This window comes from Hydractinia symbiolongicarpus, chromosome 3 (assembly GCF_029227915.1).
Source record: "Hydractinia symbiolongicarpus strain clone_291-10 chromosome 3, HSymV2.1, whole genome shotgun sequence".
Taxonomy (NCBI): Eukaryota; Metazoa; Cnidaria; class Hydrozoa; order Anthoathecata; family Hydractiniidae; genus Hydractinia; species Hydractinia symbiolongicarpus.
The window spans coordinates 4011913-4150300 of record NC_079877.1 but is presented as its reverse complement, the minus strand read 5'-3'; the positions used below and the strand labels follow the sequence as shown (position 1 = coordinate 4150300).

At 39.1% G+C, this 138388-nt stretch overlaps 15 protein-coding genes and 3 long non-coding RNA genes across 22 annotated transcripts; all 18 read left to right on the top strand.

Annotated features, from left to right (window-relative positions):
* The first annotated feature begins 35139 nt into the window (after positions 1 to 35139).
* On the top strand, positions 35140 to 35478 carry LOC130635377 (uncharacterized). The gene is made up of 2 exons (XR_008982153.1): positions 35140 to 35270; positions 35344 to 35478. It is a non-coding gene; the product is annotated as an uncharacterized LOC130635377 (long non-coding RNA).
* A 43454-nt stretch (positions 35479 to 78932) lies between these two features.
* Positions 78933 to 79271, top strand: LOC130635376 (uncharacterized). The gene is made up of 2 exons (XR_008982152.1): positions 78933 to 79063; positions 79137 to 79271. It is a non-coding gene; the product is annotated as an uncharacterized LOC130635376 (long non-coding RNA).
* An 8620-nt stretch (positions 79272 to 87891) lies between these two features.
* LOC130635374 (trefoil factor 3-like) lies at positions 87892 to 89839 on the top strand. 3 transcript variants are annotated; one of them, XR_008982151.1, is made up of 6 exons: positions 87898 to 88048; positions 88132 to 88242; positions 88319 to 88661; positions 88731 to 88868; positions 88965 to 89096; positions 89170 to 89839. XR_008982151.1 is itself a non-coding variant. In XM_057444708.1 (4 exons), exons 1-4 carry the CDS (start codon positions 87988 to 87990, stop codon positions 88559 to 88561), a joined length of 342 nt encoding a protein of 113 aa, XP_057300691.1. In that variant the 5' UTR covers positions 87893 to 87987; the 3' UTR covers positions 88562 to 88661. The 3 variants fall into 3 exon arrangements, 2 of the variants coding, with proteins under 2 accessions (XP_057300690.1, XP_057300691.1); XM_057444708.1 differs by lacking the exons at positions 88731 to 88868; positions 88965 to 89096; positions 89170 to 89839 and having other exon boundaries at positions 87893 to 88048; positions 88319 to 88453; positions 88527 to 88661; XM_057444707.1 differs by lacking the exons at positions 88731 to 88868; positions 88965 to 89096; positions 89170 to 89839 and having other exon boundaries at positions 87892 to 88048.
* Positions 89840 to 91031: 1192 nt separating this feature from the next.
* On the top strand, positions 91032 to 93597 carry LOC130635373 (putative gastrointestinal growth factor xP4). Its single transcript, XM_057444706.1, has 7 exons — positions 91032 to 91177; positions 91261 to 91371; positions 91448 to 91582; positions 91656 to 91790; positions 91860 to 91997; positions 92094 to 92225; positions 92299 to 93597. Exons 1-6 carry the CDS (start codon positions 91117 to 91119, stop codon positions 92222 to 92224), a joined length of 711 nt encoding a protein of 236 aa, XP_057300689.1. The 5' UTR covers positions 91032 to 91116; the 3' UTR covers position 92225; positions 92299 to 93597.
* A 556-nt stretch (positions 93598 to 94153) lies between these two features.
* LOC130635372 (putative gastrointestinal growth factor xP4) lies at positions 94154 to 96276 on the top strand. 2 transcript variants are annotated; one of them, XM_057444705.1, is made up of 6 exons: positions 94159 to 94307; positions 94391 to 94501; positions 94578 to 94920; positions 94990 to 95127; positions 95224 to 95355; positions 95429 to 96276. In XM_057444705.1, the coding sequence occupies exons 3-5, from the start codon at positions 94797 to 94799 to the stop codon at positions 95352 to 95354; spliced, it is 393 nt and encodes a 130-aa protein (XP_057300688.1). In that variant the 5' UTR covers positions 94159 to 94307; positions 94391 to 94501; positions 94578 to 94796; the 3' UTR covers position 95355; positions 95429 to 96276. The 2 variants fall into 2 exon arrangements, with proteins under 2 accessions (XP_057300687.1, XP_057300688.1); XM_057444704.1 differs by lacking the exons at positions 94990 to 95127; positions 95224 to 95355; positions 95429 to 96276 and having other exon boundaries at positions 94154 to 94307.
* A 1013-nt stretch (positions 96277 to 97289) lies between these two features.
* LOC130635370 (trefoil factor 2-like) lies at positions 97290 to 98064 on the top strand. The gene is made up of 4 exons (XM_057444703.1): positions 97290 to 97437; positions 97521 to 97631; positions 97708 to 97842; positions 97916 to 98064. Exons 1-4 carry the CDS (start codon positions 97377 to 97379, stop codon positions 98047 to 98049), a joined length of 441 nt encoding a protein of 146 aa, XP_057300686.1. The 5' UTR covers positions 97290 to 97376; the 3' UTR covers positions 98050 to 98064.
* Positions 98065 to 98117: 53 nt separating this feature from the next.
* On the top strand, positions 98118 to 98730 carry LOC130635371 (uncharacterized). Its single transcript, XR_008982150.1, has 3 exons — positions 98118 to 98257; positions 98354 to 98485; positions 98559 to 98730. It is a non-coding gene; the product is annotated as an uncharacterized LOC130635371 (long non-coding RNA).
* Positions 98731 to 100421: 1691 nt separating this feature from the next.
* Positions 100422 to 102210, top strand: LOC130635369 (putative gastrointestinal growth factor xP4). Its single transcript, XM_057444702.1, has 7 exons — positions 100422 to 100567; positions 100651 to 100761; positions 100838 to 100972; positions 101046 to 101180; positions 101250 to 101387; positions 101484 to 101615; positions 101689 to 102210. The coding sequence occupies exons 1-6, from the start codon at positions 100507 to 100509 to the stop codon at positions 101612 to 101614; spliced, it is 711 nt and encodes a 236-aa protein (XP_057300685.1). The 5' UTR covers positions 100422 to 100506; the 3' UTR covers position 101615; positions 101689 to 102210.
* A 1341-nt stretch (positions 102211 to 103551) lies between these two features.
* LOC130635368 (putative gastrointestinal growth factor xP4) lies at positions 103552 to 105007 on the top strand. Its single transcript, XM_057444700.1, has 7 exons — positions 103552 to 103697; positions 103781 to 103891; positions 103968 to 104102; positions 104176 to 104310; positions 104380 to 104517; positions 104614 to 104745; positions 104819 to 105007. The coding sequence occupies exons 1-6, from the start codon at positions 103637 to 103639 to the stop codon at positions 104742 to 104744; spliced, it is 711 nt and encodes a 236-aa protein (XP_057300683.1). The 5' UTR covers positions 103552 to 103636; the 3' UTR covers position 104745; positions 104819 to 105007.
* Positions 105008 to 106741: 1734 nt separating this feature from the next.
* On the top strand, positions 106742 to 108194 carry LOC130635367 (putative gastrointestinal growth factor xP4). The gene is made up of 7 exons (XM_057444699.1): positions 106742 to 106827; positions 106911 to 107021; positions 107098 to 107232; positions 107306 to 107440; positions 107510 to 107647; positions 107744 to 107875; positions 107949 to 108194. The coding sequence occupies exons 1-6, from the start codon at positions 106767 to 106769 to the stop codon at positions 107872 to 107874; spliced, it is 711 nt and encodes a 236-aa protein (XP_057300682.1). The 5' UTR covers positions 106742 to 106766; the 3' UTR covers position 107875; positions 107949 to 108194.
* Positions 108195 to 109801: 1607 nt separating this feature from the next.
* Positions 109802 to 112372, top strand: LOC130635366 (putative gastrointestinal growth factor xP4). The gene is made up of 7 exons (XM_057444698.1): positions 109802 to 109949; positions 110033 to 110143; positions 110220 to 110354; positions 110428 to 110562; positions 110632 to 110769; positions 110867 to 110998; positions 111072 to 112372. Exons 1-6 carry the CDS (start codon positions 109889 to 109891, stop codon positions 110995 to 110997), a joined length of 711 nt encoding a protein of 236 aa, XP_057300681.1. The 5' UTR covers positions 109802 to 109888; the 3' UTR covers position 110998; positions 111072 to 112372.
* A 632-nt stretch (positions 112373 to 113004) lies between these two features.
* Positions 113005 to 114678, top strand: LOC130635364 (putative gastrointestinal growth factor xP4). The gene is made up of 7 exons (XM_057444697.1): positions 113005 to 113080; positions 113164 to 113274; positions 113351 to 113485; positions 113559 to 113693; positions 113763 to 113900; positions 113997 to 114128; positions 114202 to 114678. The coding sequence occupies exons 1-6, from the start codon at positions 113020 to 113022 to the stop codon at positions 114125 to 114127; spliced, it is 711 nt and encodes a 236-aa protein (XP_057300680.1). The 5' UTR covers positions 113005 to 113019; the 3' UTR covers position 114128; positions 114202 to 114678.
* A 2014-nt stretch (positions 114679 to 116692) lies between these two features.
* Positions 116693 to 117504, top strand: LOC130635363 (putative gastrointestinal growth factor xP4). The gene is made up of 4 exons (XM_057444696.1): positions 116693 to 116823; positions 116893 to 117030; positions 117127 to 117258; positions 117332 to 117504. The coding sequence occupies exons 1-3, from the start codon at positions 116700 to 116702 to the stop codon at positions 117255 to 117257; spliced, it is 393 nt and encodes a 130-aa protein (XP_057300679.1). The 5' UTR covers positions 116693 to 116699; the 3' UTR covers position 117258; positions 117332 to 117504.
* A 1698-nt stretch (positions 117505 to 119202) lies between these two features.
* On the top strand, positions 119203 to 120565 carry LOC130635362 (putative gastrointestinal growth factor xP4). The gene is made up of 7 exons (XM_057444695.1): positions 119203 to 119339; positions 119423 to 119533; positions 119610 to 119744; positions 119818 to 119952; positions 120022 to 120159; positions 120256 to 120387; positions 120461 to 120565. Exons 1-6 carry the CDS (start codon positions 119279 to 119281, stop codon positions 120384 to 120386), a joined length of 711 nt encoding a protein of 236 aa, XP_057300678.1. The 5' UTR covers positions 119203 to 119278; the 3' UTR covers position 120387; positions 120461 to 120565.
* A 1772-nt stretch (positions 120566 to 122337) lies between these two features.
* Positions 122338 to 123737, top strand: LOC130635361 (putative gastrointestinal growth factor xP4). The gene is made up of 7 exons (XM_057444694.1): positions 122338 to 122469; positions 122553 to 122663; positions 122740 to 122874; positions 122948 to 123082; positions 123152 to 123289; positions 123386 to 123517; positions 123591 to 123737. The coding sequence occupies exons 1-6, from the start codon at positions 122409 to 122411 to the stop codon at positions 123514 to 123516; spliced, it is 711 nt and encodes a 236-aa protein (XP_057300677.1). The 5' UTR covers positions 122338 to 122408; the 3' UTR covers position 123517; positions 123591 to 123737.
* A 1745-nt stretch (positions 123738 to 125482) lies between these two features.
* On the top strand, positions 125483 to 126820 carry LOC130635360 (putative gastrointestinal growth factor xP4). The gene is made up of 7 exons (XM_057444693.1): positions 125483 to 125599; positions 125683 to 125793; positions 125870 to 126004; positions 126078 to 126212; positions 126282 to 126419; positions 126516 to 126647; positions 126721 to 126820. The coding sequence occupies exons 1-6, from the start codon at positions 125539 to 125541 to the stop codon at positions 126644 to 126646; spliced, it is 711 nt and encodes a 236-aa protein (XP_057300676.1). The 5' UTR covers positions 125483 to 125538; the 3' UTR covers position 126647; positions 126721 to 126820.
* A 1792-nt stretch (positions 126821 to 128612) lies between these two features.
* LOC130635536 (putative gastrointestinal growth factor xP4) lies at positions 128613 to 129928 on the top strand. Its single transcript, XM_057444893.1, has 7 exons — positions 128613 to 128729; positions 128813 to 128923; positions 129000 to 129134; positions 129208 to 129342; positions 129412 to 129549; positions 129619 to 129750; positions 129824 to 129928. Exons 1-6 carry the CDS (start codon positions 128669 to 128671, stop codon positions 129747 to 129749), a joined length of 711 nt encoding a protein of 236 aa, XP_057300876.1. The 5' UTR covers positions 128613 to 128668; the 3' UTR covers position 129750; positions 129824 to 129928.
* Positions 129929 to 133379: 3451 nt separating this feature from the next.
* LOC130635534 (putative gastrointestinal growth factor xP4) lies at positions 133380 to 135099 on the top strand. 2 transcript variants are annotated; one of them, XM_057444889.1, is made up of 7 exons: positions 133380 to 133499; positions 133583 to 133693; positions 133770 to 133904; positions 133978 to 134112; positions 134182 to 134319; positions 134416 to 134547; positions 134621 to 135099. In XM_057444889.1, the coding sequence occupies exons 1-6, from the start codon at positions 133439 to 133441 to the stop codon at positions 134544 to 134546; spliced, it is 711 nt and encodes a 236-aa protein (XP_057300872.1). In that variant the 5' UTR covers positions 133380 to 133438; the 3' UTR covers position 134547; positions 134621 to 135099. The 2 variants fall into 2 exon arrangements, with proteins under 2 accessions (XP_057300872.1, XP_057300874.1); XM_057444891.1 differs by lacking the exon at positions 134621 to 135099 and having other exon boundaries at positions 134416 to 134610.
* The last annotated feature ends 3289 nt before the right edge of the window (positions 135100 to 138388 follow it).

Below are 138388 nucleotides of genomic sequence, written 5' to 3'. Positions count from 1 at the left end.
TGAAAGTATAACACGCATGTATGATTGGGAATTGTTGGTTTGGTCACCGAAGACAAGAATAACTCGTGTGTGATTCGTGTGCACCCTAGTCCTACACCACTCCGATAAAAACCTTCCGTTTATTCAACAATCAACAATGATCTTCATAGACCGTGTCAACATATTTCAAAGCGAAACCCACAAGAGTTTAAACGGTGAATGCTACATGCACAATATCTTCCCCGGAGGCGAATTTACGTTGTAATTTGTAAACGGCCATCTTGATTATAAGCACTCATTAATTACAGTAATTAGAGAGAAAAGAGCGTATAAAGAAGGCTTTGACATGAATTGGACTAATACGATTCGCGCACCGACGAAATAAGAGCCGGAATCATGAGGAAATATCAGATTTACGTGATTTGTTTTGTTGTTTTGGCTTTTGCCGCTGCCACAGGTATTTTAATGCTTCTTCATTGCAATTGCCGTCAATGTTTCGTCGCAATAATAAAAAAATTGCATTTGTTCTTAATTTTTCAGCTACAAGAGTTTGCAGCAACAGAAATATCTTGTGCTCTGTGGTTAGATCAACTAGTTGTTCAAAGAAAATCGTTTCCAGTCATTGCCCAAGGCTTTGCAACACATGTGGAGGTAATACGGCTTCTTACACTTGAGGGGGTTGTCATTGCATTTTAGTTGTGAATCTACCTAATTTGTTTCGTAATAGCAAAATGTCGAAACATAAAGGCGTCAATGCGCGTTGATTGTGGCTACCATGGAATTAGTCCGTTGGATTGCTTGAGAAAGGGATGTTGTTATGGCGAATTAAAGGTGGCTGGCCCGTGGTGTTATCATCGAAAAGGTAAATTTTCGACTATGTTTTCGGCATTAACACTGACAATTTGGGCCACTAATTATTTCTCAAAATACTCTAGCAAACTGTCCCATGATTGAAGCAAACAAACGTGAAGATTGTGGTTACCCTGGGATAAGCAAATCAGATTGCGTCAAAAAAGGATGCTGTTACAACGCGATCAAGGAAAAGGGACCGTGGTGTTATTACAGGCAAGGTAAGTTGTTCCGCTCTTACTGATTAGGTATTTTGAAAGCATTGTGTACTCTTCCATCCGTAATTTTAGAAAAATGCCGGAAAATAGCAGCAACAAGACGTCATGATTGTGGTTATCCAGGCATAACGAAGCGGGCATGCGAGAAGAAAGGCTGTTGTTATAGTGAATTGCTAAACCAAAGTGGACCGTGGTGCTACCACCGCCTAGGTAAGCATAGAAGTACGCTCTCCACATTCGTCGCAAAATAACATAATGCGCGATCCTTAAAGTTTTTACTGCTGGTTTGTGTTGAATTTTCGTTAGAAAAATGTCTGCGCAAAGCAACAGAACGTGACGACTGCGGCTATCCTGGTATAACAGAATTCGAATGCATGAAAAGAGGTTGCTGCTATAATTCATTGCCCGGTCGTGGGCCATGGTGTTATTACCGATGAGGTAAAAGTCGCGAACACTTTTGTAAGCAAGTCATTTCGGGCCACGAGCTTAATATGTACTTCCTTTCGTTTAGATACGAGGACCTTCGGAAGATTATATGCGAACTTTAGTGTACTCATTGTTGTAAAAATATGTTGTCAAATAAATACCTCTAATATATGAACTTTTCCTTCCCAATAAGATCCAGTAGGAGATGAATGATTTGACTGCCAATTTTCTTTTTGTCATGTCGCTGCAGCCAAACACATTTGAATTATTGCATAGGGTGCCTTGAGTGTCCGTATTTGATGAAAGGAGTAGTAAGCGTTATTTAGTAAAGCCTGAAATCTTCTGGCGCCGCCATACCCAGAATCGCAATGCAACCGTGCAAGCGTGGCGTGAGCATTTCTATCCAAGGCGTTATTAACCGGATAATGCCGTTTTTTGCTACTTTGTCAACTTGGCAATTCTGTCTCATTCGGAGCCACAATTTTGATAGTCAAAAATGTCAGGGCGGATACGGAAAGCATAAATCTAAATACAAAAAGGCTACTTTTGCGGGCGTTATTAATACAACATAAAATAACTTGTCTATCTGTACCGAGAAAGTTTATGCGAGGTCAAAAGCATAGACCGAACATGCGAGGTCGCTACGCTGACCGAGAGTAATATTTCTCGTAAGATGACAAGGTTGTAAAAAAAATAGAGAACTTTCCATTTGAGTTTTATTGTTTCAATTTTTCAAATACATGTTTATCACATAAATTCGACGTTGTTTTGCTTGTTTTTCATTGTGCTGTTAATGTTTTTAAAAGCATTTTCTTTTATCTGCGACACCGAACGTGGAACATGTTTTTCTGATTCTGACGGAGTGAATCGTGATTTAGGATTTACTGCAACTTCATTTTTCAGTGTGGATGTGTTTGGCTATTTTTTCCAATGTTATTTGTATGCATTTATAGTTATTAATATGTATGTTACAAGGTCAAAAGTTGCACCGGGCTGTATGAAGCTCGTCGTTGAGGCTTTTACCCAATCAGTGCTGTGGATTTCCCGTATATACTGATTTAAAATAGCTATCAGTAAATAATACTGTATAAGGCCCGCTAGTGCCGTTTATAACCAAGCCGTTATCGAGGGTATATAAATGACAGCGCAGGGGCATTAATGAAAAGTCATGGGATAAAAATACTTAACGTCCAATTGAAGCAGTGACGTTAAACGCACGTATTTCATTTCGACTACTCATCTCCAGCATTGTTCTTAATAAGAAATGTTAATAGCATGTTAAACAGGGAAACGTATCCCTAGTTGTCAAAACAGGGTTACGTTGACGTAAATTTTGAAGCATATTAGAAAATTCTTTTTTTTATCTCTTCATCCCTGACAAAAAAGGCGCACGATGCAGCGCGTATTGGTACTTAAATCCGCAAAATCGACCGTGTCTTGTGTGAATGGACACCTTCTAGATGTGATGTAGTACGCAACAAAAATAGTTTCGACATGTGAGTTATCTAAAACAACAAGACATTGTCAGAACGTCGTATAATGAACAATCCAATGATCTAGGATTGGCAACGCATCCTTCTGATGGAATTTAGCTCTTTTGTTTCATATTCATTGAAATTGAAGGGAATATCACCTTCACCGCGAAAGAACGATCTCTTGAAAGTATAACACGCATGTATGATTGGGAATTGTTGGTTTGGTCACCGAAGACAAGAATAACTCGTGTGTGATTCGTGTGCACCCTAGTCCTACACCACTCCGATAAAAACCTTCCGTTTATTCAACAATCAACAATGATCTTCATAGACCGGGTCAACATATTTCAAAGCGAAACCCACAAGAGTTTAAACGGTGAATGCTACATGCACAATATCTTCCCCGGAGGCGAATTTACGTTGTAATTTGTAAACGGCCATCTTGATTATAAGCACTCATTAATTACAGTAATTAGAGAGAAAAGAGCGTATAAAGAAGGCTTTGACATGAATTGGACTAATACGATTCGCGCACCGACGAAGTAAGAGCCGGAATCATGAGGAAATATCAGATTTACGTGATTTGTTTTGTTGTTTTGGCTTTTGCCGCTGCCACAGGTATTTTAATGCTTCTTCATTGCAATTGCCGTCAATGTTTCGTCGCAATAATAAAAAAATTGCATTTGTTCTTAATTTTTCAGCTACAAGAGTTTGCAGCAACAGAAATATCTTGTGCTCTGTGGTTAGATCAACTAGTTGTTCAAAGAAAATCGTTTCCAGTCATTGCCCAAGGCTTTGCAACACATGTGGAGGTAATACGGCTTCTTACACTTGAGGGGGTTGTCATTGCATTTTAGTTGTGAATCTACCTAATTTGTTTCGTAATAGCAAAATGTCGAAACATAAAGGCGTCAATGCGCGTTGATTGTGGCTACCATGGAATTAGTCCGTTGGATTGCTTGAGAAAGGGATGTTGTTATGGCGAATTAAAGGTGGCTGGCCCGTGGTGTTATCATCGAAAAGGTAAATTTTCGACTATGTTTTCGGCATTAACACTGACAATTTGGGCCACTAATTATTTCTCAAAATACTCTAGCAAACTGTCCCATGATTGAAGCAAACAAACGTGAAGATTGTGGTTACCCTGGGATAAGCAAATCAGATTGCGTCAAAAAAGGATGCTGTTACAACGCGATCAAGGAAAAGGGACCGTGGTGTTATTACAGGCAAGGTAAGTTGTTCCGCTCTTACTGATTAGGTATTTTGAAAGCATTGTGTACTCTTCCATCCGTAATTTTAGAAAAATGCCGGAAAATAGCAGCAACAAGACGTCATGATTGTGGTTATCCAGGCATAACGAAGCGGGCATGCGAGAAGAAAGGCTGTTGTTATAGTGAATTGCTAAACCAAAGTGGACCGTGGTGCTACCACCGCCTAGGTAAGCATAGAAGTACGCTCTCCACATTCGTCGCAAAATAACATAATGCGCGATCCTTAAAGTTTTTACTGCTGGTTTGTGTTGAATTTTCGTTAGAAAAATGTCTGCGCAAAGCAACAGAACGTGACGACTGCGGCTATCCTGGTATAACAGAATTCGAATGCATGAAAAGAGGTTGCTGCTATAATTCATTGCCCGGTCGTGGGCCATGGTGTTATTACCGATGAGGTAAAAGTCGCGAACACTTTTGTAAGCAAGTCATTTCGGGCCACGAGCTTAATATGTACTTCCTTTCGTTTAGATACGAGGACCTTCGGAAGATTATATGCGAACTTTAGTGTACTCATTGTTGTAAAAATATGTTGTCAAATAAATACCTCTAATATATGAACTTTTCCTTCCCAATAAGATCCAGTAGGAGATGAATGATTTGACTGCCAATTTTCTTTTTGTCATGTCGCTGCAGCCAAACACATTTGAATTATTGCATAGGGTGCCTTGAGTGTCCGTATTTGATGAAAGGAGTAGTAAGCGTTATTTAGTAAAGCCTGAAATCTTCTGGCGCCGCCATACCCAGAATCGCAATGCAACCGTGCAAGCGTGGCGTGAGCATTTCTATCCAAGGCGTTATTAACCGGATAATGCCGTTTTTTGCTACTTTGTCAACTTGGCAATTCTGTCTCATTCGGAGCCACAATTTTGATAGTCAAAAATGTCAGGGCGGATACGGAAAGCATAAATCTAAATACAAAAAGGCTACTTTTGCGGGCGTTATTAATACAACATAAAATAACTTGTCTATCTGTACCGAGAAAGTTTATGCGAGGTCAAAAGCATAGACCGAACATGCGAGGGCGCTACGCTGACCGAGAGTAATATTTCTCGTAAGATGACAAGGTTATAAAAAAAATAGAGAACTTTCCATTTGAGTTTTATTGTTTCAATTTTTCAAATACATGTTTATCACATAAATTCGACGTTGTTTTGCTTGTTTTTCATTGTGCTGTTAATGTTTTTAAAAGCATTTTCTTTTATCTGCGACACCGAACGTGGAACATGTTTTTCTGATTCTGACGGAGTGAATCGTGATTTAGGATTTACTGCAACTTCATTTTTCAGTGTGGATGTGTTTGGCTATTTTTTCCAATGTTATTTGTATGCATTTATAGTTATTAATATGTATGTTACAAGGTCAAAAGTTGCACCGGGCTGTATGAAGCTCGTCGTTGAGGCTTTTACCCAATCAGTGCTGTGGATTTCCCGTATATACTGATTTAAAATAGCTATCAGTAAATAATACTGTATAAGGCCCGCTAGTGCCGTTTATAACCAAGCCGTTATCGAGGGTATATAAATGACAGCGCAGGGGCATTAATGAAAAGTCATGGGATAAAAATACTTAACGTCCAATTGAAGCAGTGACGTTAAACGCACGTATTTCATTTCGACTACTCATCTCCAGCATTGTTCTTAATAAGAAATGTTAATAGCATGTTAAACAGGGAAACGTATCCCTAGTTGTCAAAACAGGGTTACGTTGACGTAAATTTTGAAGCATATTAGAAAATTCTTTTTTTTTATCTCTTCATCCCTGACAAAAAAGGCGCACGATGCAGCGCGTATTGGTACTTAAATCCGCAAAATCGACCGTGTCTTGTGTGAATGGACACCTTCTAGATGTGATGTAGTACGCAACAAAAATAGTTTCGACATGTGAGTTATCTAAAACAACAAGACATTGTCAGAACGTCGTATAATGAACAATCCAATGATCTAGGATTGGCAACGCATCCTTCTGATGGAATTTAGCTCTTTTGTTTCATATTCATTGAAATTGAAGGGAATATCACCTTCACCGCGAAAGAACGATCTCTTGAAAGTATAACACGCATGTATGATTGGGAATTGTTGGTTTGGTCACCGAAGACAAGAATAACTCGTGTGTGATTCGTGTGCACCCTAGTCCTACACCACTCCGATAAAAACCTTCCGTTTATTCAACAATCAACAATGATCTTCATAGACCGTGTCAACATATTTCAAAGCGAAACCCACAAGAGTTTAAACGGTGAATGCTACATGCACAATATCTTCCCCGGAGGCGAATTTACGTTGTAATTTGTAAACGGCCATCTTGATTATAAGCACTCATTAATTACAGTAATTAGAGAGAAAAGAGCGTATAAAGAAGGCTTTGACATGAATTGGACTAATACGATTCGCGCACCGACGAAATAAGAGCCGGAATCATGAGGAAATATCAGATTTACGTGATTTGTTTTGTTGTTTTGGCTTTTGCCGCTGCCACAGGTATTTTAATGCTTCTTCATTGCAATTGCCGTCAATGTTTCGTCGCAATAATAAAAAAATTGCATTTGTTCTTAATTTTTCAGCTACAAGAGTTTGCAGCAACAGAAATATCTTGTGCTCTGTGGTTAGATCAACTAGTTGTTCAAAGAAAATCGTTTCCAGTCATTGCCCAAGGCTTTGCAACACATGTGGAGGTAATACGGCTTCTTACACTTGAGGGGGTTGTCATTGCATTTTAGTTGTGAATCTACCTAATTTGTTTCGTAATAGCAAAATGTCGAAACATAAAGGCGTCAATGCGCGTTGATTGTGGCTACCATGGAATTAGTCCGTTGGATTGCTTGAGAAAGGGATGTTGTTATGGCGAATTAAAGGTGGCTGGCCCGTGGTGTTATCATCGAAAAGGTAAATTTTCGACTATGTTTTCGGCATTAACACTGACAATTTGGGCCACTAATTATTTCTCAAAATACTCTAGCAAACTGTCCCATGATTGAAGCAAACAAACGTGAAGATTGTGGTTACCCTGGGATAAGCAAATCAGATTGCGTCAAAAAAGGATGCTGTTACAACGCGATCAAGGAAAAGGGACCGTGGTGTTATTACAGGCAAGGTAAGTTGTTCCGCTCTTACTGATTAGGTATTTTGAAAGCATTGTGTACTCTTCCATCCGTAATTTTAGAAAAATGCCGGAAAATAGCAGCAACAAGACGTCATGATTGTGGTTATCCAGGCATAACGAAGCGGGCATGCGAGAAGAAAGGCTGTTGTTATAGTGAATTGCTAAACCAAAGTGGACCGTGGTGCTACCACCGCCTAGGTAAGCATAGAAGTACGCTCTCCACATTCGTCGCAAAATAACATAATGCGCGATCCTTAAAGTTTTTACTGCTGGTTTGTGTTGAATTTTCGTTAGAAAAAAGTCTGCGCAAAGCAACAGAACGTGACGACTGCGGCTATCCTGGTATAACAGAATTCGAATGCATGAAAAGAGGTTGCTGCTATAATTCATTGCCCGGTCGTGGGCCATGGTGTTATTACCGATGAGGTAAAAGTCGCGAACACTTTTGTAAGCAAGTCATTTCGGGCCACGAGCTTAATATGTACTTCCTTTCGTTTAGATACGAGGACCTTCGGAAGATTATATGCGAACTTTAGTGTACTCATTGTTGTAAAAATATGTTGTCAAATAAATACCTCTAATATATGAACTTTTCCTTCCCAATAAGATCCAGTAGGAGATGAATGATTTGACTGCCAATTTTCTTTTTGTCATGTCGCTGCAGCCAAACACATTTGAATTATTGCATAGGGTGCCTTGAGTGTCCGTATTTGATGAAAGGAGTAGTAAGCGTTATTTAGTAAAGCCTGAAATCTTCTGGCGCCGCCATACCCAGAATCGCAATGCAACCGTGCAAGCGTGGCGTGAGCATTTCTATCCAAGTCGTTATTAACCGGATAATGCCGTTTTTTGCTACTTTGTCAACTTGGCAATTCTGTCTCATTCGGAGCCACAATTTTGATAGTCAAAAATGTCAGGGCGGATACGGAAAGCATAAATCTAAATACAAAAAGGCTACTTTTGCGGGCGTTATTAATACAACATAAAATAACTTGTCTATCTGTACCGAGAAAGTTTATGCGAGGTCAAAAGCATAGACCGAACATGCGAGGTCGCTACGCTGACCGAGAGTAATATTTCTCGTAAGATGACAAGGTTGTAAAAAAAATAGAGAACTTTCCATTTGAGTTTTATTGTTTCAATTTTTCAAATACATGTTTATCACATAAATTCGACGTTGTTTTGCTTGTTTTTCATTGTGCTGTTAATGTTTTTAAAAGCATTTTCTTTTATCTGCGACACCGAACGTGGAACATGTTTTTCTGATTCTGACGGAGTGAATCGTGATTTAGGATTTACTGCAACTTCATTTTTCAGTGTGGATGTGTTTGGCTATTTTTTCCAATGTTATTTGTATGCATTTATAGTTATTAATATGTATGTTACAAGGTCAAAAGTTGCACCGGGCTGTATGAAGCTCGTCGTTGAGGCTTTTACCTAATCAGTGCTGTGGATTTCCCGTATATACTGATTTAAAATAGCTATCAGTAAATAATACTGTATAAGGCCCGCTAGTGCCGTTTATAACCAAGCCGTTATCGAGGGTATATAAATGACAGCGCAGGGGCATTAATGAAAAGTCATGGGATAAAAATACTTAACGTCCAATTGAAGCAGTGACGTTAAACGCACGTATTTCATTTCGACTACTCATCTCCAGCATTGTTCTTAATAAGAAATGTTAATAGCATGTTAAACAGAGAAACGTATCCCTAGTTGTCAAAACAGGGTTACGTTGACGTAAATTTTGAAGCATATTAGAAAATTCTTTTTTTTTATCTCTTCATCCCTGACAAAAAAGGCGCACGATGCAGCGCGTATTGGTACTTAAATCCGCAAAATCGACCGTGTCTTGTGTGAATGGACACCTTCTAGATGTGATGTAGTACGCAACAAAAATAGTTTCGACATGTGAGTTATCTAAAACAACAAGACATTGTCAGAACGTCGTATAATGAACAATCCAATGATCTAGGATTGGCAACGCATCCTTCTGATGGAATTTAGCTCTTTTGTTTCATATTCATTGAAATTGAAGGGAATATCACCTTCACCGCGAAAGAACGATCTCTTGAAAGTATAACACGCATGTATGATTGGGAATTGTTGGTTTGGTCACCGAAGACAAGAATAACTCGTGTGTGATTCGTGTGCACCCTAGTCCTACACCACTCCGATAAAAACCTTCCGTTTATTCAACAATCAACAATGATCTTCATAGACCGTGTCAACATATTTCAAAGCGAAACCCACAAGAGTTTAAACGGTGAATGCTACATGCACAATATCTTCCCCGGAGGCGAATTTACGTTGTAATTTGTAAACGGCCATCTTGATTATAAGCACTCATTAATTACAGTAATTAGAGAGAAAAGAGCGTATAAAGAAGGCTTTGACATGAATTGGACTAATACGATTCGCGCACCGACGAAATAAGAGCCGGAATCATGAGGAAATATCAGATTTACGTGATTTGTTTTGTTGTTTTGGCTTTTGCCGCTGCCACAGGTATTTTAATGCTTCTTCATTGCAATTGCCGTCAATGTTTCGTCGCAATAATAAAAAAATTGCATTTGTTCTTAATTTTTCAGCTACAAGAGTTTGCAGCAACAGAAATATCTTGTGCTCTGTGGTTAGATCAACTAGTTGTTCAAAGAAAATCGTTTCCAGTCATTGCCCAAGGCTTTGCAACACATGTGGAGGTAATACGGCTTCTTACACTTGAGGGGGTTGTCATTGCATTTTAGTTGTGAATCTACCTAATTTGTTTCGTAATAGCAAAATGTCGAAACAAAAAGGCGTCAATGCGCGTTGATTGTGGCTACCATGGAATTAGTCCGTTGGATTGCTTGAGAAAGGGATGTTGTTATGGCGAATTAAAGGTGGCTGGCCCGTGGTGTTATCATCGAAAAGGTAAATTTTCGACTATGTTTTCGGCATTAACACTGACAATTTGGGCCACTAATTATTTCTCAAAATACTCTAGCAAACTGTCCCATGATTGAAGCAAACAAACGTGAAGATTGTGGTTACCCTGGGATAAGCAAATCAGATTGCGTCAAAAAAGGATGCTGTTACAACGCGATCAAGGAAAAGGGACCGTGGTGTTATTACAGGCAAGGTAAGTTGTTCCGCTCTTACTGATTAGGTATTTTGAAAGCATTGTGTACTCTTCCATCCGTAATTTTAGAAAAATGCCGGAAAATAGCAGCAACAAGACGTCATGATTGTGGTTATCCAGGCATAACGAAGCGGGCATGCGAGAAGAAAGGCTGTTGTTATAGTGAATTGCTAAACCAAAGTGGACCGTGGTGCTACCACCGCCTAGGTAAGCATAGAAGTACGCTCTCCACATTCGTCGCAAAATAACATAATGCGCGATCCTTAAAGTTTTTACTGCTGGTTTGTGTTGAATTTTCGTTAGAAAAATGTCTGCGCAAAGCAACAGAACGTGACGACTGCGGCTATCCTGGTATAACAGAATTCGAATGCATGAAAAGAGGTTGCTGCTATAATTCATTGCCCGGTCGTGGGCCATGGTGTTATTACCGATGAGGTAAAAGACGCGAACACTTTTGTAAGCAAGTCATTTCGGGCCACGAGCTTAATATGTACTTCCTTTCGTTTAGATACGAGGACCTTCGGAAGATTATATGCGAACTTTAGTGTACTCATTGTTGTAAAAATATGTTGTCAAATAAATACCTCTAATATATGAACTTTTCCTTCCCAATAAGATCCAGTAGGAGATGAATGATTTGACTGCCAATTTTCTTTTTGTCATGTCGCTGCAGCCAAACACATTTGAATTATTGCATAGGGTGCCTTGAGTGTCCCTATTTGATGAAAGGAGTAGTAAGCGTTATTTAGTAAAGCCTGAAATCTTCTGGCGCCGCCATACCCAGAATCGCAATGCAACCGTGCAAGCGTGGCGTGAGCATTTCTATCCAAGGCGTTATTAACCAGATAATGCCGTTTTTTGCTACTTTGTCAACTTGGCAATTCTGTCTCATTCGGAGCCACAATTTTGATAGTCAAAAATGTCAGGGCGGATACGGAAAGCATAAATCTAAATACAAAAAGGCTACTTTTGCGGGCGTTATTAATACAACATAAAATAACTTGTCTATCTGTACCGAGAAAGTTTATGCGAGGTCAAAAGCATAGACCGAACATGCGAGGTCGCTACGCTGACCGAGAGTAATATTTCTCGTAAGATGACAAGGTTGTAAAAAAAATAGAGAACTTTCCATTTGAGTTTTATTGTTTCAATTTTTCAAATACATGTTTATCACATAAATTCGACGTTGTTTTGCTTGTTTTTCATTGTGCTGTTAATGTTTTTAAAAGCATTTTCTTTTATCTGCGACACCGAACGTGGAACATGTTTTTCTGATTCTGACGGAGTGAATCGTGATTTAGGATTTACTGCAACTTCATTTTTCAGTGTGGATGTGTTTGGCTATTTTTTCCAATGTTATTTGTATGCATTTATAGTTATTAATATGTATGTTACAAGGTCAAAAGTTGCACCGGGCTGTATGAAGCTCGTCGTTGAGGCTTTTACCCAATCAGTGCTGTGGATTTCCCGTATATACTGATTTAAAATAGCTATCAGTAAATAATACTGTATAAGGCCCGCTAGTGCCGTTTATAACCAAGCCGTTATCGAGGGTATATAAATGACAGCGCAGGGGCATTAATGAAAAGTCATGGGATAAAAATACTTAACGTCCAATTGAAGCAGTGACGTTAAACGCACGTATTTCATTTCGACTACTCATCTCCAGCATTGTTCTTAATAAGAAATGTTAATAGCATGTTAAACAGGGAAACGTATCCCTAGTTGTCAAAACAGGGTTACGTTGACGTAAATTTTGAAGCATATTAGAAAATTCTTTTTTTTTATCTCTTCATCCCTGACAAAAAAGGCGCACGATGCAGCGCGTATTGGTATTTAAATCCGCAAAATCGACCGTGTCTTGTGTGAATGGACACCTTCTAGATGTGATGTAGTACGCAACAAAAATAGTTTCGACATGTGAGTTATCTAAAACAACAAGACATTGTCAGAACGTCGTATAATGAACAATCCAATGATCTAGGATTGGCAACGCATCCTTCTGATGGAATTTAGCTCTTTTGTTTCATATTCATTGAAATTGAAGGGAATATCACCTTCACCGCGAAAGAACGATCTCTTGAAAGTATAACACGCATGTATGATTGGGAATTGTTGGTTTGGTCACCGAAGACAAGAATAACTCGTGTGTGATTCGTGTGCACCCTAGTCCTACACCACTCCGATAAAAACCTTCCGTTTATTCAACAATCAACAATGATCTTCATAGACCGTGTCAACATATTTCAAAGCGAAACCCACAAGAGTTTAAACGGTGAATGCTACATGCACAATATCTTCCCCGGAGGCGAATTTACGTTGTAATTTGTAAACGGCCATCTTGATTATAAGCACTCATTAATTACAGTAATTAGAGAGAAAAGAGCGTATAAAGAAGGCTTTGACATGAATTGGACTAATACGATTCGCGCACCGACGAAATAAGAGCCGGAATCATGAGGAAATATCAGATTTACGTGATTTGTTTTATTGTTTTGGCTTTTGCCGCTGCCACAGGTATTTTAATGCTTCTTCATTGCAATTGCCGTCAATGTTTCGTCGCAATAATAAAAAAATTGCATTTGTTCTTAATTTTTCAGCTACAAGAGTTTGCAGCAACAGAAATATCTTGTGCTCTGTGGTTAGATCAACTAGTTGTTCAAAGAAAATCGTTTCCAGTCATTGCCCAAGGCTTTGCAACACATGTGGAGGTAATACGGCTTCTTACACTTGAGGGGGTTGTCATTGCATTTTAGTTGTGAATCTACCTAATTTGTTTCGTAATAGCAAAATGTCGAAACATAAAGGCGTCAATGCGCGTTGATTGTGGCTACCATGGAATTAGTCCGTTGGATTGCTTGAGAAAGGGATGTTGTTATGGCGAATTAAAGGTGGCTGGCCCGTGGTGTTATCATCAAAAAGGTAAATTTTCGACTATGTTTTCGGCATTAACACTGACAATTTGGGCCACTAATTATTTCTCAAAATACTCTAGCAAACTGTCCCATGATTGAAGCAAACAAACGTGAAGATTGTGGTTACCCTGGGATAAGCAAATCAGATTGCGTCAAAAAAGGATGCTGTTACAACGCGATCAAGGAAAAGGGACCGTGGTGTTATTACAGGCAAGGTAAGTTGTTCCGCTCTTACTGATTAGGTATTTTGAAAGCATTGTGTACTCTTCCATCCGTAATTTTAGAAAAATGCCGGAAAATAGCAGCAACAAGACGTCATGATTGTGGTTATCCAGGCATAACGAAGCGGGCATGCGAGAAGAAAGGCTGTTGTTATAGTGAATTGCTAAACCAAAGTGGACCGTGGTGCTACCACCGCCTAGGTAAGCATAGAAGTACGCTCTCCACATTCGTCGCAAAATAACATAATGCGCGATCCTTAAAGTTTTTACTGCTGGTTTGTGTTGAATTTTCGTTAGAAAAATGTCTGCGCAAAGCAACAGAACGTGACGACTGCGGCTATCCTGGTATAACAGAATTCGAATGCATGAAAAGAGGTTGCTGCTATAATTCATTGCCCGGTCGTGGGCCATGGTGTTATTACCGATGAGTTAAAAGTCGCGAACACTTTTGTAAGCAAGTCATTTCGGGCCACGAGCTTAATATGTACTTCCTTTCGTTTAGATACGAGGACCTTCGGAAGATTATATGCGAACTTTAGTGTACTCATTGTTGTAAAAATATGTTGTCAAATAAATACCTCTAATATATGAACTTTTCCTTCCCAATAAGATCCAGTAGGAGATGAATGATTTGACTGCCAATTTTCTTTTTGTCATGTCGCTGCAGCCAAACACATTTGAATTATTGCATAGGGTGCCTTGAGTGTCCGTATTTGATGAAAGGAGTAGTAAGCGTTATTTAGTAAAGCCTGAAATCTTCTGGCGCCGCCATACCCAGAATCGCAATGCAACCGTGCAAGCGTGGCGTGAGCATTTCTATCCAAGGCGTTATTAACCGGATAATGCCGTTTTTTGCTACTTTGTCAACTTGGCAATTCTGTCTCATTCGGAGCCACAATTTTGATAGTCAAAAATGTCAGGGCGGATACGGAAAGCATAAATCTAAATACAAAAAGGCTACTTTTGCGGGCGTTATTAATACAACATAAAATAACTTGTCTATCTGTACCGAGAAAGTTTATGCGAGGTCAAAAGCATAGACCGAACATGCGAGGTCGCTACGCTGACCGAGAGTAATATTTCTCGTAAGATGACAAGGTTGTAAAAAAAATAGAGAACTTTCCATTTGAGTTTTATTGTTTCAATTTTTCAAATACATGTTTATCACATAAATTCGACGTTGTTTTGCTTGTTTTTCATTGTGCTGTTAATGTTTTTAAAAGCATTTTCTTTTATCTGCGACACCGAACGTGGAACATGTTTTTCTGATTCTGACGGAGTGAATCGTGATTTAGGATTTACTGCAACTTCATTTTTCAGTGTGGATGTGTTTGGCTATTTTTTCCAATGTTATTTGTATGCATTTATAGTTATTAATATGTATGTTACAAGGTCAAAAGTTGCACCGGGCTGTATGAAGCTCGTCGTTGAGGCTTTTACCCAATCAGTGCTGTGGATTTCCCGTATATACTGATTTAAAATAGCTATCAGTAAATAATACTGTATAAGGCCCGCTAGTGCCGTTTATAACCAAGCCGTTATCGAGGGTATATAAATGACAGCGCAGGGGCATTAATGAAAAGTCATGGGATAAAAATACTTAACGTCCAATTGAAGCAGTGACGTTAAACGCACGTATTTCATTTCGACTACTCATCTCCAGCATTGTTCTTAATAAGAAATGTTAATAGCATGTTAAACAGGGAAACGTATCCCTAGTTGTCAAAACAGGGTTACGTTGACGTAAATTTTGAAGCATATTAGAAAATTCTTTTTTTTTATCTCTTCATCCCTGACAAAAAAGGCGCACGATGCAGCGCGTATTGGTACTTAAATCCGCAAAATCGACCGTGTCTTGTGTGAATGGACACCTTCTAGATGTGATGTAGTACGCAACAAAAATAGTTTCGACATGTGAGTTATCTAAAACAACAAGACATTGTCAGAACGTCGTATAATGAACAATCCAATGATCTAGGATTGGCAACGCATCCTTCTGATGGAATTTAGCTCTTTTGTTTCATATTCATTGAAATTGAAGGGAATATCACCTTCACCGCGAAAGAACGATCTCTTGAAAGTATAACACGCATGAATGATTGGGAATTGTTGGTTTGGTCACCGAAGACAAGAATAACTCGTGTGTGATTCGTGTGCACCCTAGTCCTACACCACTCTGATAAAAACCTTCCGTTTATTCAACAATCAACAATGATCTTCATAGACCGTGTCAACATATTTCAAAGCGAAACCCACAAGAGTTTAAACGGTGAATGCTACATGCACAATATCTTCCCCGGAGGCGAATTTACGTTGTAATTTGTAAACGGCCATCTTGATTATAAGCACTCATTAATTACAGTAATTAGAGAGAAAAGAGCGTATAAAGAAGGCTTTGACATGAATTGGACTAATACGATTCGCGCACCGACGAAATAAGAGCCGGAATCATGAGGAAATATCAGATTTACGTGATTTGTTTTGTTGTTTTGGCTTTTGCCGCTGCCACAGGTATTTTAATGCTTCTTCATTGCAATTGCCGTCAATGTTTCGTCGCAATAATAAAAAAATTGCATTTGTTCTTAATTTTTCAGCTACAAGAGTTTGCAGCAACAGAAATATCTTGTGCTCTGTGGTTAGATCAACTAGTTGTTCAAAGAAAATCGTTTTCAGTCATTGCCCAAGGCTTTGCAAAACATGTGGAGGTAATACGGCTTCTTACACTTGAGGGGGTTGTCATTGCATTTTAGTTGTGAATCTACCTAATTTGTTTCGTAATAGCAAAATGTCGAAACATAAAGGCGTCAATGCGCGTTGATTGTGGCTACCATGGAATTAGTCCGTTGGATTGCTTGAGAAAGGGATGTTGTTATGGCGAATTAAAGGTGGCTGGCCCGTGGTGTTATCATCGAAAAGGTAAATTTTCGACTATGTTTTCGGCATTAACACTGACAATTTGGGCCACTAATTATTTCTCAAAATACTCTAGCAAACTGTCCCATGATTGAAGCAAACAAACGTGAAGATTGTGGTTACCCTGGGATAAGCAAATCAGATTGCGTCAAAAAAGGATGCTGTTACAACGCGATCAAGGAAAAGGGACCGTGGTGTTATTACAGGCAAGGTAAGTTGTTCCGCTCTTACTGATTAGGTATTTTGAAAGCATTGTGTACTCTTCCATCCGTAATTTTAGAAAAATGCCGGAAAATAGCAGCAACAAGACGTCATGATTGTGGTTATCCAGGCATAACGAAGCGGGCATGCGAGAAGAAAGGCTGTTGTTATAGTGAATTGCTAAACCAAAGTGGACCGTGGTGCTACCACCGCCTAGGTAAGCATAGAAGTACGCTCTCCACATTCGTCGCAAAATAACATAATGCGCGATCCTTAAAGTTTTTACTGCTGGTTTGTGTTGAATTTTCGTTAGAAAAATGTCTGCGCAAAGCAACAGAACGTGACGACTGCGGCTATCCTGGTATAACAGAATTCGAATGCATGAAAAGAGGTTGCTGCTATAATTCATTGCCCGGTCGTGGGCCATGGTGTTATTACCGATGAGGTAAAAGTCGCGAACACTTTTGTAAGCAAGTCATTTCGGGCCACGAGCTTAATATGTACTTCCTTTCGTTTAGATACGAGGACCTTCGGAAGATTATATGCGAACTTTAGTGTACTCATTGTTGTAAAAATATGTTGTCAAATAAATACCTCTAATATATGAACTTTTCCTTCCCAATAAGATCCAGTAGGAGATGAATGATTTGACTGCCAATTTTCTTTTTGTCATGTCGCTGCAGCCAAACACATTTGAATTATTGCATAGGGTGCCTTGAGTGTCCGTATTTGATGAAAGGAGTAGTAAGCGTTATTTAGTAAAGCCTGAAATCTTCTGGCGCCGCCATACCCAGAATCGCAATGCAACCGTGCAAGCGTGGCGTGAGCATTTCTATCCAAGGCGTTATTAACCGGATAATGCCGTTTTTTGCTACTTTGTCAACTTGGCAATTCTGTCTCATTCGGAGCCACAATTTTGATAGTCAAAAATGTCAGGGCGGATACGGAAAGCATAAATCTAAATACAAAAAGGCTACTTTTGCGGGCGTTATTAATACAACATAAAATAACTTGTCTATCTGTACCGAGAAAGTTTATGCGAGGTCAAAAGCATAGACCGAACATGCGAGGTCGCTACGCTGACCGAGAGTAATATTTCTCGTAAGATGACAAGGTTGTAAAAAAAATAGAGAACTTTCCATTTGAGTTTTATTGTTTCAATTTTTCAAATACATGTTTATCACATAAATTCGACGTTGTTTTGCTTGTTTTTCATTGTGCTGTTAATGTTTTTAAAAGCATTTTCTTTTATCTGCGACACCGAACGTGGAACATGTTTTTCTGATTCTGACGGAGTGAATCGTGATTTAGGATTTACTGCAACTTCATTTTTCAGTGTGGATGTGTTTGGCTATTTTTTCCAATGTTATTTGTATGCATTTATAGTTATTAATATGTATGTTACAAGGTCAAAAGTTGCACCGGGCTGTATGAAGCTCGTCGTTGAGGCTTTTACCCAATCAGTGCTGTGGATTTCCCGTATATACTGATTTAAAATAGCTATCAGTAAATAATACTGTATAAGGCCCGCTAGTGCCGTTTATAACCAAGCCGTTATCGAGGGTATATAAATGACAGCGCAGGGGCATTAATGAAAAGTCATGGGATAAAAATACTTAACGTCCAATTGAAGCAGTGACGTTAAACGCACGTATTTCATTTCGACTACTCATCTCCAGCATTGTTCTTAATAAGAAATGTTAATAGCATGTTAAACAGGGAAACGTATCCCTAGTTGTCAAAACAGGGTTACGTTGACGTAAATTTTGAAGCATATTAGAAAATTCTTTTTTTTTATCTCTTCATCCCTGACAAAAAAGGCGCACGATGCAGCGCGTATTGGTACTTAAATCCGCAAAATCGACCGTGTCTTGTGTGAATGGACACCTTCTAGATGTGATGTAGTACGCAACAAAAATAGTTTCGACATGTGAGTTATCTAAAACAACAAGACATTGTCAGAACGTCGTATAATGAACAATCCAATGATCTAGGATTGGCAACGCATCCTTCTGATGGAATTTAGCTCTTTTGTTTCATATTCATTGAAATTGAAGGGAATATCACCTTCACCGCGAAAGAACGATCTCTTGAAAGTATAACACGCATGTATGATTGGGAATTGTTGGTTTGGTCACCGAAGACAAGAATAACTCGTGTGTGATTCGTGTGCACCCTAGTCCTACACCACTCCGATAAAAACCTTCCGTTTATTCAACAATCAACAATGATCTTCATAGACCGTGTCAACATATTTCAAAGCGAAACCCACAAGAGTTTAAACGGTGAATGCTACATGCACAATATCTTCCCCGGAGGCGAATTTACGTTGTAATTTGTAAACGGCCATCTTGATTATAAGCACTCATTAATTACAGTAATTAGAGAGAAAAGAGCGTATAAAGAAGGCTTTGACATGAATTGGACTAATACGATTCGCGCACCGACGAAATAAGAGCCGGAATCATGAGGAAATATCAGATTTACGTGATTTGTTTTGTTGTTTTGGCTTTTGCCGCTGCCACAGGTATTTTAATGCTTCTTCATTGCAATTGCCGTCAATGTTTCGTCGCAATAATAAAAAAATTGCATTTGTTCTTAATTTTTCAGCTACAAGAGTTTGCAGCAACAGAAATATCTTGTGCTCTGTGGTTAGATCAACTAGTTGTTCAAAGAAAATCGTTTCCAGTCATTGCCCAAGGCTTTGCAACACATGTGGAGGTAATACGGCTTCTTACACTTGAGGGGGTTGTCATTGCATTTTAGTTGTGAATCTACCTAATTTGTTTCGTAATAGCAAAATGTCGAAACATAAAGGCGTCAATGCGCGTTGATTGTGGCTACCATGGAATTAGTCCGTTGGATTGCTTGAGAAAGGGATGTTGTTATGGCGAATTAAAGGTGGCTGGCCCGTGGTGTTATCATCGAAAAGGTAAATTTTCGACTATGTTTTCGGCATTAACACTGACAATTTGGGCCACTAATTATTTCTCAAAATACTCTAGCAAACTGTCCCATGATTGAAGCAAACAAACGTGAAGATTGTGGTTACCCTGGGATAAGCAAATCAGATTGCGTCAAAAAAGGATGCTGTTACAACGCGATCAAGGAAAAGGGACCGTGGTGTTATTACAGGCAAGGTAAGTTGTTCCGCTCTTACTGATTAGGTATTTTGAAAGCATTGTGTACTCTTCCATCCGTAATTTTAGAAAAATGCCGGAAAATAGCAGCAACAAGACGTCATGATTGTGGTTATCCAGGCATAACGAAGCGGGCATGCGAGAAGAAAGGCTGTTGTTATAGTGAATTGCTAAACCAAAGTGGACCGTGGTGCTACCACCGCCTAGGTAAGCATAGAAGTACGCTCTCCACATTCGTCGCAAAATAACATAATGCGCGATCCTTAAAGTTTTTACTGCTGGTTTGTGTTGAATTTTCGTTAGAAAAAAGTCTGCGCAAAGCAACAGAACGTGACGACTGCGGCTATCCTGGTATAACAGAATTCGAATGCATGAAAAGAGGTTGCTGCTATAATTCATTGCCCGGTCGTGGGCCATGGTGTTATTACCGATGAGGTAAAAGTCGCGAACACTTTTGTAAGCAAGTCATTTCGGGCCACGAGCTTAATATGTACTTCCTTTCGTTTAGATACGAGGACCTTCGGAAGATTATATGCGAACTTTAGTGTACTCATTGTTGTAAAAATATGTTGTCAAATAAATACCTCTAATATATGAACTTTTCCTTCCCAATAAGATCCAGTAGGAGATGAATGATTTGACTGCCAATTTTCTTTTTGTCATGTCGCTGCAGCCAAACACATTTGAATTATTGCATAGGGTGCCTTGAGTGTCCGTATTTGATGAAAGGAGTAGTAAGCGTTATTTAGTAAAGCCTGAAATCTTCTGGCGCCGCCATACCCAGAATCGCAATGCAACCGTGCAAGCGTGGCGTGAGCATTTCTATCCAAGTCGTTATTAACCGGATAATGCCGTTTTTTGCTACTTTGTCAACTTGGCAATTCTGTCTCATTCGGAGCCACAATTTTGATAGTCAAAAATGTCAGGGCGGATACGGAAAGCATAAATCTAAATACAAAAAGGCTACTTTTGCGGGCGTTATTAATACAACATAAAATAACTTGTCTATCTGTACCGAGAAAGTTTATGCGAGGTCAAAAGCATAGACCGAACATGCGAGGTCGCTACGCTGACCGAGAGTAATATTTCTCGTAAGATGACAAGGTTGTAAAAAAAATAGAGAACTTTCCATTTGAGTTTTATTGTTTCAATTTTTCAAATACATGTTTATCACATAAATTCGACGTTGTTTTGCTTGTTTTTCATTGTGCTGTTAATGTTTTTAAAAGCATTTTCTTTTATCTGCGACACCGAACGTGGAACATGTTTTTCTGATTCTGACGGAGTGAATCGTGATTTAGGATTTACTGCAACTTCATTTTTCAGTGTGGATGTGTTTGGCTATTTTTTCCAATGTTATTTGTATGCATTTATAGTTATTAATATGTATGTTACAAGGTCAAAAGTTGCACCGGGCTGTATGAAGCTCGTCGTTGAGGCTTTTACCTAATCAGTGCTGTGGATTTCCCGTATATACTGATTTAAAATAGCTATCAGTAAATAATACTGTATAAGGCCCGCTAGTGCCGTTTATAACCAAGCCGTTATCGAGGGTATATAAATGACAGCGCAGGGGCATTAATGAAAAGTCATGGGATAAAAATACTTAACGTCCAATTGAAGCAGTGACGTTAAACGCACGTATTTCATTTCGACTACTCATCTCCAGCATTGTTCTTAATAAGAAATGTTAATAGCATGTTAAACAGAGAAACGTATCCCTAGTTGTCAAAACAGGGTTACGTTGACGTAAATTTTGAAGCATATTAGAAAATTCTTTTTTTTTATCTCTTCATCCCTGACAAAAAAGGCGCACGATGCAGCGCGTATTGGTACTTAAATCCGCAAAATCGACCGTGTCTTGTGTGAATGGACACCTTCTAGATGTGATGTAGTACGCAACAAAAATAGTTTCGACATGTGAGTTATCTAAAACAACAAGACATTGTCAGAACGTCGTATAATGAACAATCCAATGATCTAGGATTGGCAACGCATCCTTCTGATGGAATTTAGCTCTTTTGTTTCATATTCATTGAAATTGAAGGGAATATCACCTTCACCGCGAAAGAACGATCTCTTGAAAGTATAACACGCATGTATGATTGGGAATTGTTGGTTTGGTCACCGAAGACAAGAATAACTCGTGTGTGATTCGTGTGCACCCTAGTCCTACACCACTCCGATAAAAACCTTCCGTTTATTCAACAATCAACAATGATCTTCATAGACCGTGTCAACATATTTCAAAGCGAAACCCACAAGAGTTTAAACGGTGAATGCTACATGCACAATATCTTCCCCGGAGGCGAATTTACGTTGTAATTTGTAAACGGCCATCTTGATTATAAGCACTCATTAATTACAGTAATTAGAGAGAAAAGAGCGTATAAAGAAGGCTTTGACATGAATTGGACTAATACGATTCGCGCACCGACGAAATAAGAGCCGGAATCATGAGGAAATATCAGATTTACGTGATTTGTTTTGTTGTTTTGGCTTTTGCCGCTGCCACAGGTATTTTAATGCTTCTTCATTGCAATTGCCGTCAATGTTTCGTCGCAATAATAAAAAAATTGCATTTGTTCTTAATTTTTCAGCTACAAGAGTTTGCAGCAACAGAAATATCTTGTGCTCTGTGGTTAGATCAACTAGTTGTTCAAAGAAAATCGTTTCCAGTCATTGCCCAAGGCTTTGCAACACATGTGGAGGTAATACGGCTTCTTACACTTGAGGGGGTTGTCATTGCATTTTAGTTGTGAATCTACCTAATTTGTTTCGTAATAGCAAAATGTCGAAACATAAAGGCGTCAATGCGCGTTGATTGTGGCTACCATGGAATTAGTCCGTTGGATTGCTTGAGAAAGGGATGTTGTTATGGCGAATTAAAGGTGGCTGGCCCGTGGTGTTATCATCGAAAAGGTAAATTTTCGACTATGTTTTCGGCATTAACACTGACAATTTGGGCCACTAATTATTTCTCAAAATACTCTAGCAAACTGTCCCATGATTGAAGCAAACAAACGTGAAGATTGTGGTTACCCTGGGATAAGCAAATCAGATTGCGTCAAAAAAGGATGCTGTTACAACGCGATCAAGGAAAAGGGACCGTGGTGTTATTACAGGCAAGGTAAGTTGTTCCGCTCTTACTGATTAGGTATTTTGAAAGCATTGTGTACTCTTCCATCCGTAATTTTAGAAAAATGCCGGAAAATAGCAGCAACAAGACGTCATGATTGTGGTTATCCAGGCATAACGAAGCGGGCATGCGAGAAGAAAGGCTGTTGTTATAGTGAATTGCTAAACCAAAGTGGACCGTGGTGCTACCACCGCCTAGGTAAGCATAGAAGTACGCTCTCCACATTCGTCGCAAAATAACATAATGCGCGATCCTTAAAGTTTTTACTGCTGGTTTGTGTTGAATTTTCGTTAGAAAAAAGTCTGCGCAAAGCAACAGAACGTGACGACTGCGGCTATCCTGGTATAACAGAATTCGAATGCATGAAAAGAGGTTGCTGCTATAATTCATTGCCCGGTCGTGGGCCATGGTGTTATTACCGATGAGGTAAAAGTCGCGAACACTTTTGTAAGCAAGTCATTTCGGGCCACGAGCTTAATATGTACTTCCTTTCGTTTAGATACGAGGACCTTCGGAAGATTATATGCGAACTTTAGTGTACTCATTGTTGTAAAAATATGTTGTCAAATAAATACCTCTAATATATGAACTTTTCCTTCCCAATAAGATCCAGTAGGAGATGAATGATTTGACTGCCAATTTTCTTTTTGTCATGTCGCTGCAGCCAAACACATTTGAATTATTGCATAGGGTGCCTTGAGTGTCCGTATTTGATGAAAGGAGTAGTAAGCGTTATTTAGTAAAGCCTGAAATCTTCTGGCGCCGCCATACCCAGAATCGCAATGCAACCGTGCAAGCGTGGCGTGAGCATTTCTATCCAAGTCGTTATTAACCGGATAATGCCGTTTTTTGCTACTTTGTCAACTTGGCAATTCTGTCTCATTCGGAGCCACAATTTTGATAGTCAAAAATGTCAGGGCGGATACGGAAAGCATAAATCTAAATACAAAAAGGCTACTTTTGCGGGCGTTATTAATACAACATAAAATAACTTGTCTATCTGTACCGAGAAAGTTTATGCGAGGTCAAAAGCATAGACCGAACATGCGAGGTCGCTACGCTGACCGAGAGTAATATTTCTCGTAAGATGACAAGGTTGTAAAAAAAATAGAGAACTTTCCATTTGAGTTTTATTGTTTCAATTTTTCAAATACATGTTTATCACATAAATTCGACGTTGTTTTGCTTGTTTTTCATTGTGCTGTTAATGTTTTTAAAAGCATTTTCTTTTATCTGCGACACCGAACGTGGAACATGTTTTTCTGATTCTGACGGAGTGAATCGTGATTTAGGATTTACTGCAACTTCATTTTTCAGTGTGGATGTGTTTGGCTATTTTTTCCAATGTTATTTGTATGCATTTATAGTTATTAATATGTATGTTACAAGGTCAAAAGTTGCACCGGGCTGTATGAAGCTCGTCGTTGAGGCTTTTACCTAATCAGTGCTGTGGATTTCCCGTATATACTGATTTAAAATAGCTATCAGTAAATAATACTGTATAAGGCCCGCTAGTGCCGTTTATAACCAAGCCGTTATCGAGGGTATATAAATGACAGCGCAGGGGCATTAATGAAAAGTCATGGGATAAAAATACTTAACGTCCAATTGAAGCAGTGACGTTAAACGCACGTATTTCATTTCGACTACTCATCTCCAGCATTGTTCTTAATAAGAAATGTTAATAGCATGTTAAACAGAGAAACGTATCCCTAGTTGTCAAAACAGGGTTACGTTGACGTAAATTTTGAAGCATATTAGAAAATTCTTTTTTTTTATCTCTTCATCCCTGACAAAAAAGGCGCACGATGCAGCGCGTATTGGTACTTAAATCCGCAAAATCGACCGTGTCTTGTGTGAATGGACACCTTCTAGATGTGATGTAGTACGCAACAAAAATAGTTTCGACATGTGAGTTATCTAAAACAACAAGACATTGTCAGAACGTCGTATAATGAACAATCCAATGATCTAGGATTGGCAACGCATCCTTCTGATGGAATTTAGCTCTTTTGTTTCATATTCATTGAAATTGAAGGGAATATCACCTTCACCGCGAAAGAACGATCTCTTGAAAGTATAACACGCATGTATGATTGGGAATTGTTGGTTTGGTCACCGAAGACAAGAATAACTCGTGTGTGATTCGTGTGCACCCTAGTCCTACACCACTCCGATAAAAACCTTCCGTTTATTCAACAATCAACAATGATCTTCATAGACCGTGTCAACATATTTCAAAGCGAAACCCACAAGAGTTTAAACGGTGAATGCTACATGCACAATATCTTCCCCGGAGGCGAATTTACGTTGTAATTTGTAAACGGCCATCTTGATTATAAGCACTCATTAATTACAGTAATTAGAGAGAAAAGAGCGTATAAAGAAGGCTTTGACATGAATTGGACTAATACGATTCGCGCACCGACGAAATAAGAGCCGGAATCATGAGGAAATATCAGATTTACGTGATTTGTTTTGTTGTTTTGGCTTTTGCCGCTGCCACAGGTATTTTAATGCTTCTTCATTGCAATTGCCGTCAATGTTTCGTCGCAATAATAAAAAAATTGCATTTGTTCTTAATTTTTCAGCTACAAGAGTTTGCAGCAACAGAAATATCTTGTGCTCTGTGGTTAGATCAACTAGTTGTTCAAAGAAAATCGTTTCCAGTCATTGCCCAAGGCTTTGCAACACATGTGGAGGTAATACGGCTTCTTACACTTGAGGGGGTTGTCATTGCATTTTAGTTGTGAATCTACCTAATTTGTTTCGTAATAGCAAAATGTCGAAACAAAAAGGCGTCAATGCGCGTTGATTGTGGCTACCATGGAATTAGTCCGTTGGATTGCTTGAGAAAGGGATGTTGTTATGGCGAATTAAAGGTGGCTGGCCCGTGGTGTTATCATCGAAAAGGTAAATTTTCGACTATGTTTTCGGCATTAACACTGACAATTTGGGCCACTAATTATTTCTCAAAATACTCTAGCAAACTGTCCCATGATTGAAGCAAACAAACGTGAAGATTGTGGTTACCCTGGGATAAGCAAATCAGATTGCGTCAAAAAAGGATGCTGTTACAACGCGATCAAGGAAAAGGGACCGTGGTGTTATTACAGGCAAGGTAAGTTGTTCCGCTCTTACTGATTAGGTATTTTGAAAGCATTGTGTACTCTTCCATCCGTAATTTTAGAAAAATGCCGGAAAATAGCAGCAACAAGACGTCATGATTGTGGTTATCCAGGCATAACGAAGCGGGCATGCGAGAAGAAAGGCTGTTGTTATAGTGAATTGCTAAACCAAAGTGGACCGTGGTGCTACCACCGCCTAGGTAAGCATAGAAGTACGCTCTCCACATTCGTCGCAAAATAACATAATGCGCGATCCTTAAAGTTTTTACTGCTGGTTTGTGTTGAATTTTCGTTAGAAAAATGTCTGCGCAAAGCAACAGAACGTGACGACTGCGGCTATCCTGGTATAACAGAATTCGAATGCATGAAAAGAGGTTGCTGCTATAATTCATTGCCCGGTCGTGGGCCATGGTGTTATTACCGATGAGGTAAAAGACGCGAACACTTTTGTAAGCAAGTCATTTCGGGCCACGAGCTTAATATGTACTTCCTTTCGTTTAGATACGAGGACCTTCGGAAGATTATATGCGAACTTTAGTGTACTCATTGTTGTAAAAATATGTTGTCAAATAAATACCTCTAATATATGAACTTTTCCTTCCCAATAAGATCCAGTAGGAGATGAATGATTTGACTGCCAATTTTCTTTTTGTCATGTCGCTGCAGCCAAACACATTTGAATTATTGCATAGGGTGCCTTGAGTGTCCCTATTTGATGAAAGGAGTAGTAAGCGTTATTTAGTAAAGCCTGAAATCTTCTGGCGCCGCCATACCCAGAATCGCAATGCAACCGTGCAAGCGTGGCGTGAGCATTTCTATCCAAGGCGTTATTAACCAGATAATGCCGTTTTTTGCTACTTTGTCAACTTGGCAATTCTGTCTCATTCGGAGCCACAATTTTGATAGTCAAAAATGTCAGGGCGGATACGGAAAGCATAAATCTAAATACAAAAAGGCTACTTTTGCGGGCGTTATTAATACAACATAAAATAACTTGTCTATCTGTACCGAGAAAGTTTATGCGAGGTCAAAAGCATAGACCGAACATGCGAGGTCGCTACGCTGACCGAGAGTAATATTTCTCGTAAGATGACAAGGTTGTAAAAAAAATAGAGAACTTTCCATTTGAGTTTTATTGTTTCAATTTTTCAAATACATGTTTATCACATAAATTCGACGTTGTTTTGCTTGTTTTTCATTGTGCTGTTAATGTTTTTAAAAGCATTTTCTTTTATCTGCGACACCGAACGTGGAACATGTTTTTCTGATTCTGACGGAGTGAATCGTGATTTAGGATTTACTGCAACTTCATTTTTCAGTGTGGATGTGTTTGGCTATTTTTTCCAATGTTATTTGTATGCATTTATAGTTATTAATATGTATGTTACAAGGTCAAAAGTTGCACCGGGCTGTATGAAGCTCGTCGTTGAGGCTTTTACCCAATCAGTGCTGTGGATTTCCCGTATATACTGATTTAAAATAGCTATCAGTAAATAATACTGTATAAGGCCCGCTAGTGCCGTTTATAACCAAGCCGTTATCGAGGGTATATAAATGACAGCGCAGGGGCATTAATGAAAAGTCATGGGATAAAAATACTTAACGTCCAATTGAAGCAGTGACGTTAAACGCACGTATTTCATTTCGACTACTCATCTCCAGCATTGTTCTTAATAAGAAATGTTAATAGCATGTTAAACAGGGAAACGTATCCCTAGTTGTCAAAACAGGGTTACGTTGACGTAAATTTTGAAGCATATTAGAAAATTCTTTTTTTTTATCTCTTCATCCCTGACAAAAAAGGCGCACGATGCAGCGCGTATTGGTATTTAAATCCGCAAAATCGACCGTGTCTTGTGTGAATGGACACCTTCTAGATGTGATGTAGTACGCAACAAAAATAGTTTCGACATGTGAGTTATCTAAAACAACAAGACATTGTCAGAACGTCGTATAATGAACAATCCAATGATCTAGGATTGGCAACGCATCCTTCTGATGGAATTTAGCTCTTTTGTTTCATATTCATTGAAATTGAAGGGAATATCACCTTCACCGCGAAAGAACGATCTCTTGAAAGTATAACACGCATGTATGATTGGGAATTGTTGGTTTGGTCACCGAAGACAAGAATAACTCGTGTGTGATTCGTGTGCACCCTAGTCCTACACCACTCCGATAAAAACCTTCCGTTTATTCAACAATCAACAATGATCTTCATAGACCGTGTCAACATATTTCAAAGCGAAACCCACAAGAGTTTAAACGGTGAATGCTACATGCACAATATCTTCCCCGGAGGCGAATTTACGTTGTAATTTGTAAACGGCCATCTTGATTATAAGCACTCATTAATTACAGTAATTAGAGAGAAAAGAGCGTATAAAGAAGGCTTTGACATGAATTGGACTAATACGATTCGCGCACCGACGAAATAAGAGCCGGAATCATGAGGAAATATCAGATTTACGTGATTTGTTTTATTGTTTTGGCTTTTGCCGCTGCCACAGGTATTTTAATGCTTCTTCATTGCAATTGCCGTCAATGTTTCGTCGCAATAATAAAAAAATTGCATTTGTTCTTAATTTTTCAGCTACAAGAGTTTGCAGCAACAGAAATATCTTGTGCTCTGTGGTTAGATCAACTAGTTGTTCAAAGAAAATCGTTTCCAGTCATTGCCCAAGGCTTTGCAACACATGTGGAGGTAATACGGCTTCTTACACTTGAGGGGGTTGTCATTGCATTTTAGTTGTGAATCTACCTAATTTGTTTCGTAATAGCAAAATGTCGAAACATAAAGGCGTCAATGCGCGTTGATTGTGGCTACCATGGAATTAGTCCGTTGGATTGCTTGAGAAAGGGATGTTGTTATGGCGAATTAAAGGTGGCTGGCCCGTGGTGTTATCATCAAAAAGGTAAATTTTCGACTATGTTTTCGGCATTAACACTGACAATTTGGGCCACTAATTATTTCTCAAAATACTCTAGCAAACTGTCCCATGATTGAAGCAAACAAACGTGAAGATTGTGGTTACCCTGGGATAAGCAAATCAGATTGCGTCAAAAAAGGATGCTGTTACAACGCGATCAAGGAAAAGGGACCGTGGTGTTATTACAGGCAAGGTAAGTTGTTCCGCTCTTACTGATTAGGTATTTTGAAAGCATTGTGTACTCTTCCATCCGTAATTTTAGAAAAATGCCGGAAAATAGCAGCAACAAGACGTCATGATTGTGGTTATCCAGGCATAACGAAGCGGGCATGCGAGAAGAAAGGCTGTTGTTATAGTGAATTGCTAAACCAAAGTGGACCGTGGTGCTACCACCGCCTAGGTAAGCATAGAAGTACGCTCTCCACATTCGTCGCAAAATAACATAATGCGCGATCCTTAAAGTTTTTACTGCTGGTTTGTGTTGAATTTTCGTTAGAAAAATGTCTGCGCAAAGCAACAGAACGTGACGACTGCGGCTATCCTGGTATAACAGAATTCGAATGCATGAAAAGAGGTTGCTGCTATAATTCATTGCCCGGTCGTGGGCCATGGTGTTATTACCGATGAGTTAAAAGTCGCGAACACTTTTGTAAGCAAGTCATTTCGGGCCACGAGCTTAATATGTACTTCCTTTCGTTTAGATACGAGGACCTTCGGAAGATTATATGCGAACTTTAGTGTACTCATTGTTGTAAAAATATGTTGTCAAATAAATACCTCTAATATATGAACTTTTCCTTCCCAATAAGATCCAGTAGGAGATGAATGATTTGACTGCCAATTTTCTTTTTGTCATGTCGCTGCAGCCAAACACATTTGAATTATTGCATAGGGTGCCTTGAGTGTCCGTATTTGATGAAAGGAGTAGTAAGCGTTATTTAGTAAAGCCTGAAATCTTCTGGCGCCGCCATACCCAGAATCGCAATGCAACCGTGCAAGCGTGGCGTGAGCATTTCTATCCAAGGCGTTATTAACCGGATAATGCCGTTTTTTGCTACTTTGTCAACTTGGCAATTCTGTCTCATTCGGAGCCACAATTTTGATAGTCAAAAATGTCAGGGCGGATACGGAAAGCATAAATCTAAATACAAAAAGGCTACTTTTGCGGGCGTTATTAATACAACATAAAATAACTTGTCTATCTGTACCGAGAAAGTTTATGCGAGGTCAAAAGCATAGACCGAACATGCGAGGTCGCTACGCTGACCGAGAGTAATATTTCTCGTAAGATGACAAGGTTGTAAAAAAAATAGAGAACTTTCCATTTGAGTTTTATTGTTTCAATTTTTCAAATACATGTTTATCACATAAATTCGACGTTGTTTTGCTTGTTTTTCATTGTGCTGTTAATGTTTTTAAAAGCATTTTCTTTTATCTGCGACACCGAACGTGGAACATGTTTTTCTGATTCTGACGGAGTGAATCGTGATTTAGGATTTACTGCAACTTCATTTTTCAGTGTGGATGTGTTTGGCTATTTTTTCCAATGTTATTTGTATGCATTTATAGTTATTAATATGTATGTTACAAGGTCAAAAGTTGCACCGGGCTGTATGAAGCTCGTCGTTGAGGCTTTTACCCAATCAGTGCTGTGGATTTCCCGTATATACTGATTTAAAATAGCTATCAGTAAATAATACTGTATAAGGCCCGCTAGTGCCGTTTATAACCAAGCCGTTATCGAGGGTATATAAATGACAGCGCAGGGGCATTAATGAAAAGTCATGGGATAAAAATACTTAACGTCCAATTGAAGCAGTGACGTTAAACGCACGTATTTCATTTCGACTACTCATCTCCAGCATTGTTCTTAATAAGAAATGTTAATAGCATGTTAAACAGGGAAACGTATCCCTAGTTGTCAAAACAGGGTTACGTTGACGTAAATTTTGAAGCATATTAGAAAATTCTTTTTTTTTATCTCTTCATCCCTGACAAAAAAGGCGCACGATGCAGCGCGTATTGGTACTTAAATCCGCAAAATCGACCGTGTCTTGTGTGAATGGACACCTTCTAGATGTGATGTAGTACGCAACAAAAATAGTTTCGACATGTGAGTTATCTAAAACAACAAGACATTGTCAGAACGTCGTATAATGAACAATCCAATGATCTAGGATTGGCAACGCATCCTTCTGATGGAATTTAGCTCTTTTGTTTCATATTCATTGAAATTGAAGGGAATATCACCTTCACCGCGAAAGAACGATCTCTTGAAAGTATAACACGCATGAATGATTGGGAATTGTTGGTTTGGTCACCGAAGACAAGAATAACTCGTGTGTGATTCGTGTGCACCCTAGTCCTACACCACTCTGATAAAAACCTTCCGTTTATTCAACAATCAACAATGATCTTCATAGACCGTGTCAACATATTTCAAAGCGAAACCCACAAGAGTTTAAACGGTGAATGCTACATGCACAATATCTTCCCCGGAGGCGAATTTACGTTGTAATTTGTAAACGGCCATCTTGATTATAAGCACTCATTAATTACAGTAATTAGAGAGAAAAGAGCGTATAAAGAAGGCTTTGACATGAATTGGACTAATACGATTCGCGCACCGACGAAATAAGAGCCGGAATCATGAGGAAATATCAGATTTACGTGATTTGTTTTGTTGTTTTGGCTTTTGCCGCTGCCACAGGTATTTTAATGCTTCTTCATTGCAATTGCCGTCAATGTTTCGTCGCAATAATAAAAAAATTGCATTTGTTCTTAATTTTTCAGCTACAAGAGTTTGCAGCAACAGAAATATCTTGTGCTCTGTGGTTAGATCAACTAGTTGTTCAAAGAAAATCGTTTTCAGTCATTGCCCAAGGCTTTGCAAAACATGTGGAGGTAATACGGCTTCTTACACTTGAGGGGGTTGTCATTGCATTTTAGTTGTGAATCTACCTAATTTGTTTCGTAATAGCAAAATGTCGAAACATAAAGGCGTCAATGCGCGTTGATTGTGGCTACCATGGAATTAGTCCGTTGGATTGCTTGAGAAAGGGATGTTGTTATGGCGAATTAAAGGTGGCTGGCCCGTGGTGTTATCATCGAAAAGGTAAATTTTCGACTATGTTTTCGGCATTAACACTGACAATTTGGGCCACTAATTATTTCTCAAAATACTCTAGCAAACTGTCCCATGATTGAAGCAAACAAACGTGAAGATTGTGGTTACCCTGGGATAAGCAAATCAGATTGCGTCAAAAAAGGATGCTGTTACAACGCGATCAAGGAAAAGGGACCGTGGTGTTATTACAGGCAAGGTAAGTTGTTCCGCTCTTACTGATTAGGTATTTTGAAAGCATTGTGTACTCTTCCATCCGTAATTTTAGAAAAATGCCGGAAAATAGCAGCAACAAGACGTCATGATTGTGGTTATCCAGGCATAACGAAGCGGGCATGCGAGAAGAAAGGCTGTTGTTATAGTGAATTGCTAAACCAAAGTGGACCGTGGTGCTACCACCGCCTAGGTAAGCATAGAAGTACGCTCTCCACATTCGTCGCAAAATAACATAATGCGCGATCCTTAAAGTTTTTACTGCTGGTTTGTGTTGAATTTTCGTTAGAAAAATGTCTGCGCAAAGCAACAGAACGTGACGACTGCGGCTATCCTGGTATAACAGAATTCGAATGCATGAAAAGAGGTTGCTGCTATAATTCATTGCCCGGTCGTGGGCCATGGTGTTATTACCGATGAGGTAAAAGTCGCGAACACTTTTGTAAGCAAGTCATTTCGGGCCACGAGCTTAATATGTACTTCCTTTCGTTTAGATACGAGGACCTTCGGAAGATTATATGCGAACTTTAGTGTACTCATTGTTGTAAAAATATGTTGTCAAATAAATACCTCTAATATATGAACTTTTCCTTCCCAATAAGATCCAGTAGGAGATGAATGATTTGACTGCCAATTTTCTTTTTGTCATGTCGCTGCAGCCAAACACATTTGAATTATTGCATAGGGTGCCTTGAGTGTCCGTATTTGATGAAAGGAGTAGTAAGCGTTATTTAGTAAAGCCTGAAATCTTCTGGCGCCGCCATACCCAGAATCGCAATGCAACCGTGCAAGCGTGGCGTGAGCATTTCTATCCAAGGCGTTATTAACCGGATAATGCCGTTTTTTGCTACTTTGTCAACTTGGCAATTCTGTCTCATTCGGAGCCACAATTTTGATAGTCAAAAATGTCAGGGCGGATACGGAAAGCATAAATCTAAATACAAAAAGGCTACTTTTGCGGGCGTTATTAATACAACATAAAATAACTTGTCTATCTGTACCGAGAAAGTTTATGCGAGGTCAAAAGCATAGACCGAACATGCGAGGTCGCTACGCTGACCGAGAGTAATATTTCTCGTAAGATGACAAGGTTGTAAAAAAAATAGAGAACTTTCCATTTGAGTTTTATTGTTTCAATTTTTCAAATACATGTTTATCACATAAATTCGACGTTGTTTTGCTTGTTTTTCATTGTGCTGTTAATGTTTTTAAAAGCATTTTCTTTTATCTGCGACACCGAACGTGGAACATGTTTTTCTGATTCTGACGGAGTGAATCGTGATTTAGGATTTACTGCAACTTCATTTTTCAGTGTGGATGTGTTTGGCTATTTTTTCCAATGTTATTTGTATGCATTTATAGTTATTAATATGTATGTTACAAGGTCAAAAGTTGCACCGGGCTGTATGAAGCTCGTCGTTGAGGCTTTTACCCAATCAGTGCTGTGGATTTCCCGTATATACTGATTTAAAATAGCTATCAGTAAATAATACTGTATAAGGCCCGCTAGTGCCGTTTATAACCAAGCCGTTATCGAGGGTATATAAATGACAGCGCAGGGGCATTAATGAAAAGTCATGGGATAAAAATACTTAACGTCCAATTGAAGCAGTGACGTTAAACGCACGTATTTCATTTCGACTACTCATCTCCAGCATTGTTCTTAATAAGAAATGTTAATAGCATGTTAAACAGGGAAACGTATCCCTAGTTGTCAAAACAGGGTTACGTTGACGTAAATTTTGAAGCATATTAGAAAATTCTTTTTTTTTATCTCTTCATCCCTGACAAAAAAGGCGCACGATGCAGCGCGTATTGGTACTTAAATCCGCAAAATCGACCGTGTCTTGTGTGAATGGACACCTTCTAGATGTGATGTAGTACGCAACAAAAATAGTTTCGACATGTGAGTTATCTAAAACAACAAGACATTGTCAGAACGTCGTATAATGAACAATCCAATGATCTAGGATTGGCAACGCATCCTTCTGATGGAATTTAGCTCTTTTGTTTCATATTCATTGAAATTGAAGGGAATATCACCTTCACCGCGAAAGAACGATCTCTTGAAAGTATAACACGCATGTATGATTGGGAATTGTTGGTTTGGTCACCGAAGACAAGAATAACTCGTGTGTGATTCGTGTGCACCCTAGTCCTACACCACTCCGATAAAAACCTTCCGTTTATTCAACAATCAACAATGATCTTCATAGACCGTGTCAACATATTTCAAAGCGAAACCCACAAGAGTTTAAACGGTGAATGCTACATGCACAATATCTTCCCCGGAGGCGAATTTACGTTGTAATTTGTAAACGGCCATCTTGATTATAAGCACTCATTAATTACAGTAATTAGAGAGAAAAGAGCGTATAAAGAAGGCTTTGACATGAATTGGACTAATACGATTCGCGCACCGACGAAATAAGAGCCGGAATCATGAGGAAATATCAGATTTACGTGATTTGTTTTGTTGTTTTGGCTTTTGCCGCTGCCACAGGTATTTTAATGCTTCTTCATTGCAATTGCCGTCAATGTTTCGTCGCAATAATAAAAAAATTGCATTTGTTCTTAATTTTTCAGCTACAAGAGTTTGCAGCAACAGAAATATCTTGTGCTCTGTGGTTAGATCAACTAGTTGTTCAAAGAAAATCGTTTCCAGTCATTGCCCAAGGCTTTGCAACACATGTGGAGGTAATACGGCTTCTTACACTTGAGGGGGTTGTCATTGCATTTTAGTTGTGAATCTACCTAATTTGTTTCGTAATAGCAAAATGTCGAAACATAAAGGCGTCAATGCGCGTTGATTGTGGCTACCATGGAATTAGTCCGTTGGATTGCTTGAGAAAGGGATGTTGTTATGGCGAATTAAAGGTGGCTGGCCCGTGGTGTTATCATCAAAAAGGTAAATTTTCGACTATGTTTTCGGCATTAACACTGACAATTTGGGCCACTAATTATTTCTCAAAATACTCTAGCAAACTGTCCCATGATTGAAGCAAACAAACGTGAAGATTGTGGTTACCCTGGGATAAGCAAATCAGATTGCGTCAAAAAAGGATGCTGTTACAACGCAATCAAGGAAAAGGGACCGTGGTGTTATTACAGGCAAGGTAAGTTGTTCCGCTCTTACTGATTAGGTATTTTGAAAGCATTGTGTACTCTTCCATCCGTAATTTTAGAAAAATGCCGGAAAATAGCAGCAACAAGACGTCATGATTGTGGTTATCCAGGCATAACGAAGCGGGCATGCGAGAAGAAAGGCTGTTGTTATAGTGAATTGCTAAACCAAAGTGGACCGTGGTGCTACCACCGCCTAGGTAAGCATAGAAGTACGCTCTCCACATTCGTCGCAAAATAACATAATGCGCGATCCTTAAAGTTTTTACTGCTGGTTTGTGTTGAATTTTCGTTAGAAAAATGTCTGCGCAAAGCAACAGAACGTGACGACTGCGGCTATCCTGGTATAACAGAATTCGAATGCATGAAAAGAGGTTGCTGCTATAATTCATTGCCCGGTCGTGGGCCATGGTGTTATTACCGATGAGGTAAAAGTCGCGAACACTTTTGTAAGCAAGTCATTTCGGGCCACGAGCTTAATATGTACTTCCTTTCGTTTAGATACGAGGACCTTCGGAAGATTATATGCGAACTTTAGTGTACTCATTGTTGTAAAAATATGTTGTCAAATAAATACCTCTAATATATGAACTTTTCCTTCCCAATAAGATCCAGTAGGAGATGAATGATTTGACTGCCAATTTTCTTTTTGTCATGTCGCTGCAGCCAAACACATTTGAATTATTGCATAGGGTGCCTTGAGTGTCCGTATTTGATGAAAGGAGTAGTAAGCGTTATTTAGTAAAGCCTGAAATCTTCGCCGCCATACCCAGAATCGCAATGCAACCGTGCAAGCGTGGCGTGAGCATTTCTATCCAAGGCGTTATTAACCGGATAATGCCGTTTTTTGCTACTTCGTCAACTTGGCAATTCTGTCTCATTCGGAGCCACAATTTTGATAGTCAAAAATGTCAGGGCGGATACGGAAAGCATAAATCTAAATACAAAAAGGCTACTTTTGCGGGCGTTATTAATACAACATAAAATAACTTGTCTATCTGTACCGAGAAAGTTTATGCGAGGTCAAAAGCATAGACCGAACATGCGAGGTCGCTACGCTGACCGAGAGTAATATTTCTCGTAAGATGACAAGGTTGTAAAAAAAATAGAGAACTTTCCATTTGAGTTTTATTGTTTCAATTTTTCAAATACATGTTTATCACATAAATTCGACGTTGTTTTGCTTGTTTTTCATTGTGCTGTTAATGTTTTTAAAAGCATTTTCTTTTATCTGCGACACCGAACGTGGAACATGTTTTTCTGATTCTGACGGAGTGAATCGTGATTTAGGATTTACTGCAACTTCATTTTTCAGTGTGGATGTGTTTGGCTATTTTTTCCAATGTTATTTGTATGCATTTATAGTTATTAATATGTATGTTACAAGGTCAAAAGTTGCACCGGGCTGTATGAAGCTCGTCGTTGAGGCTTTTACCCAATCAGTGCTGTGGATTTCCCGTATATACTGATTTAAAATAGCTATCAGTAAATAATACTGTATAAGGCCCGCTAGTGCCGTTTATAACCAAGCCGTTATCGAGGGTATATAAATGACAGCGCAGGGGCATTAATGAAAAGTCATGGGATAAAAATACTTAACGTCCAATTGAAGCAGTGACGTTAAACGCACGTATTTCATTTCGACTACTCATCTCCAGCATTGTTCTTAATAAGAAATGTTAATAGCATGTTAAACAGGGAAACGTATCCCTAGTTGTCAAAACAGGGTTACGTTGACGTAAATTTTGAAGCATATTAGAAAATTCTTTTTTTTTATCTCTTCATCTCTGACAAAAAAGGCGCACGATGCAGCGCGTATTGGTACTTAAATCCGCAAAATCGACCGTGTCTTGTGTGAATGGACACCTTCTAGATGTGATGTAGTACGCAACAAAAATAGTTTCGACATGTGAGTTATCTAAAACAACAAGACATTGTCAGAACGTCGTATAATGAACAATCCAATGATCTAGGATTGGCAACGCATCCTTCTGATGGAATTTAGCTCTTTTGTTTCATATTCATTGAAATTGAAGGGAATATCACCTTCACCGCGAAAGAACGATCTCTTGAAAGTATAACACGCATGTATGATTGGGAATTGTTGGTTTGGTCACCGAAGACAAGAATAACTCGTGTGTGATTCGTGTGCACCCTAGTCCTACACCACTCCGATAAAAACCTTCCGTTTATTCAACAATCAACAATGATCTTCATAGACCGTGTCAACATATTTCAAAGCGAAACCCACAAGAGTTTAAACGGTGAATGCTACATGCACAATATCTTCCCCGGAGGCGAATTTACGTTGTAATTTGTAAACGGCCATCTTGATTATAAGCACTCATTAATTACAGTAATTAGAGAGAAAAGAGCGTATAAAGAAGGCTTTGACATGAATTGGACTAATACGATTCGCGCACCGACGAAATAAGAGCCGGAATCATGAGGAAATATCAGATTTACGTGATTTGTTTTGTTGTTTTGGCTTTTGCCGCTGCCACAGGTATTTTAATGCTTCTTCATTGCAATTGCCGTCAATGTTTCGTCGCAATAATAAAAAAATTGCATTTGTTCTTAATTTTTCAGCTACAAGAGTTTGCAGCAACAGAAATATCTTGTGCTCTGTGGTTAGATCAACTAGTTGTTCAAAGAAAATCGTTTCCAGTCATTGCCCAAGGCTTTGCAACACATGTGGAGGTAATACGGCTTCTTACACTTGAGGGGGTTGTCATTGCATTTTAGTTGTGAATCTACCTAATTTGTTTCGTAATAGCAAAATGTCGAAACATAAAGGCGTCAATGCGCGTTGATTGTGGCTACCATGGAATTAGTCCGTTGGATTGCTTGAGAAAGGGATGTTGTTATGGCGAATTAAAGGTGGCTGGCCCGTGGTGTTATCATCGAAAAGGTAAATTTTCGACTATGTTTTCGGCATTAACACTGACAATTTGGGCCACTAATTATTTCTCAAAATACTCTAGCAAACTGTCCCATGATTGAAGCAAACAAACGTGAAGATTGTGGTTACCCTGGGATAAGCAAATCAGATTGCGTCAAAAAAGGATGCTGTTACAACGCGATCAAGGAAAAGGGACCGTGGTGTTATTACAGGCAAGGTAAGTTGTTCCGCTCTTACTGATTAGGTATTTTGAAAGCATTGTGTACTCTTTCATCCGTAATTTTAGAAAAATGCCGGAAAATAGCAGCAACAAGACGTCATGATTGTGGTTATCCAGGCATAACGAAGCGGGCATGCGAGAAGAAAGGCTGTTGTTATAGTGAATTGCTAAACCAAAGTGGACCGTGGTGCTACCACCGCCTAGGTAAGCATAGAAGTACGCTCTCCACATTCGTCGCAAAATAACATAATGCGCGATCCTTAAAGTTTTTACTGCTGGTTTGTGTTGAATTTTCGTTAGAAAAATGTCTGCGCAAAGCAACAGAACGTGACGACTGCGGCTATCCTGGTATAACAGAATTCGAATGCATGAAAAGAGGTTGCTGCTATAATTCATTGCCCGGTCGTGGGCCATGGTGTTATTACCGATGAGGTAAAAGTCGCGAACACTTTTGTAAGCAAGTCATTTCGGGCCACGAGCTTAATATGTACTTCCTTTCGTTTAGATACGAGGACCTTCGGAAGATTATATGCGAACTTTAGTGTACTCATTGTTGTAAAAATATGTTGTCAAATAAATACCTCTAATATATGAACTTTTCCTTCCCAATAAGATCCAGTAGGAGATGAATGATTTGACTGCCAATTTTCTTTTTGTCATGTCGCTGCAGCCAAACACATTTGAATTATTGCATAGGGTGCCTTGAGTGTCCGTATTTGATGAAAGGAGTAGTAAGCGTTATTTAGTAAAGCCTGAAATCTTCTGGCGCCGCCATACCCAGAATCGCAATGCAACCGTGCAAGCGTGGCGTGAGCATTTCTATCCAAGGCGTTATTAACCGGATAATGCCGTTTTTTGCTACTTTGTCAACTTGGCAATTCTGTCTCATTCGGAGCCACAATTTTGATAGTCAAAAATGTCAGGGCGGATACGGAAAGCATAAATCTAAATACAAAAAGGCTACTTTTGCGGGCGTTATTAATACAACATAAAATAACTTGTCTATCTGTACCGAGAAAGTTTATGCGAGGTCAAAAGCATAGACCGAACATGCGAGGTCGCTACGCTGACCGAGAGTAATATTTCTCGTAAGATGACAAGGTTGTAAAAAAAATAGAGAACTTTCCATTTGAGTTTTATTGTTTCAATTTTTCAAATACATGTTTATCACATAAATTCGACGTTGTTTTGCTTGTTTTTCATTGTGCTGTTAATGTTTTTAAAAGCATTTTCTTTTATCTGCGACACCGAACGTGGAACATGTTTTTCTGATTCTGACGGAGTGAATCGTGATTTAGGATTTACTGCAACTTCATTTTTCAGTGTGGATGTGTTTGGCTATTTTTTCCAATGTTATTTGTATGCATTTATAGTTATTAATATGTATGTTACAAGGTCAAAAGTTGCACCGGGCTGTATGAAGCTCGTCGTTGAGGCTTTTACCCAATCAGTGCTGTGGATTTCCCGTATATACTGATTTAAAATAGCTATCAGTAAATAATACTGTATAAGGCCCGCTAGTGCCGTTTATAACCAAGCCGTTATCGAGGGTATATAAATGACAGCGCAGGGGCATTAATGAAAAGTCATGGGATAAAAATACTTAACGTCCAATTGAAGCAGTGACGTTAAACGCACGTATTTCATTTCGACTACTCATCTCCAGCATTGTTCTTAATAAGAAATGTTAATAGCATGTTAAACAGGGAAACGTATCCCTAGTTGTCAAAACAGGGTTACGTTGACGTAAATTTTGAAGCATATTAGAAAATTCTTTTTTTTTATCTCTTCATCTCTGACAAAAAAGGCGCACGATGCAGCGCGTATTGGTACTTAAATCCGCAAAATCGACCGTGTCTTGTGTGAATGGACACCTTCTAGATGTGATGTAGTACGCAACAAAAATAGTTTCGACATGTGAGTTATCTAAAACAACAAGACATTGTCAGAACGTCGTATAATGAACAATCCAATGATCTAGGATTGGCAACGCATCCTTCTGATGGAATTTAGCTCTTTTGTTTCATATTCATTGAAATTGAAGGGAATATCACCTTCACCGCGAAAGAACGATCTCTTGAAAGTATAACACGCATGTATGATTGGGAATTGTTGGTTTGGTCACCGAAGACAAGAATAACTCGTGTGTGATTCGTGTGCACCCTAGTCCTACACCACTCCGATAAAAACCTTCCGTTTATTCAACAATCAACAATGATCTTCATAGACCGTGTCAACATATTTCAAAGCGAAACCCACAAGAGTTTAAACGGTGAATGCTACATGCACAATATCTTCCCCGGAGGCGAATTTACGTTGTAATTTGTAAACGGCCATCTTGATTATAAGCACTCATTAATTACAGTAATTAGAGAGAAAAGAGCGTATAAAGAAGGCTTTGACATGAATTGGACTAATACGATTCGCGCACCGACGAAATAAGAGCCGGAATCATGAGGAAATATCAGATTTACGTGATTTGTTTTGTTGTTTTGGCTTTTGCCGCTGCCACAGGTATTTTAATGCTTCTTCATTGCAATTGCCGTCAATGTTTCGTCGCAATAATAAAAAAATTGCATTTGTTCTTAACTTTTCAGCTACAAGAGTTTGCAGCAACAGAAATATCTTGTGCTCTGTGGTTAGATCAACTAGTTGTTCAAAGAAAATCGTTTCCAGTCATTGCCCAAGGCTTTGCAACACATGTGGAGGTAATACGGCTTCTTACACTTGAGGGGGTTGTCATTGCATTTTAGTTGTGAATCTACCTAATTTGTTTCGTAATAGCAAAATGTCGAAACATAAAGGCGTCAATGCGCGTTGATTGTGGCTACCATGGAATTAGTCCGTTGGATTGCTTGAGAAAGGGATGTTGTTATGGCGAATTAAAGGTGGCTGGCCCGTGGTGTTATCATCGAAAAGGTAAATTTTCGACTATGTTTTCGGCATTAACACTGACAATTTGGGCCACTAATTATTTCTCAAAATACTCTAGCAAACTGTCCCATGATTGAAGCAAACAAACGTGAAGATTGTGGTTACCCTGGGATAAGCAAATCAGATTGCGTCAAAAAAGGATGCTGTTACAACGCGATCAAGGAAAAGGGACCGTGGTGTTATTACAGGCAAGGTAAGTTGTTCCGCTCTTACTGATTAGGTATTTTGAAAGCATTGTGTACTCTTCCATCCGTAATTTTAGAAAAATGCCGGAAAATAGCAGCAACAAGACGTCATGATTGTGGTTATCCAGGCATAACGAAGCGGGCATGCGAGAAGAAAGGCTGTTGTTATAGTGAATTGCTAAACCAAAGTGGACCGTGGTGCTACCACCGCCTAGGTAAGCATAGAAGTACGCTCTCCACATTCGTCGCAAAATAACATAATGCGCGATCCTTAAAGTTTTTACTGCTGGTTTGTGTTGAATTTTCGTTAGAAAAATGTCTGCGCAAAGCAACAGAACGTGACGACTGCGGCTATCCTGGCATAACAGAATTCGAATGCATGAAAAGAGGTTGCTGCTATAATTCATTGCCCGGTCGTGGGCCATGGTGTTATTACCGATGAGGTAAAAGTCGCGAACACTTTTGTAAGCAAGTCATTTCGGGCCACGAGCTTAATATGTACTTCCTTTCGTTTAGATACGAGGACCTTCGGAAGATTATATGCGAACTTTAGTGTACTCATTGTTGTAAAAATATGTTGTCAAATAAATACCTCTAATATATGAACTTTTCCTTCCCAATAAGATCCAGTAGGAGATGAATGATTTGACTGCCAATTTTCTTTTTGTCATGTCGCTGCAGCCAAACACATTTGAATTATTGCATAGGGTGCCTTGAGTGTCCGTATTTGATGAAAGGAGTAGTAAGCGTTATTTAGTAAAGCCTGAAATCTTCTGGCGCCGCCATACCCAGAATCGCAATGCAACCGTGCAAGCGTGGCGTGAGCATTTCTATCCAAGGCGTTATTAACCGGATAATGCCGTTTTTTGCTACTTTGTCAACTTGGCAATTCTGTCTCATTCGGAGCCACAATTTTGATAGTCAAAAATGTCAGGGCGGATACGGAAAGCATAAATCTAAATACAAAAAGGCTACTTTTGCGGGCGTTATTAATACAACATAAAATAACTTGTCTATCTGTACCGAGAAAGTTTATGCGAGGTCAAAAGCATAGACCGAACATGCGAGGTCGCTACGCTGACCGAGAGTAATATTTCTCGTAAGATGACAAGGTTGTAAAAAAAATAGAGAACTTTCCATTTGAGTTTTATTGTTTCAATTTTTCAAATACATGTTTATCACATAAATTCGACGTTGTTTTGCTTGTTTTTCATTGTGCTGTTAATGTTTTTAAAAGCATTTTCTTTTATCTGCGACACCGAACGTGGAACATGTTTTTCTGATTCTGACGGAGTGAATCGTGATTTAGGATTTACTGCAACTTCATTTTTCAGTGTGGATGTGTTTGGCTATTTTTTCCAATGTTATTTGTATGCATTTATAGTTATTAATATGTATGTTACAAGGTCAAAAGTTGCTCCGGGCTGTATGAAGCTCGTCGTTGAGGCTTTTACCCAATCAGTGCTGTGGATTTCCCGTATATACTGATTTAAAATAGCTATCAGTAAATAATACTGTATAAGGCCCGCTAGTGCCGTTTATAACCAAGCCGTTATCGAGGGTATATAAATGACAGCGCAGGGGCATTAATGAAAAGTCATGGGATAAAAATACTTAACGTCCAATTGAAGCAGTGACGTTAAACGCACGTATTTCATTTCGACTACTCATCTCCAGCATTGTTCTTAATAAGAAATGTTAATAGCATGTTAAACAGGGAAACGTATCCCTAGTTGTCAAAACAGGGTTACGTTGACGTAAATTTTGAAGCATATTAGAAAATTCTTTTTTTTTATCTCTTCATCCCTGACAAAAAAGGCGCACGATGCAGCGCGTATTGGTACTTAAATCCGCAAAATCGACCGTGTCTTGTGTGAATGGACACCTTCTAGATGTGATGTAGTACGCAACAAAAATAGTTTCGACATGTGAGTTATCTAAAACAACAAGACATTGTCAGAACGTCGTATAATGAACAATCCAATGATCTAGGATTGGCAACGCATCCTTCTGATGGAATTTAGCTCTTTTGTTTCATATTCATTGAAATTGAAGGGAATATCACCTTCACCGCGAAAGAACGATCTCTTGAAAGTATAACACGCATGTATGATTGGGAATTGTTGGTTTGGTCACCGAAGACAAGAATAACTCGTGTGTGATTCGTGTGCACCCTAGTCCTACACCACTCCGATAAAAACCTTCCGTTTATTCAACAATCAACAATGATCTTCATAGACCGTGTCAACATATTTCAAAGCGAAACCCACAAGAGTTTAAACGGTGAATGCTACATGCACAATATCTTCCCCGGAGGCGAATTTACGTTGTAATTTGTAAACGGCCATCTTGATTATAAGCACTCATTAATTACAGTAATTAGAGAGAAAAGAGCGTATAAAGAAGGCTTTGACATGAATTGGACTAATACGATTCGCGCACCGACGAAATAAGAGCCGGAATCATGAGGAAATATCAGATTTACGTGATTTGTTTTGTTGTTTTGGCTTTTGCCGCTGCCACAGGTATTTTAATGCTTCTTCATTGCAATTGCCGTCAATGTTTCGTCGCAATAATAAAAAAATTGCATTTGTTCTTAATTTTTCAGCTACAAGAGTTTGCAGCAACAGAAATATCTTGTGCTCTGTGGTTAGATCAACTAGTTGTTCAAAGAAAATCGTTTCCAGTCATTGCCCAAGGCTTTGCAACACATGTGGAGGTAATACGGCTTCTTACACTTGAGGGGGTTGTCATTGCATTTTAGTTGTGAATCTACCTAATTTGTTTCGTAATAGCAAAATGTCGAAACATAAAGGCGTCAATGCGCGTTGATTGTGGCTACCATGGAATTAGTCCGTTGGATTGCTTGAGAAAGGGATGTTGTTATGGCGAATTAAAGGTGGCTGGCCCGTGGTGTTATCATCGAAAAGGTAAATTTTCGACTATGTTTTCGGCATTAACACTGACAATTTGGGCCACTAATTATTTCTCAAAATACTCTAGCAAACTGTCCCATGATTGAAGCAAACAAACGTGAAGATTGTGGTTACCCTGGGATAAGCAAATCAGATTGCGTCAAAAAAGGATGCTGTTACAACGCGATCAAGGAAAAGGGACCGTGGTGTTATTACAGGCAAGGTAAGTTGTTCCGCTCTTACTGATTAGGTATTTTGAAAGCATTGTGTACTCTTCCATCCGTAATTTTAGAAAAATGCCGGAAAATAGCAGCAACAAGACGTCATGATTGTGGTTATCCAGGCATAACGAAGCGGGCATGCGAGAAGAAAGGCTGTTGTTATAGTGAATTGCTAAACCAAAGTGGACCGTGGTGCTACCACCGCCTAGGTAAGCATAGAAGTACGCTCTCCACATTCGTCGCAAAATAACATAATGCGCGATCCTTAAAGTTTTTACTGCTGGTTTGTGTTGAATTTTCGTTAGAAAAATGTCTGCGCAAAGCAACAGAACGTGACGACTGCGGCTATCCTGGTATAACAGAATTCGAATGCATGAAAAGAGGTTGCTGCTATAATTCATTGCCCGGTCGTGGGCCATGGTGTTATTACCGATGAGGTAAAAGTTGCGAACACTTTTGTAAGCAAGTCATTTCGGGCCACGAGCTTAATATGTACTTCCTTTCGTTTAGATACGAGGACCTTCGGAAGATTATATGCGAACTTTAGTGTACTCATTGTTGTAAAAATATGTTGTCAAATAAATACCTCTAATATATGAACTTTTCCTTCCCAATAAGATCCAGTAGGAGATGAATGATTTGACTGCCAATTTTCTTTTTGTCATGTCGCTGCAGCCAAACACATTTGAATTATTGCATAGGGTGCCTTGAGTGTCCGTATTTGATGAAAGGAGTAGTAAGCGTTATTTAGTAAAGCCTGAAATCTTCTGGCGCCGCCATACCCAGAATCGCAATGCAACCGTGCAAGCGTGGCGTGAGCATTTCTATCCAAGGCGTTATTAACCGGATAATGCCGTTTTTTGCTACTTTGTCAACTTGGCAATTCTGTCTCATTCGGAGCCACAATTTTGATAGTCAAAAATGTCAGGGCGGATACGGAAAGCATAAATCTAAATACAAAAAGGCTACTTTTGCGGGCGTTATTAATACAACATAAAATAACTTGTCTATCTGTACCGAGAAAGTTTATGCGAGGTCAAAAGCATAGACCGAACATGCGAGGTCGCTACGCTGACCGAGAGTAATATTTCTCGTAAGATGACAAGGTTGTAAAAAAAATAGAGAACTTTCCATTTGAGTTTTATTGTTTCAATTTTTCAAATACATGTTTATCACATAAATTCGACGTTGTTTTGCTTGTTTTTCATTGTGCTGTTAATGTTTTTAAAAGCATTTTCTTTTATCTGCGACACCGAACGTGGAACATGTTTTTCTGATTCTGACGGAGTGAATCGTGATTTAGGATTTACTGCAACTTCATTTTTCAGTGTGGATGTGTTTGGCTATTTTTTCCAATGTTATTTGTATGCATTTATAGTTATTAATATGTATGTTACAAGGTCAAAAGTTGCACCGGGCTGTATGAAGCTCGTCGTTGAGGCTTTTACCCAATCAGTGCTGTGGATTTCCCGTATATACTGATTTAAAATAGCTATCAGTAAATAATACTGTATAAGGCCCGCTAGTGCCGTTTATAACCAAGCCGTTATCGAGGGTATATAAATGACAGCGCAGGGGCATTAATGAAAAGTCATGGGATAAAAATACTTAACGTCCAATTGAAGCAGTGACGTTAAACGCACGTATTTCATTTCGACTACTCATCTCCAGCATTGTTCTTAATAAGAAATGTTAATAGCATGTTAAACAGGGAAACGTATCCCTAGTTGTCAAAACAGGGTTACGTTGACGTAAATTTTGAAGCATATTAGAAAATTCTTTTTTTTTATCTCTTCATCTCTGACAAAAAAGGCGCACGATGCAGCGCGTATTGGTACTTAAATCCGCAAAATCGACCGTGTCTTGTGTGAATGGACACCTTCTAGATGTGATGTAGTACGCAACAAAAATAGTTTCGACATGTGAGTTATCTAAAACAACAAGACATTGTCAGAACGTCGTATAATGAACAATCCAATGATCTAGGATTGGCAACGCATCCTTCTGATGGAATTTAGCTCTTTTGTTTCATATTCATTGAAATTGAAGGGAATATCACCTTCACCGCGAAAGAACGATCTCTTGAAAGTATAACACGCATGTATGATTGGGAATTGTTGGTTTGGTCACCGAAGACAAGAATAACTCGTGTGTGATTCGTGTGCACCCTAGTCCTACACCACTCCGATAAAAACCTTCCGTTTATTCAACAATCAACAATGATCTTCATAGACCGTGTCAACATATTTCAAAGCGAAACCCACAAGAGTTTAAACGGTGAATGCTACATGCACAATATCTTCCCCGGAGGCGAATTTACGTTGTAATTTGTAAACGGCCATCTTGATTATAAGCACTCATTAATTACAGTAATTAGAGAGAAAAGAGCGTATAAAGAAGGCTTTGACATGAATTGGACTAATACGATTCGCGCACCGACGAAATAAGAGCCGGAATCATGAGGAAATATCAGATTTACGTGATTTGTTTTGTTGTTTTGGCTTTTGCCGCTGCCACAGGTATTTTAATGCTTCTTCATTGCAATTGCCGTCAATGTTTCGTCGCAATAATAAAAAAATTGCATTTGTTCTTAATTTTTCAGCTACAAGAGTTTGCAGCAACAGAAATATCTTGTGCTCTGTGGTTAGATCAACTAGTTGTTCAAAGAAAATCGTTTCCAGTCATTGCCCAAGGCTTTGCAACACATGTGGAGGTAATACGGCTTCTTACACTTGAGGGGATTGTCATTGCATTTTAGTTGTGAATCTACCTAATTTGTTTCGTAATAGCAAAATGTCGAAACATAAAGGCGTCAATGCGCGTTGATTGTGGCTACCATGGAATTAGTCCGTTGGATTGCTTGAGAAAGGGATGTTGTTATGGCGAATTAAAGGTGGCTGGCCCGTGGTGTTATCATCGAAAAGGTAAATTTTCGACTATGTTTTCGGCATTAACACTGACAATTTGGGCCACTAATTATTTCTCAAAATACTCTAGCAAACTGTCCCATGATTGAAGCAAACAAACGTGAAGATTGTGGTTACCCTGGGATAAGCAAATCAGATTGCGTCAAAAAAGGATGCTGTTACAACGCGATCAAGGAAAAGGGACCGTGGTGTTATTACAGGCAAGGTAAGTTGTTCCGCTCTTACTGATTAGGTATTTTGAAAGCATTGTGTACTCTTCCATCCGTAATTTTAGAAAAATGCCGGAAAATAGCAGCAACAAGACGTCATGATTGTGGTTATCCAAGCATAACGAAGCGGGCATGCGAGAAGAAAGGCTGTTGTTATAGTGAATTGCTAAACCAAAGTGGACCGTGGTGCTACCACCGCCTAGGTAAGCATAGAAGTACGCTCTCCACATTCGTCGCAAAATAACATAATGCGCGATCCTTAAAGTTTTTACTGCTGGTTTGTGTTGAATTTTCGTTAGAAAAATGTCTGCGCAAAGCAACAGAACGTGACGACTGCGGCTATCCTGGTATAACAGAATTCGAATGCATGAAAAGAGGTTGCTGCTATAATTCATTGCCCGGTCGTGGGCCATGGTGTTATTACCGATGAGGTAAAAGTCGCGAACACTTTTGTAAGCAAGTCATTTCGGGCCACGAGCTTAATATGTACTTCCTTTCGTTTAGATACGAGGACCTTCGGAAGATTATATGCGAACTTTAGTGTACTCATTGTTGTAAAAATATGTTGTCAAATAAATACCTCTAATATATGAACTTTTCCTTCCCAATAAGATCCAGTAGGAGATGAATGATTTGACTGCCAATTTTCTTTTTGTCATGTCGCTGCAGCCAAACACATTTGAATTATTGCATAGGGTGCCTTGAGTGTCCGTATTTGATGAAAGGAGTAGTAAGCGTTATTTAGTAAAGCCTGAAATCTTCTGGCGCCGCCATACCCAGAATCGCAATGCAACCGTGCAAGCGTGGCGTGAGCATTTCTATCCAAGGCGTTTTTAACCGGATAAAGCCGTTTTTTGCTACTTTGTCAACTTGGCAATTCTGTCTCATTCGGAGCCACAATTTTGATAGTCAAAAATGTCAGGGCGGATACGGAAAGCATAAATCTAAATACAAAAAGGCTACTTTTGCGGGCGTTATTAATACAACATAAAATAACTTGTCTATCTGTACCGAGAAAGTTTATGCGAGGTCAAAAGCATAGACCGAACATGCGAGGTCGCTACGCTGACCGAGAGTAATATTTCTCGTAAGATGACAAGGTTGTAAAAAAAATAGAGAACTTTCCATTTGAGTTTTATTGTTTCAATTTTTCAAATACATGTTTATCACATAAATTCGACGTTGTTTTGCTTGTTTTTCATTGTGCTGTTAATGTTTTTAAAAGCATTTTCTTTTATCTGCGACACCGAACGTGGAACATGTTTTTCTGATTCTGACGGAGTGAATCGTGATTTAGGATTTACTGCAACTTCATTTTTCAGTGTGGATGTGTTTGGCTATTTTTTCCAATGTTATTTGTATGCATTTATAGTTATTAATATGTATGTTACAAGGTCAAAAGTTGCACCGGGCTGTATGAAGCTCGTCGTTGAGGCATTTACCCAATCAGTGCTGTGGATTTCCCGTATATACTGATTTAAAATAGCTATCAGTAAATAATACTGTATAAGGCCCGCTAGTGCCGTTTATAACCAAGCCGTTATCGAGGGTATATAAATGACAGCGCAGGGGCATTAATGAAAAGTCATGGGATAAAAATACTTAACGTCCAATTGAAGCAGTGACGTTAAACGCACGTATTTCATTTCGACTACTCATCTCCAGCATTGTTCTTAATAAGAAATGTTAATAGCATGTTAAACAGGGAAACGTATCCCTAGTTGTCAAAACAGGGTTACGTTGACGTAAATTTTGAAGCATATTAGAAAATTCTTTTTTTTTATCTCTTCATCCCTGACAAAAAAGGCGCACGATGCAGCGCGTATTGGTACTTAAATCCGCAAAATCGACCGTGTCTTGTGTGAATGGACACCTTCTAGATGTGATGTAGTACGCAACAAAAATAGTTTCGACATGTGAGTTATCTAAAACAACAAGACATTGTCAGAACGTCGTATAATGAACAATCCAATGATCTAGGATTGGCAACGCATCCTTCTGATGGAATTTAGCTCTTTTGTTTCATATTCATTGAAATTGAAGGGAATATCACCTTCACCGCGAAAGAACGATCTCTTGAAAGTATAACACGCATGTATGATTGGGAATTGTTGGTTTGGTCACCGAAGACAAGAATAACTCGTGTGTGATTCGTGTGCACCCTAGTCCTACACCACTCCGATAAAAACCTTCCGTTTATTCAACAATCAACAATGATCTTCATAGACCGTGTCAACATATTTCAAAGCGAAACCCACAAGAGTTTAAACGGTGAATGCTACATGCACAATATCTTCCCCGGAGGCGAATTTACGTTGTAATTTGTAAACGGCCATCTTGATTATAAGCACTCATTAATTACAGTAATTAGAGAGAAAAGAGCGTATAAAGAAGGCTTTGACATGAATTGGACTAATACGATTCGCGCACCGACGAAATAAGAGCCGGAATCATGAGGAAATATCAGATTTACGTGATTTGTTTTGTTGTTTTGGCTTTTGCCGCTGCCACAGGTATTTTAATGCTTCTTCATTGCAATTGCCGTCAATGTTTCGTCGCAATAATAAAAAAATTGCATTTGTTCTTAATTTTTCAGCTACAAGAGTTTGCAGCAACAGAAATATCTTGTGCTCTGTGGTTAGATCAACTAGTTGTTCAAAGAAAATCGTTTCCAGTCATTGCCCAAGGCTTTGCAACACATGTGGAGGTAATACGGCTTCTTACACTTGAGGGGGTTGTCATTGCATTTTAGTTGTGAATCTACCTAATTTGTTTCGTAATAGCAAAATGTCGAAACATAAAGGCGTCAATGCGCGTTGATTGTGGCTACCATGGAATTAGTCCGTTGGATTGCTTGAGAAAGGGATGTTGTTATGGCGAATTAAAGGTGGCTGGCCCGTGGTGTTATCATCGAAAAGGTAAATTTTCGACTATGTTTTCGGCATTAACACTGACAATTTGGGCCACTAATTATTTCTCAAAATACTCTAGCAAACTGTCCCATGATTGAAGCAAACAAACGTGAAGATTGTGGTTACCCTGGGATAAGCAAATCAGATTGCGTCAAAAAAGGATGCTGTTACAACGCGATCAAGGAAAAGGGACCGTGGTGTTATTACAGGCAAGGTAAGTTGTTCCGCTCTTACTGATTAGGTATTTTGAAAGCATTGTGTACTCTTCCATCCGTAATTTTAGAAAAATGCCGGAAAATAGCAGCAACAAGACGTCATGATTGTGGTTATCCAGGCATAACGAAGCGGGCATGCGAGAAGAAAGGCTGTTGTTATAGTGAATTGCTAAACCAAAGTGGACCGTGGTGCTACCACCGCCTAGGTAAGCATAGAAGTACGCTCTCCACATTCGTCGCAAAATAACATAATGCGCGATCCTTAAAGTTTTTACTGCTGGTTTGTGTTGAATTTTCGTTAGAAAAATGTCTGCGCAAAGCAACAGAACGTGACGACTGCGGCTATCCTGGTATAACAGAATTCGAATGCATGAAAAGAGGTTGCTGCTATAATTCATTGCCCGGTCGTGGGCCATGGTGTTATTACCGATGAGGTAAAAGTCGCGAACACTTTTGTAAGCAAGTCATTTCGGGCCACGAGCTTAATATGTACTTCCTTTCGTTTAGATACGAGGACCTTCGGAAGATTATATGCGAACTTTAGTGTACTCATTGTTGTAAAAATATGTTGTCAAATAAATACCTCTAATATATGAACTTTTCCTTCCCAATAAGATCCAGTAGGAGATGAATGATTTGACTGCCAATTTTCTTTTTGTCATGTCGTTGCAGCCAAACACATTTGAATTATTGCATAGGGTGCCTTGAGTGTCCGTATTTGATGAAAGGAGTAGTAAGCGTTATTTAGTAAAGCCTGAAATCTTCTGGCGCCGCCATACCCAGAATCGCAATGCAACCGTGCAAGCGTGGCGTGAGCATTTCTATCCAAGGCGTTTTTAACCGGATAAAGCCGTTTTTTGCTACTTTGTCAACTTGGCAATTCTGTCTCATTCGGAGCCACAATTTTGATAGTCAAAAATGTCAGGGCGGATACGGAAAGCATAAATCTAAATACAAAAAGGCTACTTTTGCGGGCGTTATTAATACAACATAAAATAACTTGTCTATCTGTACCGAGAAAGTTTATGCGAGGTCAAAAGCATAGACCGAACATGCGAGGTCGCTACGCTGACCGAGAGTAATATTTCTCGTAAGATGACAAGGTTGTAAAAAAAATAGAGAACTTTCCATTTGAGTTTTATTGTTTCAATTTTTCAAATACATGTTTATCACATAAATTCGACGTTGTTTTGCTTGTTTTTCATTGTGCTGTTAATGTTTTTAAAAGCATTTTCTTTTATCTGCGACACCGAACGTGGAACATGTTTTTCTGATTCTGACGGAGTGAATCGTGATTTAGGATTTACTGCAACTTCATTTTTCAGTGTGGATGTGTTTGGCTATTTTTTCCAATGTTATTTGTATGCATTTATAGTTATTAATATGTATGTTACAAGGTCAAAAGTTGCACCGGGCTGTATGAAGCTCGTCGTTGAGGCTTTTACCCAATCAGTGCTGTGGATTTCCCGTATATACTGATTTAAAATAGCTATCAGTAAATAATACTGTATAAGGCCCGCTAGTGCCGTTTATAACCAAGCCGTTATCGAGGGTATATAAATGACAGCGCAGGGGCATTAATGAAAAGTCATGGGATAAAAATACTTAACGTCCAATTGAAGCAGTGACGTTAAACGCACGTATTTCATTTCGACTCCTCATCTCCAGCATTGTTCTTAATAAGAAATGTTAATAGCATGTTAAACAGGGAAACGTATCCCTAGTTGTCAAAACAGGGTTACGTTGACGTAAATTTTGAAGCATATTAGAAAATTCTTTTTTTTTATCTCTTCATCCCTGACAAAAAAGGCGCACGATGCAGCGCGTATTGGTACTTAAATCCGCAAAATCGACCGTGTCTTGTGTGAATGGACACCTTCTAGATGTGATGTAGTACGCAACAAAAATAGTTTCGACATGTGAGTTATCTAAAACAACAAGACATTGTCAGAACGTCGTATAATGAACAATCCAATGATCTAGGATTGGCAACGCATCCTTCTGATGGAATTTAGCTCTTTTGTTTCATATTCATTGAAATTGAAGGGAATATCACCTTCACCGCGAAAGAACGATCTCTTGAAAGTATAACACGCATGTATGATTGGGAATTGTTGGTTTGGTCACCGAAGACAAGAATAACTCGTGTGTGATTCGTGTGCACCCTAGTCCTACACCACTCCGATAAAAACCTTCCGTTTATTCAACAATCAACAATGATCTTCATAGACCGTGTCAACATATTTCAAAGCGAAACCCACAAGAGTTTAAACGGTGAATGCTACATGCACAATATCTTCCCCGGAGGCGAATTTACGTTGTAATTTGTAAACGGCCATCTTGATTATAAGCACTCATTAATTACAGTAATTAGAGAGAAAAGAGCGTATAAAGAAGGCTTTGACATGAATTGGACTAATACGATTCGCGCACCGACGAAATAAGAGCCGGAATCATGAGGAAATATCAGATTTACGTGATTTGTTTTGTTGTTTTGGCTTTTGCCGCTGCCACAGGTATTTTAATGCTTCTTCATTGCAATTGCCGTCAATGTTTCGTCGCAATAATAAAAAAATTGCATTTGTTCTTAATTTTTCAGCTACAAGAGTTTGCAGCAACAGAAATATCTTGTGCTCTGTGGTTAGATCAACTAGTTGTTCAAAGAAAATCGTTTCCAGTCATTGCCCAAGGCTTTGCAACACATGTGGAGGTAATACGGCTTCTTACACTTGAGGGGGTTGTCATTGCATTTTAGTTGTGAATCTACCTAATTTGTTTCGTAATAGCAAAATGTCGAAACATAAAGGCGTCAATGCGCGTTGATTGTGGCTACCATGGAATTAGTCCGTTGGATTGCTTGAGAAAGGGATGTTGTTATGGCGAATTAAAGGTGGCTGGCCCGTGGTGTTATCATCGAAAAGGTAAATTTTCGACTATGTTTTCGGCATTAACACTGACAATTTGGGCCACTAATTATTTCTCAAAATACTCTAGCAAACTGTCCCATGATTGAAGCAAACAAACGTGAAGATTGTGGTTACCCTGGGATAAGCAAATCAGATTGCGTCAAAAAAGGATGCTGTTACAACGCGATCAAGGAAAAGGGACCGTGGTGTTATTACAGGTAAGGTAAGTTGTTCCGCTCTTACTGATTAGGTATTTTGAAAGCATTGTGTACTCTTCCATCCGTAATTTTAGAAAAATGCCGGAAAATAGCAGCAACAAGACGTCATGATTGTGGTTATCCAGGCATAACGAAGCGGGCATGCGAGAAGAAAGGCTGTTGTTATAGTGAATTGCTAAACCAAAGTGGACCGTGGTGCTACCACCGCCTAGGTAAGCATAGAAGTACGCTCTCCACATTCGTCGCAAAATAACATAATGCGCGATCCTTAAAGTTTTTACTGCTGGTTTGTGTTGAATTTTCGTTAGAAAAATGTCTGCGCAAAGCAACAGAACGTGACGACTGCGGCTATCCTGGTATAACAGAATTCGAATGCATGAAAAGAGGTTGCTGCTATAATTCATTGCCCGGTCGTGGGCCATGGTGTTATTACCGATGAGGTAAAAGTCGCGAACACTTTTGTAAGCAAGTCATTTCGGGCCACGAGCTTAATATGTACTTCCTTTCGTTTAGATACGAGGACCTTCGGAAGATTATATGCGAACTTTAGTGTACTCATTGTTGTAAAAATATGTTGTCAAATAAATACCTCTAATATATGAACTTTTCCTTCCCAATAAGATCCAGTAGGAGATGAATGATTTGACTGCCAATTTTCTTTTTGTCATGTCGCTGCAGCCAAACACATTTGAATTATTGCATAGGGTGCCTTGAGTGTCCGTATTTGATGAAAGGAGTAGTAAGCGTTATTTAGTAAAGCCTGAAATCTTCTGGCGCCGCCATACCCAGAATCGCAATGCAACCGTGCAAGCGTGGCGTGAGCATTTCTATCCAAGGCGTTATTAACCGGATAATGCCGTTTTTTGCTACTTTGTCAACTTGGCAATTCTGTCTCATTCGGAGCCACAATTTTGATAGTCAAAAATGTCAGGGCGGATACGGAAAGCATAAATCTAAATACAAAAAGGCTACTTTTGCGGGCGTTATTAATACAACATAAAATAACTTGTCTATCTGTACCGAGAAAGTTTATGCGAGGTCAAAAGCATAGACCGAACATGCGAGGTCGCTACGCTGACCGAGAGTAATATTTCTCGTAAGATGACAAGGTTGTAAAAAAAATAGAGAACTTTCCATTTGAGTTTTATTGTTTCAATTTTTCAAATACATGTTTATCACATAAATTCGACGTTGTTTTGCTTGTTTTTCATTGTGCTGTTAATGTTTTTAAAAGCATTTTCTTTTATCTGCGACACCGAACGTGGAACATGTTTTTCTGATTCTGACGGAGTGAATCGTGATTTAGGATTTACTGCAACTTCATTTTTCAGTGTGGATGTGTTTGGCTATTTTTTCCAATGTTATTTGTATGCATTTATAGTTATTAATATGTATGTTACAAGGTCAAAAGTTGCACCGGGCTGTATGAAGCTCGTCGTTGAGGCTTTTACCCAATCAGTGCTGTGGATTTCCCGTATATACTGATTTAAAATAGCTATCAGTAAATAATACTGTATAAGGCCCGCTAGTGCCGTTTATAACCAAGCCGTTATCGAGGGTATATAAATGACAGCGCAGGGGCATTAATGAAAAGTCATGGGATAAAAATACTTAACGTCCAATTGAAGCAGTGACGTTAAACGCACGTATTTCATTTCGACTACTCATCTCCAGCATTGTTCTTAATAAGAAATGTTAATAGTATGTTAAACAGGGAAACGTATCCCTAGTTGTCAAAACAGGGTTACGTTGACGTAAATTTTGAAGCATATTAGAAAATTCTTTTTTTTTATCTCTTCATCCCTGACAAAAAAGGCGCACGATGCAGCGCGTATTGGTACTTAAATCCGCAAAATCGACCGTGTCTTGTGTGAATGGACACCTTCTAGATGTGATGTAGTACGCAACAAAAATAGTTTCGACATGTGAGTTATCTAAAACAACAAGACATTGTCAGAACGTCGTATAATGAACAATCCAATGATCTAGGATTGGCAACGCATCCTTCTGATGGAATTTAGCTCTTTTGTTTCATATTCATTGAAATTGAAGGGAATATCACCTTCACCGCGAAAGAACGATCTCTTGAAAGTATAACACGCATGTATGATTGGGAATTGTTGGTTTGGTCACCGAAGACAAGAATAACTCGTGTGTGATTCGTGTGCACCCTAGTCCTACACCACTCCGATAAAAACCTTCCGTTTATTCAACAATCAACAATGATCTTCATAGACCGTGTCAACATATTTCAAAGCGAAACCCACAAGAGTTTAAACGGTGAATGCTACATGCACAATATCTTCCCCGGAGGCGAATTTACGTTGTAATTTGTAAACGGCCATCTTGATTATAAGCACTCATTAATTACAGTAATTAGAGAGAAAAGAGCGTATAAAGAAGGCTTTGACATGAATTGGACTAATACGATTCGCGCACCGACGAAATAAGAGCCGGAATCATGAGGAAATATCAGATTTACGTGATTTGTTTTGTTGTTTTGGCTTTTGCCGCTGCCACAGGTATTTTAATGCTTCTTCATTGCAATTGCCGTCAATGTTTCGTCGCAATAATAAAAAAATTGCATTTGTTCTTAATTTTTCAGCTACAAGAGTTTGCAGCAACAGAAATATCTTGTGCTCTGTGGTTAGATCAACTAGTTGTTCAAAGAAAATCGTTTCCAGTCATTGCCCAAGGCTTTGCAACACATGTGGAGGTAATACGGCTTCTTACACTTGAGGGGGTTGTCATTGCATTTTAGTTGTGAATCTACCTAATTTGTTTCGTAATAGCAAAATGTCGAAACATAAAGGCGTCAATGCGCGTTGATTGTGGCTACCATGGAATTAGTCCGTTGGATTGCTTGAGAAAGGGATGTTGTTATGGCGAATTAAAGGTGGCTGGCCCGTGGTGTTATCATCGAAAAGGTAAATTTTCGACTATGTTTTCGGCATTAACACTGACAATTTGGGCCACTAATTATTTCTCAAAATACTCTAGCAAACTGTCCCATGATTGAAGCAAACAAACGTGAAGATTGTGGTTACCCTGGGATAAGCAAATCAGATTGCGTCAAAAAAGGATGCTGTTACAACGCGATCAAGGAAAAGGGACCGTGGTGTTATTACAGGCAAGGTAAGTTGTTCCGCTCTTACTGATTAGGTATTTTGAAAGCATTGTGTACTCTTCCATCCGTAATTTTAGAAAAATGCCGGAAAATAGCAGCAACAAGACGTCATGATTGTGGTTATCCAGGCATAACGAAGCGGGCATGCGAGAAGAAAGGCTGTTGTTATAGTGAATTGCTAAACCAAAGTGGACCGTGGTGCTACCACCGCCTAGGTAAGCATAGAAGTACGCTCTCCACATTCGTCGCAAAATAACATAATGCGCGATCCTTAAAGTTTTTACTGCTGGTTTGTGTTGAATTTTCGTTAGAAAAATGTCTGCGCAAAGCAACAGAACGTGACGACTGCGGCTATCCTGGCATAACAGAATTCGAATGCATGAAAAGAGGTTGCTGCTATAATTCATTGCCCGGTCGTGGGCCATGGTGTTATTACCGATGAGGTAAAAGTCGCGAACACTTTTGTAAGCAAGTCATTTCGGGCCACGAGCTTAATATGTACTTCCTTTCGTTTAGATACGAGGACCTTCGGAAGATTATATGCGAACTTTAGTGTACTCATTGTTGTAAAAATATGTTGTCAAATAAATACCTCTAATATATGAACTTTTCCTTCCCAATAAGATCCAGTAGGAGATGAATGATTTGACTGCCAATTTTCTTTTTGTCATGTCGCTGCAGCCAAACACATTTGAATTATTGCATAGGGTGCCTTGAGTGTCCGTATTTGATGAAAGGAGTAGTAAGCGTTATTTAGTAAAGCCTGAAATCTTCTGGCGCCGCCATACCCAGAATCGCAATGCAACCGTGCAAGCGTGGCGTGAGCATTTCTATCCAAGGCGTTATTAACCGGATAATGCCGTTTTTTGCTACTTTGTCAACTTGGCAATTCTGTCTCTTTCGGAGCCACAATTTTGATAGTCAAAAATGTCAGGGCGGATACGGAAAGCATAAATCTAAATACAAAAAGGCTACTTTTGCGGGCGTTATTAATACAACATAAAATAACTTGTCTATCTGTACCGAGAAAGTTTATGCGAGGTCAAAAGCATAGACCGAACATGCGAGGTCGCTACGCTGACCGAGAATAATATTTCTCGTAAGATGACAAGGTTGTAAAAAAAATAGAGAACTTTCCATTTGAGTTTTATTGTTTCAATTTTTCAAATACATGTTTATCACATAAATTCGACGTTGTTTTGCTTGTTTTTCATTGTGCTGTTAATGTTTTTAAAAGCATTTTCTTTTATCTGCGACACCGAACGTGGAACATGTTTTTCTGATTCTGACGGAGTGAATCGTGATTTAGGATTTACTGCAACTTCATTTTTCAGTGTGGATGTGTTTGGCTATTTTTTCCAATGTTATTTGTATGCATTTATAGTTATTAATATGTATGTTACAAGGTCAAAAGTTGCACCGGGCTGTATGAAGCTCGTCGTTGAGGCTTTTACCCAATCAGTGCTGTGGATTTCCCGTATATACTGATTTAAAATAGCTATCAGTAAATAATACTGTATAAGGCCCGCTAGTGCCGTTTATAACCAAGCCGTTATCGAGGGTATATAAATGACAGCGCAGGGGCATTAATGAAAAGTCATGGGATAAAAATACTTAACGTCCAATTGAAGCAGTGACGTTAAACGCACGTATTTCATTTCGACTCCTCATCTCCAGCATTGTTCTTAATAAGAAATGTTAATAGCATGTTAAACAGGGAAACGTATCCCTAGTTGTCAAAACAGGGTTACGTTGACGTAAATTTTGAAGCATATTAGAAAATTCTTTTTTTTTATCTCTTCATCCCTGACAAAAAAGGCGCACGATGCAGCGCGTATTGGTACTTAAATCCGCAAAATCGACCGTGTCTTGTGTGAATGGACACCTTCTAGATGTGATGTAGTACGCAACAAAAATAGTTTCGACATGTGAGTTATCTAAAACAACAAGACATTGTCAGAACGTCGTATAATGAACAATCCAATGATCTAGGATTGGCAACGCATCCTTCTGATGGAATTTAGCTCTTTTGTTTCATATTCATTGAAATTGAAGGGAATATCACCTTCACCGCGAAAGAACGATCTCTTGAAAGTATAACACGCATGTATGATTGGGAATTGTTGGTTTGGTCACCGAAGACAAGAATAACTCGTGTGTGATTCGTGTGCACCCTAGTCCTACACCACTCCGATAAAAACCTTCCGTTTATTCAACAATCAACAATGATCTTCATAGACCGTGTCAACATATTTCAAAGCGAAACCCACAAGAGTTTAAACGGTGAATGCTACATGCACAATATCTTCCCCGGAGGCGAATTTACGTTGTAATTTGTAAACGGCCATCTTGATTATAAGCACTCATTAATTACAGTAATTAGAGAGAAAAGAGCGTATAAAGAAGGCTTTGACATGAATTGGACTAATACGATTCGCGCACCGACGAAATAAGAGCCGGAATCATGAGGAAATATCAGATTTACGTGATTTGTTTTGTTGTTTTGGCTTTTGCCGCTGCCACAGGTATTTTAATGCTTCTTCATTGCAATTGCCGTCAATGTTTCGTCGCAATAATAAAAAAATTGCATTTGTTCTTAATTTTTCAGCTACAAGAGTTTGCAGCAACAGAAATATCTTGTGCTCTGTGGTTAGATCAACTAGTTGTTCAAAGAAAATCGTTTCCAGTCATTGCCCAAGGCTTTGCAACACATGTGGAGGTAATACGGCTTCTTACACTTGAGGGGGTTGTCATTGCATTTTAGTTGTGAATCTACCTAATTTGTTTCGTAATAGCAAAATGTCGAAACATAAAGGCGTCAATGCGCGTTGATTGTGGCTACCATGGAATTAGTCCGTTGGATTGCTTGAGAAAGGGATGTTGTTATGGCGAATTAAAGGTGGCTGGCCCGTGGTGTTATCATCGAAAAGGTAAATTTTCGACTATGTTTTCGGCATTAACACTGACAATTTGGGCCACTAATTATTTCTCAAAATACTCTAGCAAACTGTCCCATGATTGAAGCAAACAAACGTGAAGATTGTGGTTACCCTGGGATAAGCAAATCAGATTGCGTCAAAAAAGGATGCTGTTACAACGCGATCAAGGAAAAGGGACCGTGGTGTTATTACAGGCAAGGTAAGTTGTTCCGCTCTTACTGATTAGGTATTTTGAAAGCATTGTGTACTCTTCCATCCGTAATTTTAGAAAAATGCCGGAAAATAGCAGCAACAAGACGTCATGATTGTGGTTATCCAGGCATAACGAAGCGGGCATGCGAGAAGAAAGGCTGTTGTTATAGTGAATTGCTAAACCAAAGTGGACCGTGGTGCTACCACCGCCTAGGTAAGCATAGAAGTACGCTCTCCACATTCGTCGCAAAATAACATAATGCGCGATCCTTAAAGTTTTTACTGCTGGTTTGTGTTGAATTTTCGTTAGAAAAATGTCTGCGCAAAGCAACAGAACGTGACGACTGCGGCTATCCTGGTATAACAGAATTCGAATGCATGAAAAGAGGTTGCTGCTATAATTCATTGCCCGGTCGTGGGCCATGGTGTTATTACCGATGAGGTAAAAGTCGCGAACACTTTTGTAAGCAAGTCATTTCGGGCCACGAGCTTAATATGTACTTCCTTTCGTTTAGATACGAGGACCTTCGGAAGATTATATGCGAACTTTAGTGTACTCATTGTTGTAAAAATATGTTGTCAAATAAATACCTCTAATATATGAACTTTTCCTTCCCAATAAGATCCAGTAGGAGATGAATGATTTGACTGCCAATTTTCTTTTTGTCATGTCGCTGCAGCCAAACACATTTGAATTATTGCATAGGGTGCCTTGAGTGTCCGTATTTGATGAAAGGAGTAGTAAGCGTTATTTAGTAAAGCCTGAAATCTTCTGGCGCCGCCATACCCAGAATCGCAATGCAACCGTGCAAGCGTGGCGTGAGCATTTCTATCCAAGGCGTTATTAACCGGATAATGCCGTTTTTTGCTACTTTGTCAACTTGGCAATTCTGTCTCATTCGGAGCCACAATTTTGATAGTCAAAAATGTCAGGGCGGATACGGAAAGCATAAATCTAAATACAAAAAGGCTACTTTTGCGGGCGTTATTAATACAACATAAAATAACTTGTCTATCTGTACCGAGAAAGTTTATGCGAGGTCAAAAGCATAGACCGAACATGCGAGGTCGCTACGCTGACCGAGAGTAATATTTCTCGTAAGATGACAAGGTTGTAAAAAAAATAGAGAACTTTCCATTTGAGTTTTATTGTTTCAATTTTTCAAATACATGTTTATCACATAAATTCGACGTTGTTTTGCTTGTTTTTCATTGTGCTGTTAATGTTTTTAAAAGCATTTTCTTTTATCTGCGACACCGAACGTGGAACATGTTTTTCTGATTCTGACGGAGTGAATCGTGATTTAGGATTTACTGCAACTTCATTTTTCAGTGTGGATGTGTTTGGCTATTTTTTCCAATGTTATTTGTATGCATTTATAGTTATTAATATGTATGTTACAAGGTCAAAAGTTGCACCGGGCTGTATGAAGCTCGTCGTTGAGGCTTTTACCCAATCAGTGCTGTGGATTTCCCGTATATACTGATTTAAAATAGCTATCAGTAAATAATACTGTATAAGGCCCGCTAGTGCCGTTTATAACCAAGCCGTTATCGAGGGTATATAAATGACAGCGCAGGGGCATTAATGAAAAGTCATGGGATAAAAATACTTAACGTCCAATTGAAGCAGTGACGTTAAACGCACGTATTTCATTTCGACTACTCATCTCCAGCATTGTTCTTAATAAGAAATGTTAATAGCATGTTAAACAGGGAAACGTATCCCTAGTTGTCAAAACAGGGTTACGTTGACGTAAATTTTGAAGCATATTAGAAAATTCTTTTTTTTTATCTCTTCATCCCTGACAAAAAAGGCGCACGATGCAGCGCGTATTGGTACTTAAATCCGCAAAATCGACCGTGTCTTGTGTGAATGGACACCTTCTAGATGTGATGTAGTACGCAACAAAAATAGTTTCGACATGTGAGTTATCTAAAACAACAAGACATTGTCAGAACGTCGTATAATGAACAATCCAATGATCTAGGATTGGCAACGCATCCTTCTGATGGAATTTAGCTCTTTTGTTTCATATTCATTGAAATTGAAGGGAATATCACCTTCACCGCGAAAGAACGATCTCTTGAAAGTATAACACGCATGTATGATTGGGAATTGTTGGTTTGGTCACCGAAGACAAGAATAACTCGTGTGTGATTCGTGTGCACCCTAGTCCTACACCACTCCGATAAAAACCTTCCGTTTATTCAACAATCAACAATGATCTTCATAGACCGTGTCAACATATTTCAAAGCGAAACCCACAAGAGTTTAAACGGTGAATGCTACATGCACAATATCTTCCCCGGAGGCGAATTTACGTTGTAATTTGTAAACGGCCATCTTGATTATAAGCACTCATTAATTACAGTAATTAGAGAGAAAAGAGCGTATAAAGAAGGCTTTGACATGAATTGGACTAATACGATTCGCGCACCGACGAAATAAGAGCCGGAATCATGAGGAAATATCAGATTTACGTGATTTGTTTTGTTGTTTTGGCTTTTGCCGCTGCCACAGGTATTTTAATGCTTCTTCATTGCAATTGCCGTCAATGTTTCGTCGCAATAATAAAAAAATTGCATTTGTTCTTAATTTTTCAGCTACAAGAGTTTGCAGCAACAGAAATATCTTGTGCTCTGTGGTTAGATCAACTAGTTGTTCAAAGAAAATCGTTTCCAGTCATTGCCCAAGGCTTTGCAACACATGTGGAGGTAATACGGCTTCTTACACTTGAGGGGGTTGTCATTGCATTTTAGTTGTGAATCTACCTAATTTGTTTCGTAATAGCAAAATGTCGAAACATAAAGGCGTCAATGCGCGTTGATTGTGGCTACCATGGAATTAGTCCGTTGGATTGCTTGAGAAAGGGATGTTGTTATGGCGAATTAAAGGTGGCTGGCCCGTGGTGTTATCATCGAAAAGGTAAATTTTCGACTATGTTTTCGGCATTAACACTGACAATTTGGGCCACTAATTATTTCTCAAAATACTCTAGCAAACTGTCCCATGATTGAAGCAAACAAACGTGAAGATTGTGGTTACCCTGGGATAAGCAAATCAGATTGCGTCAAAAAAGGATGCTGTTACAACGCGATCAAGGAAAAGGGACCGTGGTGTTATTACAGGCAAGGTAAGTTGTTCCGCTCTTACTGATTAGGTATTTTGAAAGCATTGTGTACTCTTCCATCCGTAATTTTAGAAAAATGCCGGAAAATAGCAGCAACAAGACGTCATGATTGTGGTTATCCAGGCATAACGAAGCGGGCATGCGAGAAGAAAGGCTGTTGTTATAGTGAATTGCTAAACCAAAGTGGACCGTGGTGCTACCACCGCCTAGGTAAGCATAGAAGTACGCTCTCCACATTCGTCGCAAAATAACATAATGCGCGATCCTTAAAGTTTTTACTGCTGGTTTGTGTTGAATTTTCGTTAGAAAAATGTCTGCGCAAAGCAACAGAACGTGACGACTGCGGCTATCCTGGTATAACAGAATTCGAATGCATGAAAAGAGGTTGCTGCTATAATTCATTGCCCGGTCGTGGGCCATGGTGTTATTACCGATGAGGTAAAAGTCGCGAACACTTTTGTAAGCAAGTCATTTCGGGCCACGAGCTTAATATGTACTTCCTTTCGTTTAGATACGAGGACCTTCGGAAGATTATATGCGAACTTTAGTGTACTCATTGTTGTAAAAATATGTTGTCAAATAAATACCTCTAATATATGAACTTTTCCTTCCCAATAAGATCCAGTAGGAGATGAATGATTTGACTGCCAATTTTCTTTTTGTCATGTCGCTGCAGCCAAACACATTTGAATTATTGCATAGGGTGCCTTGAGTGTCCGTATTTGATGAAAGGAGTAGTAAGCGTTATTTAGTAAATCTTCTGGCGCCACCATACCCAGAATCGCAATGCAACCGTGCAAGCGTGGCGTGAGCATTTCTATCCAAGGCGTTATTAACCGGATAATGCCGTTTTTTGCTACTTCGTCAACTTGGCAATTCTGTCTCATTCGGAGCCACAATTTTGATAGTCAAAAATGTCAGGGCGGATACGGAAAGCATAAATCTAAATACAAAAAGGCTACTTTTGCGGGCGTTATTAATACAACATAAAATAACTTGTCTATCTGTACCGAGAAAGTTTATGCGAGGTCAAAAGCATAGACCGAACATGCGAGGTCGCTACGCTGACCGAGAGTAATATTTCTCGTAAGATGACAAGGTTGTAAAAAAAATAGAGAACTTTCCATTTGAGTTTTATTGTTTCAATTTTTCAAATACATGTTTATCACATAAATTCGACGTTGTTTTGCTTGTTTTTCATTGTGCTGTTAATGTTTTTAAAAGCATTTTCTTTTATCTGCGACACCGAACGTGGAACATGTTTTTCTGATTCTGACGGAGTGAATCGTGATTTAGGATTTACTGCAACTTCATTTTTCAGTGTGGATGTGTTTGGCTATTTTTTCCAATGTTATTTGTATGCATTTATAGTTATTAATATGTATGTTACAAGGTCAAAAGTTGCACCGGGCTGTATGAAGCTCGTCGTTGAGGCTTTTACCCAATCAGTGCTGTGGATTTCCCGTATATACTGATTTAAAATAGCTATCAGTAAATAATACTGTATAAGGCCCGCTAGTGCCGTTTATAACCAAGCCGTTATCGAGGGTATATAAATGACAGCGCAGGGGCATTAATGAAAAGTCATGGGATAAAAATACTTAACGTCCAATTGAAGCAGTGACGTTAAACGCACGTATTTCATTTCGACTACTCATCTCCAGCATTGTTCTTAATAAGAAATGTTAATAGCATGTTAAACAGGGAAACGTATCCCTAGTTGTCAAAACAGGGTTACGTTGACGTAAATTTTGAAGCATATTAGAAAATTCTTTTTTTTTATCTCTTCATCCCTGACAAAAAAGGCGCACGATGCAGCGCGTATTGGTACTTAAATCCGCAAAATCGACCGTGTCTTGTGTGAATGGACACCTTCTAGATGTGATGTAGTACGCAACAAAAATAGTTTCGACATGTGAGTTATCTAAAACAACAAGACATTGTCAGAACGTCGTATAATGAACAATCCAATGATCTAGGATTGGCAACGCATCCTTCTGATGGAATTTAGCTCTTTTGTTTCATATTCATTGAAATTGAAGGGAATATCACCTTCACCGCGAAAGAACGATCTCTTGAAAGTATAACACGCATGTATGATTGGGAATTGTTGGTTTGGTCACCGAAGACAAGAATAACTCGTGTGTAATTCGTGTGCACCCTAGTCCTACACCACTCCGATAAAAACCTTCCGTTTATTCAACAATCAACAATGATCTTCATAGACCGTGTCAACATATTTCAAAGCGAAACCCACAAGAGTTTAAACGGTGAATGCTACATGCACAATATCTTCCCCGGAGGCGAATTTACGTTGTAATTTGTAAACGGCCATCTTGATTATAAGCACTCATTAATTACAGTAATTAGAGAGAAAAGAGCGTATAAAGAAGGCTTTGACATGAATTGGACTAATACGATTCGCGCACCGACGAAATAAGAGCCGGAATCATGAGGAAATATCAGATTTACGTGATTTGTTTTGTTGTTTTGGCTTTTGCCGCTGCCACAGGTATTTTAATGCTTCTTCATTGCAATTGCCGTCAATGTTTCGTCGCAATAATAAAAAAATTGCATTTGTTCTTAATTTTTCAGCTACAAGAGTTTGCAGCAACAGAAATATCTTGTGCTCTGTGGTTAGATCAACTAGTTGTTCAAAGAAAATCGTTTCCAGTCATTGCCCAAGGCTTTGCAACACATGTGGAGGTAATACGGCTTCTTACACTTGAGGGGGTTGTCATTGCATTTTAGTTGTGAATCTACCTAATTTGTTTCGTAATAGCAAAATGTCGAAACATAAAGGCGTCAATGCGCGTTGATTGTGGCTACCATGGAATTAGTCCGTTGGATTGCTTGAGAAAGGGATGTTGTTATGGCGAATTAAAGGTGGCTGGCCCGTGGTGTTATCATCGAAAAGGTAAATTTTCGACTATGTTTTCGGCATTAACACTGACAATTTGGGCCACTAATTATTTCTCAAAATACTCTAGCAAACTGTCCCATGATTGAAGCAAACAAACGTGAAGATTGTGGTTACCCTGGGATAAGCAAATCAGATTGCGTCAAAAAAGGATGCTGTTACAACGCGATCAAGGAAAAGGGACCGTGGTGTTATTACAGGCAAGGTAAGTTGTTCCGCTCTTACTGATTAGGTATTTTGAAAGCATTGTGTACTCTTCCATCCGTAATTTTAGAAAAATGCCGGAAAATAGCAGCAACAAGACGTCATGATTGTGGTTATCCAGGCATAACGAAGCGGGCATGCGAGAAGAAAGGCTGTTGTTATAGTGAATTGCTAAACCAAAGTGGACCGTGGTGCTACCACCGCCTAGGTAAGCATAGAAGTACGCTCTCCACATTCGTCGCAAAATAACATAATGCGCGATCCTTAAAGTTTTTACTGCTGGTTTGTGTTGAATTTTCGTTAGAAAAATGTCTGCGCAAAGCAACAGAACGTGACGACTGCGGCTATCCTGGTATAACAGAATTCGAATGCATGAAAAGAGGTTGCTGCTATAATTCATTGCCCGGTCGTGGGCCATGGTGTTATTACCGATGAGGTAAAAGTCGCGAACACTTTTGTAAGCAAGTCATTTCGGGCCACGAGCTTAATATGTACTTCCTTTCGTTTAGATACGAGGACCTTCGGAAGATTATATGCGAACTTTAGTGTACTCATTGTTGTAAAAATATGTTGTCAAATAAATACCTCTAATATATGAACTTTTCCTTCCCAATAAGATCCAGTAGGAGATGAATGATTTGACTGCCAATTTTCTTTTTGTCATGTCGCTGCAGCCAAACACATTTGAATTATTGCATAGGGTGCCTTGAGTGTCCGTATTTGATGAAAGGAGTAGTAAGCGTTATTTAGTAAAGCCTGAAATCTTCTGGCGCCGCCATACCCAGAATCGCAATGCAACCGTGCAAGCGTGGCGTGAGCATTTCTATCCAAGGCGTTATTAACCGGATAATGCCGTTTTTTGCTACTTTGTCAACTTGGCAATTCTGTCTCATTCGGAGCCACAATTTTGATAGTCAAAAATGTCAGGGCGGATACGGAAAGCATAAATCTAAATACAAAAAGGCTACTTTTGCGGGCGTTATTAATACAACATAAAATAACTTGTCTATCTGTACCGAGAAAGTTTATGCGAGGTCAAAAGCATAGACCGAACATGCGAGGTCGCTACGCTGACCGAGAGTAATATTTCTCGTAAGATGACAAGGTTGTAAAAAAAATAGAGAACTTTCCATTTGAGTTTTATTGTTTCAATTTTTCAAATACATGTTTATCACATAAATTCGACGTTGTTTTGCTTGTTTTTCATTGTGCTGTTAATGTTTTTAAAAGCATTTTCTTTTATCTGCGACACCGAACGTGGAACATGTTTTTCTGATTCTGACGGAGTGAATCGTGATTTAGGATTTACTGCAACTTCATTTTTCAGTGTGGATGTGTTTGGCTATTTTTTCCAATGTTATTTGTATGCATTTATAGTTATTAATATGTATGTTACAAGGTCAAAAGTTGCACCGGGCTGTATGAAGCTCGTCGTTGAGGCTTTTACCCAATCAGTGCTGTGGATTTCCCGTATATACTGATTTAAAATAGCTATCAGTAAATAATACTGTATAAGGCCCGCTAGTGCCGTTTATAACCAAGCCGTTATCGAGGGTATATAAATGACAGCGCAGGGGCATTAATGAAAAGTCATGGGATAAAAATACTTAACGTCCAATTGAAGCAGTGACGTTAAACGCACGTATTTCATTTCGACTACTCATCTCCAGCATTGTTCTTAATAAGAAATGTTAATAGCATGTTAAACAGAGAAACGTATCCCTAGTTGTCAAAACAGGGTTACGTTGACGTAAATTTTGAAGCATATTAGAAAATTCTTTTTTTTTATCTCTTCATCCCTGACAAAAAAGGCGCACGATGCAGCGCGTATTGGTACTTAAATCCGCAAAATCGACCGTGTCTTGTGTGAATGGACACCTTCTAGATGTGATGTAGTACGCAACAAAAATAGTTTCGACATGTGAGTTATCTAAAACAACAAGACATTGTCAGAACGTCGTATAATGAACAATCCAATGATCTAGGATTGGCAACGCATCCTTCTGATGGAATTTAGCTCTTTTGTTTCATATTCATTGAAATTGAAGGGAATATCACCTTCACCGCGAAAGAACGATCTCTTGAAAGTATAACACGCATGTATGATTGGGAATTGTTGGTTTGGTCACCGAAGACAAGAATAACTCGTGTGTGATTCGTGTGCACCCTAGTCCTACACCACTCCGATAAAAACCTTCCGTTTATTCAACAATCAACAATGATCTTCATAGACCGTGTCAACATATTTCAAAGCGAAACCCACAAGAGTTTAAACGGTGAATGCTACATGCACAATATCTTCCCCGGAGGCGAATTTACGTTGTAATTTGTAAACGGCCATCTTGATTATAAGCACTCATTAATTACAGTAATTAGAGAGAAAAGAGCGTATAAAGAAGGCTTTGACATGAATTGGACTAATACGATTCGCGCACCGACGAAATAAGAGCCGGAATCATGAGGAAATATCAGATTTACGTGATTTGTTTTGTTGTTTTGGCTTTTGCCGCTGCCACAGGTATTTTAATGCTTCTTCATTGCAATTGCCGTCAATGTTTCGTCGCAATAATAAAAAAATTGCATTTGTTCTTAATTTTTCAGCTACAAGAGTTTGCAGCAACAGAAATATCTTGTGCTCTGTGGTTAGATCAACTAGTTGTTCAAAGAAAATCGTTTCCAGTCATTGCCCAAGGCTTTGCAACACATGTGGAGGTAATACGGCTTCTTACACTTGAGGGGGTTGTCATTGCATTTTAGTTGTGAATCTACCTAATTTGTTTCGTAATAGCAAAATGTCGAAACAAAAAGGCGTCAATGCGCGTTGATTGTGGCTACCATGGAATTAGTCCGTTGGATTGCTTGAGAAAGGGATGTTGTTATGGCGAATTAAAGGTGGCTGGCCCGTGGTGTTATCATCGAAAAGGTAAATTTTCGACTATGTTTTCGGCATTAACACTGACAATTTGGGCCACTAATTATTTCTCAAAATACTCTAGCAAACTGTCCCATGATTGAAGCAAACAAACGTGAAGATTGTGGTTACCCTGGGATAAGCAAATCAGATTGCGTCAAAAAAGGATGCTGTTACAACGCGATCAAGGAAAAGGGACCGTGGTGTTATTACAGGCAAGGTAAGTTGTTCCGCTCTTACTGATTAGGTATTTTGAAAGCATTGTGTACTCTTCCATCCGTAATTTTAGAAAAATGCCGGAAAATAGCAGCAACAAGACGTCATGATTGTGGTTATCCAGGCATAACGAAGCGGGCATGCGAGAAGAAAGGCTGTTGTTATAGTGAATTGCTAAACCAAAGTGGACCGTGGTGCTACCACCGCCTAGGTAAGCATAGAAGTACGCTCTCCACATTCGTCGCAAAATAACATAATGCGCGATCCTTAAAGTTTTTACTGCTGGTTTGTGTTGAATTTTCGTTAGAAAAATGTCTGCGCAAAGCAACAGAACGTGACGACTGCGGCTATCCTGGTATAACAGAATTCGAATGCATGAAAAGAGGTTGCTGCTATAATTCATTGCCCGGTCGTGGGCCATGGTGTTATTACCGATGAGGTAAAAGACGCGAACACTTTTGTAAGCAAGTCATTTCGGGCCACGAGCTTAATATGTACTTCCTTTCGTTTAGATACGAGGACCTTCGGAAGATTATATGCGAACTTTAGTGTACTCATTGTTGTAAAAATATGTTGTCAAATAAATACCTCTAATATATGAACTTTTCCTTCCCAATAAGATCCAGTAGGAGATGAATGATTTGACTGCCAATTTTCTTTTTGTCATGTCGCTGCAGCCAAACACATTTGAATTATTGCATAGGGTGCCTTGAGTGTCCCTATTTGATGAAAGGAGTAGTAAGCGTTATTTAGTAAAGCCTGAAATCTTCTGGCGCCGCCATACCCAGAATCGCAATGCAACCGTGCAAGCGTGGCGTGAGCATTTCTATCCAAGGCGTTATTAACCAGATAATGCCGTTTTTTGCTACTTTGTCAACTTGGCAATTCTGTCTCATTCGGAGCCACAATTTTGATAGTCAAAAATGTCAGGGCGGATACGGAAAGCATAAATCTAAATACAAAAAGGCTACTTTTGCGGGCGTTATTAATACAACATAAAATAACTTGTCTATCTGTACCGAGAAAGTTTATGCGAGGTCAAAAGCATAGACCGAACATGCGAGGTCGCTACGCTGACCGAGAGTAATATTTCTCGTAAGATGACAAGGTTGTAAAAAAAATAGAGAACTTTCCATTTGAGTTTTATTGTTTCAATTTTTCAAATACATGTTTATCACATAAATTCGACGTTGTTTTGCTTGTTTTTCATTGTGCTGTTAATGTTTTTAAAAGCATTTTCTTTTATCTGAACATGTTTTTCTGATTCTGACGGAGTGAATCGTGATTTAGGATTTACTGCAACTTCATTTTTCAGTGTGGATGTGTTTGGCTATTTTTTCCAATGTTATTTGTATGCATTTATAGTTATTAATATGTATGTTACAAGGTCAAAAGTTGCACCGGGCTGTATGAAGCTCGTCGTTGAGGCTTTTACCCAATCAGTGCTGTGGATTTCCCGTATATACTGATTTAAAATAGCTATCAGTAAATAATACTGTATAAGGCCCGCTAGTGCCGTTTATAACCAAGCCGTTATCGAGGGTATATAAATGACAGCGCAGGGGCATTAATGAAAAGTCATGGGATAAAAATACTTAACGTCCAATTGAAGCAGTGACGTTAAACGCACGTATTTCATTTCGACTACTCATCTCCAGCATTGTTCTTAATAAGAAATGTTAATAGCATGTTAAACAGGGAAACGTATCCCTAGTTGTCAAAACAGGGTTACGTTGACGTAAATTTTGAAGCATATTAGAAAATTCTTTTTTTTTATCTCTTCATCCCTGACAAAAAAGGCGCACGATGCAGCGCGTATTGGTACTTAAATCCGCAAAATCGACCGTGTCTTGTGTGAATGGACACCTTCTAGATGTGATGTAGTACGCAACAAAAATAGTTTCGACATGTGAGTTATCTAAAACAACAAGACATTGTCAGAACGTCGTATAATGAACAATCCAATGATCTAGGATTGGCAACGCATCCTTCTGATGGAATTTAGCTCTTTTGTTTCATATTCATTGAAATTGAAGGGAATATCACCTTCACCGCGAAAGAACGATCTCTTGAAAGTATAACACGCATGTATGATTGGGAATTGTTGGTTTGGTCACCGAAGACAAGAATAACTCGTGTGTGATTCGTGTGCACCCTAGTCCTACACCACTCCGATAAAAACCTTCCGTTTATTCAACAATCAACAATGATCTTCATAGACCGTGTCAACATATTTCAAAGCGAAACCCACAAGAGTTTAAACGGTGAATGCTACATGCACAATATCTTCCCCGGAGGCGAATTTACGTTGTAATTTGTAAACGGCCATCTTGATTATAAGCACTCATTAATTACAGTAATTAGAGAGAAAAGAGCGTATAAAGAAGGCTTTGACATGAATTGGACTAATACGATTCGCGCACCGACGAAATAAGAGCCGGAATCATGAGGAAATATCAGATTTACGTGATTTGTTTTATTGTTTTGGCTTTTGCCGCTGCCACAGGTATTTTAATGCTTCTTCATTGCAATTGCCGTCAATGTTTCGTCGCAATAATAAAAAAATTGCATTTGTTCTTAATTTTTCAGCTACAAGAGTTTGCAGCAACAGAAATATCTTGTGCTCTGTGGTTAGATCAACTAGTTGTTCAAAGAAAATCGTTTCCAGTCATTGCCCAAGGCTTTGCAACACATGTGGAGGTAATACGGCTTCTTACACTTGAGGGGGTTGTCATTGCATTTTAGTTGTGAATCTACCTAATTTGTTTCGTAATAGCAAAATGTCGAAACATAAAGGCGTCAATGCGCGTTGATTGTGGCTACCATGGAATTAGTCCGTTGGATTGCTTGAGAAAGGGATGTTGTTATGGCGAATTAAAGGTGGCTGGCCCGTGGTGTTATCATCAAAAAGGTAAATTTTCGACTATGTTTTCGGCATTAACACTGACAATTTGGGCCACTAATTATTTCTCAAAATACTCTAGCAAACTGTCCCATGATTGAAGCAAACAAACGTGAAGATTGTGGTTACCCTGGGATAAGCAAATCAGATTGCGTCAAAAAAGGATGCTGTTACAACGCGATCAAGGAAAAGGGACCGTGGTGTTATTACAGGCAAGGTAAGTTGTTCCGCTCTTACTGATTAGGTATTTTGAAAGCATTGTGTACTCTTCCATCCGTAATTTTAGAAAAATGCCGGAAAATAGCAGCAACAAGACGTCATGATTGTGGTTATCCAGGCATAACGAAGCGGGCATGCGAGAAGAAAGGCTGTTGTTATAGTGAATTGCTAAACCAAAGTGGACCGTGGTGCTACCACCGCCTAGGTAAGCATAGAAGTACGCTCTCCACATTCGTCGCAAAATAACATAATGCGCGATCCTTAAAGTTTTTACTGCTGGTTTGTGTTGAATTTTCGTTAGAAAAATGTCTGCGCAAAGCAACAGAACGTGACGACTGCGGCTATCCTGGTATAACAGAATTCGAATGCATGAAAAGAGGTTGCTGCTATAATTCATTGCCCGGTCGTGGGCCATGGTGTTATTACCGATGAGGTAAAAGTCGCGAACACTTTTGTAAGCAAGTCATTTCGGGCCACGAGCTTAATATGTACTTCCTTTCGTTTAGATACGAGGACCTTCGGAAGATTATATGCGAACTTTAGTGTACTCATTGTTGTAAAAATATGTTGTCAAATAAATACCTCTAATATATGAACTTTTCCTTCCCAATAAGATCCAGTAGGAGATGAATGATTTGACTGCCAATTTTCTTTTTGTCATGTCGCTGCAGCCAAACACATTTGAATTATTGCATAGGGTGCCTTGAGTGTCCGTATTTGATGAAAGGAGTAGTAAGCGTTATTTAGTAAAGCCTGAAATCTTCTGGCGCCGCCATACCCAGAATCGCAATGCAACCGTGCAAGCGTGGCGTGAGCATTTCTATCCAAGGCGTTATTAACCGGATAATGCCGTTTTTTGCTACTTTGTCAACTTGGCAATTCTGTCTCATTCGGAGCCACAATTTTGATAGTCAAAAATGTCAGGGCGGATACGGAAAGCATAAATCTAAATACAAAAAGGCTACTTTTGCGGGCGTTATTAATACAACATAAAATAACTTGTCTATCTGTACCGAGAAAGTTTATGCGAGGTCAAAAGCATAGACCGAACATGCGAGGTCGCTACGCTGACCGAGAGTAATATTTCTCGTAAGATGACAAGGTTGTAAAAAAAATAGAGAACTTTCCATTTGAGTTTTATTGTTTCAATTTTTCAAATACATGTTTATCACATAAATTCGACGTTGTTTTGCTTGTTTTTCATTGTGCTGTTAATGTTTTTAAAAGCATTTTCTTTTATCTGCGACACCGAACGTGGAACATGTTTTTCTGATTCTGACGGAGTGAATCGTGATTTAGGATTTACTGCAACTTCATTTTTCAGTGTGGATGTGTTTGGCTATTTTTTCCAATGTTATTTGTATGCATTTATAGTTATTAATATGTATGTTACAAGGTCAAAAGTTGCACCGGGCTGTATGAAGCTCGTCGTTGAGGCTTTTACCCAATCAGTGCTGTGGATTTCCCGTATATACTGATTTAAAATAGCTATCAGTAAATAATACTGTATAAGGCCCGCTAGTGCCGTTTATAACCAAGCCGTTATCGAGGGTATATAAATGACAGCGCAGGGGCATTAATGAAAAGTCATGGGATAAAAATACTTAACGTCCAATTGAAGCAGTGACGTTAAACGCACGTATTTCATTTCGACTACTCATCTCCAGCATTGTTCTTAATAAGAAATGTTAATAGCATGTTAAACAGGGAAACGTATCCCTAGTTGTCAAAACAGGGTTACGTTGACGTAAATTTTGAAGCATATTAGAAAATTCTTTTTTTTTATCTCTTCATCCCTGACAAAAAAGGCGCACGATGCAGCGCGTATTGGTACTTAAATCCGCAAAATCGACCGTGTCTTGTGTGAATGGACACCTTCTAGATGTGATGTAGTACGCAACAAAAATAGTTTCGACATGTGAGTTATCTAAAACAACAAGACATTGTCAGAACGTCGTATAATGAACAATCCAATGATCTAGGATTGGCAACGCATCCTTCTGATGGAATTTAGCTCTTTTGTTTCATATTCATTGAAATTGAAGGGAATATCACCTTCACCGCGAAAGAACGATCTCTTGAAAGTATAACACGCATGAATGATTGGGAATTGTTGGTTTGGTCACCGAAGACAAGAATAACTCGTGTGTGATTCGTGTGCACCCTAGTCCTACACCACTCTGATAAAAACCTTCCGTTTATTCAACAATCAACAATGATCTTCATAGACCGTGTCAACATATTTCAAAGCGAAACCCACAAGAGTTTAAACGGTGAATGCTACATGCACAATATCTTCCCCGGAGGCGAATTTACGTTGTAATTTGTAAACGGCCATCTTGATTATAAGCACTCATTAATTACAGTAATTAGAGAGAAAAGAGCGTATAAAGAAGGCTTTGACATGAATTGGACTAATACGATTCGCGCACCGACGAAATAAGAGCCGGAATCATGAGGAAATATCAGATTTACGTGATTTGTTTTGTTGTTTTGGCTTTTGCCGCTGCCACAGGTATTTTAATGCTTCTTCATTGCAATTGCCGTCAATGTTTCGTCGCAATAATAAAAAAATTGCATTTGTTCTTAATTTTTCAGCTACAAGAGTTTGCAGCAACAGAAATATCTTGTGCTCTGTGGTTAGATCAACTAGTTGTTCAAAGAAAATCGTTTTCAGTCATTGCCCAAGGCTTTGCAAAACATGTGGAGGTAATACGGCTTCTTACACTTGAGGGGGTTGTCATTGCATTTTAGTTGTGAATCTACCTAATTTGTTTCGTAATAGCAAAATGTCGAAACATAAAGGCGTCAATGCGCGTTGATTGTGGCTACCATGGAATTAGTCCGTTGGATTGCTTGAGAAAGGGATGTTGTTATGGCGAATTAAAGGTGGCTGGCCCGTGGTGTTATCATCGAAAAGGTAAATTTTCGACTATGTTTTCGGCATTAACACTGACAATTTGGGCCACTAATTATTTCTCAAAATACTCTAGCAAACTGTCCCATGATTGAAGCAAACAAACGTGAAGATTGTGGTTACCCTGGGATAAGCAAATCAGATTGCGTCAAAAAAGGATGCTGTTACAACGCGATCAAGGAAAAGGGACCGTGGTGTTATTACAGGCAAGGTAAGTTGTTCCGCTCTTACTGATTAGGTATTTTGAAAGCATTGTGTACTCTTCCATCCGTAATTTTAGAAAAATGCCGGAAAATAGCAGCAACAAGACGTCATGATTGTGGTTATCCAGGCATAACGAAGCGGGCATGCGAGAAGAAAGGCTGTTGTTATAGTGAATTGCTAAACCAAAGTGGACCGTGGTGCTACCACCGCCTAGGTAAGCATAGAAGTACGCTCTCCACATTCGTCGCAAAATAACATAATGCGCGATCCTTAAAGTTTTTACTGCTGGTTTGTGTTGAATTTTCGTTAGAAAAATGTCTGCGCAAAGCAACAGAACGTGACGACTGCGGCTATCCTGGTATAACAGAATTCGAATGCATGAAAAGAGGTTGCTGCTATAATTCATTGCCCGGTCGTGGGCCATGGTGTTATTACCGATGAGGTAAAAGTCGCGAACACTTTTGTAAGCAAGTCATTTCGGGCCACGAGCTTAATATGTACTTCCTTTCGTTTAGATACGAGGACCTTCGGAAGATTATATGCGAACTTTAGTGTACTCATTGTTGTAAAAATATGTTGTCAAATAAATACCTCTAATATATGAACTTTTCCTTCCCAATAAGATCCAGTAGGAGATGAATGATTTGACTGCCAATTTTCTTTTTGTCATGTCGCTGCAGCCAAACACATTTGAATTATTGCATAGGGTGCCTTGAGTGTCCGTATTTGATGAAAGGAGTAGTAAGCGTTATTTAGTAAAGCCTGAAATCTTCTGGCGCCGCCATACCCAGAATCGCAATGCAACCGTGCAAGCGTGGCGTGAGCATTTCTATCCAAGGCGTTATTAACCGGATAATGCCGTTTTTTGCTACTTTGTCAACTTGGCAATTCTGTCTCATTCGGAGCCACAATTTTGATAGTCAAAAATGTCAGGGCGGATACGGAAAGCATAAATCTAAATACAAAAAGGCTACTTTTGCGGGCGTTATTAATACAACATAAAATAACTTGTCTATCTGTACCGAGAAAGTTTATGCGAGGTCAAAAGCATAGACCGAACATGCGAGGTCGCTACGCTGACCGAGAGTAATATTTCTCGTAAGATGACAAGGTTGTAAAAAAAATAGAGAACTTTCCATTTGAGTTTTATTGTTTCAATTTTTCAAATACATGTTTATCACATAAATTCGACGTTGTTTTGCTTGTTTTTCATTGTGCTGTTAATGTTTTTAAAAGCATTTTCTTTTATCTGCGACACCGAACGTGGAACATGTTTTTCTGATTCTGACGGAGTGAATCGTGATTTAGGATTTACTGCAACTTCATTTTTCAGTGTGGATGTGTTTGGCTATTTTTTCCAATGTTATTTGTATGCATTTATAGTTATTAATATGTATGTTACAAGGTCAAAAGTTGCACCGGGCTGTATGAAGCTCGTCGTTGAGGCTTTTACCCAATCAGTGCTGTGGATTTCCCGTATATACTGATTTAAAATAGCTATCAGTAAATAATACTGTATAAGGCCCGCTAGTGCCGTTTATAACCAAGCCGTTATCGAGGGTATATAAATGACAGCGCAGGGGCATTAATGAAAAGTCATGGGATAAAAATACTTAACGTCCAATTGAAGCAGTGACGTTAAACGCACGTATTTCATTTCGACTACTCATCTCCAGCATTGTTCTTAATAAGAAATGTTAATAGCATGTTAAACAGGGAAACGTATCCCTAGTTGTCAAAACAGGGTTACGTTGACGTAAATTTTGAAGCATATTAGAAAATTCTTTTTTTTTATCTCTTCATCCCTGACAAAAAAGGCGCACGATGCAGCGCGTATTGGTACTTAAATCCGCAAAATCGACCGTGTCTTGTGTGAATGGACACCTTCTAGATGTGATGTAGTACGCAACAAAAATAGTTTCGACATGTGAGTTATCTAAAACAACAAGACATTGTCAGAACGTCGTATAATGAACAATCCAATGATCTAGGATTGGCAACGCATCCTTCTGATGGAATTTAGCTCTTTTGTTTCATATTCATTGAAATTGAAGGGAATATCACCTTCACCGCGAAAGAACGATCTCTTGAAAGTATAACACGCATGTATGATTGGGAATTGTTGGTTTGGTCACCGAAGACAAGAATAACTCGTGTGTGATTCGTGTGCACCCTAGTCCTACACCACTCCGATAAAAACCTTCCGTTTATTCAACAATCAACAATGATCTTCATAGACCGTGTCAACATATTTCAAAGCGAAACCCACAAGAGTTTAAACGGTGAATGCTACATGCACAATATCTTCCCCGGAGGCGAATTTACGTTGTAATTTGTAAACGGCCATCTTGATTATAAGCACTCATTAATTACAGTAATTAGAGAGAAAAGAGCGTATAAAGAAGGCTTTGACATGAATTGGACTAATACGATTCGCGCACCGACGAAATAAGAGCCGGAATCATGAGGAAATATCAGATTTACGTGATTTGTTTTGTTGTTTTGGCTTTTGCCGCTGCCACAGGTATTTTAATGCTTCTTCATTGCAATTGCCGTCAATGTTTCGTCGCAATAATAAAAAAATTGCATTTGTTCTTAATTTTTCAGCTACAAGAGTTTGCAGCAACAGAAATATCTTGTGCTCTGTGGTTAGATCAACTAGTTGTTCAAAGAAAATCGTTTCCAGTCATTGCCCAAGGCTTTGCAACACATGTGGAGGTAATACGGCTTCTTACACTTGAGGGGGTTGTCATTGCATTTTAGTTGTGAATCTACCTAATTTGTTTCGTAATAGCAAAATGTCGAAACATAAAGGCGTCAATGCGCGTTGATTGTGGCTACCATGGAATTAGTCCGTTGGATTGCTTGAGAAAGGGATGTTGTTATGGCGAATTAAAGGTGGCTGGCCCGTGGTGTTATCATCAAAAAGGTAAATTTTCGACTATGTTTTCGGCATTAACACTGACAATTTGAGCCACTAATTATTTCTCAAAATACTCTAGCAAACTGTCCCATGATTGAAGCAAACAAACGTGAAGATTGTGGTTACCCTGGGATAAGCAAATCAGATTGCGTCAAAAAAGGATGCTGTTACAACGCAATCAAGGAAAAGGGACCGTGGTGTTATTACAGGCAAGGTAAGTTGTTCCGCTCTTACTGATTAGGTATTTTGAAAGCATTGTGTACTCTTCCATCCGTAATTTTAGAAAAATGCCGGAAAATAGCAGCAACAAGACGTCATGATTGTGGTTATCCAGGCATAACGAAGCGGGCATGCGAGAAGAAAGGCTGTTGTTATAGTGAATTGCTAAACCAAAGTGGACCGTGGTGCTACCACCGCCTAGGTAAGCATAGAAGTACGCTCTCCACATTCGTCGCAAAATAACATAATGCGCGATCCTTAAAGTTTTTACTGCTGGTTTGTGTTGAATTTTCGTTAGAAAAATGTCTGCGCAAAGCAACAGAACGTGACGACTGCGGCTATCCTGGTATAACAGAATTCGAATGCATGAAAAGAGGTTGCTGCTATAATTCATTGCCCGGTCGTGGGCCATGGTGTTATTACCGATGAGGTAAAAGTCGCGAACACTTTTGTAAGCAAGTCATTTCGGGCCACGAGCTTAATATGTACTTCCTTTCGTTTAGATACGAGGACCTTCGGAAGATTATATGCGAACTTTAGTGTACTCATTGTTGTAAAAATATGTTGTCAAATAAATACCTCTAATATATGAACTTTTCCTTCCCAATAAGATCCAGTAGGAGATGAATGATTTGACTGCCAATTTTCTTTTTGTCATGTCGCTGCAGCCAAACACATTTGAATTATTGCATAGGGTGCCTTGAGTGTCCGTATTTGATGAAAGGAGTAGTAAGCGTTATTTAGTAAAGCCTGAAATCTTCTGGCGCCGCCATACCCAGAATCGCAATGCAACCGTGCAAGCGTGGCGTGAGCATTTCTATCCAAGGCGTTATTAACCGGATAATGCCGTTTTTTGCTACTTCGTCAACTTGGCAATTCTGTCTCATTCGGAGCCACAATTTTGATAGTCAAAAATGTCAGGGCGGATACGGAAAGCATAAATCTAAATACAAAAAGGCTACTTTTGCGGGCGTTATTAATACAACATAAAATAACTTGTCTATCTGTACCGAGAAAGTTTATGCGAGGTCAAAAGCATAGACCGAACATGCGAGGTCGCTACGCTGACCGAGAGTAATATTTCTCGTAAGATGACAAGGTTGTAAAAAAAATAGAGAACTTTCCATTTGAGTTTTATTGTTTCAATTTTTCAAATACATGTTTATCACATAAATTCGACGTTGTTTTGCTTGTTTTTCATTGTGCTGTTAATGTTTTTAAAAGCATTTTCTTTTATCTGCGACACCGAACGTGGAACATGTTTTTCTGATTCTGACGGAGTGAATCGTGATTTAGGATTTACTGCAACTTCATTTTTCAGTGTGGATGTGTTTGGCTATTTTTTCCAATGTTATTTGTATGCATTTATAGTTATTAATATGTATGGTACAAGGTCAAAAGTTGCACCGGGCTGTATGAAGCTCGTCGTTGAGGCTTTTACCCAATCAGTGCTGTGGATTTCCCGTATATACTGATTTAAAATAGCTATCAGTAAATAATACTGTATAAGGCCCGCTAGTGCCGTTTATAACCAAGCCGTTATCGAGGGTATATAAATGACAGCGCAGGGGCATTAATGAAAAGTCATGGGATAAAAATACTTAACGTCCAATTGAAGCAGTGACGTTAAACGCACGTATTTCATTTCGACTACTCATCTCCAGCATTGTTCTTAATAAGAAATGTTAATAGCATGTTAAACAGGGAAACGTATCCCTAGTTGTCAAAACAGGGTTACGTTGACGTAAATTTTGAAGCATATTAGAAAATTCTTTTTTTTTATCTCTTCATCCCTGACAAAAAAGGCGCACGATGCAGCGCGTATTGGTACTTAAATCCGCAAAATCGACCGTGTCTTGTGTGAATGGACACCTTCTAGATGTGATGTAGTACGCAACAAAAATAGTTTCGACATGTGAGTTATCTAAAACAACAAGACATTGTCAGAACGTCGTATAATGAACAATCCAATGATCTAGGATTGGCAACGCATCCTTCTGATGGAATTTAGCTCTTTTGTTTCATATTCATTGAAATTGAAGGGAATATCACCTTCACCGCGAAAGAACGATCTCTTGAAAGTATAACACGCATGTATGATTGGGAATTGTTGGTTTGGTCACCGAAGACAAGAATAACTCGTGTGTGATTCGTGTGCACCCTAGTCCTACACCACTCCGATAAAAACCTTCCGTTTATTCAACAATCAACAATGATCTTCATAGACCGTGTCAACATATTTCAAAGCGAAACCCACAAGAGTTTAAACGGTGAATGCTACATGCACAATATCTTCCCCGGAGGCGAATTTACGTTGTAATTTGTAAACGGCCATCTTGATTATAAGCACTCATTAATTACAGTAATTAGAGAGAAAAGAGCGTATAAAGAAGGCTTTGACATGAATTGGACTAATACGATTCGCGCACCGACGAAATAAGAGCCGGAATCATGAGGAAATATCAGATTTACGTGATTTGTTTTGTTGTTTTGGCTTTTGCCGCTGCCACAGGTATTTTAATGCTTCTTCATTGCAATTGCCGTCAATGTTTCGTCGCAATAATAAAAAAATTGCATTTGTTCTTAATTTTTCAGCTACAAGAGTTTGCAGCAACAGAAATATCTTGTGCTCTGTGGTTAGATCAACTAGTTGTTCAAAGAAAATCGTTTCCAGTCATTGCCCAAGGCTTTGCAACACATGTGGAGGTAATACGGCTTCTTACACTTGAGGGGGTTGTCATTGCATTTTAGTTGTGAATCTACCTAATTTGTTTCGTAATAGCAAAATGTCGAAACATAAAGGCGTCAATGCGCGTTGATTGTGGCTACCATGGAATTAGTCCGTTGGATTGCTTGAGAAAGGGATGTTGTTATGGCGAATTAAAGGTGGCTGGCCCGTGGTGTTATCATCGAAAAGGTAAATTTTCGACTATGTTTTCGGCATTAACACTGACAATTTGGGCCACTAATTATTTCTCAAAATACTCTAGCAAACTGTCCCATGATTGAAGCAAACAAACGTGAAGATTGTGGTTACCCTGGGATAAGCAAATCAGATTGCGTCAAAAAAGGATGCTGTTACAACGCGATCAAGGAAAAGGGACCGTGGTGTTATTACAGGCAAGGTAAGTTGTTCCGCTCTTACTGATTAGGTATTTTGAAAGCATTGTGTACTCTTTCATCCGTAATTTTAGAAAAATGCCGGAAAATAGCAGCAACAAGACGTCATGATTGTGGTTATCCAGGCATAACGAAGCGGGCATGCGAGAAGAAAGGCTGTTGTTATAGTGAATTGCTAAACCAAAGTGGACCGTGGTGCTACCACCGCCTAGGTAAGCATAGAAGTACGCTCTCCACATTCGTCGCAAAATAACATAATGCGCGATCCTTAAAGTTTTTACTGCTGGTTTGTGTTGAATTTTCGTTAGAAAAATGTCTGCGCAAAGCAACAGAACGTGACGACTGCGGCTATCCTGGTATAACAGAATTCGAATGCATGAAAAGAGGTTGCTGCTATAATTCATTGCCCGGTCGTGGGCCATGGTGTTATTACCGATGAGGTAAAAGTCGCGAACACTTTTGTAAGCAAGTCATTTCAGGCCACGAGCTTAATATGTACTTCCTTTCGTTTAGATACGAGGACCTTCGGAAGATTATATGCGAACTTTAGTGTACTCATTGTTGTAAAAATATGTTGTCAAATAAATACCTCTAATATATGAACTTTTCCTTCCCAATAAGATCCAGTAGGAGATGAATGATTTGACTGCCAATTTTCTTTTTGTCATGTCGCTGCAGCCAAACACATTTGAATTATTGCATAGGGTGCCTTGAGTGTCCGTATTTGATGAAAGGAGTAGTAAGCGTTATTTAGTAAAGCCTGAAATCTTCTGGCGCCGCCATACCCAGAATCGCAATGCAACCGTGCAAGCGTGGCGTGAGCATTTCTATCCAAGGCGTTATTAACCGGGTAATGCCGTTTTTTGCTACTTTGTCAACTTGGCAATTCTGTCTCATTCGGAGCCACAATTTTGATAGTCAAAAATGTCAGGGCGGATACGGAAAGCATAAATCTAAATACAAAAAGGCTACTTTTGCGGGCGTTATTAATACAACATAAAATAACTTGTCTATCTGTACCGAGAAAGTTTATGCGAGGTCAAAAGCATAGACCGAACATGCGAGGTCGCTACGCTGACCGAGAGTAATATTTCTCGTAAGATGACAAGGTTGTAAAAAAAATAGAGAACTTTCCATTTGAGTTTTATTGTTTCAATTTTTCAAATACATGTTTATCACATAAATTCGACGTTGTTTTGCTTGTTTTTCATTGTGCTGTTAATGTTTTTAAAAGCATTTTCTTTTATCTGCGACACCGAACGTGGAACATGTTTTTCTGATTCTGACGGAGTGAATCGTGATTTAGGATTTACTGCAACTTCATTTTTCAGTGTGGATGTGTTTGGCTATTTTTTCCAATGTTATTTGTATGCATTTATAGTTATTAATATGTATGTTACAAGGTCAAAAGTTGCACCGGGCTGTATGAAGCTCGTCGTTGAGGCTTTTACCCAATCAGTGCTGTGGATTTCCCGTATATACTGATTTAAAATAGCTATCAGTAAATAATACTGTATAAGGCCCGCTAGTGCCGTTTATAACCAAGCCGTTATCGAGGGTATATAAATGACAGCGCAGGGGCATTAATGAAAAGTCATGGGATAAAAATACTTAACGTCCAATTGAAGCAGTGACGTTAAACGCACGTATTTCATTTCGACTACTCATCTCCAGCATTGTTCTTAATAAGAAATGTTAATAGCATGTTAAACAGGGAAACGTATCCCTAGTTGTCAAAACAGGGTTACGTTGACGTAAATTTTGAAGCATATTAGAAAATTCTTTTTTTTTATCTCTTCATCTCTGACAAAAAAGGCGCACGATGCAGCGCGTATTGGTACTTAAATCCGCAAAATCGACCGTGTCTTGTGTGAATGGACACCTTCTAGATGTGATGTAGTACGCAACAAAAATAGTTTCGACATGTGAGTTATCTAAAACAACAAGACATTGTCAGAACGTCGTATAATGAACAATCCAATGATCTAGGATTGGCAACGCATCCTTCTGATGGAATTTAGCTCTTTTGTTTCATATTCATTGAAATTGAAGGGAATATCACCTTCACCGCGAAAGAACGATCTCTTGAAAGTATAACACGCATGTATGATTGGGAATTGTTGGTTTGGTCACCGAAGACAAGAATAACTCGTGTGTGATTCGTGTGCACCCTAGTCCTACACCACTCCGATAAAAACCTTCCGTTTATTCAACAATCAACAATGATCTTCATAGACCGTGTCAACATATTTCAAAGCGAAACCCACAAGAGTTTAAACGGTGAATGCTACATGCACAATATCTTCCCCGGAGGCGAATTTACGTTGTAATTTGTAAACGGCCATCTTGATTATAAGCACTCATTAATTACAGTAATTAGAGAGAAAAGAGCGTATAAAGAAGGCTTTGACATGAATTGGACTAATACGATTCGCGCACCGACGAAATAAGAGCCGGAATCATGAGGAAATATCAGATTTACGTGATTTGTTTTGTTGTTTTGGCTTTTGCCGCTGCCACAGGTATTTTAATGCTTCTTCATTGCAATTGCCGTCAATGTTTCGTCGCAATAATAAAAAAATTGCATTTGTTCTTAATTTTTCAGCTACAAGAGTTTGCAGCAACAGAAATATCTTGTGCTCTGTGGTTAGATCAACTAGTTGTTCAAAGAAAATCGTTTCCAGTCATTGCCCAAGGCTTTGCAACACATGTGGAGGTAATACGGCTTCTTACACTTGAGGGGGTTGTCATTGCATTTTAGTTGTGAATCTACCTAATTTGTTTCGTAATAGCAAAATGTCGAAACATAAAGGCGTCAATGCGCGTTGATTGTGGCTACCATGGAATTAGTCCGTTGGATTGCTTGAGAAAGGGATGTTGTTATGGCGAATTAAAGGTGGCTGGCCCGTGGTGTTATCATCGAAAAGGTAAATTTTCGACTATGTTTTCGGCATTAACACTGACAATTTGGGCCACTAATTATTTCTCAAAATACTCTAGCAAACTGTCCCATGATTGAAGCAAACAAACGTGAAGATTGTGGTTACCCTGGGATAAGCAAATCAGATTGCGTCAAAAAAGGATGCTGTTACAACGCGATCAAGGAAAAGGGACCGTGGTGTTATTACAGGCAAGGTAAGTTGTTCCGCTCTTACTGATTAGGTATTTTGAAAGCATTGTGTACTCTTTCATCCGTAATTTTAGAAAAATGCCGGAAAATAGCAGCAACAAGACGTCATGATTGTGGTTATCCAGGCATAACGAAGCGGGCATGCGAGAAGAAAGGCTGTTGTTATAGTGAATTGCTAAACCAAAGTGGACCGTGGTGCTACCACCGCCTAGGTAAGCATAGAAGTACGCTCTCCACATTCGTCGCAAAATAACATAATGCGCGATCCTTAAAGTTTTTACTGCTGGTTTGTGTTGAATTTTCGTTAGAAAAATGTCTGCGCAAAGCAACAGAACGTGACGACTGCGGCTATCCTGGTATAACAGAATTCGAATGCATGAAAAGAGGTTGCTGCTATAATTCATTGCCCGGTCGTGGGCCATGGTGTTATTACCGATGAGGTAAAAGTCGCGAACACTTTTGTAAGCAAGTCATTTCGGGCCACGAGCTTAATATGTACTTCCTTTCGTTTAGATACGAGGACCTTCGGAAGATTATATGCGAACTTTAGTGTACTCATTGTTGTAAAAATATGTTGTCAAATAAATACCTCTAATATATGAACTTTTCCTTCCCAATAAGATCCAGTAGGAGATGAATGATTTGACTGCCAATTTTCTTTTTGTCATGTCGCTGCAGCCAAACACATTTGAATTATTGCATAGGGTGCCTTGAGTGTCCGTATTTGATGAAAGGAGTAGTAAGCGTTATTTAGTAAAGCCTGAAATCTTCTGGCGCCGCCATACCCAGAATCGCAATGCAACCGTGCAAGCGTGGCGTGAGCATTTCTATCCAAGGCGTTATTAACCGGGTAATGCCGTTTTTTGCTACTTTGTCAACTTGGCAATTCTGTCTCATTCGGAGCCACAATTTTGATAGTCAAAAATGTCAGGGCGGATACGGAAAGCATAAATCTAAATACAAAAAGGCTACTTTTGCGGGCGTTATTAATACAACATAAAATAACTTGTCTATCTGTACCGAGAAAGTTTATGCGAGGTCAAAAGCATAGACCGAACATGCGAGGTCGCTACGCTGACCGAGAGTAATATTTCTCGTAAGATGACAAGGTTGTAAAAAAAATAGAGAACTTTCCATTTGAGTTTTATTGTTTCAATTTTTCAAATACATGTTTATCACATAAATTCGACGTTGTTTTGCTTGTTTTTCATTGTGCTGTTAATGTTTTTAAAAGCATTTTCTTTTATCTGCGACACCGAACGTGGAACATGTTTTTCTGATTCTGACGGAGTGAATCGTGATTTAGGATTTACTGCAACTTCATTTTTCAGTGTGGATGTGTTTGGCTATTTTTTCCAATGTTATTTGTATGCATTTATAGTTATTAATATGTATGTTACAAGGTCAAAAGTTGCACCGGGCTGTATGAAGCTCGTCGTTGAGGCTTTTACCCAATCAGTGCTGTGGATTTCCCGTATATACTGATTTAAAATAGCTATCAGTAAATAATACTGTATAAGGCCCGCTAGTGCCGTTTATAACCAAGCCGTTATCGAGGGTATATAAATGACAGCGCAGGGGCATTAATGAAAAGTCATGGGATAAAAATACTTAACGTCCAATTGAAGCAGTGACGTTAAACGCACGTATTTCATTTCGACTACTCATCTCCAGCATTGTTCTTAATAAGAAATGTTAATAGCATGTTAAACAGGGAAACGTATCCCTAGTTGTCAAAACAGGGTTACGTTGACGTAAATTTTGAAGCATATTAGAAAATTCTTTTTTTTTATCTCTTCATCTCTGACAAAAAAGGCGCACGATGCAGCGCGTATTGGTACTTAAATCCGCAAAATCGACCGTGTCTTGTGTGAATGGACACCTTCTAGATGTGATGTAGTACGCAACAAAAATAGTTTCGACATGTGAGTTATCTAAAACAACAAGACATTGTCAGAACGTCGTATAATGAACAATCCAATGATCTAGGATTGGCAACGCATCCTTCTGATGGAATTTAGCTCTTTTGTTTCATATTCATTGAAATTGAAGGGAATATCACCTTCACCGCGAAAGAACGATCTCTTGAAAGTATAACACGCATGTATGATTGGGAATTGTTGGTTTGGTCACCGAAGACAAGAATAACTCGTGTGTGATTCGTGTGCACCCTAGTCCTACACCACTCCGATAAAAACCTTCCGTTTATTCAACAATCAACAATGATCTTCATAGACCGTGTCAACATATTTCAAAGCGAAACCCACAAGAGTTTAAACGGTGAATGCTACATGCACAATATCTTCCCCGGAGGCGAATTTACGTTGTAATTTGTAAACGGCCATCTTGATTATAAGCACTCATTAATTACAGTAATTAGAGAGAAAAGAGCGTATAAAGAAGGCTTTGACATGAATTGGACTAATACGATTCGCGCACCGACGAAATAAGAGCCGGAATCATGAGGAAATATCAGATTTACGTGATTTGTTTTGTTGTTTTGGCTTTTGCCGCTGCCACAGGTATTTTAATGCTTCTTCATTGCAATTGCCGTCAATGTTTCGTCGCAATAATAAAAAAATTGCATTTGTTCTTAACTTTTCAGCTACAAGAGTTTGCAGCAACAGAAATATCTTGTGCTCTGTGGTTAGATCAACTAGTTGTTCAAAGAAAATCGTTTCCAGTCATTGCCCAAGGCTTTGCAACACATGTGGAGGTAATACGGCTTCTTACACTTGAGGGGGTTGTCATTGCATTTTAGTTGTGAATCTACCTAATTTGTTTCGTAATAGCAAAATGTCGAAACATAAAGGCGTCAATGCGCGTTGATTGTGGCTACCATGGAATTAGTCCGTTGGATTGCTTGAGAAAGGGATGTTGTTATGGCGAATTAAAGGTGGCTGGCCCGTGGTGTTATCATCGAAAAGGTAAATTTTCGACTATGTTTTCGGCATTAACACTGACAATTTGGGCCACTAATTATTTCTCAAAATACTCTAGCAAACTGTCCCATGATTGAAGCAAACAAACGTTAAGATTGTGGTTACCCTGGGATAAGCAAATCAGATTGCGTCAAAAAAGGATGCTGTTACAACGCGATCAAGGAAAAGGGACCGTGGTGTTATTACAGGCAAGGTAAGTTGTTCCGCTCTTACTGATTAGGTATTTTGAAAGCATTGTGTACTCTTCCATCCGTAATTTTAGAAAAATGCCGGAAAATAGCAGCAACAAGACGTCATGATTGTGGTTATCCAGGCATAACGAAGCGGGCATGCGAGAAGAAAGGCTGTTGTTATAGTGAATTGCTAAACCAAAGTGGACCGTGGTGCTACCACCGCCTAGGTAAGCATAGAAGTACGCTCTCCACATTCGTCGCAAAATAACATAATGCGCGATCCTTAAAGTTTTTACTGCTGGTTTGTGTTGAATTTTCGTTAGAAAAATGTCTGCGCAAAGCAACAGAACGTGACGACTGCGGCTATCCTGGTATAACAGAATTCGAATGCATGAAAAGAGGTTGCTGCTATAATTCATTGCCCGGTCGTGGGCCATGGTGTTATTACCGATGAGGTAAAAGTCGCGAACACTTTTGTAAGCAAGTCATTTCGGGCCACGAGCTTAATATGTACTTCCTTTCGTTTAGATACGAGGACCTTCGGAAGATTATATGCGAACTTTAGTGTACTCATTGTTGTAAAAATATGTTGTCAAATAAATACCTCTAATATATGAACTTTTCCTTCCCAATAAGATCCAGTAGGAGATGAATGATTTGACTGCCAATTTTCTTTTTGTCATGTCGCTGCAGCCAAACACATTTGAATTATTGCATAGGGTGCCTTGAGTGTCCGTATTTGATGAAAGGAGTAGTAAGCGTTATTTAGTAAAGCCTGAAATCTTCTGGCGCCGCCATACCCAGAATCGCAATGCAACCGTGCAAGCGTGGCGTGAGCATTTCTATCCAAGGCGTTATTAACCGGATAATGCCGTTTTTTGCTACTTTGTCAACTTGGCAATTCTGTCTCATTCGGAGCCACAATTTTGATAGTCAAAAATGTCAGGGCGGATACGGAAAGCATAAATCTAAATACAAAAAGGCTACTTTTGCGGGCGTTATTAATACAACATAAAATAACTTGTCTATCTGTACCGAGAAAGTTTATGCGAGGTCAAAAGCATAGACCGAACATGCGAGGTCGCTACGCTGACCGAGAGTAATATTTCTCGTAAGATGACAAGGTTGTAAAAAAATAGAGAACTTTCCATTTGAGTTTTATTGTTTCAATTTTTCAAATACATGTTTATCACATAAATTCGACGTTGTTTTGCTTGTTTTTCATTGTGCTGTTAATGTTTTTAAAAGCATTTTCTTTTATCTGCGACACCGAACGTGGAACATGTTTTTCTGATTCTGACGGAGTGAATCGTGATTTAGGATTTACTGCAACTTCATTTTTCAGTGTGGATGTGTTTGGCTATTTTTTCCAATGTTATTTGTATGCATTTATAGTTATTAATATGTATGTTACAAGGTCAAAAGTTGCACCGGGCTGTATGAAGCTCGTCGTTGAGGCTTTTACCCAATCAGTGCTGTGGATTTCCCGTATATACTGATTTAAAATAGCTATCAGTAAATAATACTGTATAAGGCCCGCTAGTGCCGTTTATAACCAAGCCGTTATCGAGGGTATATAAATGACAGCGCAGGGGCATTAATGAAAAGTCATGGGATAAAAATACTTAACGTCCAATTGAAGCAGTGACGTTAAACGCACGTATTTCATTTCGACTACTCATCTCCAGCATTGTTCTTAATAAGAAATGTTAATAGCATGTTAAACAGGGAAACGTATCCCTAGTTGTCAAAACAGGGTTACGTTGACGTAAATTTTGAAGCATATTAGAAAATTCTTTTTTTTTATCTCTTCATCCCTGACAAAAAAGGCGCACGATGCAGCGCGTATTGGTACTTAAATCCGCAAAATCGACCGTGTCTTGTGTGAATGGACACCTTCTAGATGTGATGTAGTACGCAACAAAAATAGTTTCGACATGTGAGTTATCTAAAACAACAAGACATTGTCAGAACGTCGTATAATGAACAATCCAATGATCTAGGATTGGCAACGCATCCTTCTGATGGAATTTAGCTCTTTTGTTTCATATTCATTGAAATTGAAGGGAATATCACCTTCACCGCGAAAGAACGATCTCTTGAAAGTATAACACGCATGTATGATTGGGAATTGTTGGTTTGGTCACCGAAGACAAGAATAACTCGTGTGTGATTCGTGTGCACCCTAGTCCTACACCACTCCGATAAAAACCTTCCGTTTATTCAACAATCAACAATGATCTTCATAGACCGTGTCAACATATTTCAAAGCGAAACCCACAAGAGTTTAAACGGTGAATGCTACATGCACAATATCTTCCCCGGAGGCGAATTTACGTTGTAATTTGTAAACGGCCATCTTGATTATAAGCACTCATTAATTACAGTAATTAGAGAGAAAAGAGCGTATAAAGAAGGCTTTGACATGAATTGGACTAATACGATTCGCGCACCGACGAAATAAGAGCCGGAATCATGAGGAAATATCAGATTTACGTGATTTGTTTTGTTGTTTTGGCTTTTGCCGCTGCCACAGGTATTTTAATGCTTCTTCATTGCAATTGCCGTCAATGTTTCGTCGCAATAATAAAAAAATTGCATTTGTTCTTAATTTTTCAGCTACAAGAGTTTGCAGCAACAGAAATATCTTGTGCTCTGTGGTTAGATCAACTAGTTGTTCAAAGAAAATCGTTTCCAGTCATTGCCCAAGGCTTTGCAACACATGTGGAGGTAATACGGCTTCTTACACTTGAGGGGGTTGTCATTGCATTTTAGTTGTGAATCTACCTAATTTGTTTCGTAATAGCAAAATGTCGAAACATAAAGGCGTCAATGCGCGTTGATTGTGGCTACCATGGAATTAGTCCGTTGGATTGCTTGAGAAAGGGATGTTGTTATGGCGAATTAAAGGTGGCTGGCCCGTGGTGTTATCATCGAAAAGGTAAATTTTCGACTATGTTTTCGGCATTAACACTGACAATTTGGGCCACTAATTATTTCTCAAAATACTCTAGCAAACTGTCCCATGATTGAAGCAAACAAACGTGAAGATTGTGGTTACCCTGGGATAAGCAAATCAGATTGCGTCAAAAAAGGATGCTGTTACAACGCGATCAAGGAAAAGGGACCGTGGTGTTATTACAGGCAAGGTAAGTTGTTCCGCTCTTACTGATTAGGTATTTTGAAAGCATTGTGTACTCTTCCATCCGTAATTTTAGAAAAATGCCGGAAAATAGCAGCAACAAGACGTCATGATTGTGGTTATCCAGGCATAACGAAGCGGGCATGCGAGAAGAAAGGCTGTTGTTATAGTGAATTGCTAAACCAAAGTGGACCGTGGTGCTACCACCGCCTAGGTAAGCATAGAAGTACGCTCTCCACATTCGTCGCAAAATAACATAATGCGCGATCCTTAAAGTTTTTACTGCTGGTTTGTGTTGAATTTTCGTTAGAAAAATGTCTGCGCAAAGCAACAGAACGTGACGACTGCGGCTATCCTGGTATAACAGAATTCGAATGCATGAAAAGAGGTTGCTGCTATAATTCATTGCCCGGTCGTGGGCCATGGTGTTATTACCGATGAGGTAAAAGTTGCGAACACTTTTGTAAGCAAGTCATTTCGGGCCACGAGCTTAATATGTACTTCCTTTCGTTTAGATACGAGGACCTTCGGAAGATTATATGCGAACTTTAGTGTACTCATTGTTGTAAAAATATGTTGTCAAATAAATACCTCTAATATATGAACTTTTCCTTCCCAATAAGATCCAGCAGGAGATGAATGATTTGACTGCCAATTTTCTTTTTGTCATGTCGCTGCAGCCAAACACATTTGAATTATTGCATAGGGTGCCTTGAGTGTCCGTATTTGATGAAAGGAGTAGTAAGCGTTATTTAGTAAAGCCTGAAATCTTCTGGCGCCGCCATACCCAGAATCGCAATGCAACCGTGCAAGCGTGGCGTGAGCATTTCTATCCAAGGCGTTATTAACCGGATAATGCCGTTTTTTGCTACTTTGTCAACTTGGCAATTCTGTCTCATTCGGAGCCACAATTTTGATAGTCAAAAATGTCAGGGCGGATACGGAAAGCATAAATCTAAATACAAAAAGGCTACTTTTGCGGGCGTTATTAATACAACATAAAATAACTTGTCTATCTGTACCGAGAAAGTTTATGCGAGGTCAAAAGCATAGACCGAACATGCGAGGTCGCTACGCTGACCGAGAGTAATATTTCTCGTAAGATGACAAGGTTGTAAAAAAAATAGAGAACTTTCCATTTGAGTTTTATTGTTTCAATTTTTCAAATACATGTTTATCACATAAATTCGACGTTGTTTTGCTTGTTTTTCATTGTGCTGTTAATGTTTTTAAAAGCATTTTCTTTTATCTGCGACACCGAACGTGGAACATGTTTTTCTGATTCTTACGGAGTGAATCGTGATTTAGGATTTACTGCAACTTCATTTTTCAGTGTGGATGTGTTTGGCTATTTTTTCCAATGTTATTTGTATGCATTTATAGTTATTAATATGTATGTTACAAGGTCAAAAGTTGCACCGGGCTGTATGAAGCTCGTCGTTGAGGCTTTTACCCAATCAGTGCTGTGGATTTCCCGTATATACTGATTTAAAATAGCTATCAGTAAATAATACTGTATAAGGCCCGCTAGTGCCGTTTATAACCAAGCCGTTATCGAGGGTATATAAATGACAGCGCAGGGGCATTAATGAAAAGTCATGGGATAAAAATACTTAACGTCCAATTGAAGCAGTGACGTTAAACGCACGTATTTCATTTCGACTACTCATCTCCAGCATTGTTCTTAATAAGAAATGTTAATAGCATGTTAAACAGGGAAACGTATCCCTAGTTGTCAAAACAGGGTTACGTTGACGTAAATTTTGAAGCATATTAGAAAATTCTTTTTTTTTATCTCTTCATCCCTGACAAAAAAGGCGCACGATGCAGCGCGTATTGGTACTTAAATCCGCAAAATCGACCGTGTCTTGTGTGAATGGACACCTTCTAGATGTGATGTAGTACGCAACAAAAATAGTTTCGACATGTGAGTTATCTAAAACAACAAGACATTGTCAGAACGTCGTATAATGAACAATCCAATGATCTAGGATTGGCAACGCATCCTTCTGATGGAATTTAGCTCTTTTGTTTCATATTCATTGAAATTGAAGGGAATATCACCTTCACCGCGAAAGAACGATCTCTTGAAAGTATAACACGCATGTATGATTGGGAATTGTTGGTTTGGTCACCGAAGACAAGAATAACTCGTGTGTGATTCGTGTGCACCCTAGTCCTACACCACTCCGATAAAAACCTTCCGTTTATTCAACAATCAACAATGATCTTCATAGACCGTGTCAACATATTTCAAAGCGAAACCCACAAGAGTTTAAACGGTGAATGCTACATGCACAATATCTTCCCCGGAGGCGAATTTACGTTGTAATTTGTAAACGGCCATCTTGATTATAAGCACTCATTAATTACAGTAATTAGAGAGAAAAGAGCGTATAAAGAAGGCTTTGACATGAATTGGACTAATACGATTCGCGCACCGACGAAATAAGAGCCGGAATCATGAGGAAATATCAGATTTACGTGATTTGTTTTGTTGTTTTGGCTTTTGCCGCTGCCACAGGTATTTTAATGCTTCTTCATTGCAATTGCCGTCAATGTTTCGTCGCAATAATAAAAAAATTGCATTTGTTCTTAATTTTTCAGCTACAAGAGTTTGCAGCAACAGAAATATCTTGTGCTCTGTGGTTAGATCAACTAGTTGTTCAAAGAAAATCGTTTCCAGTCATTGCCCAAGGCTTTGCAACACATGTGGAGGTAATACGGCTTCTTACACTTGAGGGGGTTGTCATTGCATTTTAGTTGTGAATCTACCTAATTTGTTTCGTAATAGCAAAATGTCGAAACATAAAGGCGTCAATGCGCGTTGATTGTGGCTACCATGGAATTAGTCCGTTGGATTGCTTGAGAAAGGGATGTTGTTATGGCGAATTAAAGGTGGCTGGCCCGTGGTGTTATCATCAAAAAGGTAAATTTTCGACTATGTTTTCGGCATTAACACTGACAATTTGGGCCACTAATTATTTCTCAAAATACTCTAGCAAACTGTCCCATGATTGAAGCAAACAAACGTGAAGATTGTGGTTACCCTGGGATAAGCAAATCAGATTGCGTCAAAAAAGGATGCTGTTACAACGCGATCAAGGAAAAGGGACCGTGGTGTTATTACAGGCAAGGTAAGTTGTTCCGCTCTTACTGATTAGGTATTTTGAAAGCATTGTGTACTCTTCCATCCGTAATTTTAGAAAAATGCCGGAAAATAGCAGCAACAAGACGTCATGATTGTGGTTATCCAAGCATAACGAAGCGGGCATGCGAGAAGAAAGGCTGTTGTTATAGTGAATTGCTAAACCAAAGTGGACCGTGGTGCTACCACCGCCTAGGTAAGCATAGAAGTACGCTCTCCACATTCGTCGCAAAATAACATAATGCGCGATCCTTAAAGTTTTTACTGCTGGTTTGTGTTGAATTTTCGTTAGAAAAATGTCTGCGCAAAGCAACAGAACGTGACGACTGCGGCTATCCTGGTATAACAGAATTCGAATGCATGAAAAGAGGTTGCTGCTATAATTCATTGCCCGGTCGTGGGCCATGGTGTTATTACCGATGAGGTAAAAGTCGCGAACACTTTTGTAAGCAAGTCATTTCGGGCCACGAGCTTAATATGTACTTCCTTTCGTTTAGATACGAGGACCTTCGGAAGATTATATGCGAACTTTAGTGTACTCATTGTTGTAAAAATATGTTGTCAAATAAATACCTCTAATATATGAACTTTTCCTTCCCAATAAGATCCAGTAGGAGATGAATGATTTGACTGCCAATTTTCTTTTTGTCATGTCGCTGCAGCCAAACACATTTGAATTATTGCATAGGGTGCCTTGAGTGTCCGTATTTGATGAAAGGAGTAGTAAGCGTTATTTAGTAAAGCCTGAAATCTTCTGGCGCCGCCATACCCAGAATCGCAATGCAACCGTGCAAGCGTGGCGTGAGCATTTCTATCCAAGGCGTTTTTAACCGGATAAAGCCGTTTTTTGCTACTTTGTCAACTTGGCAATTCTGTCTCATTCGGAGCCACAATTTTGATAGTCAAAAATGTCAGGGCGGATACGGAAAGCATAAATCTAAATACAAAAAGGCTACTTTTGCGGGCGTTATTAATACAACATAAAATAACTTGTCTATCTGTACCGAGAAAGTTTATGCGAGGTCAAAAGCATAGACCGAACATGCGAGGTCGCTACGCTGACCGAGAGTAATATTTCTCGTAAGATGACAAGGTTGTAAAAAAAATAGAGAACTTTCCATTTGAGTTTTATTGTTTCAATTTTTCAAATACATGTTTATCACATAAATTCGACGTTGTTTTGCTTGTTTTTCATTGTGCTGTTAATGTTTTTAAAAGCATTTTCTTTTATCTGCGACACCGAACGTGGAACATGTTTTTCTGATTCTGACGGAGTGAATCGTGATTTAGGATTTACTGCAACTTCATTTTTCAGTGTGGATGTGTTTGGCTATTTTTTCCAATGTTATTTGTATGCATTTATAGTTATTAATATGTATGTTACAAGGTCAAAAGTTGCACCGGGCTGTATGAAGCTCGTCGTTGAGGCATTTACCCAATCAGTGCTGTGGATTTCCCGTATATACTGATTTAAAATAGCTATCAGTAAATAATACTGTATAAGGCCCGCTAGTGCCGTTTATAACCAAGCCGTTATCGAGGGTATATAAATGACAGCGCAGGGGCATTAATGAAAAGTCATGGGATAAAAATACTTAACGTCCAATTGAAGCAGTGACGTTAAACGCACGTATTTCATTTCGACTACTCATCTCCAGCATTGTTCTTAATAAGAAATGTTAATAGCATGTTAAACAGGGAAACGTATCCCTAGTTGTCAAAACAGGGTTACGTTGACGTAAATTTTGAAGCATATTAGAAAATTCTTTTTTTTTATCTCTTCATCCCTGACAAAAAAGGCGCACGATGCAGCGCGTATTGGTACTTAAATCCGCAAAATCGACCGTGTCTTGTGTGAATGGACACCTTCTAGATGTGATGTAGTACGCAACAAAAATAGTTTCGACATGTGAGTTATCTAAAACAACAAGACATTGTCAGAACGTCGTATAATGAACAATCCAATGATCTAGGATTGGCAACGCATCCTTCTGATGGAATTTAGCTCTTTTGTTTCATATTCATTGAAATTGAAGGGAATATCACCTTCACCGCGAAAGAACGATCTCTTGAAAGTATAACACGCATGTATGATTGGGAATTGTTGGTTTGGTCACCGAAGACAAGAATAACTCGTGTGTGATTCGTGTGCACCCTAGTCCTACACCACTCCGATAAAAACCTTCCGTTTATTCAACAATCAACAATGATCTTCATAGACCGTGTCAACATATTTCAAAGCGAAACCCACAAGAGTTTAAACGGTGAATGCTACATGCACAATATCTTCCCCGGAGGCGAATTTACGTTGTAATTTGTAAACGGCCATCTTGATTATAAGCACTCATTAATTACAGTAATTAGAGAGAAAAGAGCGTATAAAGAAGGCTTTGACATGAATTGGACTAATACGATTCGCGCACCGACGAAATAAGAGCCGGAATCATGAGGAAATATCAGATTTACGTGATTTGTTTTGTTGTTTTGGCTTTTGCCGCTGCCACAGGTATTTTAATGCTTCTTCATTGCAATTGCCGTCAATGTTTCGTCGCAATAATAAAAAAATTGCATTTGTTCTTAATTTTTCAGCTACAAGAGTTTGCAGCAACAGAAATATCTTGTGCTCTGTGGTTAGATCAACTAGTTGTTCAAAGAAAATCGTTTCCAGTCATTGCCCAAGGCTTTGCAACACATGTGGAGGTAATACGGCTTCTTACACTTGAGGGGGTTGTCATTGCATTTTAGTTGTGAATCTACCTAATTTGTTTCGTAATAGCAAAATGTCGAAACATAAAGGCGTCAATGCGCGTTGATTGTGGCTACCATGGAATTAGTCCGTTGGATTGCTTGAGAAAGGGATGTTGTTATGGCGAATTAAAGGTGGCTGGCCCGTGGTGTTATCATCGAAAAGGTAAATTTTCGACTATGTTTTCGGCATTAACACTGACAATTTGGGCCACTAATTATTTCTCAAAATACTCTAGCAAACTGTCCCATGATTGAAGCAAACAAACGTGAAGATTGTGGTTACCCTGGGATAAGCAAATCAGATTGCGTCAAAAAAGGATGCTGTTACAACGCGATCAAGGAAAAGGGACCGTGGTGTTATTACAGGTAAGGTAAGTTGTTCCGCTCTTACTGATTAGGTATTTTGAAAGCATTGTGTACTCTTCCATCCGTAATTTTAGAAAAATGCCGGAAAATAGCAGCAACAAGACGTCATGATTGTGGTTATCCAGGCATAACGAAGCGGGCATGCGAGAAGAAAGGCTGTTGTTATAGTGAATTGCTAAACCAAAGTGGACCGTGGTGCTACCACCGCCTAGGTAAGCATAGAAGTACGCTCTCCACATTCGTCGCAAAATAACATAATGCGCGATCCTTAAAGTTTTTACTGCTGGTTTGTGTTGAATTTTCGTTAGAAAAATGTCTGCGCAAAGCAACAGAACGTGACGACTGCGGCTATCCTGGTATAACAGAATTCGAATGCATGAAAAGAGGTTGCTGCTATAATTCATTGCCCGGTCGTGGGCCATGGTGTTATTACCGATGAGGTAAAAGTCGCGAACACTTTTGTAAGCAAGTCATTTCGGGCCACGAGCTTAATATGTACTTCCTTTCGTTTAGATACGAGGACCTTCGGAAGATTATATGCGAACTTTAGTGTACTCATTGTTGTAAAAATATGTTGTCAAATAAATACCTCTAATATATGAACTTTTCCTTCCCAATAAGATCCAGTAGGAGATGAATGATTTGACTGCCAATTTTCTTTTTGTCATGTCGCTGCAGCCAAACACATTTGAATTATTGCATAGGGTGCCTTGAGTGTCCGTATTTGATGAAAGGAGTAGTAAGCGTTATTTAGTAAAGCCTGAAATCTTCTGGCGCCGCCATACCCAGAATCGCAATGCAACCGTGCAAGCGTGGCGTGAGCATTTCTATCCAAGGCGTTATTAACCGGATAATGCCGTTTTTTGCTACTTTGTCAACTTGGCAATTCTGTCTCATTCGGAGCCACAATTTTGATAGTCAAAAATGTCAGGGCGGATACGGAAAGCATAAATCTAAATACAAAAAGGCTACTTTTGCGGGCGTTATTAATACAACATAAAATAACTTGTCTATCTGTACCGAGAAAGTTTATGCGAGGTCAAAAGCATAGACCGAACATGCGAGGTCGCTACGCTGACCGAGAGTAATATTTCTCGTAAGATGACAAGGTTGTAAAAAAAATAGAGAACTTTCCATTTGAGTTTTATTGTTTCAATTTTTCAAATACATGTTTATCACATAAATTCGACGTTGTTTTGCTTGTTTTTCATTGTGCTGTTAATGTTTTTAAAAGCATTTTCTTTTATCTGCGACACCGAACGTGGAACATGTTTTTCTGATTCTGACGGAGTGAATCGTGATTTAGGATTTACTGCAACTTCATTTTTCAGTGTGGATGTGTTTGGCTATTTTTTCCAATGTTATTTGTATGCATTTATAGTTATTAATATGTATGTTACAAGGTCAAAAGTTGCACCGGGCTGTATGAAGCTCGTCGTTGAGGCTTTTACCCAATCAGTGCTGTGGATTTCCCGTATATACTGATTTAAAATAGCTATCAGTAAATAATACTGTATAAGGCCCGCTAGTGCCGTTTATAACCAAGCCGTTATCGAGGGTATATAAATGACAGCGCAGGGGCATTAATGAAAAGTCATGGGATAAAAATACTTAACGTCCAATTGAAGCAGTGACGTTAAACGCACGTATTTCATTTCGACTACTCATCTCCAGCATTGTTCTTAATAAGAAATGTTAATAGTATGTTAAACAGGGAAACGTATCCCTAGTTGTCAAAACAGGGTTACGTTGACGTAAATTTTGAAGCATATTAGAAAATTCTTTTTTTTTATCTCTTCATCCCTGACAAAAAAGGCGCACGATGCAGCGCGTATTGGTACTTAAATCCGCAAAATCGACCGTGTCTTGTGTGAATGGACACCTTCTAGATGTGATGTAGTACGCAACAAAAATAGTTTCGACATGTGAGTTATCTAAAACAACAAGACATTGTCAGAACGTCGTATAATGAACAATCCAATGATCTAGGATTGGCAACGCATCCTTCTGATGGAATTTAGCTCTTTTGTTTCATATTCATTGAAATTGAAGGGAATATCACCTTCACCGCGAAAGAACGATCTCTTGAAAGTATAACACGCATGTATGATTGGGAATTGTTGGTTTGGTCACCGAAGACAAGAATAACTCGTGTGTGATTCGTGTGCACCCTAGTCCTACACCACTCCGATAAAAACCTTCCGTTTATTCAACAATCAACAATGATCTTCATAGACCGTGTCAACATATTTCAAAGCGAAACCCACAAGAGTTTAAACGGTGAATGCTACATGCACAATATCTTCCCCGGAGGCGAATTTACGTTGTAATTTGTAAACGGCCATCTTGATTATAAGCACTCATTAATTACAGTAATTAGAGAGAAAAGAGCGTATAAAGAAGGCTTTGACATGAATTGGACTAATACGATTCGCGCACCGACGAAATAAGAGCCGGAATCATGAGGAAATATCAGATTTACGTGATTTGTTTTGTTGTTTTGGCTTTTGCCGCTGCCACAGGTATTTTAATGCTTCTTCATTGCAATTGCCGTCAATGTTTCGTCGCAATAATAAAAAAATTGCATTTGTTCTTAATTTTTCAGCTACAAGAGTTTGCAGCAACAGAAATATCTTGTGCTCTGTGGTTAGATCAACTAGTTGTTCAAAGAAAATCGTTTCCAGTCATTGCCCAAGGCTTTGCAACACATGTGGAGGTAATACGGCTTCTTACACTTGAGGGGGTTGTCATTGCATTTTAGTTGTGAATCTACCTAATTTGTTTCGTAATAGCAAAATGTCGAAACATAAAGGCGTCAATGCGCGTTGATTGTGGCTACCATGGAATTAGTCCGTTGGATTGCTTGAGAAAGGGATGTTGTTATGGCGAATTAAAGGTGGCTGGCCCGTGGTGTTATCATCGAAAAGGTAAATTTTCGACTATGTTTTCGGCATTAACACTGACAATTTGGGCCACTAATTATTTCTCAAAATACTCTAGCAAACTGTCCCATGATTGAAGCAAACAAACGTGAAGATTGTGGTTACCCTGGGATAAGCAAATCAGATTGCGTCAAAAAAGGATGCTGTTACAACGCGATCAAGGAAAAGGGACCGTGGTGTTATTACAGGCAAGGTAAGTTGTTCCGCTCTTACTGATTAGGTATTTTGAAAGCATTGTGTACTCTTCCATCCGTAATTTTAGAAAAATGCCGGAAAATAGCAGCAACAAGACGTCATGATTGTGGTTATCCAGGCATAACGAAGCGGGCATGCGAGAAGAAAGGCTGTTGTTATAGTGAATTGCTAAACCAAAGTGGACCGTGGTGCTACCACCGCCTAGGTAAGCATAGAAGTACGCTCTCCACATTCGTCGCAAAATAAGATAATGCGCGATCCTTAAAGTTTTTACTGCTGGTTTGTGTTGAATTTTCGTTAGAAAAATGTCTGCGCAAAGCAACAGAACGTGACGACTGCGGCTATCCTGGTATAACAGAATTCGAATGCATGAAAAGAGGTTGCTGCTATAATTCATTGCCCGGTCGTGGGCCATGGTGTTATTACCGATGAGGTAAAAGTCGCGAACACTTTTGTAAGCAAGTCATTTCGGGCCACGAGCTTAATATGTACTTCCTTTCGTTTAGATACGAGGACCTTCGGAAGATTATATGCGAACTTTAGTGTACTCATTGTTGTAAAAATATGTTGTCAAATAAATACCTCTAATATATGAACTTTTCCTTCCCAATAAGATCCAGTAGGAGATGAATGATTTGACTGCCAATTTTCTTTTTGTCATGTCGCTGCAGCCAAACACATTTGAATTATTGCATAGGGTGCCTTGAGTGTCCGTATTTGATGAAAGGAGTAGTAAGCGTTATTTAGTAAAGCCTGAAATCTTCTGGCGCCGCCATACCCAGAATCGCAATGCAACCGTGCAAGCGTGGCGTGAGCATTTCTATCCAAGGCGTTTTTAACCGGATAAAGCCGTTTTTTGCTACTTTGTCAACTTGGCAATTCTGTCTCATTCGGAGCCACAATTTTGATAGTCAAAAATGTCAGGGCGGATACGGAAAGCATAAATCTAAATACAAAAAGGCTACTTTTGCGGGCGTTATTAATACAACATAAAATAACTTGTCTATCTGTACCGAGAAAGTTTATGCGAGGTCAAAAGCATAGACCGAACATGCGAGGTCGCTACGCTGACCGAGAGTAATATTTCTCGTAAGATGACAAGGTTGTAAAAAAAATAGAGAACTTTCCATTTGAGTTTTATTGTTTCAATTTTTCAAATACATGTTTATCACATAAATTCGACGTTGTTTTGCTTGTTTTTCATTGTGCTGTTAATGTTTTTAAAAGCATTTTCTTTTATCTGCGACACCGAACGTGGAACATGTTTTTCTGATTCTGACGGAGTGAATCGTGATTTAGGATTTACTGCAACTTCATTTTTCAGTGTGGATGTGTTTGGCTATTTTTTCCAATGTTATTTGTATGCATTTATAGTTATTAATATGTATGTTACAAGGTCAAAAGTTGCACCGGGCTGTATGAAGCTCGTCGTTGAGGCTTTTACCCAATCAGTGCTGTGGATTTCCCGTATATACTGATTTAAAATAGCTATCAGTAAATAATACTGTATAAGGCCCGCTAGTGCCGTTTATAACCAAGCCGTTATCGAGGGTATATAAATGACAGCGCAGGGGCATTAATGAAAAGTCATGGGATAAAAATACTTAACGTCCAATTGAAGCAGTGACGTTAAACGCACGTATTTCATTTCGACTCCTCATCTCCAGCATTGTTCTTAATAAGAAATGTTAATAGCATGTTAAACAGGGAAACGTATCCCTAGTTGTCAAAACAGGGTTACGTTGACGTAAATTTTGAAGCATATTAGAAAATTTTTTTTTTTTATCTCTTCATCCCTGACAAAAAAGGCGCACGATGCAGCGCGTATTGGTACTTAAATCCGCAAAATCGACCGTGTCTTGTGTGAATGGACACCTTCTAGATGTGATGTAGTACGCAACAAAAATAGTTTCGACATGTGAGTTATCTAAAACAACAAGACATTGTCAGAACGTCGTATAATGAACAATCCAATGATCTAGGATTGGCAACGCATCCTTCTGATGGAATTTAGCTCTTTTGTTTCATATTCATTGAAATTGAAGGGAATATCACCTTCACCGCGAAAGAACGATCTCTTGAAAGTATAACACGCATGTATGATTGGGAATTGTTGGTTTGGTCACCGAAGACAAGAATAACTCGTGTGTGATTCGTGTGCACCCTAGTCCTACACCACTCCGATAAAAACCTTCCGTTTATTCAACAATCAACAATGATCTTCATAGACCGTGTCAACATATTTCAAAGCGAAACCCACAAGAGTTTAAACGGTGAATGCTACATGCACAATATCTTCCCCGGAGGCGAATTTACGTTGTAATTTGTAAACGGCCATCTTGATTATAAGCACTCATTAATTACAGTAATTAGAGAGAAAAGAGCGTATAAAGAAGGCTTTGACATGAATTGGACTAATACGATTCGCGCACCGACGAAATAAGAGCCGGAATCATGAGGAAATATCAGATTTACGTGATTTGTTTTGTTGTTTTGGCTTTTGCCGCTGCCACAGGTATTTTAATGCTTCTTCATTGCAATTGCCGTCAATGTTTCGTCGCAATAATAAAAAAATTGCATTTGTTCTTAATTTTTCAGCTACAAGAGTTTGCAGCAACAGAAATATCTTGTGCTCTGTGGTTAGATCAACTAGTTGTTCAAAGAAAATCGTTTCCAGTCATTGCCCAAGGCTTTGCAACACATGTGGAGGTAATACGGCTTCTTACACTTGAGGGGGTTGTCATTGCATTTTAGTTGTGAATCTACCTAATTTGTTTCGTAATAGCAAAATGTCGAAACATAAAGGCGTCAATGCGCGTTGATTGTGGCTACCATGGAATTAGTCCGTTGGATTGCTTGAGAAAGGGATGTTGTTATGGCGAATTAAAGGTGGCTGGCCCGTGGTGTTATCATCGAAAAGGTAAATTTTCGACTATGTTTTCGGCATTAACACTGACAATTTGGGCCACTAATTATTTCTCAAAATACTCTAGCAAACTGTCCCATGATTGAAGCAAACAAACGTGAAGATTGTGGTTACCCTGGGATAAGCAAATCAGATTGCGTCAAAAAAGGATGCTGTTACAACGCGATCAAGGAAAAGGGACCGTGGTGTTATTACAGGCAAGGTAAGTTGTTCCGCTCTTACTGATTAGGTATTTTGAAAGCATTGTGTACTCTTCCATCCGTAATTTTAGAAAAATGCCGGAAAATAGCAGCAACAAGACGTCATGATTGTGGTTATCCAGGCATAACGAAGCGGGCATGCGAGAAGAAAGGCTGTTGTTATAGTGAATTGCTAAACCAAAGTGGACCGTGGTGCTACCACCGCCTAGGTAAGCATAGAAGTACGCTCTCCACATTCGTCGCAAAATAACATAATGCGCGATCCTTAAAGTTTTTACTGCTGGTTTGTGTTGAATTTTCGTTAGAAAAATGTCTGCGCAAAGCAACAGAACGTGACGACTGCGGCTATCCTGGTATAACAGAATTCGAATGCATGAAAAGAGGTTGCTGCTATAATTCATTGCCCGGTCGTGGGCCATGGTGTTATTACCGATGAGGTAAAAGTCGCGAACACTTTTGTAAGCAAGTCATTTCGGGCCACGAGCTTAATATGTACTTCCTTTCGTTTAGATACGAGGACCTTCGGAAGATTATATGCGAACTTTAGTGTACTCATTGTTGTAAAAATATGTTGTCAAATAAATACCTCTAATATATGAACTTTTCCTTCCCAATAAGATCCAGTAGGAGATGAATGATTTGACTGCCAATTTTCTTTTTGTCATGTCGCTGCAGCCAAACACATTTGAATTATTGCATAGGGTGCCTTGAGTGTCCGTATTTGATGAAAGGAGTAGTAAGCGTTATTTAGTAAAGCCTGAAATCTTCTGGCGCCGCCATACCCAGAATCGCAATGCAACCGTGCAAGCGTGGCGTGAGCATTTCTATCCAAGGCGTTATTAACCGGATAATGCCGTTTTTTGCTACTTTGTCAACTTGGCAATTCTGTCTCATTCGGAGCCACAATTTTGATAGTCAAAAATGTCAGGGCGGATACGGAAAGCATAAATCTAAATACAAAAAGGCTACTTTTGCGGGCGTTATTAATACAACATAAAATAACTTGTCTATCTGTACCGAGAAAGTTTATGCGAGGTCAAAAGCATAGACCGAACATGCGAGGTCGCTACGCTGACCGAGAGTAATATTTCTCGTAAGATGACAAGGTTGTAAAAAAAATAGAGAACTTTCCATTTGAGTTTTATTGTTTCAATTTTTCAAATACATGTTTATCACATAAATTCGACGTTGTTTTGCTTGTTTTTCATTGTGCTGTTAATGTTTTTAAAAGCATTTTCTTTTATCTGCGACACCGAACGTGGAACATGTTTTTCTGATTCTTACGGAGTGAATCGTGATTTAGGATTTACTGCAACTTCATTTTTCAGTGTGGATGTGTTTGGCTATTTTTTCCAATGTTATTTGTATGCATTTATAGTTATTAATATGTATGTTACAAGGTCAAAAGTTGCACCGGGCTGTATGAAGCTCGTCGTTGAGGCTTTTACCCAATCAGTGCTGTGGATTTCCCGTATATACTGATTTAAAATAGCTATCAGTAAATAATACTGTATAAGGCCCGCTAGTGCCGTTTATAACCAAGCCGTTATCGAGGGTATATAAATGACAGCGCAGGGGCATTAATGAAAAGTCATGGGATAAAAATACTTAACGTCCAATTGAAGCAGTGACGTTAAACGCACGTATTTCATTTCGACTACTCATCTCCAGCATTGTTCTTAATAAGAAATGTTAATAGCATGTTAAACAGGGAAACGTATCCCTAGTTGTCAAAACAGGGTTACGTTGACGTAAATTTTGAAGCATATTAGAAAATTCTTTTTTTTTATCTCTTCATCCCTGACAAAAAAGGCGCACGATGCAGCGCGTATTGGTACTTAAATCCGCAAAATCGACCGTGTCTTGTGTGAATGGACACCTTCTAGATGTGATGCAGTACGCAACAAAAATAGTTTCGACATGTGAGTTATCTAAAACAACAAGACATTGTCAGAACGTCGTATAATGAACAATCCAATGATCTAGGATTGGCAACGCATCCTTCTGATGGAATTTAGCTCTTTTGTTTCATATTCATTGAAATTGAAGGGAATATCACCTTCACCGCGAAAGAACGATCTCTTGAAAGTATAACACGCATGTATGATTGGGAATTGTTGGTTTGGTCACCGAAGACAAGAATAACTCGTGTGTGATTCGTGTGCACCCTAGTCCTACACCACTCCGATAAAAACCTTCCGTTTATTCAACAATCAACAATGATCTTCATAGACCGTGTCAACATATTTCAAAGCGAAACCCACAAGAGTTTAAACGGTGAATGCTACATGCACAATATCTTCCCCGGAGGCGAATTTACGTTGTAATTTGTAAACGGCCATCTTGATTATAAGCACTCATTAATTACAGTAATTAGAGAGAAAAGAGCGTATAAAGAAGGCTTTGACATGAATTGGACTAATACGATTCGCGCACCGACGAAACAAGAGCCGGAATCATGAGGAAATATCAGATTTACGTGATTTGTTTTGTTGTTTTGGCTTTTGCCGCTGCCACAGGTATTTTAATGCTTCTTCATTGCAATTGCCGTCAATGTTTCGTCGCAATAATAAAAAAATTGCATTTGTTCTTAATTTTTCAGCTACAAGAGTTTGCAGCAACAGAAATATCTTGTGCTCTGTGGTTAGATCAACTAGTTGTTCAAAGAAAATCGTTTCCAGTCATTGCCCAAGGCTTTGCAACACATGTGGAGGTAATACGGCTTCTTACACTTGAGGGGGTTGTCATTGCATTTTAGTTGTGAATCTACCTAATTTGTTTCGTAATAGCAAAATGTCGAAACATAAAGGCGTCAATGCGCGTTGATTGTGGCTACCATGGAATTAGTCCGTTGGATTGCTTGAGAAAGGGATGTTGTTATGGCGAATTAAAGGTGGCTGGCCCGTGGTGTTATCATCGAAAAGGTAAATTTTCGACTATGTTTTCGGCATTAACACTGACAATTTGGGCCACTAATTATTTCTCAAAATACTCTAGCAAACTGTCCCATGATTGAAGCAAACAAACGTGAAGATTGTGGTTACCCTGGGATAAGCAAATCAGATTGCGTCAAAAAAGGATGCTGTTACAACGCGATCAAGGAAAAGGGACCGTGGTGTTATTACAGGCAAGGTAAGTTGTTCCGCTCTTACTGATTAGGTATTTTGAAAGCATTGTGTACTCTTCCATCCGTAATTTTAGAAAAATGCCGGAAAATAGCAGCAACAAGACGTCATGATTGTGGTTATCCAGGCATAACGAAGCGGGCATGCGAGAAGAAAGGCTGTTGTTATAGTGAATTGCTAAACCAAAGTGGACCGTGGTGCTACCACCGCCTAGGTAAGCATAGAAGTACGCTCTCCACATTCGTCGCAAAATAACATAATGCGCGATCCTTAAAGTTTTTACTGCTGGTTTGTGTTGAATTTTCGTTAGAAAAATGTCTGCGCAAAGCAACAGAACGTGACGACTGCGGCTATCCTGGTATAACAGAATTCGAATGCATGAAAAGAGGTTGCTGCTATAATTCATTGCCCGGTCGTGGGCCATGGTGTTATTACCGATGAGGTAAAAGTCGCGAACACTTTTGTAAGCAAGTCATTTCGGGCCACGAGCTTAATATGTACTTCCTTTCGTTTAGATACGAGGACCTTCGGAAGATTATATGCGAACTTTAGTGTACTCATTGTTGTAAAAATATGTTGTCAAATAAATACCTCTAATATATGAACTTTTCCTTCCCAATAAGATCCAGTAGGAGATGAATGATTTGACTGCCAATTTTCTTTTTGTCATGTCGCTGCAGCCAAACACATTTGAATTATTGCATAGGGTGCCTTGAGTGTCCGTATTTGATGAAAGGAGTAGTAAGCGTTATTTAGTAAATCTTCTGGCGCCACCATACCCAGAATCGCAATGCAACCGTGCAAGCGTGGCGTGAGCATTTCTATCCAAGGCGTTATTAACCGGATAATGCCGTTTTTTGCTACATCGTCAACTTGGCAATTCTGTCTCATTCGGAGCCACAATTTTGATAGTCAAAAATGTCAGGGCGGATACGGAAAGCATAAATCTAAATACAAAAAGGCTACTTTTGCGGGCGTTATTAATACAACATAAAATAACTTGTCTATCTGTACCGAGAAAGTTTATGCGAGGTCAAAAGCATAGACCGAACATGCGAGGTCGCTACGCTGACCGAGAGTAATATTTCTCGTAAGATGACAAGGTTGTAAAAAAAATAGAGAACTTTCCATTTGAGTTTTATTGTTTCAATTTTTCAAATACATGTTTATCACATAAATTCGACGTTGTTTTGCTTGTTTTTCATTGTGCTGTTAATGTTTTTAAAAGCATTTTCTTTTATCTGCGACACCGAACGTGGAACATGTTTTTCTGATTCTGACGGAGTGAATCGTGATTTAGGATTTACTGCAACTTCATTTTTCAGTGTGGATGTGTTTGGCTATTTTTTCCAATGTTATTTGTATGCATTTATAGTTATTAATATGTATGTTACAAGGTCAAAAGTTGCACCGGGCTGTATGAAGCTCGTCGTTGAGGCTTTTACCCAATCAGTGCTGTGGATTTCCCGTATATACTGATTTAAAATAGCTATCAGTAAATAATACTGTATAAGGCCCGCTAGTGCCGTTTATAACCAAGCCGTTATCGAGGGTATATAAATGACAGCGCAGGGGCATTAATGAAAAGTCATGGGATAAAAATACTTAACGTCCAATTGAAGCAGTGACGTTAAACGCACGTATTTCATTTCGACTACTCATCTCCAGCATTGTTCTTAATAAGAAATGTTAATAGCATGTTAAACAGGGAAACGTATCCCTAGTTGTCAAAACAGGGTTACGTTGACGTAAATTTTGAAGCATATTAGAAAATTCTTTTTTTTTATCTCTTCATCCCTGACAAAAAAGGCGCACGATGCAGCGCGTATTGGTACTTAAATCCGCAAAATCGACCGTGTCTTGTGTGAATGGACACCTTCTAGATGTGATGTAGTACGCAACAAAAATAGTTTCGACATGTGAGTTATCTAAAACAACAAGACATTGTCAGAACGTCGTATAATGAACAATCCAATGATCTAGGATTGGCAACGCATCCTTCTGATGGAATTTAGCTCTTTTGTTTCATATTCATTGAAATTGAAGGGAATATCACCTTCACCGCGAAAGAACGATCTCTTGAAAGTATAACACGCATGTATGATTGGGAATTGTTGGTTTGGTCACCGAAGACAAGAATAACTCGTGTGTAATTCGTGTGCACCCTAGTCCTACACCACTCCGATAAAAACCTTCCGTTTATTCAACAATCAACAATGATCTTCATAGACCGTGTCAACATATTTCAAAGCGAAACCCACAAGAGTTTAAACGGTGAATGCTACATGCACAATATCTTCCCCGGAGGCGAATTTACGTTGTAATTTGTAAACGGCCATCTTGATTATAAGCACTCATTAATTACAGTAATTAGAGAGAAAAGAGCGTATAAAGAAGGCTTTGACATGAATTGGACTAATACGATTCGCGCACCGACGAAATAAGAGCCGGAATCATGAGGAAATATCAGATTTACGTGATTTGTTTTGTTGTTTTGGCTTTTGCCGCTGCCACAGGTATTTTAATGCTTCTTCATTGCAATTGCCGTCAATGTTTCGTCGCAATAATAAAAAAATTGCATTTGTTCTTAATTTTTCAGCTACAAGAGTTTGCAGCAACAGAAATATCTTGTGCTCTGTGGTTAGATCAACTAGTTGTTCAAAGAAAATCGTTTCCAGTCATTGCCCAAGGCTTTGCAACACATGTGGAGGTAATACGGCTTCTTACACTTGAGGGGGTTGTCATTGCATTTTAGTTGTGAATCTACCTAATTTGTTTCGTAATAGCAAAATGTCGAAACATAAAGGCGTCAATGCGCGTTGATTGTGGCTACCATGGAATTAGTCCGTTGGATTGCTTGAGAAAGGGATGTTGTTATGGCGAATTAAAGGTGGCTGGTCCGTGGTGTTATCATCGAAAAGGTAAATTTTCGACTATGTTTTCGGCATTAACACTGACAATTTGGGCCACTAATTATTTCTCAAAATACTCTAGCAAACTGTCCCATGATTGAAGCAAACAAACGTGAAGATTGTGGTTACCCTGGGATAAGCAAATCAGATTGCGTCAAAAAAGGATGCTGTTACAACGCGATCAAGGAAAAGGGACCGTGGTGTTATTACAGGCAAGGTAAGTTGTTCCGCTCTTACTGATTAGGTATTTTGAAAGCATTGTGTACTCTTCCATCCGTAATTTTAGAAAAATGCCGGAAAATAGCAGCAACAAGACGTCATGATTGTGGTTATCCAGGCATAACGAAGCGGGCATGCGAGAAGAAAGGCTGTTGTTATAGTGAATTGCTAAACCAAAGTGGACCGTGGTGCTACCACCGCCTAGGTAAGCATAGAAGTACGCTCTCCACATTCGTCGCAAAATAACATAATGCGCGATCCTTAAAGTTTTTTACTGCTGGTTTGTGTTGAATTTTCGTTAGAAAAATGTCTGCGCAAAGCAACAGAACGTGACGACTGCGGCTATCCTGGTATAACAGAATTCGAATGCATGAAAAGAGGTTGCTGCTATAATTCATTGCCCGGTCGTGGGCCATGGTGTTATTACCGATGAGGTAAAAGTCGCGAACACTTTTGTAAGCAAGTCATTTCGGGCCACGAGCTTAATATGTACTTCCTTTCGTTTAGATACGAGGACCTTCGGAAGATTATATGCGAACTTTAGTGTACTCATTGTTGTAAAAATATGTTGTCAAATAAATACCTCTAATATATGAACTTTTCCTTCCCAATAAGATCCAGTAGGAGATGAATGATTTGACTGCCAATTTTCTTTTTGTCATGTCGCTGCAGCCAAACACATTTGAATTATTGCATAGGGTGCCTTGAGTGTCCGTATTTGATGAAAGGAGTAGTAAGCGTTATTTAGTAAAGCCTGAAATCTTCTGGCGCCGCCATACCCAGAATCGCAATGCAACCGTGCAAGCGTGGCGTGAGCATTTCTATCCAAGGCGTTATTAACCGGATAATGCCGTTTTTTGCTACTTTGTCAACTTGGCAATTCTGTCTCATTCGGAGCCACAATTTTGATAGTCAAAAATGTCAGGGCGGATACGGAAAGCATAAATCTAAATACAAAAAGGCTACTTTTGCGGGCGTTATTAATACAACATAAAATAACTTGTCTATCTGTACCGAGAAAGTTTATGCGAGGTCAAAAGCATAGACCGAACATGCGAGGTCGCTACGCTGACCGAGAGTAATATTTCTCGTAAGATGACAAGGTTGTAAAAAAAATAGAGAACTTTCCATTTGAGTTTTATTGTTTCAATTTTTCAAATACATGTTTATCACATAAATTCGACGTTGTTTTGCTTGTTTTTCATTGTGCTGTTAATGTTTTTAAAAGCATTTTCTTTTATCTGCGACACCGAACGTGGAACATGTTTTTCTGATTCTGACGGAGTGAATCGTGATTTAGGATTTACTGCAACTTCATTTTTCAGTGTGGATGTGTTTGGCTATTTTTTCCAATGTTATTTGTATGCATTTATAGTTATTAATATGTATGTTACAAGGTCAAAAGTTGCACCGGGCTGTATGAAGCTCGTCGTTGAGGCTTTTACCCAATCAGTGCTGTGGATTTCCCGTATATACTGATTTAAAATAGCTATCAGTAAATAATACTGTATAAGGCCCGCTAGTGCCGTTTATAACCAAGCCGTTATCGAGGGTATATAAATGACAGCGCAGGGGCATTAATGAAAAGTCATGGGATAAAAATACTTAACGTCCAATTGAAGCAGTGACGTTAAACGCACGTATTTCATTTCGACTACTCATCTCCAGCATTGTTCTTAATAAGAAATGTTAATAGCATGTTAAACAGGGAAACGTATCCCTAGTTGTCAAAACAGGGTTACGTTGACGTAAATTTTGAAGCATATTAGAAAATTCTTTTTTTTTATCTCTTCATCCCTGACAAAAAAGGCGCACGATGCAGCGCGTATTGGTACTTAAATCCGCAAAATCGACCGTGTCTTGTGTGAATGGACACCTTCTAGATGTGATGTAGTACGCAACAAAAATAGTTTCGACATGTGAGTTATCTAAAACAACAAGACATTGTCAGAACGTCGTATAATGAACAATCCAATGATCTAGGATTGGCAACGCATCCTTCTGATGGAATTTAGCTCTTTTGTTTCATATTCATTGAAATTGAAGGGAATATCACCTTCACCGCGAAAGAACGATCTCTTGAAAGTATAACACGCATGTATGATTGGGAATTGTTGGTTTGGTCACCGAAGACAAGAATAACTCGTGTGTGATTCGTGTGCACCCTAGTCCTACACCACTCCGATAAAAACCTTCCGTTTATTCAACAATCAACAATGATCTTCATAGACCGTGTCAACATATTTCAAAGCGAAACCCACAAGAGTTTAAACGGTGAATGCTACATGCACAATATCTTCCCCGGAGGCGAATTTACGTTGTAATTTGTAAACGGCCATCTTGATTATAAGCACTCATTAATTACAGTAATTAGAGAGAAAAGAGCGTATAAAGAAGGCTTTGACATGAATTGGACTAATACGATTCGCGCACCGACGAAATAAGAGCCGGAATCATGAGGAAATATCAGATTTACGGGATTTGTTTTGTTGTTTTGGCTTTTGCCGCTGCCACAGGTATTTTAATGCTTCTTCATTGCAATTGCCGTCAATGTTTCGTCGCAATAATAAAAAAATTGCATTTGTTCTTAATTTTTCAGCTACAAGAGTTTGCAGCAACAGAAATATCTTGTGCTCTGTGGTTAGATCAACTAGTTGTTCAAAGAAAATCGTTTCCAGTCATTGCCCAAGGCTTTGCAACACATGTGGAGGTAATACGGCTTCTTACACTTGAGGGGGTTGTCATTGCATTTTAGTTGTGAATCTACCTAATTTGTTTCGTAATAGCAAAATGTCGAAACATAAAGGCGTCAATGCGTGTTGATTGTGGCTACCATGGAATTAGTCCGTTGGATTGCTTGAGAAAGGGATGTTGTTATGGCGAATTAAAGGTGGCTGGCCCGTGGTGTTATCATCGAAAAGGTAAATTTTCGACTATGTTTTCGGCATTAACACTGACAATTTGGGCCACTAATTATTTCTCAAAATACTCTAGCAAACTGTCCCATGATTGAAGCAAACAAACGTGAAGATTGTGGTTACCCTGGGATAAGCAAATCAGATTGCGTCAAAAAAGGATGCTGTTACAACGCGATCAAGGAAAAGGGACCGTGGTGTTATTACAGGCAAGGTAAGTTGTTCCGCTCTTACTGATTAGGTATTTTGAAAGCATTGTGTACTCTTCCATCCGTAATTTTAGAAAAATGCCGGAAAATAGCAGCAACAAGACGTCATGATTGTGGTTATCCAGGCATAACGAAGCGGGCATGCGAGAAGAAAGGCTGTTGTTATAGTGAATTGCTAAACCAAAGTGGACCGTGGTGCTACCACCGCCTAGGTAAGCATAGAAGTACGCTCTCCACATTCGTCGCAAAATAACATAATGCGCGATCCTTAAAGTTTTTACTACTGGTTTGTGTTGAATTTTCGTTAGAAAAATGTCTGCGCAAAGCAACAGAACGTGACGACTGCGGCTATCCTGGTATAACAGAATTCGAATGCATGAAAAGAGGTTGCTGCTATAATTCATTGCCCGGTCGTGGGCCATGGTGTTATTACCGATGAGGTAAAAGTCGCGAACACTTTTGTAAGCAAGTCATTTCGGGCCACGAGCTTAATATGTACTTCCTTTCGTTTAGATACGAGGACCTTCGGAAGATTATATGCGAACTTTAGTGTACTCATTGTTGTAAAAATATGTTGTCAAATAAATACCTCTAATATATGAACTTTTCCTTCCCAATAAGATCCAGTAGGAGATGAATGATTTGACTGCCAATTTTCTTTTTGTCATGTCGCTGCAGCCAAACACATTTGAATTATTGCATAGGGTGCCTTGAGTGTCCGTATTTGATGAAAGGAGTAGTAAGCGTTATTTAGTAAAGCCTGAAATCTTCTGGCGCCGCCATACCCAGAATCGCAATGCAACCGTGCAAGCGTGGCGTGAGCATTTCTATCCAAGGCGTTTTTAACCGGATAATGCCGTTTTTTGCTACTTTGTCAACTTGGCAATTCTGTCTCATTCGGAGCCACAATTTTGATAGTCAAAAATGTCAGGGCGGATACGGAAAGCATAAATCTAAATACAAAAAGGCTACTTTTGCGGGCGTTATTAATACAACATAAAATAACTTGTCTATCTGTACCGAGAAAGTTTATGCGAGGTCAAAAGCATAGACCGAACATGCGAGGTCGCTACGCTGACCGAGAGTAATATTTCTCGTAAGATGACAAGGTTGTAAAAAAAATAGAGAACTTTCCATTTAAGTTTTATTGTTTCAATTTTTCAAATACATGTTTATCACATAAATTCGACGTTGTTTTGCTTGTTTTTCATTGTGCTGTTAATGTTTTTAAAAGCATTTTCTTTTATCTGCGACACCGAACGTGGAACATGTTTTTCTGATTCTGACGGAGTGAATCGTGATTTAGGATTTACTGCAACTTCATTTTTCAGTGTGGATGTGTTTGGCTATTTTTTCCAATGTTATTTGTATGCATTTATAGTTATTAATATGTATGTTACAAGGTCAAAAGTTGCACCGGGCTGTATGAAGCTCGTCGTTGAGGCTTTTACCCAATCAGTGCTGTGGATTTCCCGTATATACTGATTTAAAATAGCTATCAGTAAATAATACTGTATAAGGCCCGCTAGTGCCGTTTATAACCAAGCCGTTATCGAGGGTATATAAATGACAGCGCAGGGGCATTAATGAAAAGTCATGGGATAAAAATACTTAACGTCCAATTAAAGCAGTGACGTTAAACGCACATATTTCATTTCGACTACTCATCTCCAGCATTGTTCTTAATAAGAAATGTTAATAGCATGTTAAACAGGGAAACGTATCCCTAGTTGTCAAAACAGGGTTACGTTGACGTAAATTATGAAGCATATTAGAAAATTCTTTTTTTTTATCTCTTCATCCCTGACAAAAAAGGCGCACGATGCAGCGCGTATTGGTACTTAAATCCGCAAAATCGACCGTGTCTTGTGTGAATGGACACCTTCTAGATGTGATGTAGTACGCAACAAAAATAGTTTCGACATGTGAGTTATCTAAAACAACAAGACATTGTCAGAACGTCGTATAATGAACAATCCAATGATCTAGGATTGGCAACGCATCCTTCTGATGGAATTTAGCTCTTTTGTTTCATATTCATTGAAATTGAAGGGAATATCACCTTCACCGCGAAAGAACGATCTCTTGAAAGTATAACACGCATGTATGATTGGGAATTGTTGGTTTGGTCACCGAAGACAAGAATAACTCGTGTGTGATTCGTGTGCACCCTAGTCCTACACCACTCCGATAAAAACCTTCCGTTTATTCAACAATCGACAATGATCTTCATAGACCGTGTCAACATATTTCAAAGCGAAACCCACAAGAGCTTAAACGGTGAATGCTACATGCACAATATCTTCCCCGGAGGCGAATTTACGTTGTAATTTGTAAACGGCCATCTTGATTATAAGCACTCATTAATTACAGTAATTAGAGAGAAAAGAGCGTATAAAGAAGGCTTTGACATGAATTGGACTAATACGATTCGCGCACCGACGAAATAAGAGCCGGAATCATGAGGAAATATCAGATTTACGTGATTTGTTTTGTTGTTTTGGCTTTTGCCGCTGCCACAGGTATTTTAATGCTTCTTCATTGCAATTGCCGTCAATGTTTCGTCGCAATAATAAAAAAATTGCATTTGTTCTTAATTTTTCAGCTACAAGAGTTTGCAGCAACAGAAATATCTTGTGCTCTGTGGTTAGATCAACTAGTTGTTCAAAGAAAATCGTTTCCAGTCATTGCCCAAGGCTTTGCAACACATGTGGAGGTAATACGGCTTCTTACACTTGAGGGGGTTGTCATTGCATTTTAGTTGTGAATCTACCTAATTTGTTTCGTAATAGCAAAATGTCGAAACATAAAGGCGTCAATGCGCGTTGATTGTGGCTACCATGGAATTAGTCCGTTGGATTGCTTGAGAAAGGGATGTTGTTATGGCGAATTAAAGGTGGCTGGCCCGTGGTGTTATCATCGAAAAGGTAAATTTTCGACTATGTTTTCGGCATTAACACTGACAATTTGGGCCACTAATTATTTCTCAAAATACTCTAGCAAAATGTCCCATGATTGAAGCAAACAAACGTGAAGATTGTGGTTACCCTGGGATAAGCAAATCAGATTGCGTCAAAAAAGGATGCTGTTACAACGCGATCAAGGAAAAGGGACCGTGGTGTTATTACAGGCAAGGTAAGTTGTTCCGCTCTTACTGATTAGGTATTTTGAAAGCATTGTGTACTCTTCCATCCGTAATTTTAGAAAAATGCCGGAAAATAGCAGCAACAAGACGTCATGATTGTGGTTATCCAGGCATAACGAAGCGGGCATGCGAGAAGAAAGGCTGTTGTTATAGTGAATTGCTAAACCAAAGTGGACCGTGGTGCTACCACCGCCTAGGTAAGCATAGAAGTACGCTCTCCACATTCGTCGCAAAATAACATAATGCGCGATCCTTAAAGTTTTTACTGCTGGTTTGTGTTGAATTTTCGTTAGAAAAATGTCTGCGCAAAGCAACAGAACGTGACGACTGCGGCTATCCTGGTATAACAGAATTCGAATGCATGAAAAGAGGTTGCTGCTATAATTCATTGCCCGGTCGTGGGCCATGGTGTTATTACCGATGAGGTAAAAGTCGCGAACACTTTTGTAAGCAAGTCATTTCGGGCCACGAGCTTAATATGTACTTCCTTTCGTTTAGATACGAGGACCTTCGGAAGATTATATGCGAACTTTAGTGTACTCATTGTTGTAAAAATATGTTGTCAAATAAATACCTCTAATATATGAACTTTTCCTTCCCAATAAGATCCAGTAGGAGATGAATGATTTGACTGCCAATTTTCTTTTTGTCATGTCGCTGCAGCCAAACACATTTGAATTATTGCATAGGGTGCCTTGAGTGTCCGTATTTGATGAAAGGAGTAGTAAGCGTTATTTAGTAAAGCCTGAAATCTTCTGGCGCCACCATACCCAGAATCGCAATGCAACCGTGCAAGCGTGGCGTGAGCATTTCTATCCAAGGCGTTATTAACCGGATAATGCCGTTTTTTGCTACTTTGTCAACTTGGCAATTCTGTCTCATTCGGAGCCACAATTTTGATAGTCAAAAATGTCAGGGCGGATACGGAAAGCATAAATCTAAATACAAAAAGGCTACTTTTGCGGGCGTTATTAATACAACATAAAATAACTTGTCTATCTGTACCGAGAAAGTTTATGCGAGGTCAAAAGCATAGACCGAACATGCGAGGTCGCTACGCTGACCGAGAGTAATATTTCTCGTAAGATGACAAGGTTGTAAAAAAATAGAGAACTTTCCATTTGAGTTTTATTGTTTCAATTTTTCAAATACATGTTTATCACATAAATTCGACGTTGTTTTGCTTGTTTTTCATTGTGCTGTTAATGTTTTTAAAAGCATTTTCTTTTATCTGCGACACCGAACGTGGAACATGTTTTTCTGATTCTTACGGAGTGAATCGTGATTTAGGATTTACTGCAACTTCATTTTTCAGTGTGGATGTGTTTGGCTATTTTTTCCAATGTTATTTGTATGCATTTATAGTTATTAATATGTATGTTACAAGGTCAAAAATTGCACCGGGCTGTATGAAGCTCGTCGTTGAGGCTTTTACCCAATCAGTGCTGTGGATTTCCCGTATATACTGATTTAAAATAGCTATCAGTAAATAATACTGTATAAGGCCCGCTAGTGCCGTTTATAACCAAGCCGTTATCGAGGGTATATAAATGACAGCGCAGGGGCATTAATGAAAAGTCATGGGATAAAAATACTTAACGTCCAATTGAAGCAGTGACCTTAAACGCACGTATTTCATTTCGACTACTCATCTCCAGCATTGTTCTTAATAAGAAATGTTAATAGCATGTTAAACAGGGAAACGTATCCCTAGTTGTCAAAACAGGGTTACGTTGACGTAAATTTTGAAGCATATTAGAAAATTCTTTTTTTTTATCTCTTCATCCCTGACAAAAAAGGCGCACGATGCAGCGCGTATTGGTACTTAAATCCGCAAAATCGACCGTGTCTTGTGTGAATGGACACCTTCTAGATGTGATGTAGTACGCAACAAAAATAGTTTCGACATGTGAGTTATCTAAAACAACAAGACATTGTCAGAACGTCGTATAATGAACAATCCAATGATCTAGGATTGGCAACGCATCCTTCTGATGGAATTTAGCTCTTTTGTTTCATATTCATTGAAATTGAAGGGAATATCACCTTCACCGCGAAAGAACGATCTCTTGAAAGTATAACACGCATGTATGATTGGGAATTGTTGGTTTGGTCACCGAAGACAAGAATAACTCGTGTGTGATTCGTGTGCACCCTAGTCCTACACCACTCCGATAAAAACCTTCCGTTTATTCAACAATCAACAATGATCTTCATAGACCGTGTCAACATATTTCAAAGCGAAACCCACAAGAGTTTAAACGGTGAATGCTACATGCACAATATCTTCCCCGGAGGCGAATTTACGTTGTAATTTGTAAACGGCCATCTTGATTATAAGCACTCATTAATTACAGTAATTAGAGAGAAAAGAGCGTATAAAGAAGGCTTTGACATGAATTGGACTAATACGATTCGCGCACCGACGAAATAAGAGCCGGAATCATGAGGAAATATCAGATTTACGTGATTTGTTTTGTTGTTTTGGCTTTTGCCGCTGCCACAGGTATTTTAATGCTTCTTCATTGCAATTGCCGTCAATGTTTCGTCGCAATAATAAAAAAATTGCATTTGTTCTTAATTTTTCAGCTACAAGAGTTTGCAGCAACAGAAATATCTTGTGCTCTGTGGTTAGATCAACTAGTTGTTCAAAGAAAATCGTTTCCAGTCATTGCCCAAGGCTTTGCAACACATGTGGAGGTAATACGGCTTCTTACACTTGAGGGGGTTGTCATTGCATTTTAGTTGTGAATCTACCTAATTTGTTTCGTAATAGCAAAATGTCGAAACATAAAGGCGTCAATGCGCGTTGATTGTGGCTACCATGGAATTAGTCCGTTGGATTGCTTGAGAAAGGGATGTTGTTATGGCGAATTAAAGGTGGCTGGCCCGTGGTGTTATCATCGAAAAGGTAAATTTTCGACTATGTTTTCGGCATTAACACTGACAATTTGGGCCACTAATTATTTCTCAAAATACTCTAGCAAACTGTCCCATGATTGAAGCAAACAAACGTGAAGATTGTGGTTACCCTGGGATAAGCAAATCAGATTGCGTCAAAAAAGGATGCTGTTACAACGCGATCAAGGAAAAGGGACCGTGGTGTTATTACAGGCAAGGTAAGTTGTTCCGCTCTTACTGATTAGGTATTTTGAAAGCATTGTGTACTCTTCCATCCGTAATTTTAGAAAAATGCCGGAAAATAGCAGCAACAAGACGTCATGATTGTGGTTATCCAGGCATAACGAAGCGGGCATGCGAGAAGAAAGGCTGTTGTTATAGTGAATTGCTAAACCAAAGTGGACCGTGGTGCTACCACCGCCTAGGTAAGCATAGAAGTACGCTCTCCACATTCGTCGCAAAATAACATAATGCGCGATCCTTAAAGTTTTTACTGCTGGTTTGTGTTGAATTTTCGTTAGAAAAATGTCTGCGCAAGGCAACAGAACGTGACGACTGCGGCTATCCTGGTATAACAGAATTCGAATGCATGAAAAGAGGTTGCTGCTATAATTCATTGCCCGGTCGTGGGCCATGGTGTTATTACCGATGAGGTAAAAGTCGCGAACACTTTTGTAAGCAAGTCATTTCGGGCCACGAGCTTAATATGTACTTCCTTTCGTTTAGATACGAGGACCTTCGGAAGATTATATGCGAACTTTAGTGTACTCATTGTTGTAAAAATATGTTGTCAAATAAATACCTCTAATATATGAACTTTTCCTTCCCAATAAGATCCAGTAGGAGATGAATGATTTGACTGCCAATTTTCTTTTTGTCATGTCGCTGCAGCCAAACACATTTGAATTATTGCATAGGGTGCCTTGAGTGTCCGTATTTGATGAAAGGAGTAGTAAGCGTTATTTAGTAAAGCCTGAAATCTTCTGGCGCCGCCATACCCAGAATCGCAATGCAACCGTGCAAGCGTGGCGTGAGCATTTCTATCCAAGGCGTTATTAACCGGATAATGCCGTTTTTTGCTACTTTGTCAACTTGGCAATTCTGTCTCATTCGGAGCCACAATTTTGATAGTCAAAAATGTCAGGGCGGATACGGAAAGCATAAATCTAAATACAAAAAGGCTACTTTTGCGGGCGTTATTAATACAACATAAAATAACTTGTCTATCTGTACCGAGAAAGTTTATGCGAGGTCAAAAGCATAGACCGAACATGCGAGGTCGCTACGCTGACCGAGAGTAATATTTCTCGTAAGATGACAAGGTTGTAAAAAAAATAGAGAACTTTCCATTTGAGTTTTATTGTTTCAATTTTTCAAATACATGTTTATCACATAAATTCGACGTTGTTTTGCTTGTTTTTCATTGTGCTGTTAATGTTTTTAAAAGCATTTTCTTTTATCTGCGACACCGAACGTGGAACATGTTTTTCTGATTCTTACGGAGTGAATCGTGATTTAGGATTTACTGCAACTTCATTTTTCAGTGTGGATGTGTTTGGCTATTTTTTCCAATGTTATTTGTATGCATTTATAGTTATTAATATGTATGTTACAAGGTCAAAAATTGCACCGGGCTGTATGAAGCTCGTCGTTGAGGCTTTTACCCAATCAGTGCTGTGGATTTCCCGTATATACTGATTTAAAATAGCTATCAGTAAATAATACTGTATAAGGCCCGCTAGTGCCGTTTATAACCAAGCCGTTATCGAGGGTATATAAATGACAGCGCAGGGGCATTAATGAAAAGTCATGGGATAAAAATACTTAACGTCCAATTAAAGCAGTGACGTTAAACGCACGTATTTCATTTCGACTACTCATCTCCAGCATTGTTCTTAATAAGAAATGTTAATAGCATGTTAAACAGGAAAACGTATCCCTAGTTGTCAAAACAGGGTTACGTTGACGTAAATTTTGAAGTATATTAGAAAATTCTTTTTTTTTATCTCTTCATCCCTGACAAAAAAGGCGCACGATGCAGCGCGTATTGGTACTTAAATCCGCAAAATCGACCGTGTCTTGTGTGAATGGACACCTTCTAGATGTGATGTAGTACGCAACAAAAATAGTTTCGACATGTGAGTTATCTAAAACAACAAGACATTGTCAGAACGTCGTATAATGAACAATCCAATGATCTAGGATTGACAACGCATCCTTCTGATGGAATTTAGCTCTTTTGTTTCATATTCATTGAAATTGAAGGGAATATCACCTTCACCGCGAAAGAACGATCTCTTGAAAGTATAACACGCATGTATGATTGGGAATTGTTGGTTTGGTCACCGAAGACAAGAATAACTCGTGTGTGATTCGTGTGCACCCTAGTCCTACACCACTCCGATAAAAACCTTCCGTTTATTCAACAATCAACAATGATCTTCATAGACCGTGTCAACATATTTCAAAGCGAAACCCACAAGAGTTTAAACGGTGAATGCTACATGCACAATATCTTCCCCGGAGGCGAATTTACGTTGTAATTTGTAAACGGCCATCTTGATTATAAGCACTCATTAATTACAGTAATTAGAGAGAAAAGAGCGTATAAAGAAGGCTTTGACATGAATTGGACTAATACGATTCGCGCACCGACGAAATAAGAGCCGGAATCATGAGGAAATATCAGATTTACGTGATTTGTTTTGTTGTTTTGGCTTTTGCCGCTGCCACAGGTATTTTAATGCTTCTTCATTGCAATTGCCGTCAATGTTTCGTCGCAATAATAAAAAAATTGCATTTGTTCTTAATTTTTCAGCTACAAGAGTTTGCAGCAACAGAAATATCTTGTGCTCTGTGGTTAGATCAACTAGTTGTTCAAAGAAAATCGTTTCCAGTCATTGCCCAAGGCTTTGCAACACATGTGGAGGTAATACGGCTTCTTACACTTGAGGGGGTTGTCATTGCATTTTAGTTGTGAATCTACCTAATTTGTTTCGTAATAGCAAAATGTCGAAACATAAAGGCGTCAATGCGCGTTGATTGTGGCTACCATGGAATTAGTCCGTTGGATTGCTTGAGAAAGGGATGTTGTTATGGCGAATTAAAGGTGGCTGGCCCGTGGTGTTATCATCGAAAAGGTAAATTTTCGACTATGTTTTCGGCATTAACACTGACAATTTGGGCCACTAATTATTTCTCAAAATACTCTAGCAAACTGTCCCATGATTGAAGCAAACAAACGTGAAGATTGTGGTTACCCTGGGATAAGCAAATCAGATTGCGTCAAAAAAGGATGCTGTTACAACGCAATCAAGGAAAAGGGACCGTGGTGTTATTACAGGCAAGGTAAGTTGTTCCGCTCTTACTGATTAGGTATTTTGAAAGCATTGTGTACTCTTCCATCCGTAATTTTAGAAAAATGCCGGAAAATAGCAGCAACAAGACGTCATGATTGTGGTTATCCAGGCATAACGAAGCGGGCATGCGAGAAGAAAGGCTGCTGTTATAGTGAATTGCTAAACCAAAGTGGACCGTGGTGCTACCACCGCCTAGGTAAGCATAGAAGTACGCTCTCCACATTCGTCGCAAAATAACATAATGCGCGATCCTTAAAGTTTTTACTGCTGGTTTGTGTTGAATTTTCGTTAGAAAAATGTCTGCGCAAAGCAACAGAACGTGACGACTGCGGCTATCCTGGTATAACAGAATTCGAATGCATGAAAAGAGGTTGCTGCTATAATTCATTGCCCGGTCGTGGGCCATGGTGTTATTACCGATGAGGTAAAAGTCGCGAACACTTTTGTAAGCAAGTCATTTCGGGCCACGAGCTTAATATGTACTTCCTTTCGTTTAGATACGAGGACCTTCGGAAGATTATATGCGAACTTTAGTGTACTCATTGTTGTAAAAATATGTTGTCAAATAAATACCTCTAATATATGAACTTTTCCTTCCCAATAAGATCCAGTAGGAGATGAATGATTTGACTGCCAATTTTCTTTTTGTCATGTCGCTGCAGCCAAACACATTTGAATTATTGCATAGGGTGCCTTGAGTGTCCGTATTTGATGAAAGGAGTAGTAAGCGTTATTTAGTAAAGCCTGAAATCTTCTGGCGCCGCCATACCCAGAATCGCAATGCAACCGTGCAAGCGTGGCGTGAGCATTTCTATCCAAGGCGTTATTAACCGGATAATGCCGTTTTTTGCTACTTCGTCAACTTGGCAATTCTGTCTCATTCGGAGCCACAATTTTGATAGTCAAAAATGTCAGGGCGGATACGGAAAGCATAAATCTAAATACAAAAAGGCTACTTTTGCGGGCGTTATTAATACAACATAAAATAACTTGTCTATCTGTACCGAGAAAGTTTATGCGAGGTCAAAAGCATAGACCGAACATGCGAGGTCGCTACGCTGACCGAGAGTAATATTTCTCGTAAGATGACAAGGTTGTAAAAAAAATAGAGAACTTTCCATTTGAGTTTTATTGTTTCAATTTTTCAAATACATGTTTATCACATAAATTCGACGTTGTTTTGCTTGTTTTTCATTGTGCTGTTAATGTTTTTAAAAGCATTTTCTTTTATCTGCGACACCGAACGTGGAACATGTTTTTCTGATTCTGACGGAGTGAATCGTGATTTAGGATTTACTGCAACTTCATTTTTCAGTGTGGATGTGTTTGGCTATTTTTTCCAATGTTATTTGTATGCATTTATAGTTATTAATATGTATGTTACAAGGTCAAAAGTTGCACCGGGCTGTATGAAGCTCGTCGTTGAGGCTTTTACCCAATCAGTGCTGTGGATTTCCCGTATATACTGATTTAAAATAGCTATCAGTAAATAATACTGTATAAGGCCCGCTAGTGCCGTTTATAACCAAGCCGTTATCGAGGGTATATAAATGACAGCGCAGGGGCATTAATGAAAAGTCATGGGATAAAAATACTTAACGTCCAATTGAAGCAGTGACGTTAAACGCACGTATTTCATTTCGACTACTCATCTCCAGCATTGTTCTTAATAAGAAATGTTAATAGCATGTTAAACAGGGAAACGTATCCCTAGTTGTCAAAACAGGGTTACGTTGACGTAAATTATGAAGCATATTAGAAAATTCTTTTTTTTTATCTCTTCATCCCTGACAAAAAAGGCGCACGATGCAGCGCGTATTGGTACTTAAATCCGCAAAATCGACCGTGTCTTGTGTGAATGGACACCTTCTAGATGTGATGTAGTACGCAACAAAAATAGTTTCGACATGTGAGTTATCTAAAACAACAAGACATTGTCAGAACGTCGTATAATGAACAATCCAATGATCTAGGATTGGCAACGCATCCTTCTGATGGAATTTAGCTCTTTTGTTTCATATTCATTGAAATTGAAGGGAATATCACCTTCACCGCGAAAGAACGATCTCTTGAAAGTATAACACGCATGTATGATTGGGAATTGTTGGTTTGGTCACCGAAGACAAGAATAACTCGTGTGTGATTCGTGTGCACCCTAGTCCTACACCACTCCGATAAAAACCTTCCGTTTATTCAACAATCAACAATGATCTTCATAGACCGTGTCAACATATTTCAAAGCGAAACCCACAAGAGTTTAAACGGTGAATGCTACATGCACAATATCTTCCCCGGAGGCGAATTTACGTTGTAATTTGTAAACGGCCATCTTGATTATAAGCACTCATTAATTACAGTAATTAGAGAGAAAAGAGCGTATAAAGAAGGCTTTGACATGAATTGGACTAATACGATTCGCGCACCGACGAAATAAGAGCCGGAATCATGAGGAAATATCAGATTTACGTGATTTGTTTTGTTGTTTTGGCTTTTGCCGCTGCCACAGGTATTTTAATGCTTCTTCATTGCAATTGCCGTCAATGTTTCGTCGCAATAATAAAAAAATTGCATTTGTTCTTAATTTTTCAGCTACAAGAGTTTGCAGCAACAGAAATATCTTGTGCTCTGTGGTTAGATCAACTAGTTGTTCAAAGAAAATCGTTTCCAGTCATTGCCCAAGGCTTTGCAACACATGTGGAGGTAATACGGCTTCTTACACTTGAGGGGGTTGTCATTGCATTTTAGTTGTGAATCTACCTAATTTGTTTCGTAATAGCAAAATGTCGAAACATAAAGGCGTCAATGCGCGTTGATTGTGGCTACCATGGAATTAGTCCGTTGGATTGCTTGAGAAAGGGATGTTGTTATGGCGAATTAAAGGTGGCTGGCCCGTGGTGTTATCATCGAAAAGGTAAATTTTCGACTATGTTTTCGGCATTAACACTGACAATTTGGGCCACTAATTATTTCTCAAAATACTCTAGCAAACTGTCCCATGATTGAAGCAAACAAACGTGAAGATTGTGGTTACCCTGGGATAAGCAAATCAGATTGCGTCAAAAAAGGATGCTGTTACAACGCGATCAAGGAAAAGGGACCGTGGTGTTATTACAGGCAAGGTAAGTTGTTCCGCTCTTACTGATTAGGTATTTTGAAAGCATTGTGTACTCTTCCATCCGTAATTTTAGAAAAATGCCGGAAAATAGCAGCAACAAGACGTCATGATTGTGGTTATCCAGGCATAACGAAGCGGGCATGCGAGAAGAAAGGCTGTTGTTATAGTGAATTGCTAAACCAAAGTGGACCGTGGTGCTACCACCGCCTAGGTAAGCATAGAAGTACGCTCTCCACATTCGTCGCAAAATAACATAATGCGCGATCCTTAAAGTTTTTACTGCTGGTTTGTGTTGAATTTTCGTTAGAAAAATGTCTGCGCAAAGCAACAGAACGTGACGACTGCGGCTATCCTGGTATAACAGAATTCGAATGCATGAAAAGAGGTTGCTGCTATAATTCATTGCCCGGTCGTGGGCCATGGTGTTATTACCGATGAGGTAAAAGTCGCGAACACTTTTGTAAGCAAGTCATTTCGGGCCACGAGCTTAATATGTACTTCCTTTCGTTTAGATACGAGGACCTTCGGAAGATTATATGCGAACTTTAGTGTACTCATTGTTGTAAAAATATGTTGTCAAATAAATACCTCTACTATATGAACTTTTCCTTCCCAATAAGATCCAGTAGGAGATGAATGATTTGACTGCCAATTTTCTTTTTGTCATGTCGCTGCAACCAAACACATTTGAATTATTGCATAGGGTGCTTAGAGTGTCCGTATTTGATGAAAGGAGTAGTAAGCGTTATTTAGTAAAGCCTGAAATCTTCTGGCGCCGCCATACCCAGAATCGCAATGCAACCGTGCAAGCGTGGCGTGAGCATTTCTATCCAAGGCGTTATTAACCGGATAATGCCGTTTTTTGCTACTTTGTCAACTTGGCAATTCTGTCTCATTCGGAGCCACAATTTTGATAGTCAAAAATGTCAGGGCGGATACGGAAAGCATAAATCTAAATACAAAAAGGCTACTTTTGCGGGCGTTATTAATACAACATAAAATAACTTGTCTATCTGTACCGAGAAAGTTTATGCGAGGTCAAAAGCATAGACCGAACATGCGAGGTCGCTACGCTGACCGAGAGTAATATTTCTCGTAAGATGACAAGGTTGTAAAAAAAATAGAGAACTTTCCATTTGAGTTTTATTGTTTCAATTTTTCAAATACATGTTTATCACATAAATTCGACGTTGTTTTGCTTGTTTTTCATTGTGCTGTTAATGTTTTTAAAAGCATTTTCTTTTATCTGCGACACCGAACGTGGAACATGTTTTTCTGATTCTTACGGAGTGAATCGTGATTTAGGATTTACTGCAACTTCATTTTTCAGTGTGGATGTGTTTGGCTATTTTTTCCAATGTTATTTGTATGCATTTATAGTTATTAATATGTATGTTACAAGGTCAAAAGTTGCACCGGGCTGTATGAAGCTCGTCGTTGAGGCTTTTACCCAATCAGTGCTGTGGATTTCCCGTATATACTGATTTAAAATAGCTATCAGTAAATAATACTGTATAAGGCCCGCTAGTGCCGTTTATAACCAAGCCGTTATCGAGGGTATATAAATGACAGCGCAGGGGCATTAATGAAAAGTCATGGGATAAAAATACTTAACGTCCAATTGAAGCAGTGACGTTAAACGCACGTATTTCATTTCGACTACTCATCTCCAGCATTGTTCTTAATAAGAAATGTTAATAGCATGTTAAACAGGGAAACGTATCCCTAGTTGTCAAAACAGGGTTACGTTGACGTAAATTTTGAAGCATATTAGAAAATTCTTTTTTTTTATCTCTTCATCCCTGACAAAAAAGGCGCACGATGCAGCGCGTATTGGTACTTAAATCCGCAAAATCGACCGTGTCTTGTGTGAATGGACACCTTCTAGATGTGATGTAGTACGCAACAAAAATAGTTTCGACATGTGAGTTATCTAAAACAACAAGACATTGTCAGAACGTCGTATAATGAACAATCCAATGATCTAGGATTGGCAACGCATCCTTCTGATGGAATTTAGCTCTTTTGTTTCATATTCATTGAAATTGAAGGGAATATCACCTTCACCGCGAAAGAACGATCTCTTGAAAGTATAACACGCATGTATGATTGGGAATTGTTGGTTTGGTCACCGAAGACAAGAATAACTCGTGTGTGATTCGTGTGCACCCTAGTCCTACACCACTCCGATAAAAACCTTCCGTTTATTCAACAATCAACAATGATCTTCATAGACCGTGTCAACATATTTCAAAGCGAAACCCACAAGAGTTTAAACGGTGAATGCTACATGCACAATATCTTCCCCGGAGGCGAATTTACGTTGTAATTTGTAAACGGCCATCTTGATTATAAGCACTCATTAATTACAGTAATTAGAGAGAAAAGAGCGTATAAAGAAGGCTTTGACATGAATTGGACTAATACGATTCGCGCACCGACGAAATAAGAGCCGGAATCATGAGGAAATATCAGATTTACGTGATTTGTTTTGTTGTTTTGGCTTTTGCCGCTGCCACAGGTATTTTAATGCTTCTTCATTGCAATTGCCGTCAATGTTTCGTCGCAATAATAAAAAAATTGCATTTGTTCTTAATTTTTCAGCTACAAGAGTTTGCAGCAACAGAAATATCTTGTGCTCTGTGGTTAGATCAACTAGTTGTTCAAAGAAAATCGTTTCCAGTCATTGCCCAAGGCTTTGCAACACATGTGGAGGTAATACGGCTTCTTACACTTGAGGGGGTTGTCATTGCATTTTAGTTGTGAATCTACCTAATTTGTTTCGTAATAGCAAAATGTCGAAACATAAAGGCGTCAATGCGCGTTGATTGTGGCTACCATGGAATTAGTCCGTTGGATTGCTTGAGAAAGGGATGTTGTTATGGCGAATTAAAGGTGGCTGGCCCGTGGTGTTATCATCGAAAAGGTAAATTTTCGACTATGTTTTCGGCATTAACACTGACAATTTGGGCCACTAATTATTTCTCAAAATACTCTAGCAAACTGTCCCATGATTGAAGCAAACAAACGTGAAGATTGTGGTTACCCTGGGATAAGCAAATCAGATTGCGTCAAAAAAGGATGCTGTTACAACGCGATCAAGGAAAAGGGACCGTGGTGTTATTACAGGCAAGGTAAGTTGTTCCGCTCTTACTGATTAGGTATTTTGAAAGCATTGTGTACTCTTCCATCCGTAATTTTAGAAAAATGCCGGAAAATAGCAGCAACAAGACGTCATGATTGTGGTTATCCAGGCATAACGAAGCGGGCATGCGAGAAGAAAGGCTGTTGTTATAGTGAATTGCTAAACCAAAGTGGACCGTGGTGCTACCACCGCCTAGGTAAGCATAGAAGTACGCTCTCCACATTCGTCGCAAAATAACATCTGGTTTGTGTTGAATTTTCGTTAGAAAAATGTCTGCGCAAAGCAACAGAACGTGACGACTGCGGCTATCCTGGTATAACAGAATTCGAATGCATGAAAAGAGGTTGCTGCTATAATTCATTGCCCGGTCGTGGGCCATGGTGTTATTACCGATGAGGTAAAAGTCGCGAACACTTTTGTAAGCAAGTCATTTCGGGCCACGAGCTTAATATGTACTTCCTTTCGTTTAGATACGAGGACCTTCGGAAGATTATATGCGAACTTTAGTGTACTCATTGTTGTAAAAATATGTTGTCAAATAAATACCTCTAATATATGAACTTTTCCTTCCCAATAAGATCCAGTAGGAGATGAATGATTTGACTGCCAATTTTCTTTTTGTCATGTCGCTGCAGCCAAACACATTTGAATTATTGCATAGGGTGCTTTGAGTGTCCGTATTTGATGAAAGGAGTAGTAAGCGTTATTTAGTAAAGCCTGAAATCTTCTGGCGCCGCCATACCCAGAATCGCAATGCAACCGTGCAAGCGTGGCGTGAGCATTTCTATCCAAGGCGTTATTAACCGGATAATGCCGTTTTTTGCTACTTTGTCAACTTGGCAATTCTGTCTCATTCGGAGCCACAATTTTGATAGTCAAAAATGTCAGGGCGGATACGGAAAGCATAAATCTAAATACAAAAAGGCTACTTTTGCGGGCGTTATTAATACAACATAAAATAACTTGTCTATCTGTACCGAGAAAGTTTATGCGAGGTCAAAAGCATAGACCGAACATGCGAGGTCGCTACGCTGACCGAGAGTAATATTTCTCGTAAGATGACAAGGTTGTAAAAAAAATAGAGAACTTTCCATTTGAGTTTTATTGTTTCAATTTTTCAAATACATGTTTATCACATAAATTCGACGTTGTTTTGCTTGTTTTTCATTGTGCTGTTAATGTTTTTAAAAGCATTTTCTTTTATCTGCGACACCGAACGTGGAACATGTTTTTCTGATTCTGACGGAGTGAATCGTGATTTAGGATTTACTGCAACTTCATTTTTCAGTGTGGATGTGTTTGGCTATTTTTTCCAATGTTATTTGTATGCATTTATAGTTATTAATATGTATGTTACAAGGTCAAAAGTTGCACCGGGCTGTATGAAGCTCGTCGTTGAGGCTTTTACCCAATCAGTGCTGTGGATTTCCCGTATATACTGATTTAAAATAGCTATCAGTAAATAATACTGTATAAGGCCCGCTAGTGCCGTTTATAACCAAGCCGTTATCGAGGGTATATAAATGACAGCGCAGGGGCATTAATGAAAAGTCATGGGATAAAAATACTTAACGTCCAATTGAAGCAGTGACGTTAAACGCACGTATTTCATTTCGACTACTCATCTCCAGCATTGTTCTTAATAAGAAATGTTAATAGCATGTTAAACAGGGAAACGTATCCCTAGTTGTCAAAACAGGGTTACGTTGACGTAAATTTTGAAGCATATTAGAAAATTCTTTTTTTTTATCTCTTCATCCCTGACAAAAAAAGCGCACGATGCAGCGCGTATTGGTACTTAAATCCGCAAAATCGACCGTGTCTTGTGTGGCTTAGGTAAGCATAGAAGTACGCTCTCCACATTCGTCGCAAAATAACATAATGCGCGATCCTTAAAGTTTTTACTGCTGGTTTGTGTTGAATTTTCGTTAGAAAAATGTCTGCGCAAAGCAACAGAACGTGACGACTGCGGCTATCCTGGTATAACAGAATTCGAATGCATGAAAAGAGGTTGCTGCTATAATTCATTGCCCGGTCGTGGGCCATGGTGTTATTACCGATGAGGTAAAAGTCGCGAACACTTTTGTAAGCAAGTCATTTCGGGCCACGAGCTTAATATGTACTTCCTTTCGTTTAGATACGAGGACCTTCGGAAGATTATATGCGAACTTTAGTGTACTCATTGTTGTAAAAATATGTTGTCAAATAAATACCTCTAATATATGAACTTTTCCTTCCCAATAAGATCCAGTAGGAGATGAATGATTTGACTGCCAATTTTCTTTTTGTCATGTCGCTGCAGCCAAACACATTTGAATTATTGCATAGGGTGCCTTGAGTGTCCGTATTTGATGAAAGGAGTAGTAAGCGTTATTTAGTAAAGCCTGAAATCTTCTGGCGCCGCCATACCCAGAATCGCAATGCAACCGTGCAAGCGTGGCGTGAGCATTTCTATCCAAGGCGTTATTAACCGGATAATGCCGTTTTTTGCTACTTTGTCAACTTGGCAATTCTGTCTCATTCGGAGCCACAATTTTGATAGTCAAAAATGTCAGGGCGGATACGGAAAGCATAAATCTAAATACAAAAAGGCTACTTTTGCGGGCGTTATTAATACAACATAAAATAACTTGTCTATCTGTACCGAGAAAGTTTATGCGAGGTCAAAAGCATAGACCGAACATGCGAGGTCGCTACGCTGACCGAGAGTAATATTTCTCGTAAGATGACAAGGTTGTAAAAAAAATAGAGAACTTTCCATTTGAGTTTTATTGTTTCAATTTTTCAAATACATGTTTATCACATAAATTCGACGTTGTTTTGCTTGTTTTTCATTGTGCTGTTAATGTTTTTAAAAGCATTTTCTTTTATCTGCGACACCGAACGTGGAACATGTTTTTCTGATTCTTACGGAGTGAATCGTGATTTAGGATTTACTGCAACTTCATTTTTCAGTGTGGATGTGTTTGGCTATTTTTTCCAATGTTATTTGTATGCATTTATAGTTATTAATATGTATGTTACAAGGTCAAAAGTTGCACCGGGCTGTATGAAGCTCGTCGTTGAGGCTTTTACCCAATCAGTGCTGTGGATTTCCCGTATATACTGATTTAAAATAGCTATCAGTAAATAATACTGTATAAGGCCCGCTAGTGCCGTTTATAACCAAGCCGTTATCGAGGGTATATAAATGACAGCGCAGGGGCATTAATGAAAAGTCATGGGATAAAAATACTTAACGTCCAATTGAAGCAGTGACGTTAAACGCACGTATTTCATTTCGACTACTCATCTCCAGCATTGTTCTTAATAAGAAATGTTAATAGCATGTTAAACAGGGAAACGTATCCCTAGTTGTCAAAACAGGGTTACGTTGACGTAAATTTTGAAGCATATTAGAAAATTCTTTTTTTTTATCTCTTCATCCCTGACAAAAAAGGCGCACGATGCAGCGCGTATTGGTACTTAAATCCGCAAAATCGACCGTGTCTTGTGTGAATGGACACCTTCTAGATGTGATGTAGTACGCAACAAAAATAGTTTCGACATGTGAGTTATCTAAAACAACAAGACATTGTCAGAACGTCGTATAATGAACAATCCAATGATCTAGGATTGGCAACGCATCCTTCTGATGGAATTTAGCTCTTTTGTTTCATATTCATTGAAATTGAAGGGAATATCACCTTCACCGCGAAAGAACGATCTCTTGAAAGTATAACACGCATGTATGATTGGGAATTGTTGGTTTGGTCACCGAAGACAAGAATAACTCGTGTGTGATTCGTGTGCACCCTAGTCCTACACCACTCCGATAAAAACCTTCCGTTTATTCAACAATCAACAATGATCTTCATAGACCGTGTCAACATATTTCAAAGCGAAACCCACAAGAGCTTAAACGGTGAATGCTACATGCACAATATCTTCCCCGGAGGCGAATTTACGTTGTAATTTGTAAACGGCCATCTTGATTATAAGCACTCATTAATTACAGTAATTAGAGAGAAAAGAGCGTATAAAGAAGGCTTTGACATGAATTGGACTAATACGATTCGCGCACCGACGAAATAAGAGCCGGAATCATGAGGAAATATCAGATTTACGTGATTTGTTTTGTTGTTTTGGCTTTTGCCGCTGCCACAGGTATTTTAATGCTTCTTCATTGCAATTGCCGTCAATGTTTCGTCGCAATAATAAAAAAATTGCATTTGTTCTTAATTTTTCAGCTACAAGAGTTTGCAGCAACAGAAATATCTTGTGCTCTGTGGTTAGATCAACTAGTTGTTCAAAGAAAATCGTTTCCAGTCATTGCCCAAGGCTTTGCAACACATGTGGAGGTAATACGGCTTCTTACACTTGAGGGGGTTGTCATTGCATTTTAGTTGTGAATCTACCTAATTTGTTTCGTAATAGCAAAATGTCGAAACATAAAGGCGTCAATGCGCGTTGATTGTGGCTACCATGGAATTAGTCCGTTGGATTGCTTGAGAAAGGGATGTTGTTATGGCGAATTAAAGGTGGCTGGCCCGTGGTGTTATCATCGAAAAGGTAAATTTTCGACTATGTTTTCGGCATTAACACTGACAATTTGGGCCACTAATTATTTCTCAAAATACTCTAGCAAACTGTCCCATGATTGAAGCAAACAAACGTGAAGATTGTGGTTACCCTGGGATAAGCAAATCAGATTGCGTCAAAAAAGGATGCTGTTACAACGCGATCAAGGAAAAGGGACCGTGGTGTTATTACAGGCAAGGTAAGTTGTTCCGCTCTTACTGATTAGGTATTTTGAAAGCATTGTGTACTCTTCCATCCGTAATTTTAGAAAAATGCCGGAAAATAGCAGCAACAAGACGTCATGATTGTGGTTATCCAGGCATAACGAAGCGGGCATGCGAGAAGAAAGGCTGTTGTTATAGTGAATTGCTAAACCAAAGTGGACCGTGGTGCTACCACCGCCTAGGTAAGCATAGAAGTACGCTCTCCACATTCGTCGCAAAATAACATAATGCGCGATCCTTAAAGTTTTTACTGCTGGTTTGTGTTGAATTTTCGTTAGAAAAATGTCTGCGCAAAGCAACAGAACGTGACGACTGCGGCTATCCTGGTATAACAGAATTCGAATGCATGAAAAGAGGTTGCTGCTATAATTCATTGCCCGGTCGTGGGCCATGGTGTTATTACCGATGAGGTAAAAGTCGCGAACACTTTTGTAAGCAAGTCATTTCGGGCCACGAGCTTAATATGTACTTCCTTTCGTTTAGATACGAGGACCTTCGGAAGATTATATGCGAACTTTAGTCTACTCATTGTTGTAAAAATATGTTGTCAAATAAATACCTCTAATATATGAACTTTTCCTTCCCAATAAGATCCAGTAGGAGATGAATGATTTGACTGCCAATTTTCTTTTTGTCATGTCGCTGCAGCCAACCACATTTGAATTATTGCATAGGGTGCCTTGAGTGTCCGTATTTGATGAAAGGAGTAGTAAGCGTTATTTAGTAAAGCCTGAAATCTTCTGGCGCCGCCATACCCAGAATCGCAATGCAATCGTGCAAGCGTGGCGTGAGCATTTCTATCCAAGGCGTTATTAACCGGCTATTGCCGTTTTTTGCTACTTTGTCAACTTGGCAATTCTGTCTCATTCGGAGCCACAATTTTGATAGTCAAAAATGTCAGGGCGGATACGGAAAGCATAAATCTAAATACAAAAAGGCTACTTTTGCGGGCGTTATTAATACAACATAAAATAACTTGTCTATCTGTACCGAGAAAGTTTATGCGAGGTCAAAAGCATAGACCGAACATGCGAGGTCGCTACGCTGACCGAGAGTAATATTTCTCGTAAGATGACAAGGTTGTAAAAAAAATAGAGAACTTTCCATTTGAGTTTTATTGTTTCAATTTTTCAAATACATGTTTATCACATAAATTCGACGTTGTTTTGCTTGTTTTTCATTGTGCTGTTAATGTTTTTAAAAGCATTTTCTTTTATCTGCGACACCGAACGTGGAACATGTTTTTCTGATTCTGACGGAGTGAATCGTGATTTAGGATTTACTGCAACTTCATTTTTCAGTGTGGATGTGTTTGGCTATTTTTTCCAATGTTATTTGTATGCATTTATAGTTATTAATATGTATGTTACAAGGTCAAAAGTTGCACCGGGCTGTATGAAGCTCGTCGTTGAGGCTTTTTACCCAATCTGTGCTGTGGATTTCCCGTATATACTGATTTAAAATAGCTATCAGTAAATAATACTGTATAAAGCCCGCTAGTGCCATTTATAACCAAGCCGTTATCGAGGGTATATAAATGACAGCGCAGGGGCATTAATGAAAAGTCATGGGATAAAAATACTTAACGTCCAATTGAAGCAGTGACGTTAAACGCACGTATTTCATTTCGACTACTCATCTCCAGCATTGTTCTTAATAAGAAATGTTAATAGCATGTTAAACAGGGAAACGTATCCCTAGTTCTCAAAACAGGGTTACGTTGACGTAAATTTTGAAGCATATTAGAAAATTCTTTTTTTTTATCTCTTCATCCCTGACAAAAAAGGCGCACGATGCAGCGCGTATTGGTACTTAAATCCGCAAAATCGACCGTGTCTTGTGTGAAAGGACACCTTCTAGATGTGATGTAGTACGCAACAAAAATAGTTTCGACATGTGAGTTATCTAAAACAACAAGACATTGTCAGAACGTCGTATAATGAACAATCCAATGATCTAGGATTGGCAACGCATCCTTCTGATGGAATTTAGCTCTTTTGTTTCATATTCATTGAAATTGAAGGGAATATCACCTTCACCGCGAAAGAACGATCTCTTGAAAGTATAACACTTGGGATTGGGAAAATTTTTAAAGTATTTGGCAGCCAAAGTAGGTGCCGCGTTACCTGGAGTCATCGATACGGTTGTTTCCTTCTTTCTTAGAGTAGCGTCAACTACCCTGGAATACGCAGCCAAGCATCTGTACATGGCCATCGCTGCCGCTGCCGGGTTTGGCGTGCTTTTTACTGGAAGGAGAAAATAGGTTACTTTAGCCAGATGTAGGCAATGATGATCACTACCCCGACTGTGAATAATGCGGCCTTGGTATCTTCATGCTGGTTTTGCGGGGGAGTATGATCAGGAGACGTGGATGTTAAGGTATGTTTTGAGAGTGTATATGGTATAGCCTGTATAGTATGATCTGTTGGTGTCAATGACGACATGACAGCTGTAAACTTGAACAAGGCATTGGCATCTGCACCGTATTCGCGACACACTTGCTTGTCCCCAGAGGTTGAGTAGGGAGTTTTGTACTGTTCAAACCCATCGTCATAGGGCATGGGTACCTTTATCCTTGCCAGGATACGATGTATGTGGTAGTACCCGTGAACTTTAAATATGGAGTTGACAAGGGGTACGGAGCCCATTAGGTGTTTAGCAGAGATGCTTAATGCCGTAGTTGCGCAATGGGTGGCAAAATTAACCTGCACGTTCCAGTTTTCCAACGTCTGCCTTGTCCAACCCACTCTAATATGGTCATTTAGCAGACTTGTAGGGATTTCTATGGCATATTTGGTAAACTCGGGGAACGCCACCCCAATGTGCGATTCTGTAGACATGTACAGGCCCTGATGTTCAACCGTTGTAACACTAGCTGGCCATTCCCCCTGTGGCACTTGTATTTCGCCTTGGGATTGTATGAGTACACATTCATTCTTTCTTAAAAGAAAGGTTGAAGCAACTCTATATTACTGATATCAAAAAGTCCACGATATTTGAGGACTATCTGGGACAGGATAGTAGGATTGCCCTAAAGTCCATCAGTATCAGGCCCGTATGGCTGAGCCTGTACAGCAACAACGACTTTACCATCCGTAAGGAAAAGCCTGGTCAGCGGGTTACTCGGATCGAGATTATGAACGGTCTGTACAAGATCGAGGATATTGCGAGTATCGAAGATAAGATCAAGCTTTTTGTCCTGACAAATGGACTCTGTAGGCTCCGTGCGGGTATACGGTGGTGATTAACAGACCATTGCAAGAGCTCTTGGGCCTACCCTACAACCCTGCAAAAAAGTATTATACAAAGGGCGAATAAAATGCATACTATAGGACTGATGTTTACCATAGATTAAGACTCGTTTGCCCTCAGTTGGACGAAGACGATTGCCTACTTGATGGTAAAAATCCTAAAATTCTAGTTTTGCTTCCACCAAAGATTTAAACGCTTGGGAGATATGCTGACCTGATCCTGGGACACCCCGATCTGCCTACCCCTGAAAGGATCTACAAAACGCCTTGAGTTCATGCTTACAGACGAATATCACCACGACAAAAATGTATCCTTTACTGGCCTCACGATGTATTTGCTCATAGAAAAAATGGCTGATGTAATGGAGCTTTATCCTAATTCACTGAGTGCGCCTGCACAATGTGTTGATGTGCAGGAGGAAGGCCTGGTCTATAGACTCAAAAAAATTGTTGATATCGAAAAATATATGCGACATAAGATCGAGGAGCGAGGCAAGCTTGCAAAGAAGTTTAAGATGCATGGTACGTGGGTACGCTTCTGTGACCACGGACTGCTAGGCGTGAGCGTGATTACATCGGGGCTTGGAATCGGGGCCATTGCATCCGGACTGGGAGTTCCCCTTGCTATAGCAATGGGGGACTCACGATTGCAGCCGGGATAGATCAAGCCGGTCTTAGAAACACTTTAAAAAGGGTCGGTGTCAAATCCAAGAAACATAAAGATATAAGGCTACTCGCGGAAAGTAAATTGAACTCCATCGTTGATATGATATCAAAGGCAATGGAAAACGGTGTGATCAGTGACTACTAGTACAGCCTGATTAGTAGGGAAAAGTAAAAGTAAATGCTGCTAAAGAAACAGATGCGCCAACGCTTTAACCGTATCGTGAATGCTATTAATGAACAAGAGCGTGCCCAGCTAGTTGCGAAAGGCCGTGATAATGAGAGAAGAGAGATGCAGGATGAGATTTTAAAAAACGTTCAACCTGCGCAGTATGTA

What these genes read in the sequence shown, in the direction of transcription:
- LOC130635362 (XM_057444695.1), top strand. Translation starts at nt 119,279, where the DNA reads ATGAGGAAATATCAGATTTACGTGATTTGTTTTGTTGTTTTGGCTTTT. An exon ending in GTGGTGTTATCATCGAAAAG is followed by an intron (nt 119,745 to 119,817) that starts GTAAATTTTCGA and finishes AAAATACTCTAG; the next exon opens with CAAACTGTCCCATGATTGAA. An exon ending in GTGGTGTTATTACAGGCAAG is followed by an intron (nt 119,953 to 120,021) that starts GTAAGTTGTTCC and finishes CCGTAATTTTAG; the next exon opens with AAAAATGCCGGAAAATAGCA.
- LOC130635360 (XM_057444693.1), top strand. Translation starts at nt 125,539, where the DNA reads ATGAGGAAATATCAGATTTACGTGATTTGTTTTGTTGTTTTGGCTTTT. An exon ending in GCTTTGCAACACATGTGGAG is followed by an intron (nt 125,794 to 125,869) that starts GTAATACGGCTT and finishes GTTTCGTAATAG; the next exon opens with CAAAATGTCGAAACATAAAG. An exon ending in GTGGTGTTATCATCGAAAAG is followed by an intron (nt 126,005 to 126,077) that starts GTAAATTTTCGA and finishes AAAATACTCTAG; the next exon opens with CAAACTGTCCCATGATTGAA.
- LOC130635534 (XM_057444889.1), top strand. Translation starts at nt 133,439, where the DNA reads ATGAGGAAATATCAGATTTACGTGATTTGTTTTGTTGTTTTGGCTTTT. An exon ending in GGCTTTTGCCGCTGCCACAG is followed by an intron (nt 133,500 to 133,582) that starts GTATTTTAATGC and finishes TTAATTTTTCAG; the next exon opens with CTACAAGAGTTTGCAGCAAC. An exon ending in GTGGTGTTATTACAGGCAAG is followed by an intron (nt 134,113 to 134,181) that starts GTAAGTTGTTCC and finishes CCGTAATTTTAG; the next exon opens with AAAAATGCCGGAAAATAGCA.
- LOC130635374 (XM_057444707.1), top strand. Translation starts at nt 87,988, where the DNA reads ATGAGGAAATATCAGATTTACGTGATTTGTTTTGTTGTTTTGGCTTTT. An exon ending in GGCTTTTGCCGCTGCCACAG is followed by an intron (nt 88,049 to 88,131) that starts GTATTTTAATGC and finishes TTAACTTTTCAG; the next exon opens with CTACAAGAGTTTGCAGCAAC. An exon ending in GCTTTGCAACACATGTGGAG is followed by an intron (nt 88,243 to 88,318) that starts GTAATACGGCTT and finishes GTTTCGTAATAG; the next exon opens with CAAAATGTCGAAACATAAAG.
- LOC130635361 (XM_057444694.1), top strand. Translation starts at nt 122,409, where the DNA reads ATGAGGAAATATCAGATTTACGTGATTTGTTTTGTTGTTTTGGCTTTT. An exon ending in GGCTTTTGCCGCTGCCACAG is followed by an intron (nt 122,470 to 122,552) that starts GTATTTTAATGC and finishes TTAATTTTTCAG; the next exon opens with CTACAAGAGTTTGCAGCAAC. An exon ending in GCTTTGCAACACATGTGGAG is followed by an intron (nt 122,664 to 122,739) that starts GTAATACGGCTT and finishes GTTTCGTAATAG; the next exon opens with CAAAATGTCGAAACATAAAG.
- LOC130635536 (XM_057444893.1), top strand. Translation starts at nt 128,669, where the DNA reads ATGAGGAAATATCAGATTTACGTGATTTGTTTTGTTGTTTTGGCTTTT. An exon ending in GCTTTGCAACACATGTGGAG is followed by an intron (nt 128,924 to 128,999) that starts GTAATACGGCTT and finishes GTTTCGTAATAG; the next exon opens with CAAAATGTCGAAACATAAAG. An exon ending in GTGGTGCTACCACCGCCTAG is followed by an intron (nt 129,550 to 129,618) that starts GTAAGCATAGAA and finishes AATTTTCGTTAG; the next exon opens with AAAAATGTCTGCGCAAAGCA.
- LOC130635364 (XM_057444697.1), top strand. Translation starts at nt 113,020, where the DNA reads ATGAGGAAATATCAGATTTACGGGATTTGTTTTGTTGTTTTGGCTTTT. An exon ending in GGCTTTTGCCGCTGCCACAG is followed by an intron (nt 113,081 to 113,163) that starts GTATTTTAATGC and finishes TTAATTTTTCAG; the next exon opens with CTACAAGAGTTTGCAGCAAC. An exon ending in GTGGTGCTACCACCGCCTAG is followed by an intron (nt 113,901 to 113,996) that starts GTAAGCATAGAA and finishes AATTTTCGTTAG; the next exon opens with AAAAATGTCTGCGCAAAGCA.
- LOC130635370 (XM_057444703.1), top strand. Translation starts at nt 97,377, where the DNA reads ATGAGGAAATATCAGATTTACGTGATTTGTTTTGTTGTTTTGGCTTTT. An exon ending in GGCTTTTGCCGCTGCCACAG is followed by an intron (nt 97,438 to 97,520) that starts GTATTTTAATGC and finishes TTAATTTTTCAG; the next exon opens with CTACAAGAGTTTGCAGCAAC. An exon ending in GCTTTGCAACACATGTGGAG is followed by an intron (nt 97,632 to 97,707) that starts GTAATACGGCTT and finishes GTTTCGTAATAG; the next exon opens with CAAAATGTCGAAACATAAAG.
- LOC130635368 (XM_057444700.1), top strand. Translation starts at nt 103,637, where the DNA reads ATGAGGAAATATCAGATTTACGTGATTTGTTTTGTTGTTTTGGCTTTT. An exon ending in GTGGTGTTATTACAGGCAAG is followed by an intron (nt 104,311 to 104,379) that starts GTAAGTTGTTCC and finishes CCGTAATTTTAG; the next exon opens with AAAAATGCCGGAAAATAGCA. An exon ending in GTGGTGCTACCACCGCCTAG is followed by an intron (nt 104,518 to 104,613) that starts GTAAGCATAGAA and finishes AATTTTCGTTAG; the next exon opens with AAAAATGTCTGCGCAAAGCA.
- LOC130635367 (XM_057444699.1), top strand. Translation starts at nt 106,767, where the DNA reads ATGAGGAAATATCAGATTTACGTGATTTGTTTTGTTGTTTTGGCTTTT. An exon ending in GGCTTTTGCCGCTGCCACAG is followed by an intron (nt 106,828 to 106,910) that starts GTATTTTAATGC and finishes TTAATTTTTCAG; the next exon opens with CTACAAGAGTTTGCAGCAAC. An exon ending in GCTTTGCAACACATGTGGAG is followed by an intron (nt 107,022 to 107,097) that starts GTAATACGGCTT and finishes GTTTCGTAATAG; the next exon opens with CAAAATGTCGAAACATAAAG.
- LOC130635363 (XM_057444696.1), top strand. Translation starts at nt 116,700, where the DNA reads ATGATTGAAGCAAACAAACGTGAAGATTGTGGTTACCCTGGGATAAGC. An exon ending in GTGGTGTTATTACAGGCAAG is followed by an intron (nt 116,824 to 116,892) that starts GTAAGTTGTTCC and finishes CCGTAATTTTAG; the next exon opens with AAAAATGCCGGAAAATAGCA. An exon ending in GTGGTGCTACCACCGCCTAG is followed by an intron (nt 117,031 to 117,126) that starts GTAAGCATAGAA and finishes AATTTTCGTTAG; the next exon opens with AAAAATGTCTGCGCAAAGCA.
- LOC130635373 (XM_057444706.1), top strand. Translation starts at nt 91,117, where the DNA reads ATGAGGAAATATCAGATTTACGTGATTTGTTTTGTTGTTTTGGCTTTT. An exon ending in GGCTTTTGCCGCTGCCACAG is followed by an intron (nt 91,178 to 91,260) that starts GTATTTTAATGC and finishes TTAATTTTTCAG; the next exon opens with CTACAAGAGTTTGCAGCAAC. An exon ending in GCTTTGCAACACATGTGGAG is followed by an intron (nt 91,372 to 91,447) that starts GTAATACGGCTT and finishes GTTTCGTAATAG; the next exon opens with CAAAATGTCGAAACATAAAG.
- LOC130635369 (XM_057444702.1), top strand. Translation starts at nt 100,507, where the DNA reads ATGAGGAAATATCAGATTTACGTGATTTGTTTTGTTGTTTTGGCTTTT. An exon ending in GCTTTGCAACACATGTGGAG is followed by an intron (nt 100,762 to 100,837) that starts GTAATACGGCTT and finishes GTTTCGTAATAG; the next exon opens with CAAAATGTCGAAACATAAAG. An exon ending in GTGGTGTTATTACAGGCAAG is followed by an intron (nt 101,181 to 101,249) that starts GTAAGTTGTTCC and finishes CCGTAATTTTAG; the next exon opens with AAAAATGCCGGAAAATAGCA.
- LOC130635372 (XM_057444704.1), top strand. Translation starts at nt 94,247, where the DNA reads ATGAGGAAATATCAGATTTACGTGATTTGTTTTGTTGTTTTGGCTTTT. An exon ending in GGCTTTTGCCGCTGCCACAG is followed by an intron (nt 94,308 to 94,390) that starts GTATTTTAATGC and finishes TTAATTTTTCAG; the next exon opens with CTACAAGAGTTTGCAGCAAC. An exon ending in GCTTTGCAACACATGTGGAG is followed by an intron (nt 94,502 to 94,577) that starts GTAATACGGCTT and finishes GTTTCGTAATAG; the next exon opens with CAAAATGTCGAAACATAAAG.
- LOC130635366 (XM_057444698.1), top strand. Translation starts at nt 109,889, where the DNA reads ATGAGGAAATATCAGATTTACGTGATTTGTTTTGTTGTTTTGGCTTTT. An exon ending in GCTTTGCAACACATGTGGAG is followed by an intron (nt 110,144 to 110,219) that starts GTAATACGGCTT and finishes GTTTCGTAATAG; the next exon opens with CAAAATGTCGAAACATAAAG. An exon ending in GTGGTGTTATTACAGGCAAG is followed by an intron (nt 110,563 to 110,631) that starts GTAAGTTGTTCC and finishes CCGTAATTTTAG; the next exon opens with AAAAATGCCGGAAAATAGCA.